Source organism: Eumetopias jubatus, unplaced genomic scaffold (genome assembly GCF_037043125.1).
Source record: "Eumetopias jubatus isolate StellerSeaLion01/CBP00866 unplaced genomic scaffold, mEumJub1_p1.0 scaffold_9, whole genome shotgun sequence".
NCBI classification, from domain to species: domain Eukaryota; kingdom Metazoa; phylum Chordata; class Mammalia; order Carnivora; family Otariidae; genus Eumetopias; species Eumetopias jubatus.
In genome coordinates this window covers 54,042,718-54,186,896 of record NW_028274815.1, presented here as the reverse complement: position 1 = coordinate 54,186,896, position 144,179 = coordinate 54,042,718, and the positions used below count along the sequence as shown (strand labels likewise).

Here is a 144,179-nt window from a genome sequence, read left to right as displayed (position 1 = left end):
AAGTAGGACATTCTCCCGGTTTCCAAATTGGGTGGACCATTTTGCACTCCTGCCAGCCATGTATGGGAGTTCCAGTTACCATCTGTGCCAAATCTTGCTCTTCTTAATCTTTTTAATTTTAGATACTCTCGTGGGTGTGTAGAGGTATCTCATTTGGTTTTAATCTGCATTTCCCTGGTGAAAAATGATTTTGAACACCTTTTCAGAGGCTTTCTGGATATCCTCTTTAACAAAAAGTCTCTTTCAGTCTTTTGTCCATTTAAAAAATAGATTGTTTGTATTTTTCTTACCAATTTGCAGGAGCTCTTTATATTCTGAATATGAATTTCTCTCAGATAGGTATAAAACAGAAAGGTATTATTACTTCATATGTTGGCATGGGGTCTGACATTGCCTATTTTTTAAATAGGGAAATAATCCAGTGGTAGTATGGATAGTTATTCTGCCTGTGCAGAAAAGAGATAGTGTGTTCTAATTTAAAATTATTTTTTCAGTAACTAAAACAAAGGAAACACTTGGACAAGCAAAACGATAGTCTGCAAGTATTTATCTTTGTTGCATAAATAGTCTTCCTTTTGGGCAACTGGACCTTTATATAGAAGCTCTTTGTAGTTTAAGATAAGCAGCAGGATCTGCTGGGAGCTGGATGATAATTCTGTTTTGTGGTAGTCATGACAAGGTGACACCATGGGTTCAAAGATGAGAAGCAAAGAACCTCTTCCTTTTCCAAAGTCCTCCCAAAATATAGACAAGAAAGAGACTTTCTTGATGTAGTCAGAATGGTTAATTTATTGCTACAAGTGTGGTTGGCATTAACCCCAACTGAAAACATTTTAAGTAAGGATTTTCCTTATTCACTCTGACGGTACAGGACATTTTGCAAGTGATTTTCATACAACTCATCCATGCTCATACACAAGGCTGTTCTCTGAGTTTCTTCTTGATGTTCATATTCCCATAAAATCTGATGAGGCCAAAGGATGGAAGTAACTGCAGCTGGCATGCCACCTTTAGGGCTTCCATGCCCGTGGTCAAAACAGCTATTGGAATAGGACACTTTTCCAGTGAGTCTGGCCTCAGGCATCAGCTACTCTTCAGTCTGAATTGGCACTTGAGATCTATTTGCAATCCCTAAGTGGAATGAACACAGTGGGCAGAGTTGGGAGCAGAAAATAAGCCACAGAAAGCCGGCCTGAAATGCATAAGAAGGAGAATAGAGAGCCATATCATATTCCCCTGGTAATGGCCCATGGGAAGCTTAAGACCTGCTTATAGATGTATATACATTTTATCTTAAAAATTTTTTTAAAAAATTTCCATCTGAATGGCAGTCCCCTTCTCTCCTGAAGGCTGCTTTCCCACCAGCCTGGTCACACAAATGTGCATCAACTGCATCCACACTGGCCAAAGCTAGGCTATTTGCCAAGTTACGCACCATCTATAGAATAGTTTTAGAAGCTGTTGTTGTGTAGCTCTTTTTGTTGTCATTACAGGGAAGTGTGTTCAACACCTGGAAACCCATGTGGGTTGTACTGTTAGAAGATGGAATTGAATTCTATAAGAAGAAAAGTGACAACAGCCCCAAAGGAATGATTCCCCTGAAAGGAAGCACACTGACTAGCCCTTGTCAAGACTTTGGCAAAAGGATGGTGAGTCAACATCGCTAGCCACAGTGGACACCTTGTCATGCACTGACCTTTAAGTACGTGATAAACCACAGCATGAATGGTGCTCTCTGGGTCTGTCCCTCTCACCACCACCCACACTCCACCCTGGGCATTTGGGTTTCTGTTGGCCAAGCACTTCCAGAATGAGGTTGAGTCAGCTGCTGTGCTTCATAAGGGACCTCAGCCCTTTGAAAAGAATCATTCTTAATGGGATGTGTTTTGATTTTTAGTTTGTGTTTAAGATCACTACGACCAAACAGCAGGACCACTTCTTCCAGGCAGCCTTCCTGGAGGAGAGAGATGCCTGGGTTCGGGACATCAAGAAGGCCATTAAATGCATTGAAGGAGGTCAAAAGTTTGCAAGGAAATCCACCAGGAGGTCCATTCGGCTGCCAGAAACCGTTGACTTGGGGTGATTTTTCTGTGTTTGCTTCACTCCACTCCTTCTTCATCCCCCCCGACCCCCCACTTCCCCGCTATGGAAATCTTACAATAGATCCTGCTGCAAGGCTTGCTTTGGTCACCTCTGAAGGCTATATCCACTCTTCCAAGTTGAGACTGGTACTTGGTATACTGAGATGTTTACATAAGTCTAAAGGAGTGATTATAGCCTCTCCAAAGCCTAGCAGCTGAGGAGAGGAGGCTAATGGAGTATAAATTCCCTCATTTTGGGTAACCTTGGCAGAGAGAGAGAGAATGCATAATTGTATTTATGAAGTAGCCATAATCACTTAGTCTTGAAAGTAAGGTTCAGGATCTCGAGATAGGTAGAAAAAGGCAGGGGCTATGTGTCAAAGCAGGTAAGGTTTTACGTTCAAGTTCTTGCATTTACACAGCCAACAAGAGCCAGTCAAGGTGAACACCCATTCTGGGCAGAAGCCATTGATGCCCTGACTTGGTTTAATGGTCTCTTATGTTGGCTGGTTTGGAATTGGAGGTGATAGTTGTTGCCTAAAGGTTTTCAGACGCTCACAGGTAAATTCAGCACCTGCCAGGGATTGGGAACAAGGTTTCTTCCTTCGTGCGTGTTTCACATCTCCTACCACATGAGCCTCTTTCCCTAGAGTCTCTTCACTTCTTGCTAGTTCCGTTTTTTATGTTGAACATATCCTGAAACAGGAGCCCTGCCAGGAAGAATTCCATGTTGGTTGCTTAACATGTCTAACAAGGATTCTGTTTATAAAATGGGAAGGGTTTCTAGGAGGAGACTGAAAAAAACCCCTTCTGCATGCCCAACACAGGTCTTAGCATATCACAGGGATTTAATAAAGTTTGCGCTTGAGCTTGGTGAGAATAAGCACCTTCCCTCACCAAGAAAGCTTTTTGGTAAAGAGGCAGTGCCCAGTCCAGCTGTAGTTACTGGGAAGGGTCGGCAAAGTGACCATGTTTCTGGCCACAGCTATCAGTGCTAGGTGGGAATGATGCTTGTGCTCCTTGGAGCCACAGGATACATGAAAGTGGACTTCTGTTTTGTGGTCTGCAATTTCTCTGATAAGGCCATTTTTAATTTATTACTCCAAGTACAAAAATGAGAACTTGCTGGCTCTCAATTTTTAGAATAAGAGAAAAGCTTAGTCAAAACATTCACTTTCTTGGAGGCAATTATCAACAACAGATGGTCTCTTGAAGGACACTTAAAGAACTGAGACATGAGGATTGAGGGCAATTAAAGATCTAGAGTGTGTATGGACAATTGGTCCTGAGAACCTCTCATCTTGGCACCTAACTGGGCTAACTCTCTACCTCAGCCGCTCAAAGTTAAATCACTAAAGACCTTAATGAATGTAAAAGACATTAGGTACCTTCCTAGTATATTTTGCTCAATGCTGAAAGTATTGAGCCACAGAGTCACCCAAATATGAGCCCAGCCCTTTACTTATGATCCAGTGGAGAGACTAGGCTCAGGGGCCACCTGAGGTTGAGGGAAGCCTGTGGTCCTGGCTAGCCTCTTCATGGTGGTGACTCCCAGAGAGGATTTGCCACTCTGAAAGTCTCCTCACTCACCTGTCTGTTTTCATCTTTGCACAGTGCCTTGTACCTGTCCATGAAAGATATGGAGAAAGGAATAAAAGAGCTGAATCTAGAGAAGGACAAGAAGATTTTTAATCATTGCTTCACAGGTAAAAGGCCTTGCAAGTCTGAAACGGGGCACCCTGGGAAGGCAATATGTAGATCTCGCTCAGCCTTGCCTGCGGGAGGGGGGTGTGAAGCCTAATGGGTGAACGGGGTCATAGAATACAGATTGGTGAACATGAGAATTGAGCTTCCCCAGGGTGGAAACAGAAAGAAAGGTGGAAAAGAACTCTGTCGTTCAAGCTAAAGTTTTGGAAGTTCAAGTTAATCAACCAAAGGGTCTCTGCCTCACCCCGATACTCCAAATAAATGATATTGTGTTGAAATAGACACAGCATTGAACAAGATGATAAGCAGGAATCAAGGTATACAATGTAAGACTTAAGTGACAATACTAGAGATGTCTGAGGCTGCACCGGGTCAAGCACTAAGTGTCATGAATTTAGGTAGATGGCATGGATGTTAAAAACATGTTCATTGGAGCCAGACTGCCTTAGTTCAAATCCTGGTTCTGCCACTCACTTGCTATAAAACCTCAGACCAATAACTTAGCCTCCCTGGGCTTCACTTTCCTTGTCTATAGAATGGGGATAATCATACTGCACCTACCTTATAGGCTTGCTGTAATGTGTTTAGGACAGTGCCTGCCATATAAATACTATATGGTGTGAGCTCTCAGGGTTGTTATTATAATTAAGAGGTCACATGTCTGCGCAGACAATTCTGAGGTCAGAAAAGAGAAGGAACTCAAGAGGTTGTTGGGATGAACCAAAGTAGGCGCCTAAATTTTACCCAAAGAGATGGTGGCATTTCGTTGAGTATGGTGAGGACAAAGTTATGGGGCAGAGCTATCCAGAATACGCATCCAGAAGAAGAAAATGACCAGCTTGGTAGAGCTCATGGGTTCATTAGGGGGCTAAATGGGACCTGCAGTTTGGGACCAGGTTGTTAGAAGCTGGGCATGCCTATCTTACGGTGACAGAAGAGATCAAGAGAGGAAAACTCTGAAAAGTTACAATAGCTGTAGAACTTGGGATATGCAATCAACAGATAATTCATGAAAATGGTTCAGGTCAAAGCCAGGAAGGTGGAGGTGTGATCTGCAGTAGGAGGGTAGTATCCCATGGGAATCAGCCTCAGAGAGTTAAGGTTGTAGCCCAGTAGCATCAGAAAAGTTAGGGCTGAAATGTGGGATCAAGATACTAAGCTGTGGCAGCCGTGAGGGGAACTGACAAAGGCAGGCCCTAACTCCAGCAGGAGTGACATCACTAAGACAGATCCTCTAGCAAAGGAAGAGGAGAAGTAAGAGGTTCTAAAATAGGTCTGGGCCCGAGGTCCAGGCCATACTTATTCCCCGTGTAATGTGTTACTGAGTCCCAGAGTACAGGGCTAGAACTTCTGAGTCCTGCCCATCGAAGGTCAGTGGGTTTTAGAAATTCAAGTGGGGTCCAGTTTTCCTGTGGGAGCCTGGTGGTCTCAGTGGAGAAACAAGACAATGGCAGAGACTGGGACTCAGGCACTCCCAATGGAGGACCTTGAATGTTGGGTGACAGGGAGACGGAACTTGTCTTTCCAAGCTTCAGCTTCAGCATGCTGACTGAGCAAATATGAACTCTAGGGCTAGAAAACTTGAGTGAAGGGCCATTACTGGTGCACCTCAGGCCTAAGGTCATTTAAACTCTCTGGGCCTTAATTTTCTCATTCTTAAATGAGGTCTGTAATTATTGCCCTAATTCTTTTATAGGGTCACTATGAGGATTAAGAGCAGAAATGCAGTTTAATTAGTTTATCCTTCTACAAAAGAAAAGTGGGTAAAAGCCTTTCGTATATGAAATTCATGGAAGGCTCACTAACCAACTCCTGTTTCAAAGATGGTATATCCTATTGCTCTTGCTTTGATGACCCGGAGTTTGTTGCCTCTTACCTTGACTTCCTGGTTGGCTACATTTGTACAGAATATGCCATTTTTAATACAAAGCTTCACTGTAGCCTGCTAATAATCCAATTGATGGGTCAATTTCCTTTTATTCTCTTTGCAATCCTCTCTTGAGGCAGAAGTTTGAGTAGATGACTTCTCAAGGTCATTACTGGACCTTGCAAGTGATGCGATCAAATTTTAATTTAGGACCATACATGTCTGATCATGTTATTTTCTGCTTAAAAACTTGCAATGGTTCTTCATCACCAAGTTTCTTAATATGCCATCAAAGCACCCCCACTCACCTGTGCCTTCCTCTCTCTTGTTTCACCTTCTTTTCACCAGCTCTGCCCTCTACCCCCCAAAGGGGCTGCTTTAGGCCTGTGAGGCTCTGTTCCCATGCTGCTGCTCCCTCAGCCTGTGCTGGTTCCCCTGTTTCACGTGGTTGGCAAACACTTACTCATATTTTAAGCCTGAACCCTGTGCTACTTCCTTTAGGAATTTTTTCCCAACAGTGCATGCCAGCCCCCCTACCCTACCACCCTTTTTCACACCTTCTTGCAGGTTTGACCCTGTAGCTCCACTGTACTGCACTGATCCACGGCAGAAGGCAGAAGGCTTGTTACAGTCCTTAAGTTTATCCCATCTCTTCCTTTCAGACTCCCCAAGGGAGCATCCCCAATATCCATCACAGCACTTAGCACCCAGTAGGTGCTCAATAAGTGTCTGTTCATTAATGGATTAAATGGGTGAGTTAGTAAAACCTATTTCTTTGATGCATGCATTCCTCCCAAAGGAGCATGTAGATGCTTTTAAAAACCTTCTACAGGGTGCCTTTTGTTTTCAAGTATCTATCCCACTGATAGGAAAAATGAGTTTTTCCTTCTTGGAATAACAGGGAACACGGGACAAGTCAGACACGTGGGGGCTCTGGAGCTCTTCAGGGGTGACTGTCAGTGGCTTGTTCTTTGGTACTTTGGTAGGGACCGTTAACCTTCCTTTTGATGGTCCCAACCAGGTAACTGTGTCATTGACTGGCTGGTGTCCAATAAGTCCGTTCGGAATCGCCAGGAAGGCCTCATGATTGCCTCCTCGCTGCTCGGTGAAGGGTACCTGCAGCCTGCTGGAGAACTGTCTAAGAATGCAGCAGATGGAACTGCTGAAAACCCTTTCCTGGACAACCCCGATGCCTTCTACTACTTTGTAAGTGAGAAATGCTACCCAGTTACTCTTCCTGGAACAGGTGCTGCCCCTCACCGATTCTACGTTGATTTTAATATATATCCACATGTGCAAAAGACAGGACCCAGCCCTGTGGAGAGTAGTGAGATGTCTCTGACTTATCCTCCTCTGCAATGCCTGCTATATCCAGTGATTTCATTTTAAAGAAAAAGGTTGTTTACTTGAATAATTTTTTTAAATTGACTTTTAAAACTTTATTCTTATTCTAAGCAGTAATTCATTTATAATAAAAACTTATTAGACCCTAGTACATTCCAGGCACTCTCTTAGACAAAGGAGATACAACAGTAAAAAAAAAAGGGGGGGGGCAAAAATTGTGGCCCTCAGGGAGCTTCCTTTCCAGAGTGAGATCTGTAAAATCACAATGTGCCAGTTGCATTTTTCCAAATATATATTATAATACACTACTCTTAACACAGAAGGTGTCCATTCACATCCTCTCCCCCAATCATCTTGTTTATCTCCTATGTACACGTATCCCAGATTGGGAAAAACGACATTGCACAATATGGACCTAATCTTGCGCCATATGAGGAAGCCAGAAACCATGGGTTTCTAGGGGGATTTTGGCAGTTTTGTTTCAATCTGGGGTCCGAGAGCAAAAGTTAGGAAGCTACTTAAGAGAACCAAAATGAAATGAATAACCCCGAGAGAGTTTCATTTCACTTTGGGGGAAGTTCCACTGTCAGTTTTTTTTTTTTTCCAGACCTTTGATCTGGTTGTTTATAGCCATTTAAATGTGGGATTCTAAAAATACCTGCCCTCTAGAGCGGCTTTTCTTCCTCTGTATGATTCATTACCAGCTTATAGCTGAGCAAGTCCCAGTTCCCTCTTGACCTCAGAACATGAGGCTGGATGGACCCATCATGCTCTTGGTCTTCTCATAGTAGAAGGGGCTAAGTAGTAAAGGTCCTGATGGAGATCGTGCCATGCAGTGTCTTATAAATGAGCCAACTCTGCTTTCAAGGACGTGGCCATGAGGGGCCAAGAGAAAGAAGGCTTTGAGCAAGGAAGAAATGTGCTGAGCTAGACTTAAGAGTATCACTTGGGGAACCCAAGAAAATGAAAGGATATTGACAAGGTCACACTTGAGTGGAGATGAGAGAGCATCTAGCAACATGAAACAAGCAGCTAGAGACAAGAAATGGGGAAGGGGACATGAGCTCACCAAGGAAGACCTTTATTTTTTATTTTTTTAAAGATTTTATTTATTTGACACAGAGAGACATATGGAGAGAGGGAACACAAGCAGGGGGAGCGGGAGAGGGAGAAGCAGGCTTCCCGCTGAGCAGAGAGCCTGATGCAGGGCTCAATCCCAGGAAGCTGGGATCATGACCTGAGCGGAAGGCAGACACTTAGTGACTGAGCCACCCAGGCGCCCCCAAGGAAGACCTTTAAAGCTTAGGTGGGGGTATGAACCACAGTAGGAAGGAGAAAAGGGGCCTACTCCAGTGGCTGGAGGGGAGAGAGAGAAAGGAAAAGGTACAAGTAGCCATCTGCCTAAGACTGGTAAACAAACTTGCTGTTTGGTTTCCCAATAGCCAGATAGCGGGTTCTTCTGTGAAGAGAATTCCAGTGATGATGATGCGATTCTGAAAGAAGAATTCAGAGGGGTCATTATCAAGCAGGGATGTTTGCTAAAGCAGGTGAGTGGCCACTCCCTTTTTGTCTTTTTCCTCTTACCAAATCCTTTTAACTTTTATGTTACCAAATGTTATTTGGAGAGGATCATGTACCACTGAAAGCAAGGAAGTCGTATTCCAGACTGTGGGTAGGACACGGGAAGACCGAATCCAGGGCACGCCTGAGGCCAGCTCTGCCGGAGCTGCAGCAGACAAAGGTCCAATCCAGTCAGATGGCATGCGCTCCATCCTGGGGATGGTTAGATGACAGGTCTCCACAGGCACAGGCCACTGTGAGTCGGGAGGCAACGTCTAGGGTGGACTGAAGGGCTCTAGTTGGTTACCAGATGCTAAGGCACAGGATGTCAAGAGGTAAGAGAATGCAAGGGTAGAAGCTGAGTGAGGAAGCCAGGGCCAGCAACCTGGCTTGGTGGGAATATTCAGGGCGAGAAAACTGATCCTAGCGTATGGTACCATAGAGACCAAAGCTGCTTTCTGGAGCCAAGGTTGTACTTTCCTGGCTGTGCTGGTGAGCTGTCTTCAAGGCACTGCTTAGTATATAAAGAATGGGACTGAGATTGAACTTACCTCATAAAAGGACCCTGAACTTGCAGGGTGAAGAGGAAAGAACCAAAGTTGAGCCTATATTCACATTTAAAAAGAACTTTGGACTAGTTGACGGGAGGTATAGACAGGGATTTTGAATTTCACTCGGGGAAGTGGGGCATTATGTGAAAAACTGACCTTACCATCGGGTTTTGAGAGAACTCAGGGTCCTAAGAGGTACTACAGCAAAGATGTAGAAAGAATTAATTCACAGATGATTCTAACAACTTTTATGACAGGGGGACCACTGACTAGATTGAAGGAAAGTGTAGAAATAGGACCAGCCTTCGATAGGGAGGGTTCTGGCATTTGTGAGTTTTGCCCATCACCAGCTCCCTCTGGTTCTGCCAAATGCTCCCACGTTCCTGGCTCTTTGATTATAGAGGATGGAAGGTGGATGTTAAGACAAGAGGAACTTGGGAAGGAATTTCATTATTTCCTTATTTTGTTGAATCTGTCTATAATTCTATTTTGTTATCGGTTTGACTGTTCTTGACTTAGCTGACAAGCCTTAGTCTAGAGTGCAGCCCTGAGAAAAGTAAACATGAAGGTTGAAAAGGGTAGACAAAGTCTGGGTTGGACTGAAGTCGTGTTTGGGCAAAGCACCCCAGTGGGTGCCCTGGACAGTCAAAAAATTGGCTGAGGGTAATGGTTATCTGAGTGTGTGTTGAAGATACTGGAGACTTGAAGTAGGCTTACTTCTGTGTTTTTCTTCAGCTCCCTTTACTTGGCTTTTGATAGGTACAATTTAGCCTTAGCTAGCCCAGTTGGTTCACATTTTAATCCTCCAGGGATCTGTTAAAATTGCACCCCAGGCCAATTAAATCAGTCTCTGAATTTTACAGCTCTTCAAGTGATTCTGATGTGTGGCCAAGGCTGAGAACCACAGAACTAGCCTTTTTCTTAAAAGTGAATTTATCCTATTATCAAAATACCACGATTGAGGGGCGCCTGGGTTGCTCAGTCATTAAGCATCTGCCTTTGGCTCAGGGCATGATCCCAGGGTCCTGGGATCAAGCCCCGCATCGGGCTCCCTGCTCAGTGGGAAGCCTGCTTCTCCCTCTCCCACTCCCTCTGCTTGTGTTCCTGCTCTCACTATCTCTCTCTGTCAAATAAATAAATAAAATCTTTAAAAAAAAAAAACCCACTCTTTAAATAGTCATCCCTCTTAGCCTCCTCTTAACATAAAGAAAACAGAGATCTATGTGCATTCAGAAATTTTGTTCATTTCCATTATTCTTTCCTCTAATTCTGGGGGGAGAGAGAGGGAACAGAAACCTCTTCTATTTTGATCGATGGCCCCCCCCCCCTTTAATGTTTCCAACCTCTTAGCTCAGTGGTTTATAGCCTGGTTCATATCAAAACCACCCAAGGGAGTTAAAAAAATTCTTCAAGTGTCATAAAGCTAAACCACTCTGTGTCTGCGCTGGGAGTTAGCCAGGGTTAACGTGTGTAGAAGACTTATCATGAAAAAGGACACCTATGTCCCACACCTCACAGGTAGTAAGTAGCTGTGTCCAACTGGAGGTCAGTCGTCCCCCTATTCTTCCCACTTCTCCCATCCCAGAGGAAATAATTCTACTTGGGGGATGCAGCAAGTTTGAGGATGAATGATAATGAATTATATTCAAGATATTGCCTTTAATATAATTCATTCTGTTGTGACAATGAATAAAATACCTGATTTCTCAAACACGTGTAGGTCTTTTGATGAGGGATACTGTATGTGTTTTTCTCATGTCTGTTGCACAGTTCAGCATCCTTGGTCTATAATAGATAATAAACCTTTGTAGATCAAATGAATATAAGTAGCTGGCAGATCAGCAACAATTCTTAGAAACCCCAGGCATGCACACATTCCTTAAAATCCCCCAGGAAATACTCATTAAATGAAGGATGGCCGGATACCCACTTACTAACACTAAACTTTTCAACGTATCATATTGTGATGTCAGTGAGGGCTTGAAGGCAATAGGTATCTGGCCAGGGTTGGCTGATTTCACATCCTCCTGTTGCCTTCCTCTTCCATGATTCATAAGAACTTGTTATTCACCCAGTGGTTGTATGAGAGATCCTGAGATGTGTGTGCACAGGTCAGGAGGAAATGGTGTCGGGCAGAAACTTGAGTATTCTCATCTTATGGGCAACATTAGCTAAGGCAAAGAGCAAGATTTCTTAAAAAGAATTTTAGAAATTGATGCTTTTGCAAAAGCCATTTTAGATATGATATACAGATAGAAATATTCTCTGTTCTCCCATTTGACTCTATAGGGTTCCTGGCTTCATCCTTCAGGCAAGTAAACACGTCTTTGGAGATGAGCTCCTTGACCAAATAATTAGACCCATTCTTGAAAGCTCCTTTTAAACTCCTCTGACCTGGCGTTATGAAGGAGGCACTGTTTGCTAAAACCATAAATGTTTCACTATTTTCTATATGAACACAATGAAAAATACTGGAAAATTTGTATATGTGCCTGTCAATATGTGGTGATTTAGAATTAACAAATAATATGTTTCATATTGACAAGATAGAAACGATATATCTTCTAATCTAACATATATATATATTTTTGTTATTGGAGATATTTGAGTCATTTGAACTTTCCATGGGAAATAATGAAATCAGGTTTACCATGACATTTTAAAAAATTGTTATAAGCTAATTGAAGAAACTGGGTAATTCAAGGCAATTACAAACAGATATGAAGCAGCTTCTGGGGTGAGATTCTCTATGCCAGACACAGGGCTGGGTATTAGAGGAACAAAGGTAAACAAGACTCAAATCCTGCCTTCCAAACTCACCAGTCTAAATGATATCATTCTGTTGCAAAAGCCCAGGTCCTATTCACTTTCATCATGTCTGTCACAGTGCCGATTCCTTCCCATTTCCATTGCTGCTACCTGATATTAGTTCCTAGTAATTCTACGTGTGGATTGTTGCAATCATTTCCTAATGACCTTCTTTTTACCTTATTATTTTCCCCCTGGCTTATCTTTAATCTAGCCAGCTGGTCCATCCTATATATGGTCGCCATATTAATCTTCTTAAAATGTGATTGTACTCTTTTCACCTCTGACTCAGAAGCTATCAGCAAGGACCCTCACCTTGTATTTCAAGTCTCTTTCTACTTTCCCAGATTTGCCTCTGCTGTTCCTCATGAACCCTGTGCTCTAGCTAGACTGGTCTTATTCACCAATGTCTGCATATGCCTGGTATGTTCCCACCGCTGCTTTTTCGTTGTCAAGCCTTCCTATCCACCTCTTTCTTCACCGATCCGACTCCTGTGTGTCCTTTGTGAATAAGTCCACATCTTTATGAGGCTCTCTTTGACATCCCAAACCCACAATTACATCTCCCACATGTAATTCCCTTGAAATCCATTATCCATACCACTTACTTGATTTGGACATTTGCTATTTTATATTTCCACATAGGTTATAAACTCTTTGAAAAGCAGGGCTATGTCTTAATCTCTTCATATCCCCCATGTTACCTAATAACATACAATGTATGTACCTTGTCTATAATACCATCTTATATAATACTAAAGCTGGAAGCCAATCTTAGAAGGAATTAATCCATGGGGCACCTGGGTGGTTCAGTCAGTTAAGCGTCTGACTCCTGGTTTCGGCTCAAGTCATGATCTTCGGGTCCTGAGATTCAGTGCCGCGTTGAGCCCTAAGTCGGGCTCTGCACTCAGCGTGGAGTCTGCTTGTCTCTCTCCCTCTGCTCCTCCTCCTGCGTGTGCTCTCTCTCTCTCTCATAAATAAATAAATTCTTTAAAAACAGAAAGGAATAATTAATCCACAATATCATAATATCCAAATTGTTCACTGGCCCTAGGGCTATCTCCCTGACAAAGAACTGGGTTGGGCCCTGGTTCTCTTGGAGATAATATTTCACCTTTTTTTTTTCTTTTTTCAATTCAACAAAGACTATGTGTACAGAGTGATGCCAAGAACTCATCATTTCTCTTCTTATGTTGATCCTGGATACAGGGGCACAGGAGGAAAAACTGGAAAGTGAGGAAGTTCATTTTGAGAGAAGACCCTGCCTACATGCACTACTACGACCCCGCTGGGGTGAGAGCCTGTGGTCCACAAACCCATCGCACTCAAAGCCTCCACTGTATTTGCTCTCTGGGCCTCCCCTTCTCCTCTCTGCCCGGTTTCTCTCCCCATTTTCTCTTTAGCCTCCCACTCCTTTTCCTCCTGCTCTCTTCTCCCTTTTCCTCTCCCCTCTCACTGGGAAGATGTGAGGTCTTAGGCTTTGAGACCAGCATAAGCTCAGGGATGAAAGAAAATATCACTATATTGTCATTTACTTGGTCAACTCAACATATTTTTTTTGTTTGTCCCAATCTGATATTTTCAGAGGAATTCAACCAGTCCAATTCATTGTTCTTGGTTTAATATGCACAAAAGTGATAATTCCTCCTGTGGGACAGTTTGGATGAGAGCATTGAGTAAGTCCAGCCATTTGGGCTGTTGGTTATTCAGAAGAGGGCCTTTTCCTTAATAAAAGGAGCCAACTCTAAAGTGTAAAGACAGCTCCATTTGGGTTGGATCCTCAGCCTCTGCTTGTAGTGCAGGGTTCTTTGATTCTGTCCTGCGAGGGTTATGTCACTGTGTCAGTTTCAGGGGGTGCCAAAGAGCTCTGGAAACGTGCAGCAGTTCTCTCATGGGACATGGTGATGCGGTCTCTCCACCTGCCCTGCCACTTTCCTCCAGGACGGAAACTCAGATTGACTTGTGTCTCCTTGTCCAGCCTCCCTGAGTAAAGTGGGGGATGGAGGCTCTGGGGAGGGGTTTTCTTCAGTCTCCTTCTGCTCTTACCCATTTGGGATGCCCTAATCCATACCAGAGAGAGTCAGTGTGGCTTTTGCACCAACGGGATAAGGCACATTCATACACTGGAAACATAACGAAGGACTCCTCTCTTCTCTAGGGGGAAGATCCTCTGGGAGCAATTCACTTGAGAGGCTGTGTAGTGACTTCAGTGGAGAGCAACTCTGATGGTAAGAATGAATTTTTGTTTGAGAGAGGCGTGTCTGCTCAGGCTTCCTTCCCACACCTGGGTGTCCTGAGCCAACAGCAATCGATCACTCACTTAATCAATCAGGCTAGGCATGAATGAATTTCTGCCTGAACACCTGGGAGACACCAAGGGATATTTTCTCCCAGATGCTGCCCTGGCTCTTTGGGCCTTGGAAAGGAGGAGTGGCTTTCTAGATGCCTTGAGTAAATCTTGGAGCAATGTTGAGAAAAACCTTTACCTCGGAGCTGGCTTAGATGGAGAGACTTGTTACCTCCTGATGCCTGTAATTGAGCCATGCCATTCCTCAAAGGGGACCTTTAACATATCCAGACCAGGAAATCTCCCACAGCAAAAGGAGATTTGTGCAGTCAGTCAGTGTAGTGACTGGAAGGTGCACCTGGCTTATAGTTATGTCTGTGCTAGTCGATTAGTGGCATGGTCTTGGGTGAATCACCTAATGAATCTGGGCCTTAGCTCCTCCTCTGGAATGAGGGGGTCACACTAGTGACCTCAGGGTCCCAGATCACAAGTCGAAGATGTGGTGCGTGGAATAACCATGCCGGTGTAGGCCGACTTCACAGGTGTGGCAATGAGGGGTATCCCAGGAGAGAGGTGGTTTAGACAGCCCGGCCCTGGTTTTGCCATGTCGTTTTGGGTTTATGATGTTATAGAGGCTGACGGGAAAACACCACAGATGGAAGAGCTAGATTTTTACTACTCCTGAGATCTGCTCACTGTCGTCTCCTCATAGAATGATGATTTTTGATTTGATGTGGATGCCAGATTACTATTTTTCGGTCTTTCAGCAGAGACTCTAACTTAGCCCGTGGTAAGAGCAAGTTCAGGCTATACCAGTGGTACTGGAAGTGCGTCTGGGTTTTTGGTTTTGTTTTTATTTTTAATATATCAGAGTCAGCTCTTGGTTCATATTATGGGCAGAGGAAATGTATTCATTAGGCACTATTAGAGGTACTCATTAGACACAATTGGTGTGCAAAAGTGAGGAATTTAGTTTGCTTGTAAACTATAAAAGAAAATGTTCGTCCTTGAGTATTTTGCCGATTTCCTAAGCACACATACTCACACACATGCACGGAATTATATTATGTACCTATCTATATAAATACTATATATATATATATACATAATTATACAATAAATATATATGATCATACAATGATGGTAAGTTTGAAAACCACATATTTAATTTTCTTAGGACACTAAAAAACTTAAAATTGCATTCCTTGCAAAAGGAGGGTGAACTGGGCGGTCTTTCCGGTGCACGTGTGCGGTCATTCACTTTCTTTTTCAGCAGTCAGGAAGAGTGAAGAAGAGAACCTCTTTGAGATCATCACTGCTGATGAAGTTCATTATTTCTTGCAAGCGGCCACCCCCAAAGAGCGTACTGAGTGGATCAAAGCCATCCAGGTGGCCTCCCGAACTGGGAAGTGAGAATATTTTTGCAGCTCATCGTCACTCTCCCAAGAGAACCCCACAGAGAAGCACCGGACAGGGACCTGTCCACTTCTGGTGACACATCAATGAGAAAGGGCCCAGAGTTGGGAAATTTTCGTCTGCAGGGGTTCTGAATGTAACTAACCACATGCTGCGTCCTGTTCACCTGCACCGACCACATTGTTCACTGAAGCCTTTCTGTGTCCCCCAAGCAGATATGGCTTCACTGCTTAATCTCTCCAGGCCCGAGCTTCAGAGCCAAAAGCCCTGTGATTCTAATACCCACGGAAGTGAAAATGTCTCTAGTTGCCCAGTAAGTAAGTGTCACTCTTAGGCTCAGTCTTGGCCTTCAGAACCTGATGCGTTCTTCCCTTTAAATCTGTTCCCAATCTGTACTAAGGGGGCTAGGCATATACCTCTTGTTCTCGTTGGCCACTTTCTCTTGCTCTTGGCCATTAGATCATGTATCATGAAGGAGAACGTTCTTCTTCCTTTCCTCACTCTGACCAGAAACTTCCTGAAAGCGAGTGCCCCAGTGTTGGCGGCTTTTAGTTTGAAGCCTTCTATCACTTACTAGAGGCTGGAAAGTTCTCTCTTCTGAGAAAATGACCCAAAGAAACCAGGCATTGCCGAGGGTCTTTCCTGTTCCCTGAAGCCACCTAGAGCAGGCATATTCCCCTCCCACTTGAGGCTGATCTGAGGCGCGTCTATCTTTGTCCCTTTCCGGAGTATTTCTCTATCACTGATTATAATTAGGAGGGGGAACTCCAAATCTTTGAGGTTCTGTTTCGTTTGAATGTTTGCAGGAAAAAGTGGTCAGATGGGTTCCTTCCATGGGTGAAGGGCCTGGGGGGCTGGACTGAAAGGCAGGCAGACTGAATGATGGGCTGTGACAAAGCACTGAGATGACTTAAGTCCAGACAGAACTCACAGAGGTGGCCGTCTACACTGCAGCGCCTTCAATTCCCCGGTCAATGATACTCTTGTCCCTGAGCTTTAGGCACAAGCTGTAGTTGCCCTTGCTTGGCCTCTGCAGGGCCTCATGAACCCATTACCAACCAGAGTGATCCGACCTAGATTCAAATGGGGCACCTGTTTTCAACTTTGGACCTGTCCACCAATGAATGATTCTAACCCCAATTTGAGAAAAACCCCAGGTATGTGTGTGGAGGGGCATTTTCCAGTTTTGGATTTCTAACTTTAAGGCTCCAGTGAGAAAAGGAAAGCAGAAAATTCTTCCCGATTTTATCACCTCCTCTCTTTCCCTCCCCCAATTGCACATAATATCCATGAAGCTACTCCTACTCCCAGGTTGTTTTCTCAATGGCCTAGGGGTAAAATGTTAACCTTTCTTCTAATTCTTTAGTAAGCTGTCTTCTTAGAGCATGCACGATAGTTTTTCTACATTCAGTGTTAAAAGTATTTATTAATATGGAGTCAACTTTATGTTTTGAAATAAACATGACCATGTTTAGTGTCTCTTTGGTGTGATGGATCTGATGTTGTGCTTCCCATTGATGACTCTCCTTTTCTACAACCCACTTTCACTTCCTGAGGATAATACCATCTCTCACCTCTCAAGTCATCTCAATGACTTTAGAACATTTTTTTTAAAAACAGAATCAGTCTATTCCAGGGAATAATGCAAATATGGGGACAATAAAAAGTAAGTATCACCAATTTTTAATTCACAAGACCTTGATTGTAATGTTCAGGCAAGCAAAAGTACCTATAAATGGCCATTAGCTATTAAGGATACAGAAAACTATTTACATCAAGGGAAAATAAGTTTTCTACTGAAGGGCTGCTATGTATGGTTGAGTGGAATGTGTACTGTTCAACTCCAGAAGGCACTATTCACATTGCAGTCTAGGTGACTGTCACTCCTTGAGATTTGCATTACACCATCTGCAAATGTGTACCCAGTGGTATGTAGAGCATTCAAAGTGTCATTACAGCATTCTAACATGGGTAATTGATTCTTCCTGGTGAAATGAGTGTCACTTGCCAAAGTGGATATTAAGAGTTTAGGCATAGATGGTATGTCTGAACCTATTTGGTTAAGAAATCATGCTCAGGTCCTTTCAGGCACTTATAGGAAAATTCTCATGAGACTGAGCCTCAGGCTGATGGACATTTCCCTCAGTGATGTGGATGAAGGAATGCACAACTGGTCAATTCCTTCTGAAGAACATTTAAAGCTGGAAGGACAAGCTGCTCAGTATTTACCCAGGGATCCAATTTAAAGTGGAAGAAAAATAAACTGTAAAATAATCAACTGTGAAAGAATTAAGAAAGTATAAAGGGAAGGAAATGTCTTCTTGCATCATGTGACTGGCAGCAAGTTAGAAAAATTAAGCATTTGATCTGAGAAATCTAACAGCCTTTTGGGGAAAAAATAGAAAGATGCATTGTAAGGTGAGAATCTTACATGCAGATGGAGAACACAGTACTGATTTAAGATGTGAAGTGTCTCTTGGTGACACACACAGACCATACACACACACAGTGGCTAAAGTTCTACCTGCAGAAGCTTGCTTCCAAAATGAGGAACTTGCTTAGATTAAAATAATGAGCAGTTTCCCAGTGCTCTAATATTTAGTGGTGGATATTAGAAAAAGCTAAGGGGCCCCTGGGTGGCTCAGTGGGTAAAGTGTCCGACTCCTGATTTCAGCTCAGATCATGATCTCAGGGTCGTGAAATTGAGCCCCGTGTCGGGCTCTGCGCTCAATGTGGAGTCTGCTTGAGATTCTCTCTCTTCCTCTCCCTCTGCCCCTCCCCCCACTCTCTCTCTCTAAATAAATAAATAAAATCTTAAAAAAAAAAAACAGAAAAAGAAAAAGCTAAACAGAGCATTGACATCATTTCCTTTGGATTTTGTGTGAAGTCTACCGTGGACAAAACCCCCCTGTTGCCACCCTACATCAGCTTTAGGGTAAAAGAAAACCACAAATGAAATTATTTAAGATTTCAGGTTCCATTTTGTGTTCTACTCTGAAAATGAAGAGTTTCAAAACTCTGTAGAATGGATTAGGGGACATCGGAGAGAAAAGGGTGGGAGAAAGAGAAAGGTAGGAGAAGCCTGCTTTAAAAAATAAACTTAGCTTGAAATGATAGCCCTCAGTGGTTTGGACTCAGTTTCAGGACACAGGGAAGGTAAAATTTAGACACCGCTGGAGGAGAGAAATGAGAATGGGAGGCATGTTTATGAGCTGCAGTAAGCATCAAGGGAAAAATGCACTCGGGTGTTTATTGGGAGGTTTATGGGATACAGTGGGAAATGCAGTGGTCCTGGAGCCTGGGACCCGTGTTTGCATGCCCAGTCTGTGACTTTCTGCATTTGCAACGAGTTATCGGCTTTTTTAGGCCTACGGTAAGAATAATGATGTCGTTCTCACAGGGTTGTTGTGGGGACTCACTGAAATCATAGCTGTGAGTCACCTGGCATGTGTGGGGCACTCAACAAATCTTCGTTTCCTTTCTTCTGAGCTCTCTGCCATGGAAGCGATTCATGTTCCTTTCTTCCGAGCCCTCTGCCATGGAAGGCTCTGCAGCTGTGTGTTTCAGCTTTTGGTCAGTGTCACAATGGCCTATGGATTCTTTCACGGTACATGTGCCTGAGCCTCAGCTTCAGGGATTCTGATTTCATATGCGTGCAGAGGGGGCCCTATGTTTGCACTTCTACTTTTTTTTTTTTTTTTAATAGATGGGTAATTTTTGTCCACATTAAGGTTTAAAACTACGGGTAAACTATTTGATTCCCTGCTGCCTACAGCTGAGACTTTGAGGTACCAGCGCAAGGTGAAGGCCCTTCACAAACCGGCCCCCACCTATTCCCTACCAGATTTTTCCTTTCCTGCCTTCCCTTCCAGACACACAGTACTGTCACCTGTCCTTGGGACGACCATCACACCACCATAACTGCCTCTTGTTTGCATCCTTCCAAGACCTAGGGCATTCTGTTCGATGTCTCTTACTCTTCCTGCAAGAGGCAACTTAATGTTTTCGCTATTCCTTCTCTCTTTGTACTTGCCTCTACTTCCAGGTAGACCCTGTGCCTCTGAATTTCTCACCCATCTATTGTACCATCTAGTCACGTACCATATTGGTTGATGAAATTAACCATCATGTTTTAGGGTTTGTGGTCTTCGGGGGCAGAAAAGTGTTTGTGTTTGCAGTGCCCCCCTAACACCTAGTTCAGTGCTTGTGCTGACAGGTGCTCTATAAATAGCTGGTTAGTAAATGAAGTCATGGCTAGTCATGGTCAGAAGGCTCCTGTTCGCTGACTTGAGCGATCACTGTAGCCATGATGGCAAACTCTTCCGGTCCGTCTGCTTTCACCCACCATTCTAAGTACTTTGCAGATAGGAACTGGGGTAATGTTCATAACAACCCTACGAGATTTAGCCCATATTATTCCCATTTAATGGAAGAAGAAATTGTGACCCAGAGAGGTGAAGTGACTTGTCCCAGGTCACATACCTAGGAACTGTCAGAGTGGGGGTTCTGGCCCAGTTCAGCCAGCCCTAGAGTTCAAGCTCTTTTTTTTTTTTTAAAGATTTTATTTATTTATTTGACAGACACAGCGAGAGAGGGAACACAAGCAGGGGGAGTGGAAGAGGGAGAAGCAGGCCTCCCACTGAGCAGGAAGCCCAATGCGGGGCTCGATCCCAGGACCCTGGGATCATGGCCTGAGCTGAAGGTGGACGCTTAACGACTGAGCCACCCAAGCGTCCCTGGAGTTCAAGCTCTTAATCCCCACTTTAAACTTGCCCTTTATAATAAGAAACAGAGTTTAATTAGTGTTGACTCTGAGTGCCAGGAACTTTGTTACATACACACAATTTTCCCCCCTTAATTTGTACAACAGTGATGATGCAAGGCAGCTTCATCCCCTCTTTGCAAATAAAGAAAACAAGTTTGATCAAATTGCCCAAGACCCTGGGGCCAGTAGCCTAATAAGATTCAAATCCAGGTGTGAATTGCTTCTGAATCCATCTGCGTCAGTGCTCTGCTCTGTTATCAAGGACATACTTGGTTCTTACCACCTTTTGGCCATCTGTCTGATTGAGACAAGAACACCCTGCTTACTGCACCCACCACTCCTGTTCTGTCAGCTGCAGTAACATTTCCTGTCAGGCCAGGCTACAACCAGCCACAACACTGGGCTCTAGGCTTTTCTTTGTTTAAAGGAAAACCTCCATGGTCAGATACGCAATAGAAACATTTCTGCCCTGCTGATATTGGTTTCAAGGTTTCTGAGGAACACACACACACACACACACACACACACACGTATATATGTACACATACATATATGTATTATATACACTGTGCACTTGTGTATGTACCTAAAACTTTTAAAACCTTGGGGTGCCTGGGTGGCACAGTCAGTTAAGTGTCTGACTCTTGGCTTTGGCTGGGGTCGTGAGATCAAGTCCTGCATCAGGCTCCACGCTCAGTGTGGTGTCTGCTTAAGTTTCTCTCTCTCCCTCTGTCCCTCCCCCTTGCATGCCCTTTCTCTCGCTAAAATCAATCAATCAATCAATCAATCAATCTTTTTAAAAAAGAAAACCTAACTTTACTGATAGCACTGGATGCATGCACAGGAAAAAAAAAACTTGCAAAAGGGTGGTCAAAAGCCAGTTCTGCAACCCTTCACTCTTCTCTCATCTGGAAGGTAAAAAAGAGTTGAAGAGATTTGGCAATTAGGGAGATTGTTTCTTTGGGGAAAACAGCTGCAATGCAACAGAATTTTCCTTTCCACTCCATGGGGGTGGTGTGCGGGTACTTCCCTTCACCCTGAACAGACTGTGAAGGGCTTCAAGAAGCTTCCGACCTTGACCTGTACCCGGTGGAGTCTGTGTAGCCCAAAGGCTGGTGGTAGACCATGGCTGGAAAAAGCCTAAAGGCCAGGCTGTGGTTCATGGGCACCCTGGTGGCAGAGGCAAGGAGAGGGGCTGCACCGGAAATGGCCTGTGCTCCTAGATTGCTGAGGCAAAGGATGCCTGAGGGTTTCCCAGTGTGGGACCCCAGGGACAGAGAGCCACGTAGGCTTTAAGAGATCCTGCTAAAGAGGATTGCCTGAACAGGGGGCATATGAGCTCGACGAAAACGGCCCATCGGATTCCCAGAGGCTGAAGGGGAAATTGTAGACAGCAGCGCCACAGGAAGTGCGTCCTAATGTTGTTGGGGTGGGGGGTGTCTCTGGAAACCCACCAGAATCTCCCTGAAGAGGCAGCTTTGAACTTGGGCAAGGTGAGAGAAGACTAACCAGGTAACAGCAAAGTGAAACCTTTCTTGTCCCTTGCCTCCCCCTCCTCAGTTGACTTCTGGAGAAACTAAGGAAGCGGGGGCAGAGGCACAGGGCAGGGCAATGGAGAGGCCTTTACCGCGTGGGCACCCTTTCCTGCTACTGACTTCTCCAGCCTCATGGGCCTGATCTGTGCGACACAGACTCCCACCTCTAAATGTGGTTCGGAGTATTACATGGAACGCAACATTTTAATTACTCAGTTGAGATGGTTTTGTGACTTGAAATGACTGAGGACTTTTTATGACCTCAGAAAGACTGGAAAATATGATGGGACCTACCTGAGGGAGCGTGCCAGGGTGGGAAAATCTAGCTCCACAGAACTGATTCAAATGGATTATGGGAGGAAAAAAATAGAGGTTTATTCTGATTGCCTCCTAGGAGTCTGGCTTTTCAACATAATGGTTACACTAGCTGTTGTTGTGACAGGGAGATATTATTCATGGAGGCCTATGTGACAGTCCTGGGGGCTGCTCACGCCACTGTCCCAGCTCCCTCCCAGGAACATGGTTGGATTGCACTTCCCAGCCCATGGGGTTGGGTGTCATTCTGTGCTTTATGACCCTCCCGAGCTCTCTTTTCTCTGTCGATGCCCACATCCACCCTGCAGCCACTGTGTGGCCCCTGAGCGCTTGAAAATGGCTAGTCCAAACTGAGATGTGCTGTTAGTATAGAAGACGTACCAGATTTCAAAGGCTTCGTACCAAAAAAATGCTTATAAGTACTTAATATAATTAAGATAGATGGTGTTAATATAAAATATTAACAAATTTTAAAAATATTAATATTTTAAAAAGTTTATTGCTTGTTGAAAAGATACCATTTTGAATAAAGTGGGTAGAGTGAAAGATATTATTAAAAGTAATTTCATTATTTCTTTTTACTGTTTAAAATATGACTACTAGAAAATTTAAAATTATACATGTGGCTCACATTTGTGGCTTCATTATATTTTTATTGGATAATGTGGTTCCAAAGAGTAGTTCTTCTATCAGTCTAGATGATTCCTAAAGTGAGGACGTCATGGAGCAGATCCTACAATCAATTCACGATGGATGTATAATGTGAGCAACAAATACATGTTAGCTGTTTTAAGCCACTGGGGTTTGGAGTTGTTTGTTATTGCAGTGTTAATGCCCTCGCTATCCTGACTGGTCATTGTGGAAAAAGAAAGGCAGAAGAAGTGAACCTCCTGAATATTCTATCCTCTGAAATCTCCATGAATGTCTCTTTTGTTTCTTTAGACTCCTCATCTCCATGACCAATAACCAGAAATATCAAAATCTTTTAGAATTTTCCTTATCTTTTTTTTTTAAGATTTTATTTATTTATATTTGACAGAGAGAGACAGCGAGAGAGGGAACACAAGCAGGGGGAGTGGGAGAGGGAGAAGCAGGCTTCCCGTGGAGCAGGGAGCTTGATGTGGGGCTCGATCCCAGGACCCTGGGATCATGACCTGAGCCGAAGGCAGACTCTTAATGACTGAGCCCCCCAGGCGCCCCTTCCTTATCCTTTTAAATGGAGTCTGGTCTAGTAGTAATTCAGGAGAACGGCAAATCTGGTATCACTGTGGGTTTTTCTTTTTTGTCAATGTCTTGACACCCAAGGAAGATAACTTTCTGGTTGTCTTGTCTTTGCAAATGAGGCCAACATATGGCCAGAAGACTCATGCCCCAGTTTGGCCATTTGCTTCCTGTCACAGTGACCCTTGGATAAATAGCTCACTCTTTCAGGTAAGGCTTCCTTCCTGTTTCTCTTGTTCCCTGGGCCTCTCTACAAAGTGTTCACATTAGGGCTTTACAAGGGCATTCTGAGGACTGTGTGAAGGTTATATGGAGATGGACATCTCCGGGAGAATAGTGGCAGTCAAGCTTGTTGTCATAATCCGGGGAAGACATGACAGAGTCACACCAGTGAGGGTGAGGCTGGTAAGAGTCCATTTCGATCACCAGTCAAACAAATATTTGCAGAAGGGACATCATATATCAGAAAGTGTGCCAGGATAAGAAGTGGCTAAGCCTTACTCTCTACCCTCAAAGAGCTCTTAAGGTGATGTCTTCAACATCCTGTGATTGCTGGGTGCTACAATGCACAAAGAAGGGGAAATGGGCTGTAAAGCCTTCCTAGAAATGCTGACAGCTGAGCAAAGTTTTTTGTTTTGTTTTGTTTTGTTTTGAGCGAAGTCTTGAAGGATGAATATAGGATTCACCAGGCAAAGAGGGTAGGAGAAAGATTTGAAAGATGCTTAAGGGGAAGAATCAACAAGAAGAAGGAATCTCAGATGATTTCCAGTTTATGACTTAGCACCCAGAAGATGGTCACTTCATTGATGCGTGTAAGGAATAAAAAAAAACAGCCTTGTTAGTGGAAAAAAAGGATGCACTTAGATAAAAAAACAAAAACAAAAACTGAGTTTAGAGTTCTAGTTAGGAATCTAGGAGTGACTGCTTACTGGTGGTTAGGGATCTACAGGACTGGAGCAAAGAAGAAAGGTCAAAGCTTTTAGATTTCAGAGTCAAGAGCTTGTCTGGGGGGGTATTTGAAATGATAATAATGGATGAGAATACCCAGGGAAGGCAAGAGCCCATGCATTTATTCACTCATACATTCAGTATCTCCTGAGAGCCCACAATGTGGTAAATGTAGAAATGTGAGATCATCCTGGTAGACGTGTATTTTTGAAAAGAGCAGGAGTGTACTTTTCTTTCAAGAAACTTGATTGGTTAGGGGAAGTGATCAATAGCTGATAATTAGGTGGGATAGAAAACCAAGAGAACACTTTTTAAGGATGAGAGAGACTTTCTGGAATGGGAACTTCAGTTGAATTTTACCTACTTTTGAAAAAAAGCTTTTCATCAATGAGAGAAATACAAAAAAAATTTCATTTGATTGCACACATAGCTGTTAATATTAAAATTTGCAGAAATTTCAATCGTATTTATTAATGTAATTGTTCACTTCTCCCATCTGTTGTCTGATCCTTCTGCCCTGCAAACAATGAATCTAGGAGTCTGATGCTTCAAAAGAAGTTGATTGGACAAACTTTAATTGACCATCTCCTGAGGGGTTATGCAGGCACAGGAAAGTGAAGACTCGATCATGCCCCCTGGGACTTAGCATCTGTTTATAAAGATTAATGCCCATGAGCTGCATAGATGATTGCTGTGATGAGATTATACTTCCATTTGTAGATAATCTCTTAAAAAATAAGAAAGTGGAAACGTTGAGGAAAGTCTAGAAAACTGACTTGAGGCTTTATCTGTGCCAAATGAAAAGCTAAAGAATTTGAGCTTTTTCTTTTTCCTTGTAAGCAATGGCAGCCATTTAATAAAGGGGGCCAGGACAGAGGGAGTTTATAGGACAGTGACTCGTGGGACAGGGTAATTGGTTGGGGGCTATTGTAGTTTATCTGTATGGGTGGCAAGAGTATGTAGGTAGTAGAGATAAGGATGAGCACAACTATTTCAAAGGAAGAATCCACAGAGCGTACCAAGTGAATAAGATGGTGAACATTAAAAGGTATTTGAGGAGGACTGTAGTGTCTTGATCTTCTGAGGACAGCAGTTCCTTAACAGAAAAAAGAAAGTCATAGAGTGAGGGCAGGTTTGGGACATGAGTTTGAAGATAAGGAGTGAGGGGAGATGCAGGGATCTGCTCAGATTCCTGAGCAAAGAAGTTAAGAGCTGAGGTCTAAGGAGATATGTTCACCAAAGGAGAATATGTGGAGTTAAGACATCAATACAGCTTTATCTCAAACCACTGGGAAGAACCGTGGTGGGGTTTGGGAGCAGGAAGAGGAGCCAGCAAAGGGATTGATAAAGATGTGGTTTATAGACAATGACTGTCAGAAGCCTAGGGAGAAGGGTGATTCTACAAGAAAAAGGAGGTTGTCAAAAGTGTCAAATGCGTAGAGCTTAAGGAGGCTGAGGCCTTAAAAAAGCGGTTGGGTTTGGTGATTAAAACACCATGGTGACCTTCAAGGGAACAGTTTCAGAAGGAGGTCAAGGGGAAAAGTCACAGCACAGAGAGAGTGGGGTGAGAAGATGTGAAAGGGGGAAGCAGTGGTTGCAGATTATTCATTCTAGAAATTTGTTACAGTGAATTATAGAGTAGAGAACCGGTTTGTAACTTCCAGGAATAATATATAACTCATTCATTTATTTGTTCAGTAGGGCCATATTTCTATATTTATTAGGGCCCACTAGGTGCTTGTTCACTGCCAGGTGAATAAGGCGAGCTTGATCCCTGGTATTATGGAGCTTGCATTCTAGTGTGGAGGGACAGTCTGTAAACAATGAAGACAACTTCAGTTATTGAAAGTGTCATTGATGAAAATAAAACTAGGCATGAAGTAAGCACATTCCCCTCTATGGAAAGAAAAAATGCATAGATCCTGAAGCAGGATTGAGTGCATATTCAAGGAACAAAAAGGACAGTGTGTGTGGTGCTTGATCAACTACGGGGAAAGTGATAGGAGACATCCAAGGGACACAGGGAAGGACGTTGGATTTTATTCTACATGCAAGAGGACAGATACCCTTGTGGATTTTAAACCAGGAAGTGACATGATCAGATTTACAACTTTCAAATTCTCTTTGGCTGCTTTGTGAAGAATGGACTGTAGAAGAAAGCAAGAGTTCCAGCTTGGACACATGAGAAGCTGCTGAATAATTCAGGCAAGGGGTAAGCATGGCTTAGACTGGACTGGTAACCCTGAAAATGGAGAGAAGGGGTCAGATTTGGGGAATGTGTTGGTGGTAGAATCACAATAGGATGTGCTAAATGATGTTGAGGATAAGAGGAGAAGACAAATGAAGGATGACTTCTAGGTTTTTGGCCTGAGTGACTGCCTAAACAGTAAAAGCATTTGCTGATATGGGAAGACTGGAGGAGGCGCAGAGGTGGGGTGTGGTAGGGGGTAGGAGTCAGGGGTTTCGTTGTGCTCATATGTGATGAATTTTGAGTCATCCAGGTGGAGGTGGGGTTCAGAGGAGTGGTTAGAACCAAGTGAAAGATTTTTCCCCTAGTGAAAGACTGCATATCTGTAAGTCATAGATGGAGGGCAGGAATATGCTGGAGAGAAGAAGAGAGGAGGAAAATGAGGAAGGAGGGTTTTGGAGAGGGCAGGGAAGGACTGGATCATGGGGCCAGACAGAGCGTTGCCATGGAAAGCAGGAAGGACACCACCGATGCAGAAAAGGACATACAGATGCAGGTAGCTCTAGAGTCCTTTAGAGGTTGATGGGAGAGAGAAGACAAAGCTTAGGCTGAATGTCTTCTGGCATCTCTCTCTGAAGTGAGTGATGAAGTCCCCTGCTCAGGGGGATTTGATTGAGAGGAACAGTTGGAGCCTGAGGACAGACGAGGTTTGATGTAGACATTTTGGAAACTCAGTTGAGAGTAGAGAGCATCAGTCTTGATGTAGTGCAAGGAGTGAGAAGAGCCCTTGACATCTCTCAGAGTCCTTAGTGACCCTAAGGCAAGGAGGAGGAACCAGAAGGGACAAGTCAGGCTGGAGTGGTGGCTCCAGCAGTAGGAGCAGGGCATGTGTGGGAGACAGAAGGGCGCCAGTGTACTGAGGGGGGCTAAGGGGTTAGGTTCCTGGTGTAGGCAAAAGGCTGGGTGTGTTTGCAGCAGCATGGAGATGTGGCAGTGCAACTAAAAGTGGGGTCCCCACGTCATCAGCATCCCCTGGGAGTCCGTTCCAGAAAGCCAGAGTTCTAACCCAGATCTCTGAGTCAGACCATGAAGTTTAACTAGATCCCTGGGTGATGGCCTATGTGTGTTAAAGTTTGTAATGAGCTGTTCTAGGGAATGAGGCTTTCAAAGGTTATACACTTTTAAAAATAAGAATGGTGCATTTCTGCTGAAGATCCTTCTTATAGATTAATTTAATACATTTCCTTTAATGTATCTTTATGTTTTCCTGATTTTAAAAAAGCATATACACTGGTTTCAGAAGTGGAAAAACGGGCATGCTCGAAGAGACTAATGTTCAGCCACATTCTTAGGGCCTGTTTCAATAATAGAAGGAACTAAGTGGACTCCCGAAGGAGTAATAATAGGGAAGGGCTGGGAGGCTCTTCTGGAGTTCAGTCTCTCCCAGGGAGTTATCACTGGGAGGCAGTTTAGTAGAAGAGCATTTACTTCCTGGTTAGATGACCTTCAGCCAGTTACTGAACTTAGCCTGTTTCTTTATCAGCAAAATGGGTATGTAAATACTACTACGTAGGGTTAACATGAGGATTACATTAAAAATTCATGTAAATACATAAGAACACTTCCTGGCACATAATAAAAGCTCAAAAGGTTATTGTTATATATTAAGATTGTACTAGGGTGAGAAATCACGAAGCAAAGCAAACTTTTTTTTAAAATTTTTTATTGTTATGTTAATCACCATACATCATTAGTTTTTGATGTAGTGTTCCATGATTCATTGTTTGTGCATAACACCCAGTGCTCCACGCAGAACGTGCCCTCTTTAATACCCATCACCAGGCTAACCCAGCCCCCCAACCCCCTCCCCTCTAGAAACCTCAGTTTGTTTTTCGGAGTCCATCGTCTCCCCCTCCGACTTACTCCCCTTCATTCTTCCCCTCCTGCTATCTTCTTTTTTTTTTTTCTTCACATATATTGCATTATTTGTTTCAGAAGTACCAATCTGTGATTCAACAGTCTTGCACAATTCACAGCGCTCACCATAGCACATACCCTCCCCAATGTCTGTCACCCAGCCACCCCATCCCTCCCACCCCCCACCACTCCAGCAACCCTCAGTTTGTTTCCTGAGGTTAAGAATTCCTCATATCAGCGAGGTCATATGATACATGTCTTTCTCTGATTGACTTATTTCACTCAGCATAACACCCTCCAGTTCCATCCATGTCGGTGCAAATGGCAAGATCTCATTCCTTTTTATGGCTGCATAATATTCCATTGTATATATATACCACATCTTCTTTATCCATTCATCTGTCGATGGACATCTTGGCTCTTTCCACAGTTTGGCTATTGTGGACGTTGCTGCTATAAACATTGGGGTGCACGTACCCCTTCAGATCTCTACATTTGTATCTTTGGGGTAAATACCCAGTAGTGCAATTGCTGGATCCTATGGTAGCTCTATTTTCAACTGTTTGAGGAACCTCCATACTGTTTTCCAGAGTAGTTGCACCAGGCAAAGCAAACTTTTAACGCATATAATATAAAAGTTCTCCTGCTTGGTGGTCTTTGGGTCACTTCAGGTATGGACCACAATTTTGAAGATCCTTATCAGCATGACAGTTCAGGAGAAGGACCCCGGAGGACCGAAGAGACGAGATACACTCCCAATCTGAGGCAAACAGGGAATAGAGGCCGAGGTCTGCGCAAAGGGGGATACCATGTGAAGGCTTTGATGTGGGAAATTAGAAACATCAGAGCAGAAATCCTGGTCCTGGGATGGAGTACAAGTTTCTCCTGGGGCTCTTTCCACTTTTTACTTGGTGTGATGCCTTTTCTCTTTGTTCCATAAGCCCCCAGCAGCAATGTAATTGCTTTTTCAGTTAGCAGCTACAATCAACACTATAAAAACCAGGAAATAAATGAATGCCCTCAGGTGCTCCTGACTGGGGGGTAAGCAGTTTAGAAATCCCCCACTTTCTCATCGTGGCTTGCCCACATAATTAAATAAGCACTGATGAGATGCTATGATACATGTTCAGCATAATGATGTGGAGGGGTACGTGAGATGTTTAATTTGCCATGTGGCACATACAGGGTTGAAGGAGTACATACTTTCTAATGCATTGGGCGTGTCCCTCTTTTTTGAAAGTTCTTTTAACCACAGGTTCTGCTTGAGCGACAGCAACAATGTATCTATGTGTGAGGAAATCATGAAGAACCCTGTTCTTGCTTCTTTAACATCTTTTCTCTTTCCTGGGGGATGAGTGGGAGACTCAAGTTATTTTATGAACAATGGATTTGTTAGCAAGGGCAAAAATGGTACAGTTTTAACCACATGTTTACAATTCTTCTGAGGAAAAACGCACGCTATCATTTATGCCTTGAGGAGTGACACATGTGATACTGAAGCTTCCTCAGATTCAGTAAAAGAACAACCATTTACAGAATAGGTAGCCTGGGCCAGGCATTGTGCTAAGGACTGAGCAAGCATTGTTTTATCTCAACCTCACCCTCACCCTCTGTGTAGTTCCTTTTATTATCCCCATTTTACAGATGAGGACACTGAGGCTCAGGAGGGTGAAATAAATTAGCCAAGCTTCCACGACTAGAATAGCAGAGATGGGATTCAAACCCCGATTTTGCTCTTTTAATCAATGTTACATTTTCTCTTCTATTCCTCACACTCTTCCCCTGGGTGTCATTTGAATCCACTGCTACATTTAGCATCTACTGTAGCAGGAATTCTCCAGCCTTCTACAGTTATCTTTTCTTTTAGCATCCAAACAAAATGACTCTATTCCTGTATACCTGTATACCTGGGAAATCTGACAACCTCAGCAAGTTTTCCAAAATTTCTGAAGGGTGGAGGAGAAGACTTACATTCTTTCACCCCTTCTCATTTTGAATTCTTCCTCCTACCCTAGTTCTCATCGCCTGCCCCTGACATGAAGCAGTTACTGTTCACTCTTAATATGTAGCCTCATGCTACACATGCACACAGCTCTCCTTCCTCTATTCCCCCAAAAGCCGCTCCTCTGAAGGGAGTACATGTCTGCTGGGTTCTCTGGAAAGCTGATACTGAGACAGAATTAGCAGTGGAAGAGGTTTATTGAGAAGAGGGGCGGAGGTAGTAATCCCATGCAAGATAAAAGAAAAAGGAAGTGGAGTTGGGTAGAGAAAGCCTTCAGACTGTGATGCTGATCTGACCCGGGTGGCCTTGGAAGACGGTGACAAAGGGTAATCCTCCCAAAGGACAGAAGTTTGAGCTTTGTGTGGAAGAAGAGGTGGCCCAGGTTGATAATATATATGGGCTCATGAAGTGGCAAATGGGCTATACAGAAAAAGATCATAGACGAAAAGGTCTGGGGTAGTGGTATATGGACATAATGAAAGTGGGCCTCAAGTATGAAAGTGTTTGTATCATTTGTTAATACCCCACAAAAAGCATTCACCCTAAAAGTTGGCCAGTTGATGTCAGCAAGTCCTTGGTCTACTACAGACACATGAATAGAGTGGTCACAGTGGCAGAGATGGAGGCTGTGCACAGTGCCAACCGTATAGAGCTCCACTTTCCAAGACTCATCTAGCTACTGCCACCTCTGAATGCCCAACCTGTCAGCAACAGAGACCAATGCTGAGCTCCCTGTATGGCCTTATTCTTCAAGGAGACCAACCAGCCACTTGGCAAGTTCACTACATTGAACACCTTCCGTCCTGGAAGGGCCAATGATTTATTCTCATAGGAATAGACATCGATTTTGGGTGTGGATTTTCCTTTCCTGTCCATAGAATCCTCAGCCAGCCTCACTATCCAAGGGCTTATAGAGTGCCTGATCTAAGGCATGGGATCCTATACAGCACAGCATTCAAACAGCCGACCCACCTCACAATGAGGGAGGTGAGGAAATGAGCCCATTACCATGGGATCCATTAGTCATATGATGTACTGTATCATCCAGACGCTTCTGGAGTGGTAGAATGTTGGAATGGCCTACTGAAAGCACAGCTAAATTGACAGCATGGAGCAATACTCCGCAAAGATGGGGACCACCATCAAGGATGCAGTGTATCAACTGAATCAGAGACCTCTATGTGACACTGTGTCTGAGAACCAATGCATGGAAGCAGGAGTAGCCTCACCATCATGTCCAATAACCCACCAGATGACTTTGGGCTACTGATCCTTGCAACTCTGGACTCTGGAAGTTAGAGGTCCTCATCCCCAGGCAGCATATTCTCGCTAGAGGACCCAGCGAAGTTCCCACTAAACAGCAAGTTATTGCTGCCACCTGGGCATTTGAATTTCTTGTGTCATGGGACCAGCAGGCAAGAAGTGCAGTCACTATCTTCAAATAGAATTGGTATGTATTTTTTGAAAGATGCCTTTCCTGTATTTCAGAAAGTGTCCTTAACATATTTTACCTTTGTATTTCCTTAGTGTATAGTTAACGTTTAAATGAACTCTATCTGATTCTATAGCTTTGGCTCAGCTGAACATAAAATTCCTTTCTTCTCCCAATAAAACCTAGCACTTGCTAATCAAAACAATTGGTTTTCATAACTATTATCTCTAAAATGGGTATCAAAGCCTAGTTTGGAACTAAAAGCCGAACATTGTTTCCTTTTTTGGTAGCTGGGTTCTGCTCACCCCTCTGAGGAGACTAAGGGAGCAATAAAAATTGCCAGGAATAAAAAGTGCTTCTGATAATATTTTGAATTAGTACCCTGCATAGATTCATCTCATGGATATTGCATGAAAGAGACCAGCCCCCAAAGACTACATACTGCATGATTCCATTTATGTGGCATTTAAGATCCAGCAAAATTAATGTTTTTAAAAGTCAGAATATTGATTACTTTGGGGGGCATGGGATATAATCCGGGAAATTGCAGCAGGGAATCTTGTAGGATGCTGGAATGTTCTATAACTTGATCTAGGAGCTGTGGATTAATATGTAGAATGCTAGCCCTTTACCTGTAAGTTTTACACACATTTGTGTGCCTATCGTTATGCGTTCATGCGTCAGTACCAAATGTTGTCTCTCTCCATGTGGATGCTTCTTCACAGGGCTCACAATCTTTTCACGAATTGGAAAAATATCTTTCCAGTTAATTCCCTCCCACATTCTCTACATCCTCAATCTTCATTTGCATTTGCCCTTAGGGGCTGCTTTCTTTGTCAAGTGAGTCAGCAAAGATGCAAATGTCCCCTTACTTGATTTGTGGTATGTATTTCAGCATCATACCAAAACAAAGGTGCCAGGGATGCTGTTCCAAAGTCCACAGTGTCTGAGCAAATGGTGCACATAGGTGAAAGCATCTACTTATCTTTTCTACTCCATCTGGGATCCTGGATGTCAGCTACAAATACTAATTGTTTGAATGTCTTGTGCACTTTCTCTTACTAAACCTGAAGTTTTTTTTTAAAGTTGAAATTTCTAAAATCAGTAAAAGGGTTAGTTAAAAAGTGAAGCCTCAAAATAAAATGTGACAATTATAGTTTATTAAAGAGTTAACTTAGGTAAATTATCATTTAAAACACTATGGATGTATTGCTATGAACTAAATATGGCCCCATTGCTTAATACCCAGACAGTTCTATGCTCTTCTTAATAAATTCCTGCACAATGTAGTAGCACCAATAGAATGACTTACTTCTGCAAAATGTTGAAGAGATTGCTTGAAATGAGAATACAAAACAAAACAACCAACTTGTTTTATGCCATTAAAAAAAAAAAAAAATCCCTGCCTTAGATAACCAGCAAGACCAGATCAAAGACTTGGTCATTTGCTTGACATTTCAATTCATCATACTGAATACAACCTTGCATGGTCATTCATAGGAGGTGACATAAACATATCACATGTAATCTACTCATTCTTAGTGAAATTCTTTTGAGGAAATTCAACTGGTGGAAAATAATCTCACCCATTTTGCTACACTGAAGTGAGTTTCCAAAAATAGAAATCATGGTATGAAGTATAATTGTGAAGCTAAGAACTAAATTTCAAAAAGTTATCTGACTTCAACTTTATAAAAACAAGCTAAGATTATTCTTTTTTATCATCTGAGTGTTGATAGTGTGGAAAATTGCTACAAAGAAAAGTTACTAAATGCAGTTAAACAAGAACATAAAAAAAGAAATCAAGTGAACAAAAATCAAGAAATCAAGAAATCAAAAAGCAGAATTTTACAAATATCTTAAGAATGGCTAGTCTAAGTCTAAAAACCATGATGCAAAGATTGTAGCCACATTTCGAAGTGCCTATATTTGTGATCAGCTGATTTCATTAGGAATAAAAATAATTCTCTCACCTAAATGATTTTAAAACTAAATTCTGCATTACAAACTATAACAAAAAATACAAGCTTGGCAGTAACAGCTTAGTGAGGAAGAAAACGCATGATATTTTAGTTTCAAATTAAAGAAGTAACCAATTAAAAAAGGAAAATGTAACAGTGATGATATTTAGAGAAAAGTATAATTGTGCCTTTCCAAGTATATGACCATTTTCCTGGTTATCCTTGGAGGAGATTTGGACCTGTTACAGAAGTGATGTGATAGAAAGAATAAGGTAATACTCATTTTTTGACATTCTTTGAAATTTATAGTGAGACGATAGGCTTAAAATCCAGTTAACGGGGAGAGAGAAGGGGCTTACGTTTTTCTAAGTCTTGCAAACTGAGATCATAGAATTAACGTAGAGAAGAGACTCCCACTGGGACAGCCAGGTGGGGAGGCTAGAGCACAGAAAGGGGTGGTGGTCGACACCTGCCCATTCTAGTTCTGGGGTTGTAGGACAAGCAGAGAGAAAGAATTGGGAGGAATAGAAGTGTGTTGTGATTGTCCATCTTTGGGCCTTGGTGTAGAGAATGGGAAGAGTCAGATAAATTGAAGGGAGAGTGGCTTTCCCTGCTCACAGTTAGAGATTCTAGAAGGGACTCTTGTGTAGAGGCTCCATGCCAATATGGGTGAACCAGCATAGCCAATCATAGCTGGGCGTGGCCAGGAAGGGAGCTGCTCTCACTTAGATACCACGCATCTCTTGGTTCCATACTGAGAGTCAGGGGGCTTGTCATGATGACTGCCATTAGTAGGAGCAGACTGCCTCACAGCAGAATTGAAGGGAGAGCTACTGGTGGTGAGACCACACGGAGGGGAGGAGAGTCGGGTCTATAGCCAAGCAATAGCTAAAGGCAGGCCTGGTTAGCCTGAGACAGTGGAGAAAATCCCTTGTAAGTCAGCAGTAGAGGCTAGTAGAAAGCCCAGGACACTACCAGCCAACTACGCTTCAGCAGCCATAAGACCAGATGATGATAGAAGAATAAATGTCGTATGACATCTTCTGGTGCAAAATCACATGAATCCCTCTGCCCCCCCCCCAGCCCCGGCACTCTTCACCATTTTGAATGAGAACAGGATAGAGAACAGTGGAAATACAAGATGGTGAGCATTTCTCTCAAAGTTTGATATTTAATAATACTTTATGTCACTGGATTGGTCTAAGGTTTGAAATGGATTGAATAGTAAACCTTTTCTCCTCTGCTGAAACTCAGAGGTTGGAGGCTTGCAATGAACACCTGATCAGTTATGTCGGCTAAATGAAGGAAAAACACTTTTATATGTGTATATGTTGTGTAAAAAAACCTATGACAATATTCAGGATAATTCAATATTTATATTTTTCAATTTGTATTCCATTTCATCTTTAAAATAAAACTTCTAATATTGTATAAATATGTATGAGATTATGTGCTTAAGCCACAATTCTATAAAAATAAGGCAAATTTGATTATCTCTCCTCAGCTGACTTTTCTTTTTTTTTTTTAAAGGATTTTATTTATTTGAGAGAGAGAGAGCACGCACACACAAGCAGGGGGTGTGGCAGAGAGAGAGGGATGAGCAGGCTCCCCACTGAGCAGGGAGATGGATGCGGGGCTCGATCCCAGGACCCTGGGATTATGACCTGAGCAGACACTTAACCGACTGAGCCACCCAGGTGCCCCTCCTTAGCTGACTTTTCTTATATTAAGCTTGCTTCATTCCTGTTTATTGCCATCTTGGCCCCTGAAGGCATTTGAGGTTTATGTATTCCTATATTTAAAGAAATCAAATGACTCTCTAGGAACTTCTTGACTCTGAAAGGAACACAAAGGGAGGAGAGAAAAGAAAACTCACATACTAAACTCACATGTTGAAACACTGAAAGGATCTTTTAGTAATTCCATGAAAAATGAACACAAATCCAATTAAAAATACATAAAAGTAGGCTTGTGAAGAATGGATTTGCCTTATTCCATAGGGATTTAGGGGAAGGTTAAACGTTATATGGTTCCTTACAAAAGTCAGCCTTTTTTTTTAAACCAGGACTGAGCCAAGAATAATTCAGAAAAGTAAAGTAATGGATTTGGTTAAAAAAATAAAAAAGAGGGGCGCCTGGGTGGCTCACTCAGTTAAGTGTCCAACTCTTGATTTCGGCTCAGGTCATAATCTCAGGGTCATGAGATTGAGCCCTGTGTTGGGTTCTGCACTGAACATGGAGCCTGCTTAAGATTTTCTCTCTCCCTCTCCCTCTGCCCCTCCTCACTGCTTGCTCGCTCTCAAAAAGAAAAAATAAAATAAAATAAAAAGGAAAGAGTAAAAGGGATATAACTATAAAATTAAAGAAAGAAGGATTAAGGATAAATATTAGAGCTAAATAAAAAAGGATATAAAATAGGATAAAATATACACTGTAAAGTCAGGAACAGATAAGGTGAAAAGTAAAAACAAAGCTAAACTAAGCTGAAGGATAAATACAGAGAACAAAAAATAGAGAAGTGACAAAAGACTAAAGTGGGAAATGCATAAAATAAAATGTTAAACCTTACTAAATTTAACTCCAAATCCCCAAGTATTTGTGGAATGAAGGTCAGAAAAAATAAGCTTCCATTACTTAAAAAGAAACAAAGCTGACAAGTCACATGAGTTACTCAGAGTGACCTCTCAGAGTGACCTCTGGGCTTAAGTAACTCCCAGCGGTCTGGGTCCCCGGCAGAGCTTCCTGAGGGTAGAGATGGCCCCAACTGCCAGGGTCTGCAGTCTCTCAAGTGCCTCTTTAATGCTAACAGAAGTCCTGTTCATCAACAGAAGGATTCAGCCAGGAGCATCACTGCTAACTAGTGTTAATAATTCTGTGGCTTTATCTCTGTTCCTATTTGCTATTGCACAAAAGTGTGTAATATGGAAAATACCAGAGGGATAATATATCTTGAGTATTAATGTATCTATATTAATTAATATTAATTAATATTAATATTAATGTATTAATGTATTGTTAAATGCTCAGAAAATGCTTTCTGCCACTTTAACCACAAGAGATATACTCCATGCTGAGATTGGCAGAAAAGACAGTCCAGTCACTCCGAAGTCTTTTTTTTTTTCTTTTCTGGGATAGTTTTCTCTCTCCTCCTTATTGAAAACTTCCCCAGCTAGGGTAAGGTTAAAAAACTATCCTCCTGAGACTCAGGATAGTCAAAACAATCTTAAAAAAGAACAAAGTTAGAGGACTTACTCTTCCTGGTAGCACTTAATGCAAAGCTACAGTAATCAAGACAAAGGGGCACTGGAGTAACAATAGATAGTTCAATGGGATAGAATTGAGAGTCCAGAATGAACCCATGTAGCTATGGTCAAGTGATTTCCAACAAGGGTGCCAAAATCACTCAATGAGGAAAGGACAATTTTTTCAACAAATAGTGCCGGGACAAGTAGGGAGCTGCATGCAAAAGAATGAAGCCCTACCTTACACCATTTATAAAAATTGACTCAAATGAAAAGAATAGACAAATCTATGGGGACAGAAAGTAGATATGCAGTAGCTGAGGCAGGGAAAGAGGAAATGGGGAGATGGGACATGACTGCTGATTTGCATAACAGTTCCATGAGATGAATCCTTTTGTAATCATATTACAGATGAAAATCTAAGGCATAGATAACTTGCCCACACAGTTAGTAAGGGGAAGATGCAGGAATGGACTATCTCCGATGGTTGTTGGAAAGATATCCTGTACATAATGAGCACTCACCTTAGGGTAGCAATAATTATCTATAGGCACTAACCTTGAGTGGTGACTTTTATATCAGAAACATACTGTACTTTAGGCAGTGTCAGAAAAGTAGAATAAAAAACCAAGTGATATGAGATAAAATTATACATTATACTTGAGCACATTTTGCTTTCCATTTTAAGATGTGGATATTACATACATACTAAAATGTATAATCCCAGAAATGGATTTCAAAATTTACAAGTGACGGGTTTATTTGTAAATGAAATGGAATCTTGCACATGAATTTTGATCACCTTGCTCAACTACTTAAGGCCCCTGGCTCACTCTTTTTGCCCGAATGAGTTTCAAGGGAAACTAAAAACATAATTCTAGAAGAGTCTTCACTGCTGGATGAATTCCTTTTATAGTCTCTTCATATAAGAGAGTTGTATTTATTGACAATGTTGGTAAAAGGATGAGAAACTTCTTGACACCTAAAGACAGGTAAACCATGAATGTCTAATTCTAAGTCTTGGATGCGACAACCTCAGAGCTCACATCTGTTACTTCAGTAGAATGTACTCACACTAACAGCCCAACCTCATAGAACTATAGTACCCATGGACACTGGGCTGAAAATTTGGAGAATAAACCTATGAAAAATGAAGTAATACACCTATGTAAAAACGTCTGCACAGAATAATGACGTGGACATACTTCTTTGGGGAAGAAACCTGCAAACTGAATTCATATGTTCTTTTTTGTGCTTGTGGAAATCAAGATAGGAGCCTATTGGGTGGTCAGGACAGGAATGTAGGACGGAGTAGGATGAGAATTCTTTTCGTTGGAGTGTCCTTTTCACTGACAACTTTCTAGCTAGAAAATCTGTTGGTCATTTTTTAGTCATATCCAGTGTTCTCTTCTGGGAAGGGCCCAGAAGATGGGCAGGACTAGTTTCAGTTCTGTCATTTACAACAAAAAGGTTTGTACAAATTCTGACTTCTGAGGTTTTCCGATCAGCTAATATGACTGAAATGAGGAACCCTGTCCTCATAGCTCTAGCCCTTTGTCAGAGTTTCAGCAGAAACATTGCTCCCTCTGCTGGCGGCTAATTAGCATCTACCAGGTCTCAAGGATGGTGTAGCGGAAGCAGCTTCGGGGCCAGTCCTGGGGTCAAGGTCCCTTCCTCCAGGTACAAGCTGCTTGACCTTACTCAAGTTACTTTGCTTCCATGAATCTCAATGTTTGCATCTTTAAAATATTAATGTTAACACACTAGCTTTCAAGAGTATTTGATGAGTAAGTGGCTATGTAAAAGTTAATTAATGGAAGATATTATTATTATTACAAGACAATTTTGGGAAGAAAGCTAGCCTGTTCATCCAGTTCCTCAAGGTTGTAAAACATGATTTTCAATACTGTTGGCTTTCTGGATCTGAGAAAACATGCATGTGTTATATCAACCTAAGAAGCTATTGTTACAGTGTGTAGAATAATAACATAATATTTGTAGAGTTCTTAAAAATTCTCAGGTGAGAAATGTCTAACTTAAATCTTCAATGTCAAACAGTCCTTTTATAAAATTCAATATCCATTGCTAATAAAAGTATTAGATAAAATAGAAATTAATGGATGTTCCTTTAATGTGATTAACATAATATATATTATAAACTGTACAATATTATAAACATATATATATATATACATATGAGAGAGAGAGACAGAGATTATTGAAAGAAACACTGAAAGCATCCCCATGAAGGTAAGGAACAAGGCAAAAAGGTCCACAATCTCCATTACTATTTCACATCATTGTGGATGTATTAGTCAGTAGGGGAAAAAAAAATAGAGGCATAAGAATTGAAAAAGAAGTAAAATTCCACTTGCAGGTGATGTGATAATATATCTGGAAAACTCAATAGAATCAATGATAACACTAATGTAAACAAAAGAATTCAGGAGTTTGCAAGCTACAAAATCGAGGTACAATAATCAATAGTGTGTGTGTATGTGTGTGTGTGTGTGTGTGTGTAATGATAAATAGAAGAGAAAGGAAGAGAAAGTCCCATTTATAATAACAAGATAAAAGATAAAAATACTTGGAAATAAGCTTAAAAAGAAATGTGCAAAACTCGTATGAGGAAAATTTTAAAAACACTCCAGAAAGACGAATGGAAATATTCCTTGGTCTTGGATCACTTGACATCATCGAGATGCAAATTATCCCTAATTTAACACTACTCCAGTAAAATTTCAACAAGTATTTTTCCTGAAACTGGAAAATTGATTCTAAAGTTCACATGGCAGAAACACCCCCAAACATACATGCATATGTAGGAAAACCTGGGGGTGAGGAGGAGAAGGATCAATAAGGAGAGATAACTCTAATAAATACGAATACACTCTAAATTCTCCATAATTAAAACAGCATGTCATGAGTAAATGGACAGATCTGGAACATAACTAGAAATTCAGAAATAGAACCAAGTCAAAGAAAAAATTATGATTTGAATAAAATGGCAACTCAAATCGCTGGGGAAAAGAGAGACTTGTTAATAAACAGTGTTAGGACAACTACAAGACCATTTGAAAAAAATAATTTTGGATCCGTAACATACATTCTGCTTCAGGAAAAACTCCAAATGGAAAAAATAAGCCATACAAGTACTAGAAGAAAACTTAAGTGAATTTGTTTATAATTTCGTTGTCAGAAAACCTTTTAAAATATGCTCATCATCCAGAAACAATAACAGAGAAGATCAACAAATTTGACTACATTGATAAGAAGAAGGTTTATGAAAAAAGCTCTGCTAGCAAAATCAAAAGACAAGTGACAAACTGGGAAAAATATAATTGCAACATACATCATAGACAAAGCTCTAGCTTTCCCTATTTATAAAGCATTCAAAAATTGAGGAGGGCAAAAATTCATACACATAAAAAACATAAGTGCCTTTAAACCTATGAACTTCACTTTATGACAAGAGAAAAGCAAATTAAACCTGCAGGGAAAAAGTTCTTTCAGCTTTACTGTATGTTTGAAAAAGTTCATAATAAATGAGTAGAAAAGCTACATTGAAATATCATTTCTCACTATCAGATTGGCAAGCATCCACAAGCTTGAAAGCACACTTTTCTGCTCAATTGAGTGAAATTTGGGCCTGAGCTGGGTATTAGATGATATCATTATTGTATGAAAGTTATATTTCCTGGGTGTGATTATTGTGTTGTGGTTATGCAGGAGTGTGTGCATGTCCTTGGGGAATATATACTACAGTATTTATGGATAAAATACCACGAGACCTCAAAACCTACTTTCAAATACATCAGCTCAACAAAAGTGGTGTGTTCTTACTGTTGATCAGTGGTTCTTAATCAGGGACATTTGGCAATGTCTGGAGAAATTTTTGTTGTCACAACTTGGGAAGGAGGTTACTGGCACCCCAGTGAGGGGAGGCTAGAGATACTGTTAAACCTCCAACAAGGTACAAGAAAGCCCCCTAAACTACTCCAAATATCAATAGTGCCAAAGTTTAGAAACCTCGTACAGATTATAGAGATAAAGCTAACGAGGCTACAGTGGGTAATCTAGGTGATCATACAATTACACTATTCTTTCAACTTTTCTGTAAGTTTGAAAATTTTCAAGACAAAATATTTAGAGAAAAGGGGCACCTGGGTGGCTCAGTCAGTTAAGTGTCTGCTTTAGGCTCGGGTCATGATCTCCCTGCTCAGCGGGGAGCCTGTTTCTCTCTCTCCCGCTCCCCCTGCTTGTGCTCTTTCTCTGTCTCTCTCTCTGTATCAAATAAAAAAATTTTTTAAAAATCTTAAAAAAAATAAAAAATATATGTAATCAAAGGAGTCTAGGAGAGAAAAAGGAAGTTGCATTGATAAAACAATAAGCCACGCATCAGAAAACAATGGTAAAGTCTTTTTTTTTTAATTAACCTGAGAATAAAGAAAGAGAAAATTCTGCCTAGTCTACCCATTGGCAATAAAACCATAGGCACCGCATTAAGTTGAGGGATTTTCAAATGTGATTTTTAGGAAGCTTCTTTTATGATTATATATATTTTTTAATATTTTATTTTTTATTATTTTTTAAAGTAGCCTCCACACCCAACGTGGGGCCAGGTGCCCTTGTATTTTCTTTTCTTTTTTTTTTTTTTACTAGGCTCTCACTGTGTGATGATCAGATACATAACTTTGTCATACTAAAACTACATCAAAATGAGCAAACTGGGAAACTAGCAGCCAGTTTCTTCCCTACAGGGCTCAGAAGACCCACAGCTGAAAAAGGAGTCTCAGAAAAAAGTTACTAAAAAAAAAATGTTTCCTGACAACTTAATATTTATGGTAACATAGTGTAATTGGAGTGGTTTGCAAAGCTCCTGTTTTATCTGATTTTATCACCCATCCTGCCCTGACTGGGCAGGGACTAGGAGGTGTTGGGAAAGGCAAAATGGATTTACTAAAAAAAATGGGTTTCATTTACAGCAGGGCTGAAGATAAGGATGCTGGACTTTTATGAGACCTGACTTGCATCCCTCGCTTTACGCTATTTCTTTCTTCCGTGTCGTTCAGTCTTTGCCGTTCTTCATAGTCCTTACTCTTTCTTCCTTGCCCAGCATTGTTTTATTGTGCGGAGAGTATAGAATGGGTTGGTGTTTTGGTAACATTTCTTCCTACTGTACTTTCTAGCCCCAGTAATTCTTGTTTTCTCTACAGCTCTGCATGCCTGATCATTTTTTACTGGAGGCAGACACTGCATAAGACAAGCTGTAGAGGCTCCAGGTGATGTTATCTCCTGCCAGACAGGGTCCACCCTGTCCTCTGCTAGGTGGAGGGGTTTGCTCACCTTAATCAAATTAGGGATGTAGCTGAATTGAGGCTGGAGCCTTTTTGTAAGACCCTCCACGGGCTTAACATTGAGAACCTGGTCTGTTCACCTGGGCCACTGCCTCTGGTGGGTCCTCAGCTCTAATCACTGTCTCCTGAGCAGAGTGAGACTGGGGAAACTCCACTCTGCTTCCCAAAGGCTCTCTTGGCTTAACTTCTTAGCCTCCAACTCAGCAGAGCTTCAGAATTTGGCAAATGTCTTAAGAAAACTAGCCATATATCAGACTTCATTCTCTACCCGTCCCTTATGATGAGCCCTCATGTCTCCAGTTTTGTCTCTCCAGGATCCCCCACCCCTGAGACCACCCACAGCTCTGCTCCCCCACAAAGGCCCTCTGTCTTGACAAAGCCCAGATTCTCAGTTTTTGCATCACATCTGAAATTCCCAAATGCTTCCATGGAAAAGAAAACTGCAGAATATCAGCTTACCTTTCCAGGTCCATCCTTCTCCAGAATCTTGGTCTCTAGTCCTTCTTGCCATGGTGGCTCTCAATGCTTTTAAGTAGATGTTTTCTGTTTTATTATGGTTTTTCTACTTATCTGAAGCAGTAGCATTGCTCTTGTATATCCTTACTGTCTTTTGTTGTTTTTCTATCAATTGCTGACAGTCTGATAAAATCTCCCACTATAATTATGGATTCTTTTACTTCATCTTGTAGTTAAATCAAATTTTATTTCCATATGTTCATGTTGTGTTATTAAATTCATCAACTGAACCACCCAGGCACCCCTGTATTATTAAATTCATGTGAATAGAAAAAAAGTTAATCTTCGTGAGCGAATGGTTTTTTTATCCTTATATAGTTTTGTAAAAAATCTCTAGTAGTGCATTTTCCCTTAAAGTTTAATTTGTCTGATATTAGGTGTACCAACTTTCCTTTTGTTGCTGTTTGCACAGTATATAATTTTCCATCTTTTTACTTTAAACTTTTATGTATCTCTATGTTTTTTTTTTTTTAAGATTTTATTTATTTGTCAGAGAGGCAGAACGAGAGAGGGAACACAAGCAGGGGGAGTGGGAGAGGGAGAAGCAGGCTTCCCGCTGAACAGGGAGCCTGACATGGGGCTCCATCCCAGGACCTGGGGACCATGACCTGAACAGAAGGCAGACGCTTAATGACTGAGCCACCCAGGCGCCCCTGTATCCTTATGTTTTGATGTATCTCTTATAAAATGCCTATAGTTTTAAAAAATGCAATCTGGTCTCTTTATCTTTTCATTAGAGCATTTAGTGTACTTATATTAACTATAATTACAGATATATTTGGGTTGAAAATTCCCATCTTACTATTTTTGTTTATTCTGCTTGTTCTATGTCACTGTCTTTTCTTGTGTTCATTATTTTTAAATTATTCCATTTTACCTTGATAGTTACATATTAGTTTGGTAGTTATATATTACTTTACAATTCCTTCAGAGTTTACCATAGAGATTACTTCACATACCTATTACTTTCCAAAGCAGAGCATTAATTGGCTTTTTTACTTTCTTCTCAGACAATGCAAGAAATTTGAATTTTAATCCCATTTATGTCTTCCCTACTTAAATGCCATTGTTATCCTGTATTTTTAATTCACTCTGTATTTTATTATTGTCTTATGCTTGTTATTCATTGAGATTTGTCCACATATTTACCACTTTTCTTGCTTTCTAGTGTTTCCTATACTTCAACCAGATGAAATCTGGGAACATATTCCTTTTACCTTTTGAATAGAAGTCTGTTCATGAAGAGCTCTCTCAAGATTTTTTGTTCCTGAGCATGTCTTTGCTTCATCTTCCTTTTTGAGAAGTATTTCTTCTGGGTACAGAATTCTAGGTTGGTGGTTTGCTTCTTCTGAAAGTTTCTTTGAAGATAACATTTTTTTTGTTCTTGTTAAGAAAAAAAAAAACATTCAATTTAATTATTGCTCATCCAGAGGTAGTTTTCCTTTCTCTTTGGCTGCTGTCATTTTTCTCTTGGTCTTTTTTTTAGCAGATTTACTGTGTTACAGTTTAGTGAGTATATGATTTATTTAACATGTTTGCAGATTGTAGGGCTTCTTGAATTTATGAATTGTGGTTTCTCATCAGTTTTAGAAAGTTCGTAGCTGTCCCTGCTTCAAAATTGCTTCTGCCTCATTCTATCCCGTCTTGTCTTCTTGGTCTCTAAGTACACATATATTAGACCTTCACACTTTATTAATATTTTCCCACTGTCCTCTGTTCTGTATTTTTCATTCTTTTTCTCTCCTTACTTCATTCTGGATATTTTCTTTGCTCCTATCTTCAGATTCACGAATGCTTTCCCCTCTCTTCAGCTGGGTTTAATCTGCTGTTAAATAGCAGATCACTTTTTTTAACATTGCTTTTTTTAATGTGCCATTCTTTTTAGTTGTAAAATTCCCGCTTGGCTCTTTTTATTATTTTCAGTCCTTTTGTTGAAATTTTCAGCATACCTTTTATCTCATTGATTACCTCAAGCTTTGTTATTTTGGAGGCTTCATCTGATAACTCCAACTGTGGGTCTTTTCTATTGTGTCTTTCTGTTTTTATTTATGTTATCATGACCCCTTATTTATATGTGTGTCTGTACGTGTGTGTGTATGCATCAGACACTGATTTTAAAAAATGTTCGCAGACATAATGTGAAGTCTACAAAGTTGATATCTTTCTCCAGGGAGGACTTTTTTTGCTTCTGCCAGCTGTCTGGGGCATTATTATTCTGGGATCCTCAGATGCCAGTTTCAGAGACTGAGGTGTTTTGAAAGTGCATGATTCTCTTGTGAGATTTTGTGTACTTCCAGGCCACTCCCATTCCTATGGCTGCTTAGGGTGGAGTCCTTCTGGGTCCCAAACTGCAAGAGGGGAGTTACTAAGGAGAGGGTTTCCTCATTCTCCTACTCTTAGTGAGTCCTAGATTCCACTCATTGTCCTCATAATCTTGAGAAGCTTTCAGAATCTGTTTAATCTTGCAGTTGCTCTTGCAGAAATTGGCAAATGCTCCATGGTAAGATTAATCTTAATCATGGGCTTACCTCTCTGCTTCTCTTTCTTTTTCCAGAAACTGGTCTAATATTTCTTTACTACATTGTTAACTCTATGATGCCTTCAGGTAGAATAAATTTTTTTGCTTCAGGTTTTCAAGTTGTCCTATGTAGGAAGGCTTAGAATTAACTGTTCTACTATTAGCAGAAATGTTAAGTTCTATATGTCTAATATTGATTTCCTCTCATTTTCTAGATATTTGTACGGGAGGTGTTCCCTGTTAATCTTAGTCCTTCGTGTTGCTTCAGTGTAAGGACTAAGTGTCAAAATTATAAAAGGCACTATACTCTAGTGGTTCAAAACTTAGTCTCTGAAGTCAAAGAGATTTGGGTTTAAATAGTGGCTTTACATCTTCTTACATTGATATTTAGATTAACTGCAAAATACCTTGAAGATGACTTCTTGTGTTCTTTGAAAGTCTAATTATGAAGATGAAATAAGAAAATGTTATAAAGCATTTAGCATAGGGTCAAAGGGGAATACTCTAGAAACAGGTTCTTGAAAAAAGAAATTTTGGCTTTATGGGAAAATATCCCTTTGAACGGAGAGATCTGATGATTACCACCTCAATCAAATAATCAGACTTACTCTGTCACACAGTAAAACAATCAGACATTATGTGCATTTTAATGTGGTGCATTAAGAAGCCTATTACATCCACCATAATTGCTAAATATGTTTTACCTGAATCAAATCATGAAGAGATGATCAGACAAATCATTTACAGAACATTCTATAAGAAAACCAACCTGAATTCTTTTTTTTTTTTAAAGATTTTATTTATTTATTTGAGACAGAATGAGAGAGAGAGAGCACATGAGAGGGGGGACGGTCAGAGGGAGAAGCAGACTCCCCGCCGAGCAGGGAGCCCGATGTGGGACTCGATCCCAGGACTCCAGGATCATGACCCGAGCCGAAGGCAGTCGCTTAACCAACTGAGCCACCCAGGCGCCCCCCAACCTGAATTCTTAAAAAAAAAAAAAAAAACCCAACAAGTCAATATTCTGAAAAACAAAACCAATGGCAGCATGATGCTTCTGGTTAAAAGAGATTAAGGGGACATAAAAAATGATATGCACTTGTAAACCTTGTTTGGGTCCTGAATTGGAAAAAAAAACTATATATTTTTGGGGCCATTAAGAAAATTTAAATAAGGATTGTAAATTAGATTATATTATTGAATCAATATAAAAATTTTAGATGTGATGATGGTATTGCATATAGGAGAATGTACTTATTCTTAGGAGATGCATGTTGACGTATTTAGGGGTAAAGTATCATCATGTCTGCAACTTAGTTTCCAAAGCTTCAGCGAAAATAAGTAATAAATAAAACAAATGTGGAAATGTTAACAACTGGTATATCTAGGTGAGGATATACATGAGTTTTTTGTCATATATTTTTACTTTTCTGTGTTTGAAATTTTTCAAAATAAAAAGTTGGGGGAACATTCTTGGCTTTTTCATTCAAGTTACTCAATCTCAGGTAAGTTTTTAATTCATTCAATAAAAATTTATTGAGCACTTACTGCATGTTACATACTCATAGGTGCTGGGGGGTGGTGACGAACTACATAGATAAGATCATTCTCTAATTTTCATTTTCCTCATCCATAGAAAGGATGTAGCATAATAGTATCCCCTATAGAAGCACTATGCTTGGTTCCGAGTAGGTACTCAATAACTGTTGGCTATTACAATTAATCAACTTTCTCCATTGTTGACCTAATTTCATCTATTTGATGATTTCAGTCTTTCAATTCTACTGTAAATAAAAATGTGTGCTCTTTCATCTTATGTATTATTCTTCCCATGATGTTACTAGTCGTCTTATTTTTGTTATTATTAGGGCATGTGAAGTTTTGGAGAGAAGATATTATATGAAATCAAAGCAAAGATGAAATTAAAGTGGTTAGTGGTATATTTTTCAAATTAGGCTTTTATTTACTTGGGTATTCTAAGGTCTAAAGCTTATATTCATACAGATTTTATTGGTGATTATGTTCTGGTCTAAGACTGGGTTATAGACTAGAAGCAACTAAAGAAAGGTTTCTAAGTTAAAAAAAATACTAGCTCTTGAACTGATTAAATATCAAATAACACTGGAAACTCCTTAATATTCTATGCCAACAATATTCTATGTTGTTGTTCTATGCAACAACGAAACTGTGCCTATGTAACATGTTATTTTATCTATGAGTAAGAGCACTCCTTCCCTCCATTCTACTCCACCCACTCATGTTCTCAGATGCTAATGGCTTGGTCTGATAAATGTACAGTTCATTCTAGGCCCATACCATAAAATTTATCATTAAGTTACCAAACTTTCCTTTCTGTGTAGAATGTGATCATAGCTTATAACCTATTATACAAAATAATTTTAATGCTATAGTACTAAAAACAACCAAACTAAAGATTATTCATATAACTTGCAAAATCATACTTAAAACTCATTGGGGTGACCTAATAACTGAAAATAAGTGATACTTTTGGGTTAAGTTGATTTTCAGGTGTTTATTCCAAGACATAAAACAAAACATTTCTATTTTCCTGTTTCTCTCTTACAGCTTTTGAGAAGACTAAAACAATTATTCATGTATTTGCATTAATAGTAAGCATCCCATCTACCTTATGGGTTGCACACTGCATTTCAGTACAGTCTTGTCCACTAACAATATAGCAAATTATTTTTATTATACAATCTGGGTAGGATTAAAATAAATAATACAGAAATAATTTAACAAATCTTTATGGAATACCTACTATATTCCAGGTTTGGGGAACATAAAAATAAATAAATGGTCCCTGCCTTCAAGAAGCTCACAGTCTAACAGGGGAGGCAGACAAATAAAACAGACACATTTTAATGTAGTAGACAGCTTTAAGAGTGGTATGTGCAAAGAACTATGGGAACTCCATTGAAGGTCACTTAATCCAGAATGGTAGGATCTAGAGATGGTTTCCAGGTCAAGAGGGTAAGTTTTACAAAAGAGTCTGCCAAGAAGAGAGTTTGGTGGGTGGGAGTGTGAGAGGAATTTCTCTAGAAGGGATTGTTAACTAGTCCTAGAGACTGCACTGCCTGATCTTCAAGGCCCCTTCCAGCCGATCCTCACCTGCTTGATCTAACGAGGGGAATTTGTATAGAATGAGGCATCTTTCTGATATTGTGTCTATTTGTTAGATACAGGTTTCCTGGATGCTTCTTTTTTGTGCCATGGAGCACAATTTAAGAAGAAAATGCCATACTAACTAAAATGTTTTGTAGACACTTTTTACTATGATGCTGACCACAGATTCAGAACGAACAATCTGGTATAGTGAGTACTATACCAACTACTTTTAAGAAAAAGAGAACTAAAGTTAAACTGAAGGTTCCTGAAGAGCTATAAACTTAAGTCAGGTATATAGCGTTCTCTAAAATAATATATATTTTTTTCTTTTAAATGTGAGGAAAACAAAAAGGACCTTAAGTCCTTTGCCTTGGTTATCTACGAGGCGTACACTAGATGGTGCTATAAAGCTGTTAGAAAGAAAGCTTTTACCAAGAAAAACAGTGTGGCAGTTCAAGTGTTACCGGAAACTTTCCATTGTCCCTGAGAGCAGTTCCAGGTCTGTAGGCAAGTAATGGGAATCTTAGTCTCACAAGTTTTAGCCTTCTGATCAGGTTAATTTTAAACTAAACCACAAGTTTAACACATTTTAAGATGGGCTCAATGTTTGACAATTCAATCTGATTCCACTGAAATAGACATTTTAAAGTTATTGAAATATAAGTGTATTACACTCTACATTTAAATATATAGTGATTAATTTCATTTAGGTAGTCTTCCTAGTGTTGTCTACTTCCAGTTAAGAGCCTAATTATGCCTACTGCTGAATGAATCTCTAATCAGTTTCTTCAAATGGTTTCCTGAATTTTTGAATTACTATTCAGTAGAAAATACCAATCAAACTCTCTTGTCATTAGAGTACTGCAATATGCTGATACAAATACATGAAGCAATACATTTTGAAATCACTCTATCCGTATAGTATTTCCTACATACACAACATTTCATGATTTTTCTACCTTACAATAAAACCAGAAAAATTTTTATGAAAGTACAGAATAAAAACAAAGTTTGACTTTCATAATATTTTCTACTTAGTTTTCTTTTAAATGTTAACCATTAAAATGGTAAACAAAAAAATGAACCTAAGAGTCATTTTTGTTTGAAAGTCTCAGAGTTACAAGATCTTTGTAGTTTTCTGGCTTATCTTTCCAGTTCTGCTTCTAGAATCTCCCCCCATGTATCTACATCCATTGGGTACATGATTTTTTCTGGTAGGCTCAGAGGAGAACATATGTTGCTGTATCTGCCACTTAGCCATTCGTGTTTCACTTTACTCTTCTGGTAATTCCTCAATAGTATTACCTGAAAGAGGTAAATCATCACTGTTAAAGAATGTAGTAGGTGGTTGGTCAGTGAGTTTGTTTAAAACTAGAGGAGCTGATTGACAGGGCTGAAAAGAAGATTAAGTATTTACACTGATACACACATATACTAATAAATGTGTTGTGTGTGTATGTGTGTGTGTGGGCGTATGTATACATGTACATAAGCAAAATGAGCCATGGAGTTTGCTGCGAGTTTTGGATAAAGTAGAATGAAGTAGCTAACAGAGGAATGTGCCTATATTTAGGATTTAAAAAAATGTAAAAGGATGGATGGGATGGTGTGGTTTGTAGGAGAAGAAGAATAATTCAACTTCAACTCCAAAAGCCAACACGCTCTGTATGCCACTCCGTCTCTGAAATCCTACCTCCTCAGGCAGAAGGTGGGGTTGGCTCAAACCTACCACCATATTGTCAAGAACACTGCAGACTACAAAGACTAAACTTACTCTCCAGGAATATCCACTTTCTAGATCATCGTCTATTTCTCTTTGGCACACAGCTCTTAGAGTCAAGCAATGAGGTTTCCACAAGGAGTCACTGTTTCTTACTGTGTTATTCCAGCTCCTGCAGGTTACTGAAGCCCTGCACAAACTCCGAATGTCTAGCTGACTGAAAATTTTAAAAGTAACTTCTGGAGGCAGCAGTTCAACAAAGTTATTTTGACTCTCTTTTTTTTCCTTCTCAGCATCCACAGAATTCAATTCTATGCCAGAAAGTCTTGAATTATTGTTCCTCTTGGAGTTTTTCTGCATAGCTTGATGTTTTAGCAGATTATCCTCATATGTAACCTAGAAGGCAAAGTTTAAACATGCTCAGTCTCTTCAGATCAGATGACAGAACCTACTCTGAACCAGATACGTTCTGGGTATGATTGAAAGAACCTTAACTTTGAGTTTTTCAACCTGTAAAATGGGGCCAATGATGCATCTCTCCTGTGTGTTCTTACAAGGATTAACAGGGATTATGTGTAAAGCATCTAGCTTCACATCTGAATTGCACATGGGAGGCACTCAACACATGTTACTTCCCTTCTTCTTTGAAAATGTTTTTCGTAAATGGGTTTGTTTCTAAACATTTGTTTTTCTGCTCCCAGAGAACATTATCTAAAAAAGAGAAGTGATTCTTCACAGACTATAATTTGAGTTTAATAGTAGAAATGACTATTGTGGGAACCTATTTCATTCCAAGCATTTGTCAAAAATACTTCTGAAAAATGTGTATGATTCAATTCTCTTCAACTCCTAAATACTTGTCTGTGGGCGCTGATGCCTTGTCATTCAGTTCTTCATCTACAATCTATGATTTAATCATAAATCTGATGGACTTTTGTAGTATATATAATTATTTATCTACTTGTACCTAATGGGTAGGTGCTCACAGATGACATAAATACTATCTGAAACGGACAGGAGGTTGAAGTCCAGGTTATAATGACACAAGGTCTCAAATATTCAGTACAGTTATAAGATTAGTGTTTTAGAAATGGCCTCTTGAAGCTATCCTACATGCATAATTATGTAACTAACAGCTATAAACAATGTTTATAATTCAGCTAGGTACAGCGTATAATTAAAGATGGGTTGGCTTCCAAAATCAGTTGGGAGCATGGAGCTATTTTTGCATATAAAGACAGCTCATATTAAAAATCAGTTTATTCCATGCTGCACTTTCTTTTGTAATGGGTGTGTGTGTGTGTGTGTGTGTGTGTGTGTGTGTGTGTGTGTGACAGTGCAGGAAGAGGGGTTTGTTAAATACTTTTTTTTTAATTCGGCTAATGATTATTCCCCTTTCTAGACATGTTACTCACCTATGTTTCTGGACTTGCCAAGGCCACAGTTGCTCCCATTCATTTGGTTGTTTATGATCCGAATTAGCTTTGGTGGTTAGAATTTTAATGCCTCTGCTCAACAGAGAACTTCCTCTCGAAGTTTTGGGGAAGTAAGAAAGCAAACTGATAGAAACAAATTCATGAGTCAAGAGCAAGTTTTTGCCACGGAACTCATCTCTCTCACCATCAAACAAACCAAGCCAAACTACTATATTCTTGAACAAAATTTCATATTAAGAGAATATTACCGTGCATTTAAACATTTGTTACTTGTCCCAGAATCTCAATGGTGAATAAAATGCATCCTCTCGTTACAGTTCTTCCCCAGGAGGCAAATGAATTTTTTGATTTTAACAGTTGGGGGTACCTTGGTGAGGTTCTTAAACTCCCACTAGGCATCTTCTTTTAAGTCCAGTTTTGCCTGGATACCTGGACAACTATTCCTCTTCTGCCCCTTCTTGTTTATGAACCATACTTTGCTGAATTACCTCTCTAGTTCGGTAAGAGCTCGCCCCTTTTCCGGTGTCACAAGGAGGGAGGGGTAGGGAGGCAGCGCAGACCAACCCCGCAGGTCGGAAGGAATGACCCCACATCCCACTGAGCCACCCTCCTTGAGGGTCTCGCGCAGTCTGCAGCTGCCCGAGTCCAAAGAACACGGAGCAATGACAAGCGACAATAACAACCGTCAGCACCGACTGTCACCGCAGTTCTAGGGAGCTGAGCCGAAGCTGAGCCGTCCAGACGTCGGCTGGAAGGGAAGACCCTCCTACCTCCAGTGCCTCGGTAGCTCCTCCAGCGAATTAAATCCTTTGGAATTCGAATCCTTCGCCATAGTCCCTCCAGTCCCGCCCACTGTAGCTCCGCCTTGCTGACTCGGATTTCGTACAGGCGTAGAGAGATGCGCGCGTTGCCTTTTGGGAGTGGTAGTTTTACCAGGGCGTCTCGGCTCAGCAAGAGAGGAGAAGGAGGCGCCAAGGACTACAGGGCCCGGCATCCTCCACGGCGGGTGGGCGGTGAGAAAGGGTAGGGGGGTGGTTAACCCGGGCTTTTAAAAAATAATTTTGAGGCGGAGTGTTGGAAGAATCCTGGCGCGCGTCACGGGTCGGGGAGGGGAGGCGGGACTCGGACGCGGAGCTGGGGCCTCGGCTGAGCGAGGCCTGGAGACACTCGAGCGGAGCCTGTGCTCCCCCTCCCCCTGCGTTTTTCTGAGGGCCTGCCTTGGCCCCGCGCGTGTCCATGGAAGGCGGAAACGGCTGCGGGGACCGTCTCCTTGCGAAGGGGTGTAGTCCTCGCCGCCATGTCCGGGGGCTTCGAGCTGCAGCCGCAGGACGGCGGCCCCCGGGTGGCCCTGGCCCCCGGGGAGACGGTGATCGGCCGCGGGCCGCTGCTGGGAGTAAGTGTGGCAGGGAGGCTCTGCCGGACCCAGAGAGCCGTGCGAGGTCCTCGCTGTTTCCTGAAGCCCTACTCCCCGTTTCTGGCTTCCCCACCACACCGGCCCTGCATGTCTGGATTTTAGAAGTTTGGGAGCAGCACGTTTTTCAGTCAGCTTTAATCAACTCACAAACGTTTCCTTATGTTGCCTTTAAAAAGCACGGACTTGTATTATCATTATTACATTCTTATCCAGAGGTCGGCAAACTAAAGTCCCTGAGTCCAAATCCAGCCTGTTTTTATACGGGCCCACGTAGTAAGAATGGTTCTTAAGTTTTTAAAATGTGAAATGTAACAAAAAGCCTGCTAGCCTTTCAGGGAGAATAATTGGCCCAAGGGTTGAGGATATTGTCTCTTGGCCTGACCAGCTACGGTATTTATAGTAGAATCTGGCCCTTTACAGAAAAAGTTTGCCAACCTCTGATCTTAATCTTTCCTAGAACAATTTCTTTTAAGCTTTTGGCCTCTTGTCGGACTGCATGAGCCTTACTTTTACTGTAATAGTCTTTTTCAATAATATCAGCAGCTAAGCCTTACGTAGTGTGTAATGTTCCTGGCGGTGATCTAAGGACTTTACCTATACCAGCTTTTTAACCCATTCAAAATCCTCTGAAGTTAGGTGCTCTTATCTTCATTGTTCGGATGAGAAAATGGAGCCATAGAGTGTTTATTTAAAGGGCACACAAAAGATTTCGGACACGTAGTGCCACTGAGCTATATATTCTCTACCCTCTTTAGGATGTTTAGGAGTTTGAAAATTTTCTGGTTGCATTTTGGAATTTATAGGTCTCTACCTCAAACATATGTTGTCGTTTTAACATTCAGCATTTCTTTAGTGCCTACTCTTTGTAGCACATTTGCAGATGGTAGCACTGTGGTGTTACAAAGATGAATGAGATGTGGGTCTCTGCTCTCTAGAAGTTTTCTCTTAGGCTCTGGAGACAAACCTGTGTTAGTGAGCTAATATCAGAGTAAAGAGTGTGGACTATTATCCTGGCTAACCTGCAGTGTCTAAGTGGAACCATTGATATTAGCCTTAGGACCCTTCTCTGAGAGGAAAAGGAGTGGTAATTGGGGGTTCCGATGTGGACGTCTGTCCTAAAGCGGTGTGTGTATATGTGTTCATGGGCATACGTGTATATGCAGTAAAATTATTGAGAAAGTTAAAGTTTACATGCCGTTTATTTTATTTATTTTTATTAACATATAATGTATTATTTGTTTCAGAGGTACAGGTCTGTGATTCATCAGTCTTACACAATTCACAACGCTCACCATAGCACATACCCTCCCCAGTGTCCATCACCCAGCCACCCCATCCCTCCCACCCCCCTCCACTCCAGCAACCCTCAGTTTGTTTCCTGAGATTAAGAGTCTCTTATGGTGCTGTTAATTTTTTTTACTGGACAAGTAATTACTTACATGTTTAGGTAATATTCTGTTACTTTTCTCCATAGTTTAACTTAAACATTTGAGAGAACTGCCTGGGAGTTTTTTTTTCCTCCCACCCTCCCTCTTCTCTTTCTCCATATATATGAAATTTTAGAGTATGTGCTTCATCTAAAAATCTTATGTCTGGTGACAATTGAGTTTTGATTTGCTTAACAAATTGTATCACCAGTACAGAGTACTGTGGATCTGGTTAAAAGATCGATGAATTTTAGGCTTATGTTTTATAAACATGGCAACAGATTACAGACGCTTTCATTGTTTGTAGCTTGATCTTTGTATTATAGGCTTGCTAAGGTGAGATGAGCCTAGTTGGTTTCTGTCTTAAAATGGTAAGGAGTAGAAAGGAGTAGAAAGTTAGTCTCTCTGGTCAGAATTTTGCTTCTCCTTTTCAAATAATCATTCAGTGATGAGATTCTCTTGCCAAGTTTGGCAGCTATTAGAAGTGGTTATGAACAATGTCCTAAATGTGTTGAAGGAAAAATTTGAAGAACAAACAAATCAGTTTGTGGTTTTAAAGATTTTGGAGCTGTCGTGTTTCTTTCTTTGCAGTGGTTAAAACTCAACATGATTGAGGTGACTGGGTGGCTCAGTTGGTTAAGCGTCTGCCTTCCGCTCAGGTCTTATCTCCGGGGCAGGGTCTTGGGATTGAGTCCTGCCAGGCTCCCTGCTCAGTGGGTCTGCTTCTTCCTCTCCCTCTGTGCCTCCCCGCCCCCCCCCCACTGTCTCTCTCTCAAATAAATAAAATCTTAAAAAACAAACAACAACAACTTACCATTGGGGCATGTTTCAAACAGCAGCAATTCCCGTGAGGCTTTTTTTTTTTTTTTTTGTAGTGTGAGAGAGCAAGGACTTAAAGTAGGAAAATTCAGGAAGTTCATTGTAAATTATTCATAATATAATGATTAATTATTACTATGTGATGATTAATAATGATGATTTTGGAACTCACTTAACAAGTCATGTTTTTTGGAGATAAGTTTCACAAGCCTTCATGGCCGTACAAGTATAAAGGTTTATAATTCCAGTGTGTAAAATGGGCTTGGTGGTGAAACAATTTGATAAGAATGTCTTTACATCTTTACAGTGGCAGGAAAACCCTTACAGATAACAGAGCACAGTGAAATTTAATTTTCTTGTGCCGTTTGCTTTAGTGGGAGTCATCAGTGAACCCAAGGTCTTTGGTTACTTTACTAGGTTGTATTCTGTTTTATGGTCCATACCAGTTAAAGGTTTTACAGCAGAATGAATCTCCATGGAATTATCCTGGGTGAAAACAGCCAATCCCAAAGGTTACATATTGTATGAATTTATTTATATAACGTTATTAAAATGATAAATTATAAATATGGAGAACAGATTCCTGGTTGCCAGGAGTTACAAGAAGGGGGAAGGGGAGTAAGAGGGAGTTGGTATGGCTATAACACAGCAACATGAGGGATTTTTGTGGTGATGGAAATGTTTTGTATCTTGACTGTATCAATATCAATATCTGGATGGGATATTGTATTATAGTGTTGCAAGATGTTACCACTGGGGAAAACTGGGGATAATGGTACAAGAGATTTTTCTGTATTGTATCTTCTAGTTATAGGTGAACGTACAATTATCTTAAATAAAAAATTTACTTTTAAAAAAGGTTTTACAGTACAGCATCTCAAGCAACAGACTACCTTTAGGCCAAATTATTTACTTTATAGTTTTTCTTAAATAAAGCTGATTATACTCTTTTTAAAAAGCTGGTTATACCATTAAGTGAAAACTACTATTTCTGATTTCAAATTTTCCTTTTTCTGTTTTGATAGGGATTATATGACACATTTCTTTCTGATCTTTTTCCTCCAAGGGAATAGGACAACAGAGCTATCTAGTTAGTCTTCCTAATGGCAGGTGTAATGGAATTGACTGCTTTGATTGAAAAGAGAAGAGGCCCTCAGTTGTGGGTGGAGATAGTCAGGGGCTCTAGTATAGACTCTTTCCTGGCATGGGTTCACCACTTGTAAGAATGCTGTAGGTGTCCTACGAAGTTTACACAAAATAACCAGTAACTCCTCTGGCCTGGCAACTCTGTATTATTTCTGCTTGTTGCAGAAGCTCACTGGCTGTTCTGGAATGCTGGTCCTACCTGGTCCCCAGGGATGTGCCAAGCACTCCTAGCTGCTGGATATTCCTCCCCCCGCCACCAGGCACCTTAATTATTGAGCCTAGTACAGTGCCTGGCACATAGTAGGCTTTCAAAGCACATGAACTCTTTCTTTTCCATGTCTCTGCTTTTCATTATACCAACCCTCAAGAACCTACTTGTAACTTAGGTGTGAAAAGGATATAGAATTTTGAAGTGAATTTAAGCGTAGTAAAGAAACAGTGCTATCAACTGCTAAAGCATATGAAGCAACATTCGTGATGGATTAAATGTTAGCATTTTTCCTATTTTATTGACTAATAATTTAGTGAATTCAGAAAGTAGTTGAATATATACCAGTCAGAATGGAGGGGTGAAAGAGAAACAAGTTGTTACTCTCAAGAAACTTAGAGTTTCATAGGTATGAGAGACAGAGAAACAGGTAACTAAACAGTGGTTGCAACCTCAAATGAGGACTGGAGCCAGGTCGGCACCTTGAGTGAGTGAAATTGGAGGGAGTAAGAAAAACGGGTGATAGTAAATAAATCGCAGCAGTGTCATAGATGACAACTGCCTCAGTTTTGGGAAGGCCACAAGGAAAGGGATCCGTAATGTGGTCCCTGCTATTCACTCCCATACCCACCTGGTAACAGTGACCTATTCTTTTCAAGAGTAGTAAGAAATCTGGATTTTTAGATATAACCTCTGACTTTTCAAAGGTCACATTTAATTAAAAGTTTTGTTTCAGTAGCATGAGCCGAACAGAAAAGAATGTTCCATGATACGGAGAGGTATTGGAAGGAACCCTCAGTCAAGATGAGGGGTCAGGGAAGGTTTCAAGAATTCAGTGACGTTGAGCTGACTTTGAAGTGTCAGAACAGTTAGAAGTCTGGTAGGTAGAGAGTCGGTGGTAGAGAGGGAAAGGCCTTCAGGCTAAGTGGATGTATGATGTATGGTTTCCTGCCTCTACGATAGAAAGTGTATGACATATTGGATGAGTGGGTAAGTGCTGACTAGGCTTGTGGGATAATCACATTACATTACTGTTCCCCTTTAACTTACAGAGACATTGCTTTTATATAGGATGTATCTTTCTTTTTTAAAATAGGCTTTATTTTACTGAGCAGTTTTAGGTTCATGGCAGAAGTGAGTGCAAAGTACAGAGAGTTTCCATATATACCTCTGCCTCTTCCCCTCCATATACACACACACACAGCCTCCCTCACTATCAACATCTTGCACCACAGTGGTGTAGTCGATGAACCTATATTGACTTGTCATTATCATCCAAAGTCCATAGTTTAACACTAAGGTTCACTCTTGGTGCACATTCTGTGGGTTTTAACAAATGTGTAATGACACATATCAACTATTACAGTATCGCATAGAATAGTTTCACTGCCCTAAACATCCTCTGTGTTCTGTCCTTTATTTCTTCTTCTCCCAACCTCTGGCAACTACTGAACTTTTTATTGTCTCCATAGCTTTACCTTTTTCAGAATATTATATAGTTGGAATTATACACTATGTATATGTAGACTTTCTTAGATTCGTTTCTTTTTTTTTTTTTTTAAATTTTACTTATTTAAGAGAGAGAGAGCAGGAGCAGGAGAGGGTGGAGAGGTAGAGGAAGAAGCAGACTCCCTGCCGAGTGGGGAGCCCAACTCGACTCGGGGCTCGATTCCAGGACCCTGGCATCATGACCTGAGCCGAAGGCAGACGCTTAACTGACTGAGCCACCCCGGTGCCTTTAGATTGGTTTGTTTCAATTAGTAATGTGTGTTTAAGGTTCCTGCATGTCTTCTCATTGCTTTTTAGTGATGAGTAATACTCCATTGTCTGGATGTTCCACAGTTTATCCATTTACCTACCGAAGGATATCTTGGTTACTCCCAAGTTCTGGCAATTATGAATAAAGCTATTACAAACATCCACGTGCAAGGTTTTGTGTAGACATAAGTTTTTAGTTCATCTGGGTAAAAATACCAAGGAGCTCAATTGCTGGATCATATGGTAAGAGTGTGTTTAGTTTTGTAAGTAGCTGCAACTATCTTTCAATGTGGCTATACCATTTTGCATTCCCATCATCAGTGAATGATTTCCTGTTTTTCCACAATCTCACCAGTATTTTGTGTTGTCAGTGATTTGGGTTTTGGCCATTCTGATAGGTGGTAGGTATATGGTGAATTACTTTTCATATGTATATATAGTCATATAAATTTCATATATATTTATTTATTTCTAAATGAAGCTCTCTAAACTGTCTCCTGGATACACTCAGCCTGAATATGCCATCTCCTTACATGCCTCCATACCTCTGTTTGAGTTCCTTCCTCTGGTAATTTGATTCTGTAGGTAGCATTTGGGTATCTGTATTTTTTAAAACTCTGAAGATGATTCTGTTGCAAAATTAGAGTTGGAAACCTCTTCTAGACTTGCTGATAATGCTTGGCACAGATGATTCTTGAAGAAATGTCTGCTGAACTGAATTAAATAACTATTGAGAAACTTTAATTTACTGAAGTCTCAAGTGAGGGTTTAAACCCAGTTTTGTCTTCCTAAGTTCTGCTTCTGTTTTTACTCATTATGTTGCCTCTGTCATAATATATTCATGATAAGGATGATTCTCACATTTGGGTAGCATTCACTTTGCAAGTAGCATTGCAAGCCAAACAGGTTGGTTGAGTTGAGATTTCAGTGACATCAAGTCAGCACAGTTCCATCATATTGGCTAACAATTCAGCAACCTTGACTTAGGAGTTCAGAAGGTATTGGATTTTACTTTTAAAAATCTAAGTGATCCATATTTCACCAGTATTGTGGATTAAATAGATGTTTGTGAGGTAGCCTGATAACCTAACTACTATTATACAATTAGTCTTATGGGAAAGTATTTCACAAGTTTCAAAGACCATTTCACATCCAGTATATTAATAACCTTTTAAAGAGAGCTTACTGGAATCTGTCTAGAGACCCTCTGGCAAAAATCAAGTTTGTTTCCTCAAACTTGCCCTTTGCTAATATCAGAAAACGAACTTTGGTACATTCCAAGTGCAATAATATTAAACACTTTGTATCAACTAACTTTTGCCATGTTAAGGAATAAGATGGACTTATCTAATGTTATGACAGAGTCTCAGTGTTGATTGAACTCTGGAGTGTGTTCTGGATCTGATAACTGGGAAGCAGTCTTGATAAGAAAATTTCATGGTTTGTCAACTGGTTTAGAGTAACCAGCCTCCCATCCAAGTACTAACCAGGCCCCACCGTGCTTAGCTTCTGAGATCAGAGGAGATTGGGTGTGTTTAGGGTGGTATGGCCATAGACTACAGTAACTAGTCTCTACTTAATTCAAGTCTTAATTTTAGATTTTCTTTACCTGCCACATACACAAGTTTGAGGAAAATATTTTATGTAAATTATGTCTGAAATAGATCCTGTGCTCCTTTAGGTTTATGCGTTTTCTCATAATACAGGCCCAAATCCCATACCAGGGTTTTTTTTTATTTTTCTCTACCACAAAAGTTTGAATTTGTCAGTTTTTTATTTGTCTGTTGTTGGTAGAGCAAACCAGATAATCTTGTGTGACAGCACTGTAAGTTATAAAGTATTATACAAGAAAATTTTTATTATCTTAAGCATTTGGTGTGTTACGTAATTTATATTGGAAAAAACTAATCTTGCCTCTTCTCTGTTCATTTATGTTTATAGGAGCCAGGCTATATGGGGATATTGTATTTATGAGATACATTATACATGTCTGTGATATTCAGAAATTTCTCTAGGGAAACATTTTAAGAAAAATTAACTGCTGTTGGTTTTTCAGTAAATATATATAGGCAAAAGTGAAATGAAAGATACCATTGTATTCTATTTCAGGATCCAGTAGCTTTGATGCTTTTTCTTTATTCAGGTTTGTTTTTTATTTTTAGAATGTTGGAAATAATAAACAAATAGGTCAGAGACCTTAATTCAAAACATCCAAGCATTTCTGCTAGTAGCATAAGAAAATCTTCATTTTGTTTGACTTCAGTAAATGCTAAAAATAAATATTTGGCAAATCACAGTTCTTTTATGTTTTCATGTCTTTATCTTTTTTAGCACAAACTTCATGTCTTAAAAGCGAGACATGAAGACAGGGAGAAAAGACTTGTCCTTATCATAATGCATGAAACATTCAATTTAGACCCAGAAAATGAAAGATAAGGGATCCACATTTTATCGATACAAAAGTGATACAAAAACAGGGTCCTGTCCCCGTTCAAGAAACAGTATGAAGAATTCAAGTAAAAAGGGTTGGTTTGTTCTGTAGTATCTGAAGAAGAATTGCTATCATTTTATCTTTTGTTAACAAAGGATAGGGGTGGGTGCCTGGGTGGCTCAGTCAGTTAAGCGTCTGTCTTCAGCTCAGGTCATGATCCCTGGGTCCTGGGATCGAGCCCCACATGGGGCTCCCTGCTTAGCGGGAAGCCTGCTTCTACCTCTCCCTCTGCTTGCCATTCCCCCTGATTATGCTCACTCTATTTCTCTTTCTCTGTCAAATAAATAAATAAAATATTAAAAAAACAAAAACAAAGGATAGGGGTGATTTCAGCATTACCCGTTAGCCTGTGTATTCTTCAGCTCCTGCCATATGTTATGCAACCTTTTTAATATTAAAAAAAAGTTGGGGGGCTTCAATGTTCAATTTGGTTAGCTTCTCTGACTAGCTGATCATACATGAATTTATTATTAGATGTCCAGTATCAATATAACAGTTGGAGTAAAGGATATTAATCATAATTGCTTTTGGTTACAAGTAACAGAAATGGTGACAAACAGCAGCTTAATCAAAACTTTGTTTTGTAAGAGAAATCTCTGGGGCAGTCAGTTCCAGGGCCAGTGCAGATACTCAAGGAATGGCCTCTTCTGTGTTCCTCCTTTTTCATCCTTTGCAGGTGGCTTGCATGCCTGCAGTCATGAGATGGTTGCTGTACCTTGAAGTGTCCCATTTACACAGTAAGAAAAGAAAAAGGCAGAGACCAAAAAAAAAGTCCGTGCCAGCTGAGCCTGTTCCTGGTTATCATGAAGACAATAATCTTTCCAGAAGCTCCACTGTTTTAAAATGGAGATTTTGTTGTTTTGTTCAGGAATGGTGAGGCCAACAGGTTAGAAGATGCTTGGCATTGAAAAGATAATTTATTACTCACAGTTCCCAAGAGAAAGAAGGGCACACAAGGCCATGCAGGGCCACTTGAGGTTGGTTGAAGGCAGAAGGCAGAGCTAGGGGAACTGAAGGAAAGCCTTTCTTATGGTTTTCTCAGCAATGAATGGGCAAGGCAAAGTAAGCAGGTGTAGGATGGTCTAGTTTGAATAATGTTATGGGGCTCTGCGCTGTAGGGGCTGCCCCTAGTTGTCTGATGCTTAGCCCTGGGGTGATTGGGGCAGCATAAGAGCCAGGTAAAGCCATAATTGGGAGTACAGGCTCCTGATTGGTTAGTTTGCTTATGAAAGGTATACTTGTAGGTGAGTCATTTACCGTCTCTAAGAAGCCCATAACCCTGGGAGAGGTAATCCTTCCTTAGTCCAAGATGCGAAATACCAAAACATTAGATGCAGAAACTAGAAAATGTGGTTAATACACACTCATATTCTTTGCTAGAGCTTGTCATTTGGCCATTCATAGCTACAGGGAATTCTGGGCACTTGGATATTTTTAAATGGGTACATTCTTATCCTCAATAAAACTGGAATAAATATTAGTATGGAAGAAGAAATGAATAGCTATTGATAAGCAACTAGCAGCATCTCGTACACAATGTCACATGTGAAGAAATGGCATCTAAAAGTACAGGTATAGTTTAAATCATAAGTTGCGGGGCGCCTGGGTGGCTTAGTTGGTTAAGCAACTGCCTTCGTCTCAGGTCATGATCCCTGGGTCCTGGGATCGAGTCCCGCATCGGGCTCCCCCTGCTCTGCTGGGAGTCTGCATCTCCCTCTGCCTCTGCGTGCCACTCCCCCTGCTTGTGCGCTCTGTCTCTGTCTCTGTCTCTCTCTCTCTGTCAAATAAATAAATCTTAAAAAAAAAATCACAAGTTGCAAATTCAAATGCCTGCAGAGGCCAGGTATACAATAGTGAAGTGTGCTCAGTGGAAGATTATAGGGGATGCTGGAGTCTGTGGTGAGATGGAAGGTACATATACTTTTCAAAGCAAAACTTAAAAAAAAAAAAAAAAGAAAAAGAAAAACCTGAATGAAAAACCTGGCTACCAGTTTGTGGTGCCTAGTCTAAAACAAAGAAGTGAACAAAATTACAACTAAATAGGAAGAAGCTTATTAATTTTACTGAAATGACTGAAATAAAATTATACTTCATTTATGTTATTTAACAATCATATACTACATTTTCTAGGTAATTTATTTTTAGAGAGAGAGCATGCGTGCATGTGTGCGAGCAGGGGTGAGGCATAGGGAGAGGGAGAGAGAGAATAATCTTAAGCAGGCTCCACACCCATCCACACCCTATGCAGGGCTCAGTCTCACAACTGAGATCATGACCTGAGCCGAAATCAAGAGTCAGAGGCCTAACCGGCTAAGCTACCCAGGTGCCCCGAAATTGTTGATGATGTTGTATGATCACTTTGGGAAGGTGGTGTCTGTCAGACTTCTCCAGTAAAGACACAATTCCCTTTGTGAGTAATTTGTGCAATGATGCTTTGAGACTTCAGGAATATTCTTTTTCCCATGAAGCACTCACCTGAAAGTTAACATCCGTCTATCTTTACTGAGTCAATTATTATATTGGTAGTTACAAAATAGTGATTTTTCTGGTTTGATCATTTCTTCATTAGTTGGCATTCTTTTATGAATATGAGCTTTTCCTCCCAGCCCTAGCCTCAGCCCCTTTCTTGAGTTCTGTATGAACTCATGGATTATTTTGTATTCAAAGTGTGTTGTATTCCATTATTATCATTATTCATATTGATGCCCAAATTGTTCCCAATTTTGCTGGACCATTGAGCTGCTGGATGTGAGATATATTTTCATTATTTCTCAATCAAGGTGTGACTATTTTAGGGAGTGATCTTATCTGTGCCCCACTACCCCAGCTTACCCCTAGCTTCTCACTCCCTCTCTTCTTCCCTCCCAGTTGTCACTTGACTTTCTGTTCCAGCATAGTAACATTTGGTTGCATTTGGTGTTTCTTTCCCCTCTTACATGTAAACTTTGTGGTCATCTCTGTTTCCTATTGTGCTTTAGATGTGAATATAGGTGGCTTTATTTGTTCTATTTGTTGATCTCTGATTTTTTGTATGGTATGATTAGTATTTAGGTGGCTACAGTTATTGGATAGGAAATTGGAATTCCTCTATTTTAACTATTTTTATGGCTTTCTAAAGATGTGAAATGTCTGACTTTCAAATAAAGTTTTCATTTAAACAGGGTAATCAATAAACTCGGGTAAATATTTAGTACCTTTTGAAGTTATGTTATGCCATTTGTTCCTACTCTCAATAGCTTCTAGCCAGTGCAGTCTTTTTGAGTCTTTGGGTTTCTTTGCTTTTCTATAGCTTTTATCTTTCCACTTGCAGACCAACATCAGTCATTTTTCCCCATTGCCAATGCACCGCCTACTAAGCCCTATCCACTTTATTGTCTACTGTGAGTAGACAATTGGGAATTCAGACGAGATTGGGTACGTTCAGGGTGGTATGGCCATAGACTCGGGAATTCAGATAACACATCTTGTTAGACTTGGGTATGACATTAGAATAAATAGGACCAATTGAAAACCTGAAGACCTTCTGGAGCTTTATTTAGGGCTTGATTTTCTGAGAATGTCTATTTGCTTATTAAATAGTCATTCTGCCTTATTTCCAGTTCTTTAATATGTTCTAGTTTATATTCAATTAAGCTGATGGTAAATAATCTAAAAAATTATATTTTATGTAATGATAATGAAGGAGGAAATATAGTTTTTTTTAAAGATTTTATTTATTTATTTGACACAGAGAGAGAGAGGGTGAGATCACAAGTAGGCAGACAGGCAGGCAGAGGGAGAGGGAGAAGCAGGCTCCCCGCTGAGCACGGAGCCCGATGTGGGGCTGGATTCCCAGTACACTGGGATCATGACCCGAGCCGAAGGCAGATGCTCAACTGACTGAGCCACCCAGGTGCCCCATGGAGGAAATATAGTTTTAAAAAGGAAGAGTGTCCCTAGAATCAATTCCTTCTGTTCAAGTCTTGGTCCTGCTGCTTATTGGCTGTGTAACTTTAAGTAGTTGCTTAACCTCACTGTACTTGTATTTCTCACTTATAAAATGAAGATAATAGTGTCTTCTCTGCAGCTTTTGTGAAGATTAAAAAAGATAATACATGATAAATAACAGAACAGTGCCTTGGTCTTGATAAATAATTGCTATTACAGTTAATATAGTAGTAAGAATATATATTTTCTTATAGTAGTAGTAGTAAGTAGTAGTAAGATATTTACTCTGCACAAGGAACAGTGATCTCTGTTTAATAAAGCAGGCCATCAGCTCCTTAGGGTAATCTATTTATGACCCAGCCTCCACATACCCTCTACCTTCTACCCTCCCCACACCCATCCTGAAATTAAAATAAGCCCCAATGATAATTTGTTAAAAGCTTCTGGTAGAGAGGACATAAATTATTATTTTCTAACTTACTCATTATTTAGAGGTATAGTTTAAAAGGGACTATTATAGCTAAATGCCCAAATAACATTAATTTGAAAGGCTCTTTAAAAAAACACTTTTTTTTTGGTATGCTATAGAAATGCACAACTTGTCATGAAATTACATTGTTACGGAATGATATGTCCACTAGAGGTCATGTTATGCTTTCATATTTTTTTTTTCATGCTAGTGTCGGGAAAGCCTACTTCAAAGAAACACTGAGAGAAAAAGTCCATTATTGGTTCCTGCAAAAATATGGTTTGAAAAAGAAAGAAACCCAAGCTGGACTATTACAGGAACCATCATTGCATGCCATGGTTTTATATTTGACAGTCTCCTACAAATGGATTTGTATTGTTGAATTTAGCAATGAGATCTTACTACCCAAGTTAGAATTAGAAGCTTCTTACTCCCTGACACAGAGTAATTTTCTTTTCTTGAAACTGTTTCTGAGTGATTATATGCAGGTATAGAATCATATATGACTATTTTCCCCACATATTTATTTTTATTAATGAGGATGGATTTGGGGTGCTACCTACTTGAGGAGTGGCCTACACAAGTTACTTCAGTTCTCTAGACTTTCAGTTTCCAAATTTGTAAAATGTGAATAATAGCTATGGCAGTATTATGGTGAATCTCAACATTTAAGTGAAAGTTCTATGCAAATGATAAAATCTGCACATGGTAAATTGGGTTATCAGGTAACTGCTGGTGTTTTTGGCTCACAAGGCACACAATAGGGGAGAATATAGGAACCTCCAAATTTCTTCTCTCCTTTTTTTTTTTTTTAAACATATAAAGTATTATTTGTTTCAGAGGTACAGGTCTGTGATTCAACAGTCTTACACAATTCACAGCGCTCATCATAGCACATACCCTCCCCAGTGTCTATCACCCAGCCACCCCATCCCTCCCACCCCTCTTCTCTCCTTTCTGATAATTAGTTTATATTTACTTTTCTGAACTGTTGTGGCCAACAGTGTATATAACTTAAGTGGGCTACTTTTAAGATACTTTATTTTAGAAAATGTTCTAAAAATTAACTGGAGCTGTTGCAGATACACATGTATGGAATTCATTCTACTGTGCCTATTTTTATATAGTCAATGGTCTTACATGCGGAACTGCTCTCTGATTGAAAAAATGAGTACTGATTCCTGGTACTTTCACATTTTTGCAAGTTTTTGCAGAACTAATGGGTTAATTGAATTAGGCATTGCTGTAGTCTGTTTTTACTGATAATTTTGGTCCTTAGGTGGATGATAATCAGAGTTGAAGTGATAGATACTAAGGTGATCCAGAGATGGGTGGAATAATTACGGTGTTAAGTATAGTTTGTGCTTAACAAGTTTTCATTATGTATCTGCCACAAATAACAAAGGCAATCCTAACTGTTGTGTTTATAGCCTTGCAGGGAAGGCTCAATTGGCAATTTCAGCATTTTTTTTTTAAGATTTTATTTATTTTTCCACAGAGAGAGAGAGAGGCAGCGACAGAGGGAACATGAGCAGGGGGAGTGGGAGAGGGAGAAACAGGCTTCCCGCTGAGCAGGGAGCCTGATGTGGGACTCGATCCCAGGACCCTGGGATCATGACCTGAGCTGAAGGCAAATGATTAACGACTGAGCCACCCAGGCGCCCGGCAATTTCAGCATTTAAAGTGCAGATGATTTTTAAACTCTGGTATGTGGAAGTGCTTGTGAGGGTAGGTAGAACATTGTTGGCTCAAAACAGGAAGCAAATATATTCATTATACATTATTATATGATATTAATATGTGTGTATAGTTTTATATATATACACACCCACATATATAAATGATAATCTCTGCTGCATGTGAGTATTTGGTTTTCATCACTGCCCCTCCCACCTTCCTGTTCTCTTAACTACTACTGATGGCCCTAGAGCTCCAGGGCAGGTCTGCCTGACCCTAAAACTTGTAGTCACCCCTTTATATTTACCAGACTGCTGCTCCTTAAATCCTTTTGTCATCATAACATACTATATATTTCTTATATTTGAAAGGTTTCTTAATAAGTACACCACATATAGATTTTTTTTCTCATTTTATGAATTTTATTGATAAGAATCCCCACAAAATGTCTATCTTGAATGGAAACTATCATGAAAAGTTTTGGGATGTGTTAGATTCCAAGTTTGGGTCTCTGCTCTGCCATTTATTCTTCTTATGACCTTGGGCATATCCCTTAATCTCAGAGTTGTTTAATTATCTGTTCAATGAGGACAATCATTTTAATATGCAGTTGCTGAGGGACTATTTCATATCTAACCTACTAATTTCAGAAACCTTGCTGTGGGTTTTGTTGTTGTTGTTACTGTTGTTTTTTATGGAGGTAGCTGTGTTTGAAATGTTTATTTTTTTTCCCCTGTAGATAACAGACAAGAGAGTGTCCAGAAGACATGCCATTCTTGAGGTGGTCGGTGGTCAGCTTCGAATCAAACCGGTATATATGTTATTCATGACTTGTTTTTAACTTTTTGCCTCTCACCTTTTCACAGCTCCTGATTAAAGTGGCTTATTTTCTAAGGTTATGGAAATAGAGAATGAATGTCAGAATATATCCTTCTTATTTCCAGAGGATAATTGGGAGATAAAGATCTAAACTATTTAAAGTATTTATTTTCCCATAAGACAGTGCTACATTTACCTAGTTAGAACTGTAGTGAAAGATGACTGCCAGTTCACGTATACATTATGACTGGGTATTACAAATAAGATTCTATAAGAAAGCCTATAACTATATAATGGTTTGTTTTTGGGAGGTGAGGTAGTGACTGAAGTCACCTAAATGTTACAGGGTTGTATTTTAATAGATTTCTGTACCTCTGTGTGTAGAATTGAATATTTCTAAAATTTAAACCTTGTTCAACTTTAGGGTTGCATAAATAGTTTTAATTTGAAAGTTCTTGTTGAGGGCTAAAATTTTAATTGCTTGCTTTATAGTTTGAGCATTTGATGTATCGTAGGGATATTAGTTTCTGAGGATGTACTATGTGATTATTCCTTTCCATTTGCACAATGTGTTGTATAGGAGAATAAAACGTGTATGAGGGTCCATCTGTTTTGGACTAGATGCCGTGGTGGTAAAATTATTATGGAACGAAATTCATTAACTTGTAACATTTTTAAACCTATATGTATTTTCATCTTATACGTACACTGCCTTTGGTATCATTAGTTCTTTCTTTTACACATAAAGTACTTTTATTATCCTATGTTGAGCTATTTTCAAATTTGAGAAGTATCCTTTTAATTCTAGTATTGGAAAAGTTTTGAATAAAGCTGAATTAACCCCATCTCAACATTGAATAAATACTTTAAAAAAGGTTTGTATATCATTGTGCATTGTCTTCGTGTCTTGAAAAGTGCTGATATCTATAGTCTGCTCTCCTGTGAGAGCCCATTTATTTACCGTCAGCTGTTCATCTCTGATCCTCTCCAACTATCCTCTTAGATGAGACTTACTAGATCATAAGCTTGTTGAGTATAGGAACACTGATCCATCTTTGTATCTTTAGTATCTAGCATAATGCTGAGTACATAGTAGGTACTTAATTCATATTTATGAATGCATGAAGAAATGCTGCAGTGAGAACTCTACATGACATGTCTAAAAGTGGAGATATCATGAATTTTTACAAAATTATGTTATTCCTAGCACCTAAGTTCTTTTTTTTTTTAAGCATTTATTTATTTGACAGAGAAAGAGAGAGCACAAGCAGGGGGAGCAGGAGAGGAAGCAGACTCTGCTGAGCAAGGAGCCTGATGTGGGGCTCGATCCCAGGACCCTGGGATCCTGACCTAAACTGAAGACAGACGCTTAACCCACTGACCTACCCAGGTGCCCCCTAGCACCTAATTTCTAACGCCATTTCAATGACCAACTATGGCCTAAAATAAACAAGTTTGTTTTTATTGTTACTGAAGCACATTAAGGTAGAGAATATAGGAATCTCTAAATTCCCATCCTACCTTTTCTGATAGATCATATCATTACTTTATATTTACTTTTTTTCAAAATAGTAATTATGGCAAATAATACACATGGCTCCTCAAGTGGAATTACCTACAACTTAATACTACATTATTTAGATTTACTACTCTATCATTCATGTTAACGAAATGGAGAACTTCTAATGAGTACTTAATACTACATTATTTAAATTTACTATATCATTCATGTTAACAAAATGGAGAACTTCTAATGAGTACTTACTTTTGGAAAAGTGTAACATCTAAATAGTCCTTGATGATTAGATTTCTAGTTATTTTTGATACCAAAGCAGAGAATGTCAGCCCTGCAATTAGGTTTATAGACTTTTCTAGATTTGCATTATTAATATCCAAATCCTACTATGTATACATATATCATAGAAAATAAATCAATAAGCCAAGAGTATTCTTTATGCAACTTATAAAGACAGATCCTTGGTTAATACCTATAATTCTTGATGTTTTTGAAGCTTTGCTTTTGTTTCAAATAACATCTGAAAAATTTGTAGTAGCAGAAGAGTTGTAGACAATGACATGATCCATTTTAAGAACTCAGCACATTTATTTGTAAGCAGATTAATCAACTGAATTGTGAACAATTGAATATTAGATTTTCTTTTTGCATTCTTATTTACTCAGTGCTAAGAAGAAACCCTTCTTATCACAAAAGTTACACGGCATTAAATTTTTTATGTATCAAAAGTAGGCCATTTGGGAAACCATCAGTTTAACTAATGCTTAAATATTGAAAAACTTACTTATATTTTAAAAACTAGAATGTTTTACAAATTGGCTTAATAAAGATGCTTAACTAGAGTTGTGTCTATACTTGGATGAAAAGTATTCAGATATATTTTGAACGTCTATGATTATTCAAAAAAGTAGTAATAATATAAAATAAGTATACTTATATTAAAATTTTGTTAATGAAAAATTCTCTCTTTGAGTTAAACTTTATATTTTGTGAAGTGGGTCGAATTTCTGCACAGGAGTTTAGTAAATTTTTTAATTAGAAGAAGATACCTTTTCGAAAACATCCTTCTCCTATACTTGGTCTTTAATTAGACTGTACTCATATATAAATATGAGTATATATATATGTATATATATGAATATACTTCATATATTTATATGAAGTATATACATATATATACTTCATATAAAACAACTATATGAAGTCAACAAGTGTCTTTTGAGTATCAAACTGTGGTAGATACAAAATTAGAAGCTAGAGCAAAAATTCCTCATGAGATTATAGATATGAAACTAAAATTTGGTATAATATTGTTTATGCATACCTTGGTTTATACTTTTAAAATATTATTTAATATAATTTACAAACTTTCTAGTAAATGTAACCTTATATACTTGGGAGAAAGATAAGTATTTTTTACCCTTTTCTTGGTAGCATTATTTTTGACAATGTAGAATATCAAGGCTCTCTGGAGAATGTATAATTTTACATAGTCAGCAAGTTTGTCAAATGGGAATTAGAACTCAGGTTCTCTGAAACCTGTGCAGTATTTTTTCTTTTTTTCATTATATTTCCCAAGTCAGGATTCTTTTGCCATTTGGTAATCTCTTCTTTAAAAAAAAAAAAATTCTTGAACTTAAAAGTAACTTGATTTTTCTTCACAAGAAGTTTTGGTGCCTTCAGTTGGATAGAATTTTACAACTGAAAGCACTCTTAGATTCAGTCTTATATATGTGGGAATTTGATTTGGGCCAGACCTGGCATTGCTTATCGCTGGACAAGAGGACTTTTCATCAATAAATGGTACTGGGAGAGTTTGTTATTGTTTCTGGTAAAAAAAATTAGATCTCTACCTCAAACCATACATACAGATCAGTTTTAGGTGGTTTAAATGTGAAAGTTAAAACTATAAAACTGTTAGATTATATAGGAAAAACAAAAACCTTTGTGACCTTAGGGTAGGGAAGGGTTTTAAAATAAGCTATTAAAAGAAAGACTGAAAAAAATCCAATTACAGGGGCACCTGGGTGGTTCAGTCAGTTAAGCGTCTGCCTTCAGCTCAGATCATGGTCCCAGGGTCATGGGATCGAGCCCTACATTGGGCTCCCTGCTCAGCAGAGAGCCTGCTTCTCCCTCTCCCTCTGCCTGCTGCTCCCCCTGCTTGTGCTCTCCCCCTCTCTCTCTCAAATAAATAAAGTCTTAAAAAAATCCAATTACATTAAAATGTATCTTTTTTGTGCTTATCAAGGATTATAATGAAAATGAAAAATGTAACAGGAAGAAGTTATTTAAAACACATATAATTGACAAAGGAATGATATCCAAAATATGTGGCAAATGCCTTCAATCAATGAGAAAAAGAGAAATAATCCAGTAGAAAAATGGGCTGAAGACTTCAGTGGTACATTATAGAATTGGAAATCTGATTGTTTAGTAAATATGACAAAGGTGCTCAGCCCTCTTATTAAGTAGAGAAATGTAATGAAACTGCAATGAGATACTAACACCCAACAGATTACAAAAATGAAAAGTCTAACAATTTCAAGTGTTGATGAGGACGTAGAACAAGTAGAATAGTTATAAAGTTTGGGTGGGAGCTTAAATGTTGTGGCCACTTTGGAAAATAGCTTGATATTATTTCCTAAAGATGAAGGCATGCATTCCCTACAAGCATGTGTACTTATGTGTACATAAGTACCAATAGATGTGTATAAGAACCTGAAGAGCAAAATTGCTTATATCATAGCAAAAAAACTAGACACAACATAAATTTCCATCAACAATGGAATTGATAAATATATTGTGATCTATTCATTTGATGAAATATCCTATAACAGTGAAGACAAATTATAGTGAAAGCATGAAAAATATGGATTAGAGTCAGGAACATGATAATGATAAAAGCAACCTCGGAAGAATATATACAGTATAGCTTCATTTACATAAGATTAAAAATTCTACAAAATAAATATTCACTGTCATAAGCTTAGGTGATAAAACCATAAAGAAAATTTCCTAAGGAAGTGATAAACATAACAATTGGTATAATAATTACCTCTGAGGGAACTGAGAAGAGACAGGGATAGGGAAGGACTCAAAAGGGACATCAGAAGTTAATAAACTTTTTCTGAAACTGTATGATGGGTCCACACATAATATCTAACCTGTATTAGGTTTTCTTTTTTTTTTTTTTTTAAGATTTTATTTATTTATTTGACAGAGCGAGAGACAGGGAGCACAAGCAGGCAGAGCTGCAGGCAGAGGGAGAGGGGGAAGCAGACTCCCCGCTGGGCAGAGAGCCTGATGTGGGGCTCGATCCCAGGATCCTGGGATCATGACCTGAGCCGAAGGCAGACGCTTAACTGACTAATCCATCCAGTTGCCCTGTATTATGTTTTCAAAAAATTATTATGGAATCCTTATGACATGAAAAAGGGGTAGAGAATAGTACAGTGTGGTGCAGTTCCTTCCATAATGCCAAACTACCAGACACTGGAAGACATGAAAAAGTGTATTTATTTTTAAGGAAATGTACAACTCTAGTACTAGAATTTGATTGTTCTTTTAGAACAATATTTAATTGGGTTTTGAATTTTATTCCATGAATTATTTACACCATACCAGTTGAAGAAAAACTGCTTCTTGGACTTGGTGATGTATGCATAGGTCCTTTGCTTTATATAATGCTTGATTTCTTGTTTATGTTAATGTAGTTTCAACAAAACGCCTGTCTCCTTGAAATAGATATATTTATTTATTTATTCAGCTATTTATTGTAGCTGTATCTTCAAGGTGCGATTTAGAGAAATTTAGAAAAATTCTAAACTGACCTTAATTGTGAATAGAAATGTTAAGGTCTTGAAAATAATGAGATAGACGAGCAACTTCTAATTCATTCATTTTACCTTTATGTGTGCTAAATATCATTTACTTTCTGTTCTCTAATAAGTCACAAATAAATTGATCTGCTAAAGCAGGTTATGTACACAACTGTGATAAAATTTTGAGAGAAGTTTTATTTTGAAAAGTTTTTGTAAAATTATTTAAATGAATTAGAGCAAATGCTTTGTTACAATCCCTTTTGTAGGCTGTGTACTCCAAATTATGTTTAAGTGATTAAATATTTTTCTGCTTTCCTTCAAATTAGAAATCAAATCAAATAGAAATGTAGCTTGACAATGATAGATGAATGCAATTAGGGCATTTACTAATTTATACTTTTAAATTGGATGAATTTGTCTTTTTTTCCTCTAATACTTCCTTTTAAAAAAGACTCTAGCTCTCAGCAGTTCTTGGAAATAGTGTGTGAGGAGATGCTCATGAGGAGATGATGTTAGCTTTTTTGTGTGTCATTTAAATTTAATCTGTCTGGTATCAGCAGGGAGAAAATGTATTATAAAGGCAAATCGACAGTGTTGTCTATAAATGATTGCATAACCAGTGGTTAGTTATGTCCTCCCGGTAAATTCATAGCTGTCAATGCTTTTATTTCATTTTAAGAAAATCTTACTCTTTTTGGTTCTTGGATGATTGAGGGAGTAGTTCTATAACTACAGATAAATTGCAGAAGATTAGATACGTTCACCCCCAGATTGAAAGTGAGGGGGTGGAAAACCATTTACCATGCTAATGGACACCAAAAGAAAGCTGGGGTGGCAATCCTTATATCAGACAAACTAGATTTTCAAACAAAGACTGTAATAAGAGATGAAGAAGGACACTATATCCTACTTAAAGGGTCTATCCAACAAGAAGATCTAACAATTGTAAATATCTATGCCCCGAACATGGGAGCAGCCAATTATATAAGGCAATTAATAACAAAAGCAAAGAAACACATTGACAACAATACAATAATAGTGGGGGACTTTAACACCCCCCTGACTGAAATGGACAGATCATCTAAGCAAAAGATCAACAAGGAAATAAAGACTTTAAATGACACACTGGACCTAATGGACTTTACAGACATATTCAGAACATTGCATCCCAAAGCAACGGAATACACATTCTTCTCTAGTGCCCATGGAACATTCTCCAGAATTGATCACATCCTAGGTCACAAATCAGGTCTCAACCGGTACCAAAAGATTGGGATCATTCCCTGCATATTTTCAGACCACAATGCTTTGAAACTAGAACTCAATCCCAAGAGGAAAGTCGGAAAGAACTCAAATACATGGAGGCTAAAGAGCATCCTACTAAAGAATGAATGGGTCAACCAGGAAATTAAAGAAGAATTAAAAAAATTCATGGAAACCAATGAAAATGAAAACACAACTGTCCAAAATCTTTGGGATACAGCAAAGGCAGTCCTGAGAGGAAAGTATATAGAAATACAAGCCTTTCTCAAGAAACAAGAAAGGTCTCAAATACACAACCTAACCCTACACCTAAAGGAGCTGGAGAAAGAACAGCAGATAAAGCCTAAACCCAGCAGGAGAAGAGAAATAATAAAGATCAGAGCAGAAATCAATGAAATAGAAACCAAAAGAACAGGAGAACAGATCAACGAAACTAGGAGCTGGTTCTTTGAAAGAATTAACAAGATTATAAACCCCTGGCCAGACTTATCAAAAAGAAAAGAGAAATGACCCAAATCAACAAAATCATGAATGAAAGAGGAGAGATCACAACCAACACCAAAGAAATAAAAACAATTATAAGAACATATTATGAGGAACTCTATGCCAGCAAATTAGATAACCTGGAAGAAATGGGTGCATTCCTAGAGATGTATCAACTACCAAAATTGAACCAGGAAGAAATAGAAAACCTGAACAGACCTATAACCACTAAGGAAATTGAAGCAGTCATCAAAAATCTCCCAACAAACAAAAGCCCAGGGCCAGATGGCTTCCCAGGGGAATTCTATCAAACATTTAAAGAAGAATTAATACCTATTCTCCTGAAACTGTTCCAAAAAATAGAAATGGAAGGAAAACTTCCAAACTCATTTTATGAGGCCACCAACCTTGATCCCCAAACCAGACAAAGACCCCATCAAAAAGGAGAATTACAGACCAATATCCTTGATGAACATGGATGCAAAAATTCTCACCAAAATACTAGCCAATGGGATCCAACAGTACATTAAAAGGATTATTCACCATGACCAAGTGGGATTTATCCCTGAGCTGCAAGGTTGGTTCAACATCTGCAAATCAATCAACGTGATACAATACATTAACAAAAGAAAGAACAAGAGTCATAGGATCCTCTCAATAGATGCAGAAAAAGCATTTGACAAAGTACAACATCCTTTCTTGATCAAAACTCTTCAGAGTATAGGGATAGAGGGTACATACCTCAATATCATAAAAGCCATCTATGAAAAACCTACAGCAAATATCATTCTCAATGGGGAAAAGCTGAGAGCTTTTCCCCTAAGGTCAGGAACACGGCAGGGATGTCCACTATCACCACTGCTATTCAACATAGTATTAGAAGTCCTAGCCACAGCAATCAGACAACAAAAAGAAATCAAAGGCATCCAAAACGGCAAGGAGGAAGTCAAACTTTCACTCTTTGCAGATGATATGATACTTTATGTAGAAAACCCAAAAGACTCCACCCCAAAACTGCTAGAACTCATACAGGAATTCAGTAAAGTAGCAGGATGTAAAATCAATGCACAGAAATCAGTGGCATTCCTATACACCAACAATAAGACAGAAGAGAGACAAATCAAGGAGTCAATCCCATTTACAATTGCACCCAAAACCATAAGATACCTAGGAATAAATTTAACCAAGGAGGCAAAGGATCTGTACTCAGAAAACTATAAAATACTCATGAAAGAAATTGAAGAAGACACAAAGAAATGGAAAAACATTCCATGCTTATGGATTGGAAGAACAAACATTGTGAAGATGTCAATGCTACCTAGAACAATCTACACATTCAATGCAATCCCCATCAAAATACCATCCACTTTTTTCAAAGAAATGGAACAAATAATCCTCAAATTTGTATGGAACCAGAAGAGACCCCGAATAGCCAGAGGAATATTGAAAAAGAAAAGCAAAGCTGGCGGCATCACAATTCCGGACTTCCAGCTCTGTTACAAAGCTGTCATCATCAAGACAGTATGGTACTGGCACAAAAACAGACCCATAGATCAATGGAACAGAATCGAGAGCCCAGAAATGGACTCTCAACTCTATGGTCAACTGATCTTTGACAAAGCAGGAAAGAATGTCCAATGGAAAAAAGACAGTCTCTTCAACAGATGGCATTGGGAAAATTGGACAGCCACATGCAGAAGAAAGAAACTGGACCATTTCCTTACACCACACACCAAAATAGACTCCAAATTGTTGAAAGACCTAGTGAGACAGGAGTCCATCAAAATCCTAAAGGAGAACACAGGCAGCAACCTCTTTGATCTCAGCCGCAGCAACGTCTTCCTAGAAACATTGCCAAAGGCAAGGGAAGCAAGGGCAAAAATGAACTATTGGGATTTCATCAAGATAAAAAGCTTTTGCACAGCAAAAGAAACAGTTCACAAAACCAAAAGACAACCGACAGAATGGGAGAAAATATTTGCAAATGACATATCACATAAAGGGCTAGTATCCAAAATCTATAAAGAACTTATCAAACTCAACACCCAAAGAAAAAATAATCCAATCAAGAAATGGGCAGAAGACATGAACAGACATTTTTCCAAAGAAGACATCCAAATGGCCAACAGACACATGAAAAAGTGCTCAACATCGCTCGGCATCAGGGAAATCCAAATCAAAACCTCAATGAGAGACCACTTCACACCAGTCAGAATGGCTAAAATTAACAAGTCAGGAAACGACAGATGTTGGCGGGGATGTGGAGAAAGGGGAACCCTCCTACACTGTTGGTGGGAATGCAAGCTGGTGCAACCACTCTGGAAAACAGTATGGAGGTTCCTCAAACAGTTGAAAATAGAGCTACCATATGATCCAGCAGTTGCACTACTGGGTATTTACCCCAAAGATACAAATGTAGGGATCCGAAGGGGTACGTGCACCCCAATGTTTATAGCAGCAATGTCCACAATAGCCAAACTGTGGAAAGAGCCAAGATGTCCATCGACAGATGAATGGATAAAGAAGAGGTGGTATATATACACAATGGAATATTATGCAGCCATCAAAAGGAATGAGATCTTGCCATTTGCAACGACGTGGATGGAACTGGAGGGTGTTATGCTGAGTGAAATAAGTCAATCAGAGAAAGACATGTATCATATAACCTCACTGATATGAGGATCTCTTAATCTCAGGAAACAAACTGAGTGTTGCTAGAGTGGTGGGGGGTGGGAGGGATTGGGTGGCTGGGTGATAGACATTGGGGAGGGTATGTGCTACGGTGAGCGCTGTGAATTGTACAAGACTGATGAATCACAGATCTGTACTTCTGAAACAAATAATGCAGTATATGTTAAGAAAAAAAAAGAAGAAGAAGATAGCAGGAGAGGAAGAATGAAGGGGAGTAAGTCGGAGGGGGAGACGAACCATGAGAGACGATGGACTCTGAAAAACAAACTGAGGGTTCTAGAGGGGAGGAGGGTGGGGGGATGGGTTAGCCTGGTGATGGGTATTAAAGAGGGCACGTTCTGCTTGGAGCACTGGGTTATGCACAAACAATGAATCATGGAACACTACATCAAAAACTAATGATGTATGGTGATTAACATAACAATAAAAAATTATTAAAAAAAAGATACGTTTTTTTGCCACTTAGTGTTAATCCTCAAAATATACATCTTTGAGTGACTGTGTTTTTTCTTTGGCCCAATAAAATTCCCGAGTTGTGACTGTTTTTCTTCCTATGAAATTATGAGTGTACTTGGAAAATAGCTATAAAATACTACAATTGCTCTTCCACAGCTCATTTTGTAAAAAAAAAAAAAAAAAAATGAAAGAAAAAAAGAATGCTTTACAAATTAAAAAAAAGAAAACATTGAAAATAAGAGGAAATTTTTGGGGTGGTACACATCAATCCTTTAATGTTCATGATAATTACAAGAGAAAGCTATGGAAAACTGATTTGTACTTTAGTTCCATTTCTTCAGGGATAATGCATCCTTTGCACCACGTCTAAAATTATAGCAGAATATATTTAAATTTGCACTTATAATCCTATGGGTATGTTAAAAAGCACTTCCCATAAATACGCTTCTCATATAGGTGGCTCTATCTTTTATTGACTCTGAGTTTGGGTTTGCCATTATTTTGCCTGCCCTTATCTGCTTTTAGAATCAAAGTTAACTTAGCCTTATTGAAGGAATTGGAGAGCTTTCCATCTTTTTCTGATCTCAGGAAGACTTTGAATATTCAGAAAAATTTTAAATCCATTTAGGTCTGGTTTAGGGAGAGATTAGAAAGATTTTTAATTACTGATTGTATTTTTAAAATATAGGTCTAATTAAAAAAGACACACATACGTTCTTTTTTTTTATGTCAGTTTGGTGTATATTCTTTAAGATCATTGTCAATTTTGGCCATATTTACAAATACATTGCCATGAAGTATTTGTAGTATTCTACCAAGTTTTATGTGTACTTATGTCATTGTTTTCATTCCAAAATTTGTGTTTGTATTATCTTTTCTCCTTTTGTTTATTAATATTGCTAGATTTTTGTCTACTTTATAACTTTTAAAAGACTACCTTTGTTTTGGACTTCATGTCCGTGTGGCCTTTTAGTTGAAGTGCATGTAGTTGCTTTTGTTTTTGTTTTTGTTTCTTTATAGAGGTAGAGGGGGCAGGGGGAGAGAAAGAGGGAGAAAGAATCTTAAGCAGGCTCTATGCCCAACATGGAACCTAACACGGGGCTTGATCTCATGATTCCGAGATCATAACCTGAGCCGAAATCAAGAGTCGGATGTTCAACCGACTGAGCCACTCAGATGCCCTGAAGTATATATAGTTTGACAGATTTTAAAAACTTATTCAATTAGTAATATTTATTTAGGTTTAAGTTAATGGGATCAAATATTAGATTAGGTATAGGAATGTCATTTTTGCTCTTGGTTCTGGAATCCCCTGTATGAACAATTTTAGGAAAAGAAAAAGATGATCATGGACCATATACATTGGTTCACTTTCTCTTTGGATTTGCTAAATACTTAATATTTCACCACTTAAAATTTGAATGTTAAGTACATTCAACTGAATATACTTCAGTTACTGAGGTATGAATACTGAAATACTGAATATGAATGTTTCTTTGACTTTGGGTTTGTGATGCCTTATTAAAGGAATGTAATTAGTTTCCTTTTTTAAAAAGTATTTTACTTTTTCTACCCTTAGAATATTATGCTTTTGTATTTAACATCTTGGCCTTCGAAAATTTCGGACTATTGTTATTTAATGTTCTTTAGAGATTCATCTGAATCTTTAAAATGCTTATGAATAAGAGCATGGTCTTATCTTAGCCTATTAGAAGCAAACCTCATTTATAAAATATTCAAGGTTCAGGCAGAAGCTATGGATATTTCTGCCCTGACTCTTGTCCCTCCTGCTACTCAACATTCCTGACTCTGATGATTGTGGTATACTCAAGGAAGAGGAGGCTTCATTTAAAAGTCCAAGGAATAACAGGGAACAATTTCCAAGCCCAGCAGTGTGCACAAGCTCAGAATCTGGTGGTTTATCCTGGCTTGAAAACTCTAGCCATGAGCCAGAGCCACTCTGAGAGATAAATTAGGGGCGGTGGATAGCTAACGAAAGGTTTCTAAACATTAAGTTTAAATTGTAACTTGATTTTTAAAAATCAAACATTCACAGTTCTTTTCAGTAACATGGTGTTACATAAATATGGTATTCCATAGCATGTCCATTCTTACGAAGTCTTGTGTATAGTTTGTAAAATAACTCTGACCTATAAAATAATTGCCTACCAAATTTGTATAGTCTCTGTTTTTAATTTCTATTTCTACTCTTTATCTCCAAATTTTATTTCACTCCTTTCTTTTAACAGATTTAAAGGAAATAGAAATGTTTTCAATTGCAGATACACATAGGAAGGATTTATGGCCAGATCCTCATGAAATTAAATTGCCAGAACTGGATAGATTTATTCCCATTATAGCTTTCAACCTTGTCTTTTTTTTTTTTTTTTTTTTTTTAATTTGGGCATGTAGGCAACAGTGCTTACTTTTTATTGGCGGCTTTTGTTTTGACGCTCCCTTTTCTATTTTAGTCTATGTTAGAAAACTCCTAGGTGAGGAGGAGCAAAAGCAATCGAAACAAGCTATGTTATTTGCTTGAGAGATTTGATCAAAGTCTCTCTTCCTATAATATCTCATTTTTTAATCATACTAAGAATTTACTAGGGGAAAATAAGTATAAAAGAAGCTAGCCGTTTCCAAGGGATTAGTGAATTATGGATATGAAAGTTGGGAGACTCAATTTCCGTACTGAGAATTATTTTTCGTGTTTCTCTTTCCAATGTCTGATTGTCCCTCTTAAGCAAAGTAGAAATATCTTTTAACCAGTTAATTGATAACTTTGCTTTTTTCTTTGATTCCTACAGAAGTGGGAGGTATATTTTAGCTCTTTTTCCTTTTTTATGTATAGATAATAATTATTGTACTTATAAGTGCCAGATTTATTAGACTTAAGTCTGAGTTTGTAATGAAATTGTTTTGATACCCAAATTTTGGAACAGTTCATGTTAAGTTGTATTTTTCTCATAATGTAGAATTACACCACCGTATTCTTTTTTTATTTGTTAGATACACACAAATCCATGTTTTTATCAGTCTTCCGAGAAGAGCCAGCTCTTACCATTGAAGAGAAATCTATGGCGCTGGTTGAATCCTGGAGACAGTTTTTCTTTGCTAGTTGACAAATACATTTTCTGTGTTTTCTCTACACACTCTGAAACAGAAATGGAATGTACTTTAAGGTAAGATTGCCTGATAAAATGATATTAAGTAATGATAATTGTAACCTAGGGGCACCTGGGTGGCTCAGTCAGTTAAGCACCTGCCTTCAGCTCAGGTCATGATCCCAGGGTCCTGGAATCGAGCCCCATGTCAGGCTCCCTGTTGAGTGGGGAGTCTGCTTCTCCCTTTCCCTCTGCCGTTCCCCTGCTTGTGCTCTCTCTCTGTCAAATAAATAAAAAAAATCTTAAAAAAAATTTTTTTTAATAAATTTGAAAAAATGGTAATTGTAACCTAATTCCTCAGCCATCCACAAATGCTTAAGTAAAAACCATTCTAGGATTAAACTATGTAGGCAGTATAGGAGTTACATGGAGTGTGTGTGGTGTATATATTTGTTGCATTTCTCTAGAAAAAATTTGACATTAGAAACCTACACCTCAGTAGTGATTGCTCGCATATGTGGTGTCCTTTACCATTGTATTCAGAATGTATTTTCTATCTAATAGTAACCAGGATAGGTAATTTGAAACCAACTACATTTTCTTAATCTTTTCTTTTAGCTTTTTAAATTGTATTAAGGTATTATTAACCCCTCTGGCTTAGACTACACTCATATAACTCCTCTTTCTTATAAAAATAACAGAAAATATAGAACTGGGAAAATGAGGTATTACAATAAACATCTAATATAAAGTTAATACTCTAGTTTTGTTGAGGCAGTCATTAGCAGATTATTTGCCACTGTTTCAGCTTTTAAATTATAGTCTACATAAACTGGACTTATAGAAGTAGATGGACAAAAGTATACAGAATGTGTTCTGTGATTACAGTAATATTAAATTAAAAATCAGTGACAGTAGGGGTGCCTGGCTGGCTCAGTTGGTAGAGCATGCGACTCTTGATCTTGGGGTTGTGAGTTTGAGTCCCATGTTGGGCATAGAGATTACTTAAAAAAATCAATAACAATAAAATAGAAAAATCTCCAAAAATTTGAAATTAAACAGCACACTTCTAAATAACTCTTAGGTCAAAGAGAATCACAAGGGAAATTAGAAAACATTTTGAACAAAATAATACTGAAAACAACATAAAAATTTGTGAGATGAAGCTGTAGTAGTTCTTAGAGGGAAATTTATATTAAATGCTTGTATTAGTAGAGAAGAAGCCTATAAAACCAATGATCTTTGTTTCTACTCTAAGGAGACAGGCAGACAGGAGCAAATTAATCCCAAAGCAGATAGAAAAAAGGAAATAAGAATAAGACTAGAAATCAGTGACATAGAAAGTAGACAAATAACAAAGAAAATCAACAAAGCCAAAAGTTGGTTCTTTGAAAAGATTAAATGTAAACTTAATAAGGTTTACCAAGAAAAACCAAAATGAAAAAATACAAATTATCAATATCAGGAATGGAAGAGAGTATATTACTAGTGATTTTACAGACCTTAAAAGAATAATGAAGAAATATTATTTAAAGCTTTATGCCAGCAAACTTGACAGCCTAAATGAATGGATACATTCCTCCGAAAACATAATTTACCAAAACTAATATAGGAAGAGGGCACCTGGGTGGCTCAGCCAGTTAAGCGGCTGCCTTTGGCTCAGGTCATGGTCCCAGGGTCCTGGGATCGAGTCCCGCATCGCTTCTCCCTCTCCCTCTGCCTGCCTCTCTGCCTACTTGTTCTCTCTCTCTGTGTGTCAAATAAATAAATAGAATCTTAAAAAAAAAAAAAAACTAATATAGGAAGAAATAGAAAATTGGGTGAATTTTATATTAAAGAAATTGAGGTCACAATTTAAGAATTTTCCATAAGAAACTTCACTAGTGAGTTCTATTAACTTTCAAGAAAGAAATAATACCAATATTGTGTCTTTTTTTTCCCCCAAATAGAAGAAACTTCCATAATCCTCATACCCAAATCAGACAATAACATTACAAGAAAACTAGACCAGTATTCTCATAAAAAATACTTCTAAGTCAAATCCAGCAATTTGTATAAAGGATAATACACTATAACCAAGTGGAATTTGAGGAATGCAAGGTGGATTTATGAGATAAAAATCAATGCAATTTGCTATAGCAGATTGAAGAACTGTCATTTCAACAGATGCATAAAAATAGTTTTGACAAAATTCAACACCTGTTTGTGATTAAAAAAAAAAAACCTCTGAGAAATCTAGAAAAAGAAGGAAACTTCCTTTCTATCTAAAACTTAACAGTCAAGTTTTGGAAGTTCTCTCCCTAAGATTGGGAACAAAACAAAGATGCCATTTTGTACAACTTCTATTCAACATTTATTGGAGGTCCTAGCCAGTCCAGGAAGGCAAGACAAAGAAGTAAAATGCATCGGATTGGAAAAGAAGAAGTAAAACTGTCTTTATTTGCAGATGATAGGATTGTGGATTTAGAAAATTCTCAAGTATCTACCTAAGAAGTACCTATTGTGTGATTAGGTTTATATTACGTTCTATAATAAGCAAACGAATCTGTAGTGATAGAAATCCAGTCAGTGATTATTTCCAGGGACACAGGAAAGCTTTTTGTGGTGATGGACATATTCTGTGTCTCAGTAAGGGTGTAAGTTACCTGGATGTATGCAATTGTGAAAACTGACCAAATCATGTGCTTCAGATCTGTGATTTCAGTAAATATAAATCACATCTACAATTTATTAAACTAGTAAATGAAAAGAAATTATGTGAGGAAATGGTTTTTGATTTCAGTTAAATGAAATTCAGTAATTGTTGCTTGCAACTTTACATATCTTCCTCTTCTTTTTTCTCTTATCACACATGTAGAAAGAATGCTGTTTTTAACCAGCTGTTGAAATGAGAAATATAAAGAACTAATTTTTTTGTTACAGTAAATTTCCACAGTGGAATTATATAGTTTTTTAAAAAATCAGGAAAATATTGCACATCTCTATAAAACAAAATACAGTCATTGCCTCAAAATTTAGAGTATTATATGTCAACTTTATATTTTTAAAAATTTTATTTATATCCATTCAAACAAGCTTGTCCCCTTAACATGAAAGACCAGTGCTGTACCTGAAATATGTGAGATTGTGGGATGACTGAATTTTGAGTGTTTTTAGTATTGATAAAAGTAAGAAAACAACCCACTTCAGCAGCACTGTACTTTTTTAGGCTATTATGAGTAATATATATGGTGTATTGTTGCTGTGAAGCTATGTCTTGAAAGAGGTAGTAAATATTTTGCATATGTTTTGGTAATTGCGTGCCTGGGTTAGGGTAACCAAATTAATTGTGTTATTTTATATTTAAAAAAACCTGTGTGCTTTGTGGCAGTGGTTGGGTCCCTGATGCCATTATAATTTTTTTCTTCCAACCAGTTGTGAATATAAGAAAGATTTGAACAACAAAACAACAACAATAAAAACCGAGAAAACAAAAGCTTGCCATTTCTTTCGCTTTTCATTTTACTGATGTCATAATGTTTTCATGTAGTAGTTAGATTCTGTATAAGAAGTCCCATTTATAACCAACTCCGTGGGACCATATGGGTCTGTTCATATAAGCTCTCATCAGTTTGTTCATTTCTCACTCTTTTCTGTACATATTTCTGTGAAATTATTCTGCTAGAAATACCAAAACCCATACTTTTTCGAGAAGTCAGAGTAAGACAAAACCAAATTAAAAAAAGATAAAACACTTAGTTTTATATTTTAGTTAATTAAATTACGGCATATTTCATTCAGAAGCACCAACATTAATTTTGCATTCTTTTTTTTTTAAGATTTTATTTATTCACTTGAGACACACACACAGAGAGAGAGAGAGAGAGAGAGAGCATGAGCAGGGGGAGAGGCAGAGGGAGAGGGAGAAGCAGGCTCCCCGCCGAGCCAGTAGCCCAACGCGAGGCTTGATCCCAGAACCCCAGGATCATGACCCAAGCCAAAGGCAGACACCCAACCATCTGAGGCACCCAGGCGCCCCTGCATTCTTTTTACCTCCCCAATAGTGGGTGCTCATCAAGTGTTGGGTTCCTAAATACATGAATGAAATATTGTGTAACACTTTGTTTTTGATACGATTTTTGTATCTGAATTTCACTGATAAAGAAGTACAACATTGTCTCTCTAGGGAGATTATTTCCTTTAAGACACTGTTGAGAAAAGTACAGTAAATCTTATGTTATACAAAGTTTTTTTTTCAAATTGTTAAAGTTCTTAATTTTTAAGTTTCATATAAAAAGCTTAAGCACTTTAATTTTGAACAAAACAATAAAATAATGAAAATGCCATTATAGTATGATAATATGCATGTTTACAATTGATTAATGATTTTTAAAACTTATTTCTAGGTCCAGTTCATTTATGTTAGTAGCATATTTTATATTAAAGATAAGAATATTTATATTTAAATTTAATTTGGAGTATATTTTTAAGATTTAAGAATAACTTAATTGCTAAGTCTTTAAAAAGAAGAAAAGAGTTTTCTACACTGCCTAGGGAAGGGTCGCTACTGTGTTCACATGAATGCCCTGTGGGATACCTAGTACCACCCAAAGCCACCAGAACAAGCTTCCTGCTGGAGTGAGGGATTCCTTTCAAAACTTAAAGGGAAATTTTCACAATGTCTGGAGCCTTTGATGTCCTGCAAATGAAGGAGGAGGATGTCCTCAAAATTCCTTACAGCAGGAACCCACTTTGTTGGCACCAACCTTGACTTCCAAATGGAACAGTATATCTAAAAAGGAAAAGTGATGGCGTCTACATCATAAATCTGAAGAGAACCTGGGAGAAGCTTCTGCTGGCAGCTCGTGCCATTGTTGCCATTGAAAACCCGGTTGATGTCAGTGTTGTATCATCCAGGAATACTGCCCAATGAGCTGTGCTGAAGTTTGTTGCTGTAACTGGAGTCACTCTATTGCAGACTGCTTCACTCCTGAAACCTTCACTAACCAGATCGAGGCAGCTTCTGGTGATTACTGATCCAAGGGCTGACCCTCTCACAGAGGTGTCTCATGTTAACCTGCCTACCTACCACCACTCTGTGTAAGACAGACCCTCCTCTGTACTATGTGGACATTGCCATCCCTTGCAACAAGGGAGCTCAATAGTGGTCTGATGTGGTGGATGCTAACGTGGGAAGTTCTGTGCATACGTGGTACCATTTCCTGTGAACACCCTTGGGAGGTCATGCCTGATTTCTGCTTCTACAGAGATCCTCAAGAGACTGAAAAGGAAGATTAGGCTGTTGCTGAAAAGGCTATGACCAACGAGGGATTTCAGGGTGAACAGACTGCTCCAGCTTCTGAGTTCACTACTACTCAACACGAAGTTGCAGACTGGTCTGAAGGCGTGCAGGTGCCCTCTGTGTCTATTCAGCAGTTCCCTGCTTAAGACTGGAGCACTCAGCCTGCCAATGAAGATTGTCTGCCTCTCCCACTTCTCAGGCCACTGAATGGGTAGGAACAACCACTGAGTGGTCTTTAAGGTGCTCTTCCACAAAGGCAAACAAAATGGAAATAAGGTTGATGGAAAATAAACAGTTTCTAAAAGTTGAAAAAAAAAAAGAGTTGGAGGATTCACACTTCCCAATCTCAAAACCTACTACAAATCTCCAGTAATAAAGATAGTATGGTACTAGCATAAAGAAAGACATATAGATCAGTGAAATAGAATTGAGGGTCCGGAAATAAAGCCCTTACATTATGGCCAACTGATTTTTGACAAGATTGCCAGGACAATTAAATGGGAGAAACAATAGTCTCTTCAACAAATGGTGTTGGGACAACTGGATAACCATTTGCAAAAGAATGAAGTTAGACTCCTACCTCACACCATATAAAAATGGACTTAAAATGGATCAGAGACCTAAATATTAGAGCTAAAACTGTGAAATTCAGAAAAAAATACAGGTATAGATCTTTGTGACTTGGATTAGGCAGTGGTTTTTTGATAAAACACCAAAAGCACAGAATGTGTTACAAATGGAATTATATGATTTGTAGCCTTTTTTTTTTGCATTTTTTTATTTTATTATGTTAATCACCATACATTACATCATTAGTTTTTGATGTAGTGTTCCATGATTCATTGTTTGTGTATAACACCCAGTGCTCCATTCAATATGTGCCCTCTTTAATACCCATCACCAGGCTAACCCATCCCCCCACCCCCCTCCCCTCTAGAACCCTCAGTTTGTTTCTCAGAGTCCATAGTCTCTCATGTTTCGTCTCCCCCTCCAATTTCCCCCCTTTGTTTTTCTCTTCCTATAGCTTCTTTTTTTAATTTTTTAATTTTTTATTGTTATGTTAATCACCATATATTACATCATTTGTTTTTGATGTAGTGTTCCATGATTCATTGTTTGTTCATAACACCCAGTGCTCCATGCAGAATGTGCCCTCTTTAATACCCATCACCAGGCTAACCCATCCCCCTACCCTCCTCCCCTCTAGAACCCTCAGTTTGTTTTTCAGAGTCCATCATCTCTCATGGTTCGTCTTGCCCTCTGACTTACTCCCCTTCATTCTTCCTCTCCTGCTATCTTCTTCTTTTTCTTTTTTCTTAAAATATGTTGCGTTATTTGTTTCAGAAGTACAGATCTGTGATTCAACAGTCTTGCACAATTCACAGCGCTCACCGTAGCACATACCCTCCCCAATGTCTATCACCCAGCCACCCCATGCCTCCCACCCCCCCACCACTCCAGCAACCCTCAGTTTGTTTCCTGAGATTAAGAATTCCTCATATCAGTGAGATCACATGATACATATCTTTCTCTGACTGACTTATTTTGCTCAGCATAATACCCTACAGTTCCATCCACGTCGTTGCAAATGGCAAGATTTCATTCCTTTTGATGGGTGCATAATATTCCATTATATACACACACACACACCACATCTTCTTTATCCATTCATCTGTCGATGGACATCTTGGCTCTTTCCATAGTTTGGCTATTGTGGACATTGCTGCTATAAACATTGCTGCTATAAACATTTGGATCCCTACATTTGTATCTTTGGGGTAAATACCCAGGATTTGTAGCCTTTTGTGGTTGGCTTCTTTGAGATTCCTCCATTTTGTTGTATATCAGTGGGTTATTCCTTTTTATTTCTGAGTAGTATTTCCATCTATATTTTCAAATGTTCAAAAAAGTACATTTGTTGGATTGTCTCTATGTATATGTAATGAATAGTAATCCATCAACTTTGGATGATCTTACTGCACTTTGCAGCAAGTGGGAGGTAGTTGGTTCTGCTAGTATATTCCACATGTGACCCCATGGATGCTCCTGTGTCAGAATAGTTAGCTTCCGACTGGACTGCAGGTTTGGGGAGATTTCACAAATGGCTGTACTGGCTAGAACTCCAGTAGCAGCTACGTGTGAACATGACATCAGGATTTTATTTTTTTCTTCAAAAGGCATACTAGCTTATTTGATATTCTTGCAGTTTGCATTTTCTCTTTGGGTGCTGGGTGGGGATCTTAACTTTTATGGGCTATCTGGACAAATACTGAGTAAGGACACAGCTCTTAAGCCTTAAGAGAGATGGCTACTACCCATCTCATAAGTACCTAGTGGTTTCTAGGCCGATCATTTGGAAAGATAAATGTATTTTATGCTGATACAATGAGCAGAAGATGAAGAACATATTTTAGTCTGTATATTTTATTCTAATATGCTATCATCTGCTTTTTTGTCTTGCTAAGGCCAGGAAGCACAATTCATTAGTTAGATGTACTTGGGAGAATCCCATTTATAATGACATGGTATAATAGAAGTGTTTTAAATGATTTTTTATTTTATTTTGTAGAAATAGTCAGATGCTTGATGAAGATAATATACTGAATGAAACACCAAAATCTTTCTCAGTTCACCCGCCTGATGAGACAACTGGTGCCCCACAACTGGAAAGAAGCACAGAAATACCTAAGACCCAAACTACTTCTGCAAATAATGAGGTCAGAAATTCAAGATCTCATCCATTTGTAACGTATTCCTTATTTCAAGGAGAGAAAAGACAACTGAAATTGGCCATATCATGACAATATTACTGGCATTGCTGTTTTTAGGTTAAGCTGTCCAGACTATCACACTAGTCCACCATGTCAACTAATAGAGATAATGAATTTCTTTCCTTGAGAAATTTGAATAATTCAGTCCACACTTGCAGATAGGTTTTTTTTTAATGGTAGTTCCCTGCAAAGTAAGTAATTTTACAGTTTCGTTAAGGCTGCATGATTATTTTTAGTAATTGATATATAGATGCCTTTTTAGTGTTTCCTAGGTGAATGTAGAGACCTCAGTAAGCAACAGTCAAACCCTGCGCAGAGGAGAAGAATCCTTCCAGCATGGATGTTAACAGAAAATCTCAGTGATCAAAAACTTTCAGCACCAGTCAGCAGCGGGGGTAGGTTTTGTTTCGAAAACATTAAGCAGAATTTAGAAGTTTTTCTGAACAAATGGAGACAGACTAGTGGTTGTGTAAGTGTATCACTTAGCCTAACATTTTTTTTAGATGTGTACATGAGGTCTAACCTAAAAATTACGCTATTATGTTATGTCATTTATCATACACCATCCTGCTAATTACCTTTTGATTTATGTGCTAGACTTATATTAATGTAGATTTTTCAAACATACCTGTTGGTGTCATGTCAGTGATAACAGGTCAGCAAAGTAAGAGCTTTCTAAATTAATTTAATTAAATAAAAAACTGCCAGGCACACACTATTATGTGCTGGAGGTTTCAGGAGGACCTCTGTCCCAGCACAGCTCACTGTCAAGGCAGATAGCACAGTGATTTATGCCAGCTGTTGGGCATTCCCATTGATTCGAGATTATAAAAACGTTTACTGCCTTGTCTTAGTCTTTTATTTGCAACTTTGTAGCCATCTTGGGTTTACTTTCTATTGACTGCTTGTTTTCTTTTATAGGGGTCACATTTTCCTGTTTGTTCTCAAGTTTAGTAACTTTCAATGGGATATTGGATATTATGAATGATATAGAGATTTTTTATTTTATGTTCCTCTGAATAAATATTTTTGTTCTAATAGCGATTAATTTGGCCTAATAGGCAATCTTCTTCTAATACGCAACTAATTCAGACCCTGACCTCTATTTCCCCTGTTGTGGTCAGCAGCCGCAGCCTCTGCTTAGTTCTAGCAGCTTCTAGCTGCTGCTTGTCCTTGCACGTGTGGCCCAGCAGCCAGTGAAGGACTTGGGTCGGTTTTATATGTAAATTTTAGTTCATGGTCCTCTGAGGCTTCCTTCCTCCCAGTATTTTATCCCTAACTTTCTACTTGCTCTACCAAGCCTTAAAGTCTGTCCTCTGACCAGTTAAACCAATAAGGCTGCTTTCTGCCACCTGTGGATTGGGAGATGCCCTTGGTCGGTTGGGGGTGGGGAGCCACAAATTCACAAACCTCACAGGTTATATTTAATTTTTTTGGTTCTGCCTTTTTCATCACTCTGCAGTGCCTTCAAACAGTTTTTGTTTTTAATAATTTTGCCAAAATTTATACTGGTTTTATTTGGGATGATTAATTCAGTCACACTACTCTGCCATTTTACCCCAAGCACAATTGAATATGTACTGTAGTTGAATGTTACTGCTCTCGCTGCTTCTCCTCAGCATAGTGGTCATAGAAGCAGTCTCAAGATTTTGATCCCGTATGTTATATACAAAATATTCCTTATTTAATTCTAGTTTGGAATTTAGTAGGATCAGACTGACCTCTGATCCTACTTATATATGTGTTATATATTATGAAAGATGTAATCTGGAGAATTTTCATATATAAACCCAAGAATTCCTGGTAAGAGTTTTATTCCAGTACAGTAGTTTTCAAACCTCCACCACCCATCATTACATGTGTAAAATTTTTATCAGTAACATTTCTCATTAAGCGCGGTAATTCCTCACTTTGCCAGAAGGAAATGGGGAGTGATGAATGGTCGTGGAGAGGGGGTGGGCACTTTCTCTCAGTAGACCAGTTTCTCTAATATAGAAAGAATAACTTTAATTGACCAAAAATTGGACCAATGTCAACTGCCTCCCTGCAAGCAATTCCTTTTCTTTCAGAGTTGTTCTGTGTGGTAGCTGCTTCTGTGCTACCACTATTAGAGTGCTTATAATACTCCAAAATACATTTTGCTTCAAATTAAAAATAACTATTAACTTTTACTAGCCAGATGTACCATGTAAAATATGAAGCACCTTTTTGAGTACTTCACCTTAAAAATGCAAAGGATAACAATTTGCCATTGATTTGGACAAGAATATTATATAATACCTGATGTACTTAAAATGCTAAAGCTTCAAAATAAGGTAGAAAAGTCTTTGGATTCTGGCATGTCTTCTTTCTTATAAGTAGACTTTGGGGGTACTTGTAAGAGCAAACTTAGGTTACTTGATTCCTTTAGAGACAAAGAGTTAGAAATACACATAGGACAGTTCAGCACTTGAATCCAGCTAATTAAAAATCAAAATAATTTGACTTTTTCTGCCATGTACTTTATTATTATTGTTGTTGTTTTATTTGTTTAAGTAATAAATCATCCAGGTCAATAGACCAATATTAGAGATTTTTAAAAATCAATTTCTAGGATGCATTTTGGACTCATTTAGAAGTAGGTTGCTTTCTTACATCTTTTGCAACTTTAGTACTATACTTTGTTCATTGATATCTATTTAGATTATCTGATTAACTTGATATTTTAGAACCCTTGTGTCATTAGGTACAGAACAGATAACGTGAACTGATGTTAAATGACTTATCTAAGATCATGTAATAAAGGCCAGAGCCGTAACTGAGACGTAGATCTGTCTGACTTTAAAGCCCATGCTCTGAGCTGTGACACTATACAGCCACCTAAATTTACCCTTTCTATGTTGTGGTGTTTTTATTCTTTTCTGTTTTAATATGCCCTTGCATTCTCTCCTAGATCTTTTCTCGTTTAACTCTTGGTTTAATCCTTACATGTATCTGAATATTTGCTGTGATCAGGCTGTCCTTTTTGTTTTTCAGCCAATATAGTTCTAGTTTATTTTCTGGGTCCCCAGATACTAGCCCTTGGATGTTATCATGAGTTTCTCAGGCCTGGGCTAAAATTTTCTCCATGTCCCTTAGTGATTCGCAAGTGAATATATTTGGGCCTGGGCTTTCAGATCTTCTCTTCTCTTGGCTTCCAGTCATCTCTGTTCCCTTAGCCTTCTAGGCTTTAGGACAAGTTATAATTCCTGGGCTATGACACTCATGTTAGATTGCAGAAGGAGCTTTTAAATTTTTAAATCATTCTACTCTGTAGTACGCTTCTTCTCCCATCTTCTAACCCTCCAACATGGAGTCATGAAAAGTGGCACATGCTGAAAAAGGTTGAAGTAGTCCCCAAATCATCGTCTGCATTTAATTTTGTACTGAATATTTTCCACATGACCACTCAACGCAGATGATAAATGCTGAACTGACATTCTATTAATTTGACTGTAGCTTAAATTTTACTTAAAGTGCTGGTTATTCTGTTTACTTTATTTCCAGCAGCCCTGCTAAATTATCTAATTAATTCTCATAGTTTTTAAGTCTCTCAGATTATCTAGCTGTACAGTCATATCTACAAAATTATAATAATTTTGGCTCTTCTGTTCTGTCTCCTGCCTTTAAAAAATTTTATTTCATGAACTAGACCGTACAAATTTTAAATAAAAATTGTTAAAATTGGTAGCTCTATCTTCTTCCCAATTTTAATAGGGATTCTATTAGTATTTCAGCATTAACATGATTGGTATTCAGTTCTGATTCTCTTATCATGTTTAGGATGTTTTCTTTTTTCTTTTTCTTATTTTTCCTTCAGGAATAACTATTGAATTCTTTGACAAATTTTTTGGTATAGATATAGTCCTGGAAAGGGGTAGATGGGGGTTGGAAGCAGGGGAGGGCATAGGGAAGCAGTGGGGTGGGGCGCTGGGCTAAAAAAGAAAAAAGGAAAAAAAGAAATAGTCCTGCATTTTCATCTGTCAGTGTAATTAGTGATGTTGGTAGATTTCCTAATGTACCACGCTTAGGTTCCTGGAATAAGTCAATTCGTCATGATGGCTTATTATTTTTAAGCTCTGTTAGATCAAAGTTGCTGATATTTAGTTTAATAAAACATTTGTGTCTGTATTCGTAAGTGCATAGTGTTTTCCTTCATGTGTGCCATCTTTGTCAGATTTTAGCATTGAGCTATGTGGGTGTTGTATTCAATGAACTAGGAGATTTTTCCATATATGCTCAAGGACAGTTTGAATCATAGGAATACCTGTTCCTTTAGAGAATCTTTTTATATCACAATCTGGGCCTGGTTCCTACTTTTAGTAGTTGATAGTTCTAGCATAGGAAAAGGTAAGTTAGACCAGTAAAAAATGAATGAAACACCCAGAAACAGATCAAATTAACACATAGTTAATATATTAAAAATTATCAGTTCAAATTGATAGGGAAAGGAATTTTATTATTTTTATATTGTTATATTTATTATTATTATAAATGATGGGAAAATTAGCTTTCCATTTGAAAAAAAAACAATATTAGAGCACTACCTCATACCATATTCTTAAATTTTTATTGAATTGATAATCTTAATGTAAAAATTAAAACTATTAAGGCATTTGAAGAAAATATGAGAACAATATTTTTATTACTTCTGGGAGGTTTTCTTAAGATGATAGAGAGCCTGGAACCCTCAGGGGAAAACTGACAGGTGCATTTAGGTTAAAAATGGAAAAAAAAAAATTTGTGTGCAGAAGACACTATAAACAAAGCCAGAGGCAAGTAGCAGACTGGCAAACCTACGGAGAGATAATATCTGTCACAATTATAAAACACAGAAGGTTAACAATTGTTTACTTAATAACAAAAAGGAAGGTAAAACTCAGAAATTTTGGACGTAGTATATGACATACTACAGAAGAATAAATACAAATAGGCAATAAATTTATGACTACTTTGCCAGTCTTTCTTACATATTTAAATATACAACGCTCTTTGATCTACAAATTCTAATTCTACGTATTTATCCCACGAGAATAATAGCATTTATAGTTTTAGTCCATGTGTGTTTATATATATGTATTTGTAGGTATATTTGGTTAACCTTAGCAAGTTGGGAAGGATACACTTCAAATTGTTAATATAACTGTTAGGGTGGTTCTTTTGGAGGATAAAGTTGGATGGATGTGATTGTAATGACATGTGTATAGTGTAGCTATCTATCATTCATATACTGTTAATGTAATAGCTCATATAAGTAAATGCAACTAGTAATATTAAAAATAAAGTGATTTGTTTTAACAGATCTTCTTTTATATTGCAGTCATTTAACTGTACCTATTCTGGATATAAAAAAAAATTTGGTATGCCGGATTTGAAGATTGTTATGAACTAATTAAGCTATATTTACTCTTTTAAAGAGCATTTTTACAACAGTATCAAAATGGCTTCTTCCTATGCAAAAAGAAATTGGCTCTGGTCCTTAGAAGGAATATTTGTAGTAGAGAACTTGGAATTTTGAAGAATATTTTAAATATATATTTTTAATTTTATGATTTTTAAAAAAGATTTTATTTATTTTAGGGAGCGAGGGAGTGTGCTTGGGGTGGGGGGAGGGGCAGAGGGAGAGAATCTCAAGCCAACTCTGTGCTGAGCGCAGAGCTCGAGTTGGGGCTCAATCTCACGACCCCGAGATCATGACCTGAGCCAAAACCAAGAAAGAGTCTGATGCTTAACTGATTAAGCCACTCAGGCACCCCTAATTTTATGATTTTATGTACATGTGTGACACTTGGAATATGGTAAACTGCCATTTGGGCAGATTCTGTGTCTTACTTAATTTACAGTTTTAGTTCTTAGTATAGTAAGCAGTACCGTTAGTTGATTATTTCTCTTCGTTTGACTAACTCATATCTGTTGTAGCATTTGGACATTTGCTGCATGAAGCTATATAGTCCTGACAGTTTCTAAAATGATATGAAATCTTCCTAATTTAGATTCAAAGTAAATATTTAAGTAATTTAGGCAAAGTTTAGTTATTGAATAGTTTTATTCCTAAGTTTCTTATGTAAATACATTATGTTTATATTGGTTCAATTGACTTCACTGCTAAATAATGTGGATGATATTTCTTTCCTAACTTTAATGAAGGACTGTTATTTTAGGCCACTTGAGTATCCTTTAGTACAAATCTGAGCAAACTATAGCCCTTGAGCCAAATCCAGCATGCTGCCTGTTTTTGTCAATAAAGTTTTACTGGAACGCAGCTATGCTCATCCCTGTATGTATTGTCTGTGGCTACTTTTGCGCCAGAAAGGCAGAGTTGGGTAGTTATGACAGAACACTATATGACCAACAGAACTTAAAATATTTATGCTCTGGCTTTTTGTAGAAAAATTTGCCAGACCTTGCTTTAGAACATTAGTGACTATGGATTGCCTTATATACCTATATTCAGGCTCTCAAGGGAGTCTTTGGACCAATTCTGTTTATGTTCACAATGCATTTAGTCAAACATTTATTGAGCACCAGTTTTATGCTAGACACATTTCTAGGTTCTGGAGATACCAGGAGGGAACAGTGAACAAGACACATAAAGTTTCTGTCCTCGTGAAGTTGTTATTTGAATGTGGGGGAGACAGATAATTAAACATGAAGATTGTCCTCTTAAAAAGAGTGGATTTTTTTTCTATTTAGAGGGATCATGGATTTATTAACAAAATATGATACTGACTTAGGTTTGCCCCATATATTGAACCCAGGGTAAATATTATATGGGGTACAGTGTCCATTGTTATTGAGACTTATTTTCGAAATTGGTGAAGTTTGTGGAGGTCACTCTTGCTTTTGGGTTGTTTTGGGTTCTTAATCTGTTATTAAGTTGAATTCCTCACTGTGGATGTTAGGGGCTCAATAATTGTATGTCAAATTCATTGGATAGCTATATGTTAAATTTTCTGTTAGGGAAATTTAGTGCTAAAGTAAAAAACATATATTTAACACGTATCAAATACTCTGCTATATAGTTTATATATCACACCTCGTTTACTCCTAGTAACTCTATGAGTTATTATTATAATTCCTTTCTTTGGGATGATAAAACCAGAGTTCAGAGAGGCATAGTAAAGCAGTTCAAGGATGGCACCTGTTCATATTAGCATCTTGGCCTGGCTCTCTCCAGGGCTGGAGCTCCAGGCTAAAGTGCTGCTTAATACTCTTCTGAGATTTGCAAGTAAGTGTTTTCAAGGTGGCATTAATCTAAATGGAACTTTACTTTTAATTGCCCTTTTATCCTTTTTCTTCTTTCTTTTGACATTTGAAGATATAGGAGATAATTTTTTTTCTTCTTTTTCATTGTGTTTTTAAGATAATAATATAATCCAGGAAAGTGGAAAAGAAGGAATCTGCAAAGATAAAACTCAAGTAAACATAACACAGCAAGGAAGAAAGCGATTAATTTCATCAGGAGATTCAGAAAGTACATCTGCAGAACAAGACACAGGGAAAAAGTGCAAAAATGCTGATCAGGAAGAGTCTGTCACTTCATCCAAGGTGATTTTTTTTTTTTAATTATTATTTGGGGGTGCCGGGCTGGCTCAGTTGGTAGAGTGTGTCTCTTGATCTGGGGGTTATAGGTTTGAGCCTCACATTGGGTGTAGAAATTACTTAAAAATAAAAATCTTTTTTTTTTTTAAGATTTTATTTATTTATTTGACAGAGAGAGACACAGCGAGAGAGGGAGCACAAGCAGGAGGGAGTGGGAGAGGGAGAAGCGGGCTTCCCGCGGAGCAGGGAGCCCGATGCGGGGCTCGATCCCAGGATCCTGGGACCATGACCTGAGCCGAAGGCAGACGCTTAAGGACTGAGCCACCCAGGTGCCCCTTAAAAATAAAATCTTAAAAAAATTTATTATTTGATCATTTGTTTTCTTCATCAAGTGTTCTAGATAAGAATTGATTATATATTGTATATGGCAAGAAAAAACCAGAGCTGCTCTTTATTGCTGAGTTTATGAAGATAAAAAGTAGCCCAGATTTTTTTTGGCTTACTAAAATTAATGTAGTACTTGCTTTGTAGAAAACAAATTCTATTTAATTTAGAAGTTTTCAGACTGGAAAAAAAGTGGAGACCGCTTGACTGGTTGTAATTGGTACCTTCATTCTGAAAACCTGGTTTCGTTTATTTTATTGGTCATTCTCAGACGACATGTAACCACCTTTTTCTTCCTACCTCTGAAAATAACTGATAGGCTAGTTCTTAATAGCCTGTTGCAGGATTACTTCTGGGCTAATTTACAGTATTTGGAAAAATTCTCTTTCCTCTTTCAGTTTTTGCTAACTCACTGGAATGGTGTGACTGACCTAAGCATTCTTTAACATTGGGTACTTAAGGAAAATGGGGCCCATTATTGGATGCCTTTAAAAAAAGAGGGAATAGGGGAGAGAGAGTGTGCAAAGGAGTGAGCACGCCCAGGGCAGGTCAGGTATTCTTCCTCTTCAGACAGCGCTGGCTTTCGGTAATAGTTTTCACGATCGTTACCGGCTCCGTGGGTCTCCACCGTTTCAGTGTCAGCGGAGCCCAAGGAGTAGGTAGGATTGGTTTAGAATAGTGTGCGCTGGGCTGGCCGGAAGGCTGTCGGCTCTTCCGGAGGGTGGGCCTTTCGTAGTACTCCCTTTGCTCCTGCCTCCTCCCCCATGAGAAAAGATCTGGCTTCTCGCTGGATCCTTTCTTCTAGGTAGGGAAATGCGCTCTGATCCCTATTGGGTCAGCTCCCTGGCTTACTTACGGAGTCAGGTTTAACAAATGAGAACATTTTCTGACTCACTTGTATTGACCATAACAAGTTATTAAGATAAAACTTGTTTGACTTTGAGCCCTAGTACACTCCCTTCTCTGAACATATTAATATGACTGCCTGTTTTTTTTCAAAAAAGAAAAGTTTTTTGTTTTTTGTTTTTTTCCAGAAGAAAATCTGTAGTGTAGTTGTTTATCCCAACCCATTACCCAAGTTTGGCAATGACAAGTGAAACTTAAGAAACACTTTTCTTAATTGATAGATTGCGGAGAGGAGCAGTAAACAGATCCAAGATATTCGAGGTATTTGTGAGATTTTGATGACACGTACATTGGACTGCCTATAATTTTGTGACTCTACTAATGTCTGGTCATGAAGATAATTGCTCTGAAATTGTTCATATTTCTCATTAATTCTCTTGCATCTCTCTGCAGCTCCTTATGGGTTATGTAATTGTCCAGTTTGGGAATGAACATGAGGGGCTTGAATCTACTAACTTTAAAGAAATAATCTACATAGTTTACATAATCTAATTCGGTCTCTGTTATAAACGACAGAAGGAAGCCTAACTGAAACAACTGAAGCAAGTAGTGTTATAAAGCGTATTAACTGTTGCTGGGAAGCCAGCTACCCTAACATTTAGTGACTTAACAACATTTTATTCTTATAATTCTGTGAGTTGGCTGAGCTCAGTTGGGCATTTCTTTTGTGACGTCTTTTTGGTGTTGAGCTGGGCTACATTCAGTTGGGAACTCAGCTGAGGCTGGAGCATCCAAAATGGCTTCACTTGCATGAATAGTGCCTCCATGAGGGTTGACTGCATGGCTGGCGGCTGGCCGGGCCTCCCTTTCTCCACTTAACCAGTAAGCAGTCTAGGCCAAACGTCTTCACCTGACAGCTGGATTCCAAGGGTATCAAAGTAGAAGCAACTGTTCTCTTAAGGCCTAGGATTGGAACTGGTACGGTGTCATTCGGCTACGTTCTTTTGGTCAGAGCAAATTACCAGGCCAGCCTGGACTCAAGGGGAGGGGATAAGAACTCCACTGCTTGATGGCAGGAGTATTTGTGTATAAAGGGATGGGAGGAATTGCTGGCGGTCATCTTTGATAACTATCACATAAAGATAGAGGAATAATTCAGTTTCCAGAATGGAAAGGAAAACAGCAGGAAATATAGGTCATAAAGACCAGCTGGGACAAGGGACTTGATCAAAATCATGTTGATTTTCACCTCTCGAATCATCCTTCACTGCTGATGGCAGGCTTGCTTCACATGGTGTCCAACATGGGCACTGGTAGCTCCAGGCTCATGTCATCTCGTTTTTCACCTTAAGAGGAAAAATGAGAGTTTCTCTGTGGTTGCTTCTGTGGTAAGTTCTAGGGACTTGGATCACGAAATCTCCACTTAGACCATTCACAGTGCTCAGAGAGATGAAGTAGTATCATTACCCCTTTTTGGGTCATGTATACACCCATTATCAGACAGATGGAGGAAAGGGGGTCTAGAAAGAAATAAATAGTAGGTTATGTAGTATTTTGGGGGCAGGGGGATACTATAGTTAGATCTGCATAAATTCAGAGAGGGGGAGAAACTGGTAGTTTTTAAGTTGGTCGAGATTAACCTAACAAATGAGGTTTCGAATTGTTGGAAACACTTGGGATATACCATAAGGTGAAAGAGCAGATGTGAGAAAGAAGGGACTTTTGGAATTTCATGCATCTAGAGGGGAGTCTCTTGTTTTGACTTGGCCTCTGTTGAGCAGTCAGGTGTCAGCGTGGTCAGTTAAGACAGAGAACCAAACTGAAAATAACTCAAGCCTTTCTTCACTTAGTGCGACAGCCAAGCAAAAGGGGAAATGACTTGTCGGCTCCCCAGTGTTCCGTTTTGTGCCATGGAACAGCACTTGGCAAGAGTCAGCAGCATAGGTGTGGAGAATCCTCTAACTGCTGAGGAGCCCTGGACCAAATGCTTCTGCCTCTTTCTAGACAAGGATGAAGGAGAAGAGGAAGAGCTAGGAGTGAAAAGATACTGAATCAAAGTACAGAAAAATGCCTCATCCAAAGCCCCCCATAGGGAGGATCCTTGGGAAGGGCCCAACACAATCACACACCCCTCCCCCACACCTACCAAAGAGGCCTCTGTGAAGAGGCACCTGGGCTAGGAATGCACCATAAGCATGGCTAAACCACTGAGGCTTGAGTCCTTGATTGCAACTCTCTCCAGAAAACTGTAACACACTGGCTGTGCACCATGTCTGTTGTGGGGAGGGCAGCTTCCCCCGTGAGGCCTGCCAGCCAAAGCCTTGAAATTATCTAAGCTTGGGCCTGAGGGATCATAATAGGACTTTGGCCTAGAGCCAGACTCCTCAGTCTGCACTTCGCTCTGCTGACTACTGTTCCACATAAGTTCCAGACGGAGAGGCCTGAGTATCCTCCAGCCAGCTGCTGTCTATTCCTTTTAATCTGAGTTAGAGTCCCTACCTTGAATCCCATCTGCTTTTCTGTTTTTTTTTTGTTTGACTGTATAGCATTTTGTTTTCCTTTTTTAAAATTTAAATTCAATTAATTAACATATAGTGTATTATTAGCTTCAGAGAGAGAGTTCAGTGATTCATCAGTCTTATATAATACCCAGTGCTCATTACATCATGTGCCCTCCTTAATGTCCATCACCCAGCTACTCCATCCCCCAACCCCCTCCCCTCCCCTCCAGCTACCCTAAGTTTGTTTCCTATGATTAGGAGTCTCTTGGGGCACCTGGGTGGCTCAGTCAGTTAAGTGTCTGCCTTCAGCTCAGGTCATGATCTCAGGGTCCTGAGCTCCGATGTAGCCCCCCTACATTGGGCTCTCTGCTCCGTGGGGAGTCTGCGTCTCCCTCTCGCTCTCCCTCTGTGCTCTTTCTCAAATAAATAAGTAAAATCTTAAAAAAAAAAAAAAGACTTTCTTATGGTTTGTTTCCCTTTCTGATCTCATCTTTTGTTTTTCCCTCCCTTCCCCATGATCCTCTGTTTTGTTTCTTAAATTCCACATATGAGTGAGAGCATATAATTGTCTTTCTCTGATTGACTTATTTCGCTTAGCATAATACCTTCTTGTTCCATCCACATTGTTGGAAATGGCAAGATTTCATTTTTTTTAATGGTTGAGTAGTATTACATTGTGTGTGTGTGTGTGTGTGTGTGTGACACATCTTCTTTATCCCTTGATCTGTTGATGGACATCTGGGCTCTTTCCATAGTTTGGCTATTGTGGACATTGCTGCTATAAACATTGGGGTGCAGGTGCCCCTTCGTTTCACTACATCTGTATCTTTGGGGTAAATACCCAGTAGTTTAAGTGCTGGGTCATAGGGTAGCTCTATATTTAACTTTTGAGGAACCTCCATACTCTTTTCCAGAGTAGCTGCACCAGCTTGCATTCCCACCAACAGTGTAGGATGGTTCTCCTTTCTCAGCATCCTCGCCAACATCTGTCATTTCCTGACTTGTTAATTTTAGCCATTCTGACTGGTGTGAGGTGATATCTCATTGTAGTTTTTATTTGTATTTCCTGATGCCCAGTGATGTTGAGCATTTTTTCATGTGTCTGTTGGCCATTATTTCTATGTCTTCTTTGGAGAAATGTCTGTTCATGTCTTCTGCCCATTTCTTGATTGGATTATTTGTTCTTTGGGTGTTGAGTTTGATAAGTTCTTTATAGATTTTGGATACTAGCCTTTTATCTGATAAGACATTTGCAAATATCTTCTCCCATTCTGTTGGTTGTCTTTTGGTTTTGTCGACTGTTTCCTTTGCTGTGCAAAAGCTTTTTATTTTGATGAAGTCCCAATAGTTTTTTTTTGCCTTTGTTTTCCTTGCCTTTGGAGACATGTCTAGCAAGAAGTTGCTGTGGCTGAGATCATGAGGTCATCCATTTTGAGTCTGTTTTTGTGTGTGGTGTAAGTAAATGGTCCAGTTTCATTCTTCTGCATGTGGCTGTCCAATTTTCCCAACACCATTTGTTGAAGAGACTGTCTTTTTTCCATTGGATATTCTTTCCTGCTTTATTGAAGATTAGTTGACCATAGAGTTGAGGGACCATTTCTGGGTTCTCTGTTCTGTTCCATTGATCTATGTGTCTGTTTTTGTGCTAGTACTGTACTGTCTTGATGATTAAAGCTTTGTAATGGAGCTTGAAGTCCAGAATTGTGATGCTACCAGCTTTGGTTTTCTTTTTCAACATTCCTTTGGCACTATTCAGGGTCTTTTCTCGTTCCATACAAATTTTAGGATTATTTGTTCCAGCTCTGTGAAAAAAGTTGATGATATTTTGATAGGGATTGCACTGAATGTATAGATTGCTCTAGGGAGCATAGACATTTTTACAATATTTGTCCTTCCAATCCATGAGCATGGAACTAAGGTCTCCTACTCTGCCATCTTGGAAAGTTAATCTTTTCTGTTTTGATAGGCTTGACTAGACATTGTAGAAGGTGGCATATGAAGCTAACAATTTGTAATAATGTAATCTTACCTCCATTTCCAACCCCCCATATTTGTCTGACCCAAATCTAAATTTCACATTTAAGTCTTTGGGTACTTATATTAATATGCCCTTATTTGAGCCTTGGGACTGATTGTAGTAGGTGATATGGCAGGTGGAATGATCTTGACCTCTAGTTCTAGCTACAGGGGTCATGAGTCCCTAAGTCACAGTGGGAGTCTTAGCTAGTTAACCCTGGGCAGCCCAGAAGTCCATTCGGGCGGTAAGATATTAAAGAGATATAAAGAGGAGAAAAATACCCAATTCAGAATATCCTGAAGATAAAGGCTATTCTGCCTTATCAGGGTGCTATAGTGATTTATTTGGCAAAACCAATAATTTAGCAAATGTTTATCTCAGGAAGTATGAATCTAAACAACTGATTGTAGAGAGTCATGTACCCCTGTTTGTTGTTTGGATATATCATTTTTTTTCTTCCAACTTAAAGACTGCGATCAGGGTTATTCAGAAAGTTTTTTTGTTTGTTTGTTTGTTTTTTTTAAGTCATCCAGAATATCAAAAGGTCCAGGTGTTCAATAAAGTTTTTAAGGCATTACCAAAAAGGTGGTTTTTTTCCTGGAAGCTGGTTGGGGGAGGGGTGGTATTTTGAGAGTATCTTCATTGTCTCAAGCACCCTAGATACCTTGGTTGGCTGTTTATATTACATTATTGTTTGGTGGAAGGTGTGTCTTTGAGGGGAGGGGAAAGATGCTTATTTAATCACTTTGAAGGAGATTTTTGTGTTAGGTGTTGAAAGATGGCTGGCATGCTAGCAAACAGGGTTAATGAGGAGGAGAACTGTCAGTGAGCAGCACAGTGTGAGCGGAGGCATAGAGGCAGGAAAGTGTATGTGGCCCATGGATGTACATCTGCACTGGAGTGTCATGTGCACGCTTGCATGGGCGTGTGTATGGATGTGGGTGGGTGAGACAAGGGGAGGAAGCTACTGCAAGAGACTGGGGATCAACTCAGGATGGCACTTGATGCCAGACTATACAGAAATCAGGACTGTACTTTATGGCCTCAGAGACTTTTTGAAGGTTTTTTTTTTTTAAGATTTTATTTATTTATTTGAGAGAGAGAATGAGAGAGAGAGAGAGAGCATGAGAGGGGGGAGGGTCAGAGGGAGAAGCAGACTCCCCGCTGAGCAGGGTGCCCGATGTGGGACTTGATTCCGGGACTCCTGGATCATGACCTGAGCTGAAGGCAGTTGCTTAACCAACTGAGCCACCCAGGCGCCCGAAGGTTTTTGGTTTTTTTTAATTTTTTTTTATTTGACAGAGAGAGAGACAGCCAGAGAGGGAACACAAGCAGGGGGAGCAGGAGAGGGAGAAGCAGGCTTCCCGCAGAGCAGGGAGCCTGATGTGGGGCTCGATCCCAGGACTCTGGGATCATGACCCAAGCCGAAGGCAGATGCTTAACGACTGAGCCACCCAGGCGCCCCATGAAGGGTTTTGAGAAGGAGAATAAGTGGCCAGGAAGATGCCTGTAGCCACCATATGTAAGATGGAGGCAGGAACTGCCTAAGAAGCTGCCCTGGGAGGCCTCAGGGAATGAAGGCCTGAGCTAGACGGTGGCACTGGGACCAGAAAGAAGTAGAGGGATAAGAGAGACATTTTGGAGATAGAATTAACAGAACCTAATGACTAACAGCATATTGAGGAGGAGGTACTGAAAATGTTCTTTAGGGGCGCCTGGGTGGCTCAGTAGGTTAAGCATCCAACTCTTGATTTTGGCTCAGGTCATGATCTCATAGTCGTGGGATCAAGCCCAGCGTAGGGCTTTGGGCTGGGCGTGGAGCCTGCTTAGGATTCTTTCTCTCCCACTCCCTCTCCCCACTTCTCCCCCCTCCCCAACTCCCACACACACACACATACACGCATACTCTCTCTCTCTCTCCAAAAAAAAAAAAAAAAAGAGGGCGAAGAAGAGAGTTCTAGTATAGTTGTATTATTTGGAAGCAAACTTGCAAGCAGTGCATTTAGAGTAGAGGAGTATATGGAGGTGGAGGCTTTGGCAGTGAGAGCCATTTCCAGTTTTGCTGCCTGTACTGTATGTATATGCAGTTGTGCTAATAATTGCTGATGTGAGTGTGCTGGCTGCTAGGTATCTCATTTCTCTCTATACACATGCCTGCTGTGAAGTCTTACTCATATTCCTTTATGAAAATAGCAGGGGAGATGAAGACTATAACTTATTGCACAGCCATCTCTTAAGTAAGGCTGTATTCCCCAGAGCTCCACAGTATTGGTTTACTACATCAAAGAATCCTGTACCCTTTGCTTTTCTGATTGGCCACTTGATACCGTTTATGGCAAGGCTCTCATCAGCTCCACAGAAACATCTTTTCATTCATTCATTTATTCAGCATGCGTTCATTAAGCAAGTAGTAGTGATATAATGGCATTGATAATGCTATTAACTAAAACGACTTAAACACACACACACACACCCATTTATTGAGCTCTTATTATGGGCTAGAGGCACAACTAAGATATACTTATTTCATTTAATTTTTAGAAAATCCTGGAAAGTTGATTGATAATATCCCCAGTTTACTGATCAAGAGACCTGAGACTCTGAAAGTTGGAATCAGCTTGTTCAAAGTCAAAGTTAGGAAATGGCTAAACTAATATTCAAGATATGATTTTTTTACTTCAAAGACCATTCTAATAATCATTACACTAAGCAGTCTTTCTGTTACATGCAAGACAGTGTGCTAGAATCTGGGATAAAACGTGAATAAGAGATAGCTGATTAGGAGCTCATAGTCCTGTGGGGGACATGATTCAGAATGGTGAAATAATGTTGACACCACACTGATTTTTCTGGGGGCTTTGGGGGCTGCCTAAGGCAACTCCTAGGGAAGGGATCCTCAACTGATCTGAGCTGCATCTTAACAGAAGAGCAGTAGGCGTGAACCAGGTGCAAAAGAGGTTGAAGTAGGAATCCACCCAGGTAGATGGGCAGCAGGTGCAGGAGCGGAGGAGCTCCAGGAGCCCGCTGGGAACTCTTGTTCTTAGAATTCGTGCTGTAAAGCCAGGTGAGGATGGAGCTGGCAGTGGGGAACCAGTCATAGAGGGGGGACTTTGAAAGGATTTTGGCCACAGGGATAATCCTGGAAGCTCCTTAGAGGAGAGATCGAAAGAGAACAAAATAAACGACAGGGGAATAAGAGGAAATGAGGACATCTCAGGCGAGACATAAAGAGAGTCTGACCCAGGGTGGTGGCATTGAGGATGGCACAGAGGCATCGGGTAAGAGAAATATTTAAGAAACAAAACTGCAGGACTGAGTGCTTGGATCTGAGCAGAATGAGGGAAAAGAAGGAGTGAAAGGTAGACTTCCAAGTTCCTGGCCAGAATGAATGGAGAAGCTACGTTGGCAGAAACTTTGGTACAGAATACAGGGGGAGGACTTCAGTTTTCACATTTTGAGTTTGAGGTGCGTCGGATATTGAGGAAGAAATGTCTAGTTAGTGGTTGACTGTAAGTTTGAAGCTCAAGAGTGAAGATGGGGCTGGAGGTTGGGATTTTTTAATCCTTAGTAGGTGGGTGCTAATGAGACTAATGCAGGACCTTTAAGGCAACTTACTAGTACAGACATTCTTTCCAGGGATGGCAGATTACCTCAGTGAACTTGTATTGGGCAGAAGTTCTGTAGCCTGTCCCTTGTAGTACATTAAAACTTCAGATGGTTGGGGCGCCTGGGTGGCTCAGTCATTAAGCGTCTGCCTTCGGCTCAGGTCATGATCCCAGGGTCCTGGGATCGAGCCCCGCATCGGGCTCCCTGCTCCACGGGAAGCCTGCTTCTCCCTCTCCCGCTCCCCCTGCTTGTGTTCCCTCTCTAGCTGTCTCTCTGTCTGTCAAATAAATAAAATCTTTAAAAAAACAAACTTCAGATGGTTGAAGGGCAGGGGAGGGCTTGCTGGGCAAGTTAACAGACAATTTAATAATCTTAATAGTACATTCCAGCCATTGCCAGGCACCAAGGTCACCTTACACCAGCTCCATGCTCCTTGATCCCTGAGGCCCCTAGCATATATTTTTATAGTACAGAGAACCCCATTTTCTCTAACATGAATCTTCAGCCTCCCACATTTCATTCTTCACCTTTTCATCTAAGCAGTGTAGGTGCTTATAAAATATGGACCTCTCTGCCTTTCTCCTGCCTCTTCCAAGTACACAGCACTTTCCATCTTTTCTGTTCCCTCACTTGCCAGTTCAGTGACTTGCTCTGGCTCATGAGCTTTGTAATTGGCACAGGACAAATTTATGTCTCAGCAAACTTAGAAATTACTGCATGTAATGGATTTTTGGGATCCTTTATAAATAATTGAAACCATGAATGTTAAATTCTTGAATGCCAAGGGTCTACTGAGTATCAATATTTCATGAAGTTCCATAAAGGACATTATGAATTCCAGCTTTTGTGCCTCTTAAAATATATTTGAGAACACCTGATCCACAGTATTGATATCTGTGACTTTATCATTCCTTTCTCTTTTAGAATAAATTAGTGTGAAGATTAACAGTAGAGGGAGTTGAAATAATGTTAAACATGTCTTACCTTTTATTTTCTTTGTTCTATTTTCTATTTTTTAAATGGCAAAAAAATGCATGCTGTTATCAAAAAATACAATGTTAGAGCATGTGGAGTATAAAGTGGAAATCTTGATTTGCCTTATCCTTCAATCCCATTGGCCTTACTAATATTTTGGTTTGTATCCTTCTAAACCTGTTTGTTTGAATTTTTTTCAAAGATTTATTTATTTATTTGAGAGAGCGAGAATGAGAGAGAGAGAGAGTGTACCTGAGAGGGGGGAGGGTCCGAGGGAGAAGCAGGCTCCCCGCCGAGCGGGGAGCCCGATGCGGGACTCGATCCCGGGACTCCAGGATCATGACCTGAGCCGAAGGCAGTCGCTTAACCAACTGAGCCACCCAGGCGCCCCTTTGTTTGAATTTATACAAGTAAATACACACATAGGTAGACAGGGATTTTTTTTTTTTAAAGCTAACTGGAATCATTGTGTGTGTGTGTGTGTGTGTGTGTGTGTGTATGTAAAATTCTTGTTTAATTAAAAAAATTCTTAAGAGAGAGATCTATTCATTTTCAACCTTTGCATAGTGTTTCTTGGTAAGAATGGATTCTTATTTATTTAACTGTTTCCCTAGTTGTGTCCCTTTTTTTCCTATAATAATTGACAGTATGTTGAGTGGGATTTTTTTTTACCCTATCATCCCAAAACTGCTACTGAGGCCCAAAGCTGGGGACAAAAGTACTAATTATAATATCTCATGATTGAAAGGACCCCCCAGCAGTGAGAGTCAAGCCTTTCCCTGTGAGGGAAAAGTATAAGAAGCGTTATTGAAAAGTATAAGAAGCGTTCACCATTCCTACCCCCAAGCTTTGTATAAAGAAACCTGAGAGGCCAGAAGATTTTAAGGTTTGGGGGAGTGCTCTGTTTGTGGGGAGATGTTATGTTCTGTCTTTTTAAAACCAAGAGAGAGGCACTCTAAGACAATTCACTGTGGAGTTTACAGATGCCAACAGGAACAAGAGACTGGCATTTTATTGGACATTTGCTTAGCCAAGCGATTGCTAACCTGCCCTGTTTCTACCTAAACAGGGAAAAAGAAAATTGGTGAGTTGACCCAGTGGGGACTTGCCAAGAGGGGAGGTGGGTCAGGATTGCCCCATTCCCACCCCAGAGTTCCAGTCCCTGGCATGTGTCAGTTGGTCCTATAGTGGAGGGAGATGAGATTGGTGTGTAATTGAGCAGCTCGGGAGAAAAAAAGTATGTGTTTTAGAGAGGTGTGGCATGAATACCACCAGCTGAGGGTTAGCTCCAAGAGGTAGCCAAATTGCTTTTCCCATCGGTTGTTTATTACTATACAAGAAACATGGTAAGAACTAGGTTCCTTTTGCAAGGTCTTTAGCAGTTTGGATAGCCTTTTAAAGTTATGTACTATGTTTTTTAAAAAAGAAAAGACTATCAGGGGCACCTGGGTCGCTCAATTGGCTAAGCGTCTGCCTTCGGCTCAGGTCATGATCTTGGGGTCCTGGGATTGAGCCCCACTTTGGGCTCCCTGCTCAGCAGGGAGTCTGCTTCTCCCTCTCCTTCTGACCCTACCCCCTACCCCTGCACATGTTCTCTCACTCTCAAATAAATAAACAAATCTTTAAAAAAAATAAAAAAGAAAAGACTATCAAAACATTTAAGTAATGAGTCCCAAAGAAGTCATGCTAATTAGTATCTTCTCAGGAAATGTGAACCATTGGATATTAAGTGATATCAACACTAGCTTTCTCCAGATGGCAGCCAGCATATACGCGTCCTCCGTTGAAAAATGTTTTTTTTTAATTTAATTTTATTATGTTAGTCACCATACAATACATCATTAGTTTTTGATGTAGAGATTCACGATTCATTGTTTTCGTATAACACCCAGTGCTCCATGCAGTACGTGCCCTCCTTAATACCCATCACCAGGCTAACCCATTCCCCCACCCCCCTCCCCTCTAGAACCCTCAGTTTGTTTCTCGGAGTCCATAGTCTCTCATAGTTCATCTCCCCCTCCAATTCCTCTCCGCTCCCCCCATTTAAACCTTCACATATACCTGTTATGTTGTCAGCACATCCTAGTAGTGGTTACCAGGAGGACTGAGGTTTATCTGAGCTGTGTTTCCACTCCACAGGAAGTTAACTAATTAGGAAATCATTTTTAATAGGATACGACTAGGCTCACTATTTGTCCTGGTGGTAAGTACAGATTAAAAAGGTTCTGCAGTGCTAATGAGAATGTTTACTTGGTTCAAAACACCTTTTTGGTTAAAATGAAACTTTTATTCAAACCACTTCAAAGGAATCATATTTATTTTCTGAGTTAGTCATAGCACAGCTTCATCCAAGTTTTTCTGTGTGAGGGAGGAGCAATTTTACCATTCAGCTAAAGGGAAAAAGTCATGATTATATTTAGAGAGTAGAAATAAAGTATTACAGTAACAAATTATAAAGACAGTGCAAGTTAAGAGCATGACACATTGAATGGGAAGTTTAAAAGATTAGTAGTTTTTTGGGGAAAGATTATATTCAAATGGAAGCAAGTTGTATTCGCTTATGTTTCATTTGTATTTTTCTGGTTCTTTTTCAGTGAATGTTTGTTGTGATTGTAAAGGTTTGATACAGCTATATATTTTTTTTTCTTATTTTCTTCTCTTTTTTAAAGATTTTCTTTTTTTAAAGTAATCTCTACGCCCAACATGGGGCTTGAATTCTCAGCCCCAAGATCAAGAGTCACATGCCCTTCTGACTGAGCTAGCCAGGCGCGCCTGTATATTCCTTTTCTAATAGCTGTAGATGGTTTTAAAGTTACCAAATTACAGATATGGAAAATGGCATTTTTAATAACTTTAAAATGTGAATCTTAAAGTTTTAAAAATATACATATTGAATGAATCTTGTAGTTTCACACCTTTTTGCTTAAGTTTACATATTTCTTTTAAAACATATTCCATTTATTTTTAATATCTTTTTTCTGATTTGTCTTTGTAGGCAATGCCAAAGTCATGTTCTGCAATCTCGTTAAGTAATGCAGAGGTGAATGATATGAAGGCTAATATACAGAGAAATGAAATCCCAATAGAGGAACTTGGGAAGATTCCTGAACATAAAAGTATTGTGAAAGGAACACAAAGTAAAGAAGGCGAGGAGATGAGCTGTTCTGAGAGTCACTTGAGTGCCCAGGACAAGTCCTTCCATGAGGAGTCTCAAGGATCTCCTCCTGAGTCCAGCTCTGATCTCTCCAGTCTTGAAACTTTGCCTGCAAAGGCAACTGCCTCAGTTGCACAAGGTTCTGAAGAAAACAAGGTCAGGAGGACATCTTGCATGTACGGGGCAAACTGCTACAGGTAAAACGAAATTACAGGTAGCGCAGAATTCCGTTATTACCCTAGCAGGTAGCTATGTAGCATATGTGTATTAAAAGCCTAGTAAAACGCATTGGCCTAGAGGTTAAGAGCTTTATTATGTTTCTACTTGTTTACACTTTCTCAGTATTCAGTCCTGCAAATCTTGCTAGAGGCTTTCCAGATACAGTGGGGGAATGAAATGTTTCATATGTAGACAAACTGATTAATGCAAGGACATGAACTAGGGAATCCAGACTTGAGAACTGAATCACCCAGACCTGAATGTCTCCTTATTTCATGTCTTATTTATATATTAGAAAGATGGCCTCATAAATAGTTGTAGTATATAATATAACTCTCAAGAGAATTGTTAAGTTGTGTTTAAGGCATCTTACTATACTTGTGCTTTTCCTTTATATTTTTCTAATTGTGCTTTTGAATCACCATGATGCTTTTATTTTGCTACCATGAGGGTTCTGTACCCACCAGATGTCATGAGCTTTATTTTTAACAATGTAACACATTGGTTCAATTTCTGGAATAATTAGATGTGTATCGCTTGGTTTCCTGCTCTATCTTATTAATTATTTTTTGTAGTATATCTAGAACTCTAGTATACCCTATTAATTATTTTTTCTGACAGTATATTTGCCACCCTCATAGGAAGAATCCTGTTCATTTCCAACACTTCAGTCACCCTGGTGATAGTGATTATGGAGGTGTACAAGTCATGTGTCAAGATGAGGCTGATGACCGACCTGAATGTCCCTATGGAGCATCCTGTTATAGGTATGTACGCCTGAAATGTTACGTTGTCCTCCTTTTCTCAGTCTCTGTTGTATATTCAGAAGAAATTGCAGGCAACTTCTCACTTCAAGCCTTTTAGGCCTTAAACTTCCATAGATAGTAGGTTTTCATTTTGTTATTACATAAGATTATAATGTTTCTTTTAGATAATTACAAACTGTTGAGTTAACCTTGTAAATGCCTGAAATTGTTCCTCATTTCTAACTTTCTAAAATGCAAATCAGTTAACTGAAAAGCTGTCGATGCTATCCCTTTTACATTCTACCCATACTCCTTAGTGTGACATAAATCAATTCAGGATGTTATCTCTGCTTTCCTCAACTCTTACCACTCTGCCATTCTTGCCAACACATGAAATTTGATCCTAAAAGAAGAGCGCTTTCTCCTTTTTCCTTTCATAGAATCTTTTGCCTGTCTGTATCAAGCACAGTAGAATTTATCCTACGAGATTGTGTTTGTTTCTTTACTGGAATGGCATCTCCTCTAGACACTGAGTTTCTTGACAGCAAGGACTGTTTTATCCTTGTATCAGCAACTTTGTTCAATGAATGAATAAACTTGAAATAAATCAAACTACCAAGCAAAGAAGTGATTCCAATCTTAGAGAGCTTTAATTCCAGACAGCCATCTTTCTTAGATAAATTTGGAACAACTTACTGAACCTACTGGTCTATTTGAAGTTGTCACTATTTCTATGATTGCGGTTTTCAGTAAGAAGGCAGGATAATCTTCTGAGCTTGGAAAGAAAAATCGAAAAAAGAAAAAAGCCCTACCTTGTGCCAGAACACCTGTGAGGCCAGTTATCTCCCCACCAGTCCCTCTGTTTCTCTTTTGTTTGCCCTTCAATTGCCCTTGACACGGTTCTGTAGAAAGAGAGGTCAGAGAGAGACTGCCCTTCCTTGAAACATCCTGAATGCAGTCCTGCAAACAGTTCTGTCTCTTGTTTCTAGCAGCTGAGGTGCTTCTATACCTGGCTTGGCCTCCACACTCGGCTGAGCAGCAGGCCAACGGTTTCCAAACCTGGTCAACCATCGGAATCACAGCAGGGAGCAAAAAATAAAAGTGAGGGGGCACCTGGGTGGCTCAGTCGTTAAGTGTCTGCCTTCGGCTCAGGTCATGATCCCAGGGTGCTGGGATCGAGCCCCACATCCGGCTCCCTGCTCAGCAGGAAGCCTGCTTCTCCCTCTCCCACTCCCCCCTGCTTGTGTTCCCTCTCTCGCTGTGTCTCTCTCTGTCAAATAAATAAATTTTAAAAAATCTTTAAAAAAAAAATTATTTGAAAATTGCTATGTTTCATTCCAGCAAAACATCTTGTAGACTTAGGCATATACAGGTGACATATTCATGAAAAAGGGGCACTGCAGGCATTGGTAAAAGTATGAATTTTTAAAATTAATTTTATTGAGGTAAGGGTATCTATCTGGAGAAGGAAAATTAGAACCCTATTTCATACCATAGTCAAAAACTGGATTCCAGATGGATCGTAGAACTAAATGTGAAAGGAAAAAAAACAATAAAGCTTTAAAGATATGTATAAGAATATTATTTCATGATCCCAGACTAGGAATTGTTTTTTAGGACAAGATATAAAAAGCAATAACTAATATGGAAAACATTTAATTATTTGACTACATTAAAATTAAGATTTTTTTATACATCAGTAGACACTATTTAGGAGAGTGAAGATAAACTACAGGGTGAGAAAAAAAAATTGCAACCACATAACTGACAGTAGGCATATATCCAGAATACAGAAAGAAGACTTACGAATTGCTATTGGTTTTCTCTTAGTGACCTGTACAGAGGAAATGGTGAATTTCCTTAAGGTGAATAAACTTATGAAAAAGTACTCAGTATCATTATTAATTAGGAAAATTTTGCACACATACACCCCCTTGAAGTAACTAATTCCTTGTTCCCGTTTATTCATTCATCAAATATTTTCCAAAGAATCTTCAAATGCCAAATCCCAATGAAACAATGTTGAGTGAGATTACTTGTAGAACAAATGTGTGTGTCTCTCTCTCTCTATCTTTTTAAAATAAGACAGCCTTGGGGCACCTGGGTGGCTCAGTTGGTTAAGCGACTGCCTTCGGCTCAGGTCATGATCCTGGAGTCCAGGGATCGAGTCCCGCATCGGGCTCCCTGCTCGGCAGGGAGTCTGCTTCTCCCTCTGCCCCTCCCCCCTCTCATGTGCTCTCTCTCTCTCATTCTCTCTCTCAAATAAATAAATAAAATCCGTATCCCTTTAAAAAAATAAAATAAAATAAGACAGCCTTTCACAGCTCGTGGCACAATGGCCATGTACCTTTTCATTTTTAGGGAATATTTTAGGGAACTTTTGTAATGCAGAATTTTATACATCTACACAAGTGGGGTTAATGTAGAACAAGTTCCAATGAAGCCATAACTCATTTTCAAGTCTTGGCCAGTATTGTTTCATCTATACTTCCCTCTCTTCTACCTGCTACCTCTACGCCTAGATTATTTTGAAGTAAACCCTTGATATTGTATCTTTTCATCCCATTTTATTCATGGGTATCTTAGGGTATACTATTAAAAGATAAAGACTATAAAAATATGCTATGACACCCTTATTAAATAAATATCATTTAGATCCTGTTAGGCATCCCAATCCTCTTATAGTTGCATTTTCTTCCTTTCTTTCTCCCTTTCTCTTTTTCTTTCTGTCTTTCTTGCTTTCTTTTTCTTTCTTTCTTTCTTTCATTCTCTCTCTCTCTTTCTTCCTTTAAAATTTTTTTTTCTTTGAATTAGGATCCAGTTAAGGTCCATATATGGCAAAAGGTGGCCATGCTTCTTAAGTTGTTTAATCAATAGGTTCCTCTTCTTTTTTTTTTCTTGCAATATATTTGTTGAAGAAAGCAATCATTTGTTCCGAGGAGTGTCTGATTGTCTGGATTTTGCTAACTGCATTACCAAATTGTCATTCAGTATGTTCTACTGTATTTCCTAATAATTGGTAATTAGAACTAGAGACCTGATCAGATATCATTTCTAAAAATTGTAAAAGTTGTCTGGTCTTACGAATATCATGTCCCTCTTAGTCACTAAAATGCTTCTTGCTGTAAAGTCTACTTTGTCTAATATTTACAAATGTTTAGGGATTGCTCTAGATATACTGTTATTATTGATTTATAATTTAGTTTCATGTGGTCATATAACATTTTTTAGAATTTAAAATTTATTGAGATTTGGTTTTGGTCCAGCAGATGGTCTATTCTTGTTGGGACATGCTAGGTGCACTGAAACATATATTCTGTGATCTGGGGAATAAGGTTCTGTAAGTGTCAATTTGGGCAGATAGTTTTAGTGTTGTTCATATATTTATTATCTTTGCTGATTTTTTTCTGTAGTTGTTCTATTAGTCACTGAGAAAACGATGTGAGACTCTCCACTGTAATTGTGGGTTTGTCTATTTTTTCTTTTAATTCTGTCAGTTTTTCTTAATGCACCAACTGTGGTCTTTCCTCAGTAGAAAAGCCTTAAAAATGGAAAACTCACTCAGAGCTGCTCCCTTTTTCCATGTGTGGACTCCCTTCTGGTTTCTGCCTGCTTTTGGTAGCTATCCATTTCCTTAAGATTATTGTTTTTATACTTTTAACAGAGTATAATTGTTTCCTGTGGGAGTTTTGGTCTGATACATCTCCTCTGTCATTACCAGAAGTAGAACGTCTATTTTGTGTGATATAATATAGCTGCTCCAGCTTCTGTTGGTTAGTGTTTGTGTGATAATATTTTTCATCCTTCTATTTTCAACCTCTGTCCTTATATTTAAAGCATGTCTCTTACATATGGCATATAATTGGTTCACTGGTTTTATTTATTTTATTTTATTTATTTTATTTATTTATTTGACAGAGACAGACACAGCCAAGAGAGGGAACACAAGCAGGGGGAGTGGGAGAGGGAGAAGCAGGCCTCCTGCAGAGCAGGGAGCCCGATGCGGGGCTCAATCCCAGGACCCTGGGATCATGAGCTGAGCCGAAGGCAGACACTTAACACCTGAGTCACCCAGGCGCCCCATTGGTTTTATTTTTAATCCAGCCTGATAGTCTGCTTTTTCAATGGCTTGTTTAGTCAATTATATTTAATACAATTACTGATATTTTTAATTTTGCAATTTTGCTATTTGTTTTCTATTTGTCCCATATATTCCTTGTTCCTTTATTCTTTTTCTGACCTCTTTTGCATTGAGCAAATGATTTCATTCCATTTTTTTCTCCTCCATTAACTTTTTATTTATAAATTCTTTTTTTTCAGTAGTTATATTTGATTTTAATAGGCATCACTGACTTATTACAGTCTACCATACTGTGATTCTTTTACCACTTCTGAAACAGAACAGTAATCTTTCATCAGTTTAAGTCATTTACTTCCTCCTCTGCCCTTTATTGCTGTCATAATTTTTACCTTTACACATGTTAACTTGTAAGGCATTGCTATTTTCTTAAATTTTAAGCATCAGCATTCTCTTATATTTATTGACACATTTATCATTTTGGGTGGCCTTCTTTTATTTCTGAAGTTTTATCCTTTCATCTGGGATCATTTTCTTAGTCTTAGGAACTTCTTTTAGTATTTCGCTAGTGAAAATCTTGTGGGAAAGGATTCTTTCAGCTTTTATGTGTCTGAATATGTCCTGAATGATCGATTGCTTGATGGCTCTTTTCACTGGGTGTAGAATTCTAGCTTGGCATCTTTGTTTTTTTTTTTTTTTTTTTTAATCACTCTAAAGACATTCTATTGACTCTTGCATCCATAGTTTCTGTTGAAAGTTACTTGTTTGTCTTATTGTTGCTTTGAAATTAACATGGCTTTCCTCTGGCCATTTTTAAGATTTTTATCATTGCTTTTTTTTTTTTTTAAAGTAAACTCTACCCTCAACATGGGGCTCAAACTCATGACCCCAAGATTAAGAGTCTCATGTTCTACCAACTGAGCCAGCCAGGTGCCCCTCATTGCTTTTACTTTCAACAGTTTAACTAACATGTGTTTAGGTATGATTTTTTTTGACATTCATCCTGTTTGGGGTTCACTGAGCTTTTTTGCAGGTTGTTGTCTTTGTTAGTTTGAGGAGATTGCTTAGCTATTATCTCATCTCTCAGATATTGTTCCCCCCATTCTATGTCTTCCCTCATTCTTCTCGAATTAACCATGTTAAGTCTTTCAACTGTGTCCCATTTGTCTCTTATAAATTGTTTTATTCTTTCCATTCTTTTTTTTTTTTTTTTTTTGCCTCTGTGCTTCAGATTGGATATTTGCTCTTGCTTGTCTTAGAGCTCAGCAGTTCTCTCTTCTCATGGGTCTAGGCTGCTGATAAACCTATCCACAGATTTCATAATTTCAGATATTGCATTTTGTGCATGTTATCTTCCATCAGTGAGCCCCACCCCCCCCACCCTGTTTGGCAGATAGGGGGTAGTCATCTCTGTCCAGTCAGAGATTTGGATAAGTAATACCTATGTTGTTATTTTAATAAAACTCAGTCTGCTTTTGGTTTGTCCATATTTCTTTGGCATGACTTGTCTTGACTTTTGACAGAAAAGCAGGTCTCTGTCTTCTTAGCTCTGAAACTTCCCTTTGGATATTAGGCTACCACCCATGCATCCTAAAATCTGGCAGATTTCTTGAGAGGAGACTAGTTCCGTGTTTGTTGCAGATCCTTTCTCCCTAGTGGGACTTCATCTCTGAAACACGACATGAATTAGAGATTTCATTCTACCATTTTGAAGTTTCAGACAGACCTTAAACCTCTCATACTTTCCAGGAACTCAGCAGATATTTCTTAGGACGAATCAGCCTTGTGTTTGGGGTTCTTTTAGTTTTCAGATTGTCATGACAACCCCATGAGACCATGAAAAGCTCTACAAGTTTCTCTTTCCTCAACTAGAGTTCCTCCAGATGGCTCAAATCTTATTCTTTAACCCACACCAAGAATTGGCAAAGACCTCTAGGGAAGAAAACAACCAGTGATTGTCAGATAACCTAGGAAGGGCTTTTTCTCGGGAATTTTAGATAATCTAAAATTCTCATTGCTCCCACAGTTCTGTCATAAAAATAATTTTTACAGTTTATCAGGGTTTTTTTCGTAATTGTTAAGATATTGGCTTGCCATGATGTCCTATGTCCTTCCCAGAAGCAAAATCCAAATGTGCCTATTCTTGAGAAGAATGAATGTAAAATACAAAACCTTCCTAAGAATAATCAAATGTCAAATACTGTCAAAAATAATGTCAAAAATTGCTGCCTCCATGTTGTCAGTCTCTTCAAGAGAGGTCAGAGCAGTGAGTAGTCAAGAGAAATTACTCCAATGCCAGTGACCCACATATGCTAATAGAAACTTTTCAGATCTAGATCTAAATATATTTATATATACGTAGGGTGTATTTTTTTCATCTGTTGAGCTGCTTAGTGTCTTGGTTCAACTTGGAGATAAAAGCTGAAGATTTTTTCCCTTGTTAATTTTAATTACAGTTCAGAGAGACTCTTGGAGAACATTAGATATGATCGCTTACCCTCACTACTGTTTTACAAATAAAGGAGCGGGAACAAGAAAGGTTAATGAGTTGACTAAGACTCTAAAGCCAGTGAAATGAAAACCAACTCTCTTCCCTCCTCCATTCCAGCATTTCTCTGTGTCAGGGCCTGACTTCACCATTGTTATTCATGGCTGGCTGACTGGCTGGCTTCCTTCCTTCCTTCCTTCCTTCCTTCCTTCCTTTCTTTCTTTATTTTCTTGAGATTTTATTTATTTATTTGAGAGAGAGAGCACAAGCACAGAGGAGGGGCAGAGGGAGAGGGAGAAGCAGACTCCCCACTGAGCAGGGAGCCCGATGCAGGCCTCGATCCCAGGTCTGGAGATCATGACCTGAGCCAAAGGCAGATGCTTAACTGACTGAGCCACCCAGGCGCCCCTATTCATGGCTTTCTAAAGTATTAACAGTGTTTGTTTTTTATTCAAATGGAAAAATTTTGAGTTTTTTGGAGTTAAAAAAAAAAAAAACCTCTAGGTAAGTTACTTTGATTGAAGAAATTGTGAATTTTTCAGATGATCAAAACAATAGAAGAAACCCTAGTTATGGAAGCATGATATATAGTTATATACTCTTTCTTCACACCTTATTATTATTATTTAGGCAAAAAACATGATCTAGTAGATGTCATTGGTAATATAACATCACTTTAGTTTTAGCCATTTACTCTTTAACAATCTTGATTTGCAAGAATATGTCTTTTTTTTTAAAAAATATTTTATTTATTGAGAGAGGAAGAGAGAGTGAGTGTGAATGTGTGCACTATGCAAGTGGTGGGAGGGACGGAAGCAGACCCCCCGCTGAGCAGGGAGCCCACAGCGGGCTCCATCCCAGGATGCAAAATGGGTCAGAAGGTGGGAGACTTTTAGAGGATCAAGAATAAAGAACAGGAATAGAATGATCGAAAATACCTGATTAGCTGGGGCCACAGAGTCAACCTTATTTGAGGTGAGAAAAAACAAGGAAGTAAGTATAGAGCCCAGAGTTGGTATGGCATTTGGGGGTTGGCAGACTGGATATATTGTGTTTTTGGTCAAAGAGAGCATTTATAGGGACTTGAAAGTTATCTAAGTGTTGGTTTGCTGACATGGCACCCCAGGCTGGAGTGACTCCATCTTGGGACTAGATTTTTATTGCTACAGTGCTGGAATATAAGCCTACTGTATTAGAATGATAAAATGTTCTAATTTGGTTTACTTAAAAGCAAGTTTTAATGTAAATGCATGCTAGATTTTTCCTACAGCCACAGAAGAAAAATATTGAAGTCTCGCAGATCATAAAATAACCCACAAAAATCAGCCAGAAATTATTATATTTACAGAATTAAAAAACATATATATTCTAAAAGTAGAGCCATGATAAGCCTGTTTTCCATGATGGTTGACACATTTGGAAGGGAGATGAAATTTATGGCTGAAACACTTTTTTTTGCTTTTTATCTTTGAAAATTTGCCTTCACGAAACAGGATAAGAATTATTCTCAAGTAAAAACAGTCTCTCAAGTGAAATACTGAGTTGGTTTTTCGTTTTTTGATTGTTTTTGCTTTTCAGTTTTACCTTCTAATCCCTTAAATGTGTGTAATTCAGTTTCTCTTTTTGAAATACATAGGTGATCTCAACTGTGTACAATATACCAAATAATCTCAGTTTTATACTATGTCAGCTGCCTAATTTATATGATACTGTATTTCCAAGTATTGCTGTCTATGGTCAAAGTTTTTATCATGATAGAGCAAGTATGAAAATACCAAAGTACACATATATGGATATATTTCATTTTCAGCCATTCAGAAAAACAGATATGAATCACATTTTAAATGCATACTATAGTAAAAATAAAGATCCCTAAAGCCCATATAAGAGGTTGATGTTTTAAAAAGATATTTAACTATTAAATTTTATTCTTTTCTAGACTACAGGCATTACTAAAATTTTCTGACATTATACTTTTTAAACCTCACAAATCAACCTGATAAAATGGTAATATGAAAGAACTAGTTAATGTTGTCATTTTAAGTATCTTGCCCATTAATAAATCTGATTTATTCCTTTTGTGCTGTACACTATAGTCTGTCAGAAGACTTGCTCAGTTTAATGTGTTTGATTAGCTTAAGATACTTGTCTGAATTTGAGCATTAGATACTTAATGTCTAATATAACTCAGTGCTTGTTGTGCCTGCTTCTGACCCATTCACTTTCTCTGGTGTGTAATAGGATTTTATGCAGTGCGTTACTCCTGTTCTTGTTTGTTAAATTAGGCTCTAACTTTAGAATACGTATACACTAAAATGAATGAAATCCATCTTCAACCAGTTTAGTGTAAAAATGTAAAGTCAAACTCACATACATTTGCCTTGGACTTAAAAACTTAAGGCAGGTATGTATTATGCAAATGAAAATGTTGGTGCCTTGATGTTTTTTGGTAGCCAATGACCTCCTTTTTACTTTTTTAATTATAATACCTTCTAAGAGGGATGACGTAAGGAAGTGTATTAGTTATCAACTGTAAGTGCTCTCACTGTAATGAATCTGCAGCATGATCGGTGTAGTTGAAAGAACACAGTGTTTTGCAACAAGCATAATTCATTTTTTAAAAAGTATATTTGATAGTAAATTCATTATCTTTTGTTATTTGCTGATCCAAATTTATAGCTATGATCTAAAATTTTTTTGCTATTTCCTGTTTTTAATTTATCTATATTTTTTATTTAGAGAGAGTGCATGTGCATGTGCACATGAGGCGGAGGGGGGGGTTGGGGGAGAAGGAGATGGAGAAAGAGAATCTCAAGCAGGCTCCACACCAGCTTGGAGCCCGACATGGGGCTCGATCTCAGGACCCTGAGATCATAACCTGAGTCAGTTGCTCAATCAACTGAGCCACCCAGGCACCTCTCCTCTTTTTTGAAAAGTGTTCCAAATTATTGTAATATTATCTTAATTGATCATATGTGCAGATGTATACTTCAGACCAGAAGATACTGATTTTTGGGAGCTGCTTCATAGAAATTAAGAATGTGTGTTTAACGTAAATCCATATTATTTTATGTGAGGCAAAATAAATAGGTTTTAATAGGGAAACTCTAGTTGTCTGGTAGTTGAGATTCCCAGAATCAATCATGTGAGGCCATCAGTCATTTTTTTAAAAAGATTTATTTATTTATTTATTTATGTATTTATTTATTTATCAGAGACAGAGCAAGAGAGCAAGTGAGCACAAGCAGGGGAAGTGGCAGGCAGAGAAGCAGGGAGCAGGGAGCCTGGAGCCCGATGTGGGGCTCAATCCCAGGACCCTGGGATCATGACCTGAGCCTAAGGCAGCCGCTTAACCAACTGAGCCACCCAGGCGTCTCAATTATTTTATTTATAGTTAAGAATAATCAAAGTTGTTAGAACCTTAATCCATTTTTATAGGATATGCATATAGAGGAAGTAACCTATCATTGTCTGCCATGCTTGCAGTTCTTTAATCATGTATAAGAATATCATCTTGGAAAAAATATCTTAGACTACATACACAGGCTTAGCTATGCAGTTTTACATAAGACTTGGCTATAATTTTTTTTAAACTTCATTTAGAAATAGTAGTAATGACATCAATTATGTTTATGTAGCCTTGAAAAAATGTATTGGAATGTCTTGTGGATTTGTTTTTCTTACTCCTTTATTTGAATATGCACCTATTTTCATAATGAGAAATTTGATTTTTTTTGTTACGTTTAGTATTAATTGCATGTATATATAAGAATTTTCAGAGGTCTTTTGGCATGGGTAGTAAAGGTAATGATGTTCAATTAACAAATTGGCTACTTTCTATTATCTTATGCTGGTTTACTCATTTTATTATTTAATAAAGACCATATTTACTATCTCTTTTTCCTCTAAATTTTGGGACTTAGGTATTTGATAACATAGGATTCGCACTTTTGCTTTAGGTTTTAAAATAGATGTTGACTTTCAAAAATGCAAGATATTTTGGAATGAAAACAAAAATATAGTATGATCACTTATTTACTGAGCAAATATTGAGCATCCAACATGCTAGTAGTCACTATTACAGAAGCTGATGTAAAATAGTATTTCAGGTTCATTTAAAATTTTGGGTATTAAGTGACTTAATTAAGTTACTTTGGGTATTAAGTTACTTCTTTGAAAGTAAACAAAAATAAAAAGTATGATTCTGTTCTTGTTACCATTGCCTAGTTAATCTTTAGGTAGCTATTTATGGTGGAGTTAATGTGTTTTTTAAGTCAGTGGACTTGGGTTCTAGATGGTTGTACCAACTCTGTAGCATAACTTTGCTTGTCATTTTATTTTCCTGGGCTTCAATTCCTCATGAAAACATGGGAAACTCAGAGGTTGGGTCATTTCTGTTCCAGTGTCCTACACTGAGTAATGGCAATATCCAGAGCGGAGAGCGATTTATTCATGTCCATAAAGCCAGACTGGTCCTATTCCTGGTCTGTTCTTCCTTAGCCTTCTTTGCTACCTCCTCTTCTTTTTCCCTACCTGTAATTTATCACTGAGCCACAGGGCTCAGTTCCCTGAGTGAGACCCTTCTCCATATTTGTTCTTACTCCTGATGGCATCTGATTCAATTAAATGGCTCCAGACTTGTACACTTGGTTGTAAAACAGGTAGTTCAAACTTATTACATCTGAAATAGAACTCTGGATTTTTATCATGAAAACAACTCTTTCCCAAGTGTTCTCCACCTGTGTAAATGACTTCACCATTCACACAGTGTTTAGGCCCCAAACCTAGAAACAGCCTTGATTTTTCTCTTTTCTTCGCATCACTCATTCAGTCCATCAGTGGTTCTTGCCATTTCATCCTTGAAAATATATTAGGACCCTGAGCACTTCTTTCTTCCCCTACCTCTACCATTGCAGTCATAACCACCACCTCTTACCTCTGAAGTACTGCAGTAGCTTCTTAACTGATAAACCTTGTTTCTCCTCTTGCCCTCCTGTGGCTCATTTTCCATAAGCAACCAGAATAATTCTCTAAAATTAAGTCATATCATGTTTTCTTTTTTTTTTTTTTTAAAGATTTATTTATTTATTTGAGAGAGAATGAGAGACAGAGAGCATGAGAGGGAGGAGGGTCAGAGGGAGAAGCAGACTCCCCACTGAGCAGGGAGCCCGATGCGGGACTCGATCCCTGGACTCCAGGATCATGACCTGAGCCGAAGGCAGTTGCTCAACCAACTGAGCCACCCAGGCACCCTCATATCATGTTTTCTTAATCAAAATCTCCCAATACTTTCCCACAAAACTCTTTACCATAGCTTACAAGTCCTTCTCTGACTTCATTTCCTACTGTTTGCTTTCTCACTCATTCTCTTTGAGCTTTACAGATCTATGTGTTTTTCCAAATACCCTAGCTTGTTTCCTACCTCAGGGCCTTAGCAAATTTATAGACATTGTACAGACACTCTTCCTGCAGTGTTCTTCTTCAGATATGTATTTATTCCAATACCAATATCATTAAAATCAGAATTTTTTTTGAAAATGTATATTTTAAAATACAATGGCTCCTGAAACCCTGGCATGGTTATGGGTGTATAGTTTTATGTTTAGAAACCAAAAATTACCATTAATAATTAATAGTAATGCAAAAAAAAAAACATAACAACTCAGAAAGGATTTTGAGGCCTGCTAAGTTACAGAAAATGCCATTTGTGAAAAAGATGGATGTAAATCTTTTATGAATGAACTCTGAGTAAGTATTTCCATTCAGTATTAGGAAAAAGTCCTGGGTGGAATTTGGCATTATCCTTGAAAGCTATTTCAAATGCTCATATGCCCCCAAAGAGCTGTACAAAACTGCCACTTAGCCTTAACCTAGGGTTATATGAAAAAGACATTGTGCCTTGTTATGAAATGACTGATTTTTGCAACTGAGATATGCACAGGTGAATGTTAGAAGATATTCCACAGGGATGCCTGAGTGGCTCAGTTAAGCGTTTGCCTTGGGCTCAGGTCATGATCCCGAGGTCCTGGGATCAAGTCCCGCATGGGGCTCCCTGCTCAGCAGGGAGTCTGCTTCTCTGCCTGCCGCTCCCCCTGCTTGTGTGTGTGTTCTCTCTCTCTGACAAATAAAAAAATCTTAAAAAAAAAAGAAAATATTCCATAAATATGTGAAGTATGATGGGGAAAATATTCAGTCATAATAATACGTATTATTAAAAACAAAATTCAGCTATTTAGTATTAATTGGAAAGTACTTTTTCCCCATATTTTATTATTTAATAGACTTAAATTTTTTTTTTATTTTTTAAAGCACTTCTTTTTTTTTTTTAAGATTTTATTTATTTATTTGCCAGAGAGAGAGAGAGAGAGAGAGAGAGTGAGAGCACAAGCAGGGGGAGCGGCAGGCAGAGGGAGAAGCAGGCCTCCTGCTGAGCAGGGAGCCTCATGTGGGACTTAATCCCAGGACCCGGGATCATGACCTGAGCCGAAGGCAGACGCTTAACCGACTGAGCCACCCAGGTGTCCCTAGACTTATAAAAAATTTTAAGTCCACATGCACTTTTTAATTGGCAATTACTTTTACTGGCACACAGAGTTTCCAAACATTGGCTATCTCAAAGTAAAATTAATTTCTTTTTCTTTAAAAATAGCTGACACGTGGAATATACTTAATAGCCTACAAGTGTTTATACATATTACTTCATTTAACCTTTGGAACAGCCCTGTGTGAGCTAAGCAATATTATCCCTGCTTTACAGATAAGTAAATGGTGACTTGGTTTATAGGACTTTGCCTGAATCACACAACCAGTAAAAGGTATAGTTCGAATTCCTAATCAGCCCTTCTGATCCTGAAACCTGAGCCCCTTCCATAGCAATGCCAGTGATCCAAAGTTCAGCCAGCCAGATGAGAACAGATCAAGACACAGTGGCATCTATCTCTTAAGCATTTGTAAAGGACTGTGTGTTCCTGTGTTCCTTGCATGATTGACTGACTAGAGCTAAGTGTCTAGTGATGCTGACCAGTCAGTATCTCAGGAACCTAATTGCAGTGGAGTCTGCTTAATATGATTGCTACATTTTCATTTTTTTCTGGGGAAGTAACATGAATTGTTAATGGCAGGAAATTCTAACATGTTTTAGTGTTAGGTTTGCATAAAAAGATTCAGTGAGTACTTTGATTATTAACTTTGTAAGTGTGAATACAAAGCAGTTTCAGCACATTGACATTCTTTTCAACCTAATGAGAATAGGCATTCTCTGGCATATTTCCAGTAGAAAAACTGCCTTTCAAAGGATAGGGTTCTGAAAACATCAGGATCCATGGATTAGGATTACTATAAAAATATTAAATATTAACATGAACTCAGAAACACTTATTACCAGTCTAGAAATTACTAGAAACTGCTTTTTGTGCTCCAACCAATGAGAATTTTAAACTTCAGTTTGTATTGTGTCAATACAATATTGGCAATATTCTGTCAAGTTCCTTTTAACAGTTATTTTAAGAAATAATAGTAAAGTTCGCAAAAACAAGTTTCTTTTTTTCTTATTAAATAGGAAAATATAGAATATTCCATCATTTTGGAAACTCATGTAAAAGCTTAATTAAAACTTTTTACCTTAAAAAAATCTACATTCTAGTAGATAAATTTGTTAAAACTAAATTGGAAGTTTGGCCTCTAAAAGTGAAAAAGTACTAAATCAACTAGTTTCTTCTGGTTTCCATTAGTCTTATACTTGTCTTTTTTTTTTTTTAAGATTTTATTTATTCAAGGGCACCTGGGTGGCTCAGTCGTTAACCATCTGCCTTTGGCTCAGGTCATGGTCCCAGGGTCCTGGGATTGAGCCCCGCATTGGGCTCCCTGCTTGGCGGGGGAAGCCTGCTTCTCCCTCTCCCACTCCCCCTGCTTGTGTTCACTCTCTCGCTATCTCTCTCTCTGTCAAATAAATGGATAAGATCTTAAAAAAAAAAAAAAGATTTATTCATTTGACAGACAGAGAGCACAAGCAGGGGGAGTGGCAGGCAGAGGGAGAAGCAGGCTTCCCACCGAGCAGGGAGCCCGACGTGGGGCTCGATCCCAGGACCCTGGGACCATGGCCTGAGCCGAAGGCAGACGCTTAACTGACCAAGCCACCCAGGTGCCCCTATACTTGTCTTTTTATGAAAATAGCAAGTTCTCCTAGGAAAGGATGGAAACTATTACCAGAGCCTCAAAGAAACATCCCCCACCCCACAAAGCAGATGAAAATCTGTCCATGGAGCTGAAAATCTTTTCCTTTTCCGAGTACAAAATTTCAAAATACACTTTTCTGCTCTTCCTTTTGGGAATATACAAGTGTAAAAGTTTTTTCCTTATCTTTTATTTTGAAATGGTTTGCCTTTTTCCTAGGCAGTATATGAGGTTAGATTATGTAGGTGGGGTTTGTGAGTGCCATTGTGGATGTGTTTCAAGATAATAGAGAAGGGGGAACCATCTTCTGCAACCTTAGGGTTGAATCAGTACCCCTGCCCTCACCCCATTTGCCTTTAAAAAGTTATTCTCACTTTCAGTCTCTCTGGTGGTGATAACTGTTATCAGCAGTCTTTTAACTGGTATTTGGTGCATAAATTGTACTTGAGTCTCTGTTAACTCCTTGGCTCCATTTTCTGTACTTTTTTTTTTTTTATATGAGTGTAGTTGACACACAAGTTACATTAGCTTCAGGTGTACAACATAGTGATTCAACAAGTTTATATATTATGCTGTGCTGACCACAAGGGTAGCTACCATCTGTCACCATACAAGCTATTACAATATCATTGACTGTATTCCTTATGTTGTGCGTTTTATTCCCATGACTTATTCATTCCATAACCGGCGGCCTGTATCTCCTACTCTCCTTCTCCCATTTTCCCCATCCTCCCACTCTCCTCCGTTATGGCAACCGTCAGTTTGTTCTCTGTGTTTATAGGTCTGATTCTGCTTTTGTTTGTTTGTTTATATTCATTTGGATTTTTTTCAGATTCCACATTGAGTGAAATCATATGGTATTTGTCTTTCTCAGTCTGATTTATTTCATTTAGCATAATATCCTCTAGGGCTATCCATGTTGTCACAAATGGCATGATCTCATCCTTCTTTATGGCTATATAATATTACACACACACACACACACACACCCACATCGTCCTTATCCATTTGTCTATCGACGGACTCTTAGGCTGCTTCCGTATCTTGGCAATTATTAAATCATGCTACAGTAAACATAGGGGTGCATATATCCTTTCAAATTAGTGTTTTTGTTTTCTTTGGGTAAATATCCAGTGGTAGAATTATTGGATCATACGGTATTTCTGTTTTTAATTTTTGAGGAACCTCCATGCTGTTTTCCACAGTGGCTGTACCAATTCACATTTCCACTGACAGTGCACAAGAGTTCCTTTTTCTCCACTCCTCACCAACACTTGTTGTTTGTTGTGTTCTTGATTTTAGCCATTCTGACAGGTGTAAGGTGATATCTCATTGTGGATTTGATTTGCAGTTCCTTGATGATTAGTGATGGTGAGCATCTTTTCATGTGTCTGTTGGCTATCCATATGTCTTCTTTGGAAAAATTCTATTCAGGTCCTCTGTCTATTTCTGTACTTATTTTTAAAGACCAACATTCACTTACTTGAGACTTTCTAAAAGCAGCCTTTGAAAGAGGCTATAGTAGCAAACAATTAAGACCATATTTAACTGTTCAATAAATTTTTTCTTAATTATTAAGGGCAAAGTGGGAAAAGTTAGGACTGCTTGGAACCTGAAAAATGCATATATTAAAAAGGACCAGGCCCTTTTGGCTCCCTGAGCAGCGCCATGGCGGTCGGCAAGAACAAGCGCCTTACGAAAGGTGGCAAAAAGGGAGCCAAGAAGAAAGTGGTTGATCCATTTTCTAAGAAAGATTGGTATGATGTGAAAGCACCAGCTATGTTCAATATAAGAAATATTGGAAAAACATTAGTCACAAGAACTCAAGGAACCAAAATCGCATCTGATGGCCTCAATGGTCGGGTTTTTGAAGTGAGCCTTGCTGATTTGCAGAATGATGAAGTTGCATTTAGAAAATTCAAGCTAATTACTGAGGATGTTCAGGGCAAAACTGCCTGACTAATTTCCATGGCATGGATCTTACCCGTGACAAAATGCGCTCCATGGTCAAAAAATGGCAGACCATGATCAAAGCTCATGTTGATGTCAAGACTATCAGTGGTTATTTTCTTCGTCTATTTTGTGTTGGTTTTACTAAAAAACGCAATAATCAGATTCGGAAGACCTCTTATGCTCAGCACCAACAGGTCCGTCAAATTCGGAAAAAGATGATGGAAATCATGACCTGAGAGGTGCAAACAAATGACTTGAAAGAAGTGGTCAATAAATTGATTCCAGACAGCATCGGAAAAGATATAGAAAAGGCTTGTCAGTCTATTTATCCACTTCATGATGTCTTCGTTAGAAAAGTAAAAATGCTGAAGAAGCCCAAGTTTTAATTGGGAAAGCTCATGGAGCTTCATGGTGAAGGTAGTAGTTCTGGAAAAGCTACTGGGGATGAGACCAGTGCTAAAGTTGAACGAGCTGATGGATATGAGCCACCAGTCCAAGAATCTGTTTAAAAGTCAGACATTTAATGGTGACAAATAAAAAAATCATATTTGTGGAAAAAAAAAAAGGACCAAAGGTTTTAAATCTCAGAAGACTATAAATAGTAATAGTAATAACAATAATGGGGCATCTGTATAGAATTGTTAACACTTGAAGAATCTCAACAGAGGTATATATATGGAATTTTAGTGTACTAATCTTGCTACTTTTCAGTAGGTTTGGCATTTTTTTCAAAACAAAAAGCTACCAGTGTATTTAATTTTACTACACTCACACAAAAAGATTTTTTAAAAGGTTACCAAAAATACTCTCAAATGACCAACAGTCTTTTTCTCGGTTACTGATGAAGAATGACTTTGGTATTAATGTGCCTGTCCCTCATGTTTCTGTTCCTCCTCCCCTCAAGTCCAGCATTAATTGCATTTTCATAAAGACTGCATTCAACAAGGCAGTGAGCTGTGCCGGCGTGTTGTCTTCCCACAAATCGTCCCTACAGCTTTGTTCACGTGCAACTCTCTTGGCCACAGTGAAGTTGTCCAGTTTCTTTCTCTCAACTTTGAAGTGTCTTTTCCATTAAGAGGTCAGATTTGGGTTAATTATCCCAAATGCACAATCTTTTGTAGAATCTTTTTTCCACTTTTCAAAACTGTTGAGTTATGACCCTAATTAACTGTGTGGTTGCAGTTTTGTACTGTGTTAAAGGCTCACAGTATATGAAAAGTGATCCCCAAAAAGAAGAGATATTAGCAATAAGAAATGTCTCTGACACCTGACATAGAGCCTGACATATAATTAGTGCCCCATGTCTATTTATTGAACCAATGATGGATGTGTCAATGGCTAACATTAATTACTTACAACCTATCACGTCCTTGGACTAAGGACTTGCTCTGTATTCTTCATGAATCCTCACAACAGCGTTGTATGAGCTGTGTACTTCAGCATACCTATTGTCAGTGTACCCCAGCTCTCCTGTGTCAGTCCCCCGAGAGAGGTCCCCATCAAGTGGGTCATGATCGACCAGTAACTGCTTTGGATTTTTGCTGCCTGGGCATGTTGCATTATCTGGAGAATACTTTATATATAGTGTACCCCAACACTCATTTAACTAATAAAATAATAGAAGAGATCATAGGTACATAAAATCAAAAATAGATATCCAAACAGTAGTTTCTGTATGACTTTGGAATATGTTGTATAAATTTCTCAATGCAAATTGACTTTTGTTTTCTCCTAACAATTGAGGATCTTTAGAGACATGACTTAGATGCTTTTGTCTTTGGATTCAAGAAGACCCAGAAGTATCCTTTTAGACATTATAAACACATACATACACACACATATTTGAAATTTTGTGTTCTATGTTTTATACACTATTATACGTTTGTATTTTTATATATTTGATGTATGGCATTGACATTTTAGAAATACAATATATTATATTTTGGGAATATGATATATTGTACTTCATCTCATACTGTTTTTCTCCAGTAAGTCATGAGGGAAAAACTTTTGTCTGGTTCACCACTATAATTTTGCATCTAGAAATATGCGTGGCATGTAATGGGCACTTAATAAATGTTGTAATTAAAAAGCAAATGCTTTGGGGGGCGCCCAGGTGGCTCAGTCAGTTAAGCATCTGCCTTTGGCTCGGGTCATAATCCCACGGTCCTGGGATCAGCCCCATGTCAGGCTCCCTGCTCAGCAGGTAGTCTGCTTCTTGCTTTTCCTCTGCCTCTCCCCTTGCTCATGCTCGCTCTCTCAAATAAATAAATTCTTAAAAAAAATAAATAAATGCTTTGTACAGCATGGTGACTATAGTTAACAAAAAAAGTGAATGCTTTTCAATAAGAGGCTTACTGGGCCTAATTTTATTTGTAGGTTAGTGAGTGTTCTTGCTTATTTTTGTTGTTGTTCTTGTTCTAGTTTAATTTAAATAGTCCTACTAATATTTAGTGATTGGAAAACTAGGTCTTAGTTTTGATTTCTCCTTTTTTTTAGGAAGAATCCCCAGCACAAGATAGAATACAGACATAGTGCACTTCCAGGTAAGTAATTTTACTTCAGGAAACAAAATGAAATCTTCAAATGATTCTCTTGTTAAACCTTTCCAGTTATATGAATTTTTTTTATCTCTGCTTCTATGAATTTGCTGATTTTAATGATTTTTCTTAGATTAAAAAGAGTGATAAATTTTATATACCAAATGTTTTCTACCATCATTGCACAACAATATATATTTATCCTTATATCTTTTAGAATTCTCTCATTGGCCAGTATCTGAAAACAAAATCTCAAACTAGCCTAAGTGATGATGAGAACTTACTGACTTCTTTAAGTGAAAAATCCGAAGTGTGGATGGATTTAAACAAATTTACTGCTTTGGCTCATTAGTAATGTCAGTAATGCCACCAATGACCCAATTTCCTTTTATCATTCTGTCTTTAGAGGAGGTCATTATCATCCTAAGACTGGCTCTTCCCTCCACAAAGGGACTATATGAATTACTAGGACCACTGATGAGTTTGTACCACCCCTGGAACTAGGGTAGGGTCTCCTTCTTCAGAACCACAGAGATCCCTGACAGAAACTAAAGTTTTGGGGGAAAGAGAGCAAGGGAGGACAGATACCAGAGAAGCAACCATTAAATGTCCTTCAGTCCTAGGTGCAGGCATCCATTCTACCTTCTCTTTTCCCAGTTCCAAACTCAAATACTTTTTACCTTTAACAAATTTTGGCTTCTTCATATCATTTATATAATGCAGAGGCGAATTTGGCACACAATATTTCTGCCCACAGAATGAGAGAAGAAAATGCATATTCTGTAGGCTATGACCCCATGCACATGTATGTTCATAAACACAGCCCCCTTATAACCAAGTGATAAAAATAAGGAATTTCACCATAAGAGAATTCCATTTGAAATTTCTCATTGAAACACACTTTTCCTGCTTTAACACAACTCATTTTATCTGAGCTAATAGGTTATAGAGGTTATATGTTATGTATTGTACTTTTTTTTTTTCCTGGAGCTGTATCTAATGATGTAGCATTTCTGGTGGTTAAATAAACTTTCTTACCAGTAGTCATGTAATGTATGTTGATTAAAGCATATTTTATTGGCAACGTTTAACACTGTTCCATGATAATGCATTTGACACATCTGTATCTTTATAGAAATAAGAACCATTTTCCTAGGGGCGCCTGGGTGGCTCACTCAGTTAAGCGCCTTCAGCTCAGGTCATGGTCTCGGGTCCTGGGATCCAGCCCCGCATTGGGCTCGCTGCTTGGCGGGGAGCCAGCTTCTCCCTCTCCCTCTACTGTTCCCCCTGCTTGTGGTCTCTCACTCTATCAAATAAATAAATAAAATCTTTAAAAAAAAAAAGAACCATTTTCCTAAAAAACTATCAATGTGCATCAGATGGCATAGTTTAATCTGAGTTTTCTTTGAAAAGTCTCTTTGAATTATTATTAGGGACTCTTCTGAAGGAAAAACATATTTTTACAACTGACTTTTTTTTAACAGAAGCTTTTCATTTCATTGGAAAGCTAGTTTATATAAAAGTGTAGATATTTTTAAGCAACATTTAATTTAATTTTTTGAAAAATATTTTATTTATTTATTTGTCAGAGAGAGAGGCAGAGAGAGAGAGCACACACCAGTGGCGGTGGGGGGAGCGGCAGGCAGAGGGAGAAGCAGACTCCCCGCTGAGCAGGGAGCCCGATGCGGGGCTCGATCACAGGACCCTGGGATCATGACCTGAACCAAAAGCAGACGCTTAAGCTACTGAGCCACCCAGGCATCTCAACATTTAATTTTATATTTTTAATCTACTTTTAAGGGTTGTTATGTGGCGATATTGTCACAACACTCTTTCTACTCTAAAACTTATAAATTAAGGTGTCTGGAGTATTTCCAATCTTAAATTAAATGTTGGGATCTCATTATATTTCTTAATTTAGAGATATCTAACACTGAATTCTAATGTCCTTGTTTTTTTCATCTCCCGAATCCTTAAAGTTTAACATCATCCAAGATCTTAATCTCATTTCTATAGATTCATTATACACTTATTGATTCATTATTATGTCTTCCAAGTGAGCAGTTAACAGAGATCCGTGAGACCCAGCTCTGGCTTTATATGCTTGTGGCAAGACAGTCTAAAATCTCTGAGGAAAGGGAAGAAGCACTTTCTGCTGGGGTTTATCAGGGTAGACCACGATGTGGGAATTTAGGCTAAGTTGGTCTTTAAGGTGGTTGGATTTAAATCATCTTTGTTTCTTAGCTCTGTGGTCGGTAGGTAGAAGATATCCCAGACAAAGTGAGTCATGGATCAGTGAAGGACATTGAGGTAGAAAATGGTAAGTGGTGTGTGGAGTTAGCAAGTGGATCAGTTTAACTAACATAGGGAGTGTCTGTAGTTACCGTGGATGATACTAAAAAGATGTATGGAGGCCAGATTATAGAAGCTCTTGGAAATGAGACCAAAGATATGGGTGCGTCGGCATGTAATGGTGAGGTGGTATTTTATCCAAATCAAGTTGGTAACAATAAGCCATCAGAGTTAGAGTGGGGAGAGGTTTCTGATGTCAGGCAGTTGAGTAAAGGGCCAGAGCTAGGGTGGCCACCATGAGAATGGAAAGATAGTCATGGATACAAGTGAGATTTTGAAGGAAAAATCAGATTTGCCAATTAATTGGTTTGGGGCCTGAGATGACAAAGGAAATAATGATGACTCAGAATTATAATACAGTTTATCAGGAGACTAGGGATGACATTTACATATCATAGAGATCAGGAGGAAGAGCCAGGTAATTGTTGTTGTTGTTTTAATTTAAACATGTTGAATTTGAGGTGGGGGTATCATAACTACACAATGAGACAATAAAATTTAATATGGTACTGGTGTTAAAATAACTGCGTCAAACTTTTACTATTTAACTTCTGATTTGTAGCGCTCCTAAAACATTTCTGTCTACAGAGTTCTTCCACACACGTAACAATTTATGTAGTGTTTTTTTTTTGTAGGTTTGACTGCTGTCATCTATTAAGCTTCTTATATATCTAATTGGTTTAAAATTTCACTAACTTTCCACACTTTTTTTTAGAGTTGCTGTGGTTTTGGCACAAAATACTGAATGCAAGAGTAATCAATGCCAGGAAAATTTTATTTTATACTTTCTTAGCTACCTTACCTGTTGACAACATTAAAAAAAAAATTATCACCAGCATTTTATTATCTGATTATTGGAGTCATTCTGGCTTTTATTATTATGTGATATGCATTACTCTAGGCTATCGGTATCATCCGTGGCTGAAAATTTAGAATGTTCTACTGATCGTTATTTTAATTTCTCTCTAGTTCTGCAATTGTATGCACACATTTGCTTATGTATACTTTTCTTTCAGAAGTAGAACCCAAAAGTTCTAGAAAGCTATTGTGGAAATTAATGGAACTTAAATGAGATTCTATAAACTGCTGCTTAGTGTGGGGAAATTGGAGAGATTTAGGGATACAAAAAAGGCTAGTGCAGTGGGATTTAAAAAGAGGAATAAACGATCAGAATCCACAAGCTGCTTTTCCAAGGCTAAACTGTGAATACCCAACTAGTAGCTTGGTGCATGAGAAAGATGTGTCTTTAGTAGTAAAATGAAGTATTTAAAAAAGTGTTTATTCTTGTAGTATGTAGTAGATTTTCATCTTTAGAATATTGGGCTAAAAGTTTTTTTACTTAATGAGAATTAATATCCTAATTCTCAGATTTACTGGTAAAGAAAGGAAAGTAAAACCTGAAGAATTATGATGTTAAGCTGTAAATCTGCTATGAGGCATCTCTTAGATATCATCTAAGATGACAGTCTTAGATCCTAACACCAGAAATCTATTCGGGAAAATCAGCAATTTGGAACGATCTTTTCTCTCTGTAAAAACCAACATTTCTTCCAACATGCATTTGACACAGTGTACTCTTCACTAGCTCTTCAGACTTACGTTCTTAGGGTAAGAACTGACCGTGAAATTTTAAACGTAAAGAAAAGGTTAAATACAAATTTAGGAATTGTCATTCTGATATGACACATCCCTCTACATGAACAGAAATTAAGAAATGACCACAGCCTAATATCAAATAGTTAATCTCCTGTTGTTTTAAATACGTTAAAAGAGTTTGTTACTTTTCTAAAGGCGGTTGTTTTCCATCATGGAAGTTCAGCATTACCCATCAGTTTTTAAAAATAAGTGACCACCTGTTTCTCCTATGCTGCTTCGTGCAGTAAGGCTGTCATCCCTACATTCCATATGACTTCACTGATTTGGAGAGAAAATGATGATTCCTACTTTGGCCTTAAAATTAGAACTTTGGAGTCAGAAAAGATTTTTGAAGTAATTCAATCAACATCCTTTGACTCAGAGATAAAAACATAAATTCCATTAAGCCATTAAGTTAAGTGACTTGTTCATTGTTTATGGGCGTGTTTATGACCTAGATCTTTGGGCTTCTACTCCCCAGCCTGTCCTCTCTCTTAAACCACAGCTGCTTTTTAGAGACTTTTTGTTGGATGAGGGGGATGGACAACCACATAAAAACAGCAATAACTAGCAGCAAGAAACTTCTAGGTGAAGATAGAGAAAAAAAATTATTTCATCGGAGTTCACCTCGATTTGGAAGAAACAAGCACACTTCTGATTTCTTAGACACACTCAAGAATTATATTTCAGGGGCACCTGGGTGGCTTACTTGGTTAAGCATCAAACTCTTGATTTTGGCTCAGGTCATGATTTCAGGCTTCTCCTCGGCTGTGTGCTGGGCGTTGAGCCTGCTTAAGATTTCTCTCTCTCCCTCCACTTCTCCCCGCCACCTTGCACACACACACTCTCTCTCTCCCTCTTAAAAAAAAATTATGTTTCAAATCAGCTAGTCATTATTTAAGAAAATGTTATGTGTAAGCACTTATTTTTTTCAAAAATGCAATTATGCTAGTCTGTGGAAATCTACAAAAAATAACACTATAAAAATTATGTTTTGTTACTTAGTAAAAAAAATTAAACAGTTCCTGCTGTCTCCTGTTACTATTTTTGTACTTTAATAAGCTTTTCACCAACCATGACATTATCTGTACAATACTGGAGTCTTGGCTTGGGATCGTCTGTGATGGGATTCCTCATGTATGTTACCTGGTTCTCTAACCAGCAAGCTTCCTTGTATGAGCTTTCTTTGAAATTTTTATATAGCAAACAGTACTACTAGCAAGGTTTATGTGAACTTTATTAGTTTTATCACTTTAAATCCAGCTATTCAGATACCATGCTATATGTTTCAGCTTGCCCAGTTAGAGAATACATGCATGGGCTTTTTTTTTTTTTTTTTTTTTTTTGCTTTGCTTTCAGTGTTCTTCATATCTTTTTTGCATAAAAACTTAATTGTAGGGGCGCCTGGGTGGCGCAGTCAGTTAAACGTCTGCCTTTGGCTCAGGTCGTGATCCCAGGTTCCTGGGATCAAGCCTCACATAGGGCTCCTTGCTCAGCGGGAAGTCTGCTTCTCTCTCTACCCTCTGCCCCTTCCCTTGCTTGTGCATGCTCTCTCTCTCTGTGTCAAATAAAAAAAAAAATTGTATGCTAAAAACAGGCATTTTATTCCTAGGTTAGGTGCTAGCCATATTTAGTTCAGAACCCTGCTTCCTGAGTTTATTCCCATGATTCAGGAAGTCATGTAATAATTCAGATCAACAAGTGTGCTTATTCAAAGCATTTTCCAAGTAAGTCAGGTTTCACTATCTGCATAGCCTAGTTACACTGAAAGGCAGAAACTGTTATTTTTCTAAAAACACCTTTAGCAATTAAAAAAAAAAAAGGTAAGCTTCCATCTAGATGGCATTTACATTGTGGAATATTTAAAGTCACTAATTGAATTTGCTAAAGAGGATCCATTGTAATTGATTCCAGAAAATAATCACGTCAGCATTCAGTACTCTGTTAAGAAGTGTCCACCTGGTGCTGCTAGCACAGAACATAGAGCTGACTTTGCCTTTGTCATGAGCTGGCTGTTCAGGTGCTTTTCCTTAAAGCACGTAATACCTGTTCATGTGAAGTAAAATGGATGAAATTTGACTACTAGCTACATGGAGTTCTGTTACGGATGGTTTTTTTTAGATTCTGAACCTCCTATTTAAAAGAATATGAATGTTTATATAAATGAAGATTTGATAGATACAAACAGTTTTTTGAGGAAATAACATGACCTTATTGCTCAAGAAATTAGCCTGCCCAGTAAGTTGCTAAAGATTTCCAGGGTTCATTGAAGTTTCAAGCCCCTTCAATTAGCAGGACTTAGATAAAAGTCTTTAATGTAATTCATTATATTGACAGGCTAGTGATAAAAAGTGTAGGTTATAATAAGGGTTTCTGTAAAACTAAAGGTGTTCAGCAGTTGATTTGCAAATTGTTCATTTGTTCATCCAGTCATATATTTAACAAATATATATATTAAGTGTCTTCTATGTGTTAGGCATTGTTGTAGGAGCTGAGGATACAATAGAGGCAAAGCCTCGCCCTCTAGAATTTTACAAAGGTGGGCAGGGTAAACAACTATATGACGTCATATAGTGATAACTGCTAAGAAGAAAAAGTTGTGTAAGAGGACAGAATGGCAAGGTTGTGTGTGGTGGGGGACAGGTGCCATTTCAGATAGGATGGTAAAAGGACTCTGATAATTTGACATTAGAGCAGAGGCTTGAAGGAGAGAGCAAGACAGGTGATTATCTGAGGGAAGAATATGCCAGGCAAGGGGAATGGTGCCTCCAGAAGTGCTGGAGATGATCCTGCTTGTCCTATTCAAGGAACAGTAGAAAAAGGGTATGAAACAAAGAGAATAAGGAGGGAGTGGCAGATGGGATCAGAAAAGCTAGCAGTGAGCTAGTTGTATAGGGTCTTAGAGGCCAGGACGTACAAGTCAGGACTTCAGAGTGAGATAGAAAGCTATTGGACGGGCGCCTGGGTGGCTCAGTTGGTTAAGCAACTGTCTTCGGCTCAGGTCATGATTCTAGAGTCCCGGGATCGAACCCCACTCAGGGCTCCTTGTGCAGCGGGGAATCTGCTTCTCCCTCTTGTGCTCTCTCTCTCTCAAATAAATAAATAAATAATCTTAAAAAAAAAGAAAGAAAGCTATTGGAGGTTTTCTGGCTTCTCTGTGGAGAATAGATAAGAATGGAAGCAAGAAACCAGTTGGGTGAACATTGGAATTGACTGAAAAAAGAAGATGATGGTATGGGGACCAGAGAATGGAGTAGATGTAGTGAAAAGTGGCAGATAATTTTTGATGGCAGAGCCAATAGGATCTCTTGACATATTGGATATCGGGTTTTCAGTGGAGGATATTCAAGGATGACGCCAAGATTTCTTGGAAGGTTGGAGAAGTCATATACTCAAGACTGGTAAGAGAATGACTAGATTTGAGTGAAGCACCCCAAGAGTTGTGTTCTGGGGATTTGATGTTTCAAGATGCCTGTTCATTATGCAAGTAGAGAGAATCCATTGGCAGTGAGATAAAGGAGTCTGGAATTCAGGTGGTGGTCAGGGCTTAGGATATACATTTGGGAACTTAGGATGTAAGACGAGTGTGTTCGAGAAGAGATCCCAGGCAGAAACTTGAATGCGCCAAAATTTAGAGATTGGGAAGATCTGAGGAAGAGCCAGCAAAGGAGCCTGAGAAGGAACAGCCAAATAAAGCAGGAGGAGAACCTGAAGGTATTTCAGCTTTATATATGACTTTCTTTTTCAAGATTTTATTTATTTATTTGACAGAGAGAGACAGTGAGAGAGGGGACACAAGCAGGGGGAGTGGGAGAGGGAGAAGCAGGCCTCCCGCTGAGCAGGGAACCCGACGCAGGACCCTGAGATCATAACCTGAGCCGAAGGCAGACGCTTAACGACTGAGCCACCTAGGCACCCCTATATATGTTTTTCTTGTAAATCTGCTAGGTTAATTTCTGAATCTGAGAGGAGACGCGTTACTGAGATGTCACTAGTTATATATATGAGATACTTCCAAAGCCGAATGGCCAAGAACAGAGATGTTGACGGTCTTTCCTCCTCCCTCCTTCGCCATCTGCAAAACTACCCTCGAAATGTTTTTTAAATGTTTCCCATCATAAAAGTTTTATGGGAAATTGAGATTAGCTAGACATAAAACATGCCCTCGGGATGCTTATAGGAGATAAGAAATGTTTACAAATAAATACAATGCTAGATTTCCCTTAAGGCACTGGTGTGCTTCTTATGCTAATGAGAACTGTGCAAATCATTATGTAGCCTTTTTAGCCAAGGCTGCAGAGAAACTCAGGGAGAAACCTGATGCTCAGTTTCTAATAATTATGTTAAAAATGAAGGTTGACATGTTTACATTCTGGTTTTTATGTTTTTACTTTCTACTTTTATTTGTATTTTTTATGACCTCATTATTACTCAGGGAGAAACCTGATGCTCAGTTTCTAATAATTATGTTAAAAAATGAAGGTTGACATGTTTACATTCTGGTTTTTATGTTCTTAGTTTCTACTTTTATTTGTATTTTTTTATGACCTCATTATTATAAGCTGTCTCAAATCCTCTCTGGAAATGAATGGTGATATTAAGAAAAATGTAAATGTCTGGGCTGTGAGAGTTAAGAGGACAGATAAATTACTTTTTTTGTTGTTGTCATCCTCATTTCTTCCTCCTCAAATTTCTTGAGTTTCATTTAAGTTACATCTATCTATTGCATGTGAACATTTTAGAAAGAAGTTAAGTAAAGCATATACAGAAGTACAAACAGTAATTTTTTAACCCACACATGTGGTGTTGAGCATAGGGATTGTCCCCTGCCATTCAGAGATTTCCAGATAGAATCTTCCTACTTGTTTCTTAAATGTTCCACATCATCCTAGAGTCTCTCGCTGCTTATTTTAAAACATGCCTGTTGCTTGCAATGGAAAGTAAATGAAACAGAGTGGGATGAGGGAAGAAGTGGATTTGGAGACCGAAGAATTCTAGTATTATAATTCTAGTTTTATAATATTACTTAGAAATCCATAAATTTTATACTATTATTTAGAAATCTATGAATTCTAACGGCTGTTACCATAGCAATCCTGATATTTTCAGTAATCACAGTCCCTGAAATATGAACTGTAAGATCTATAAAACCAAATGTTCCAAAGTGTATAGACTCATATTTTCTCATTTGATCACAAACATGGTGTGTTAATTGGATCGTGCCAATTCTCCTGTGATCACAGACTGTCCCCAGATTTCAGTGCCTCACAGCAATAAATAGGTGTATTTCTCCCTCATGTTTTGGCTGCACATTAGCTGTGGCCTTGCCCGATGTGGGTTCTCATCCTGGAACCCAGGCTGAAGGATCACCCCCGAGCCGGGAGGGGACATGAGGGAGATGGTGGCAGAGGGAAAAGGACAGCAGCGGAACCACAGAAAGGCACTTAAGGGTTCCCCTTGGAAGTTGCACAGGCTGTTTCCACCCACTTTTCCTTGACCAAGTGTGATGTCAGTGGGGTTGGTTGAATTAATCATGTCACAGGGAGGGACAGTAAGTACCTGGGACAAAACTATATTCTACCACCCTGAGGGTAGGGTAGCGTGAATATGATTATGATATTATTAAGGAACCAGTATTAGGATTCTCACAGGACATTTTAGTTTTGGGAGCCTCATGGTAGGAAAGGTTAGAATTTTAACAAAGAGTAATTTTAGTGCCCTTTCTAGAAATTTGTGGTGGTTAGTGATGTCTTAAGTAAAATTAATTCTTCCTGTCAGAGAAAGACATTTTATAGTTCGATATCTCTACTCCCGTGTTTGAGTGGCGATTGATATGTTGGGTGCCAAATTCTTTTTTTTTTTTCAGTGAGAAGCGTATCAGATGAAGACAGTGATAATGTTGGGCAACCCAATGAGTACGACCTCAATGACAGCTTTCTAGATGATGAGGAAGAAGAATATGAGCCGACAGATGAAGATTCTGACTGGGAACCAGGACAGGAAGACCAAGAGAAGGAAGATGTGGAAGAGCTTTTGAAAGAAGCAAAAAAGTTTATGAAAAGGAAAAAGTAACTTTTTTCTGCGATAATATATGGCTCACAGTTATTCTTTATGGAAAAAATTCAGGTACTGAGGAGGCACTTAAGTGATAATTGTTTTCCTTCTTTTGATAGTTATGACTTTGCTATAGACTCTGTGCAGATGAAACATTGATATATCAACCTTCAATGCAGTGGATGGAATTTGTTTTGTTGCCTTGCTTTTTCTATCCTATTTAAAGCATCTGGAAATAGGAAGCAGACAGAGTTAAAGAGAAATAATTGATATTTTTCATGTACTTTGTGTGTTGGTAATAAAAAGTAAAAGCCATGGGTCGCACAAAACTTTGGCCTTGTTTCTTTTTTCCAAAGATTCTATCTTTATAGAATACTAGGCAAGCAGAACCAGGCAAATTACACCATGTGTGGGAGAGCATGCATCTTTTATTGCTGTTGAAGTAATTCTTCAAGCAGAACCAGGCTTTAGAAAGTGACAGCCATCATATAATGGCTATTATTTTTCTAGTACCCTGGGTATGAGCTTTACAATTTCATTTACTACTTTTGTTCTTTGAAACTTGGGGAAATGAGTATCAAATGGATACTGAAAATATATTCAACTAGACCGTAGAAATGTCCACCCTGCAGGCGTTGTTATTTTGTGCCCCACATCTGTAATTTACTCTGTGTCTGAATTTAAAAGTAGAAAAAGTCAAAGGATTTGACAGTTTCTTTTTCAAACTAAAGTCCTGCATGGTTATTTTAACTTTCAGTGTTCCTTCTTTACATGAAAAGATCTAGAAATGATTTTTGACCATCGTTTTCTCAGATGACATTAGGTTCTTTTGTCCTCAGATGAAGGCAGCAAGCTGTCTGCTAGTATTCAAGATTTCAGGAAGAAACCCTTTATTCTCCAGTTTTGTGAAGTATATCTCTGTTCTCAAACTACTGTAGGCCTTGTAATACTCTTCATTTTAGGTGACTTAGAATTTTTGAAATCCAGTTTAGAATCTTTAATAGCAGTTGGGTATGGGAACACCACAATAGGTACAATGTTGAAATCATAAATCACTAAACCAAAAGTGTCCTAATATTCATCTAACACTAATATTTTCTATTCTAAGAGAACCTAGGAATTTATATTTTAAAAGAGCAAGACAGCTTATAATTGTTTTCTTAGTGTTTTTGAATGTCTTTCAAAGTTAATTATGTAATATTAAAATTAACTTAAACTGGCCAGGACAAGATAAATATTTCTTTAGACTGTTATTACCTATTATTCTGACTTTGCCTCTGTTATTTAGGAACTGATTTGCCCCTTGTAATGTCCCTTTAGTCTTGGGGGCTTGACAGACCTATGAAAAAAATCTTTGAACTTATTTTCATCCCTGCACTGACTTAATCCTTAAAGGGTTGTTTTTTTTTTAAGATTTTATTTATTTATTTGACAGAGAGAGAGACACAGTGAGAGAGGGAACACAAGCAGGGGGAGTGGGAGAGGGAGAAGCAGGCTTCCCGTTGAGCAGGGAGTCCGATGTGGGGCTCGATTCCAGGACTCTGGGACCATGACCTGAGCCGAAGGCAGCCGCTTAATGACTGAGCTACCAGGCGCCCCTTAAAGGGTTTTTTAATCCACTCATAGATATATCCCAAAACAATTGAAAATGTGTTCACACAAAAACTTGTACATAGTGTCGTAGAGGCATTATTTATAATAGTCCAAAAGTAGGGGCGCCTGGGTAGCTCAGTTGGTTAGGTGTCTGACTCTTGATCTCAGCTCACGTCTTGATCTCAGGGTTGTGAGTTCGAGCCCTGTGTTGGGCTCCACACTGGGCCTGGAGCCTACTTAAAAAATAAATAAACAAATATAAATAAAATTGGTATAATAGTCAAAAAGTGGAAACATCTAAATGCCTATCAGTTGATGAATGGATAAACAAAATGTGGCATATCTCTACAATGGAATATTTTTGGCAATGAAAAAGAAGGATTGATACATGCTATAACGTGGATAAACCTTGAAAAGGTGCTAAGTGAAAGAAGCCAGCCGCAAAAGGCCACATATTATATGAACTAATTTATATGAGATATCCAAAATAGGCAAATCCATAGAGAGTAGATTAGTGGTTGCCAGGGGCTGGAGGTGGCAGGGACAGGGGTTGACTGCTAATGGGTACAGGGTCTCTTTAGGATTGTTAAAAATGTTCTAGAATTAGTGGCGATGGTTGCACAACTCTGTAAATATACTAAAATCCACTGACTTGTACACTTTCAAAGTGTGGATTTTATGGTATGGGGATTATGTGTTTTAATAAAGCTGCTATAAAAAGAGAATGCAAAAGGTGACACTAGTCTTTCAGAAAGAAAAAAGCATTTATCAGAATATGTTCTTCTTGGCAATAAGGTGATAGCTCATGGTAACTTTTTTTTAGAGTGGGGAGGGGGCCGAGGGAGAGGAGGGAGAGAATCTCAAGCAGGCTCCACGCCCAGTGTGGAGCCTAATGTCAGGCTCGTTCTCACAACCCTGAGATCATGACCTGAGCTGAAATCAATAGTCAGATGCTCAACTGACTGAGCCACCCAGGCACCCCTCATGGTAGCTGTTTTTAAGGATAGTCTGATGTGGCTTCCATAATCATCCCAAAGACACTTTTCAGTATAATATATAAATATATGACTTAATTGACTAGAGTGTAGTGAGCATTTGCCACTTGGAATTGGACCATATTTAAATCTGAGACTTAGAAAAGAGAGGGAAAACTGATGACATTAGCTTGTCAGTGGGTACAAGAACAATGTTAACAAAAACTTGATTCTTTAAATAATTGCCATCCTAAGCAGTGTATAGGAGCCAACTCTCCCTATCATGGGTGTTCACAGAATTTAAACTATATCTCAGCCAAAAATTGTACATAGACATTTCTTACCAATGTGCTTAAATCTGAAAGCAAATGTTTTTTGTTGACTTCTTGTTGGAGTCGGGGGGCTGGTTCTGGGACCTTGGGAAGCTGAGACATGAAGATTTTTCAGTGACACCCAGACCCTGCTTCTGTTTTTGCCCCAGGTTGAGGATGGCCTTGTCAGTACTGTTGGTTTCTAGAACTGGAAGATCCCTAGTGGTTGTAAACATTCATTTCATGTAATTGAAAGCAAATGGATTGTGAGCATAATTTTCCAAGAATGGTGACATAAAGCTGGGAATAAATAGACAGTGACTTCCTTCCAATTAATGTGTGCAGAGTTCAGTGTCACCAGCACACCCCATGGTGGGAGAAACCACACACGGATATGCTGCATCCAACCCTGCTCTGTTGAGACCACCTTGTTCCTGTTAAGTTCTGTCTCTTGAGTAGGGATCTATAATGGGGGGTGTGTGTGTCTGTTGTCTATGTATGTATTTTCCTCCTGCCAATCTGTAAACCATACTTACAAAGCTCCTCTATAATAGATAAAGAAAAGGGATAAAGATGAATTACTGCTGACATTATGACTGGCTATCCTAATACAATGTACATAAACTTTATTATCATAAGCAACCACAGTTGTACTCTGTTG

General features: G+C 38.8%; 3 protein-coding genes and 1 pseudogene across 4 annotated transcripts in view; 3 read left to right on the top strand and 1 right to left on the bottom strand.

Annotated features, from left to right (window-relative positions):
- Window positions 1-17,100, top strand: part of PLEK (pleckstrin) — a 25,806-nt gene extending 8,706 nt beyond the window's left edge. Inside the window, exons 2-9 of the mRNA XM_028116102.2 lie at window positions 1,494-1,649; window positions 1,898-2,079; window positions 3,696-3,787; window positions 6,677-6,861; window positions 8,442-8,546; window positions 13,128-13,211; window positions 14,077-14,146; window positions 15,479-17,100. Coding sequence (XP_027971903.1) covers window positions 1,494-1,649; window positions 1,898-2,079; window positions 3,696-3,787; window positions 6,677-6,861; window positions 8,442-8,546; window positions 13,128-13,211; window positions 14,077-14,146; window positions 15,479-15,618 — 1,014 coding nt within the window. The 3' untranslated portion in view covers window positions 15,619-17,100. The remainder of the gene's footprint in view (window positions 1-1,493; window positions 1,650-1,897; window positions 2,080-3,695; window positions 3,788-6,676; window positions 6,862-8,441; window positions 8,547-13,127; window positions 13,212-14,076; window positions 14,147-15,478) is intronic.
- A 30,955-nt stretch (window positions 17,101-48,055) lies between these two features.
- FBXO48 (F-box protein 48) lies at window positions 48,056-52,670 on the bottom strand. The gene is made up of 4 exons (XM_028116310.2): window positions 52,593-52,670; window positions 51,802-51,945; window positions 50,441-50,782; window positions 48,056-49,971 (listed from the first exon to the last, which is right to left on the bottom strand). The coding sequence occupies exons 3-4, from the start codon at window positions 50,744-50,746 to the stop codon at window positions 49,810-49,812; spliced, it is 468 nt and encodes a 155-aa protein (XP_027972111.1). The 5' UTR covers window positions 50,747-50,782; window positions 51,802-51,945; window positions 52,593-52,670; the 3' UTR covers window positions 48,056-49,809.
- A 258-nt stretch (window positions 52,671-52,928) lies between these two features.
- APLF (aprataxin and PNKP like factor) lies at window positions 52,929-140,955 on the top strand. 2 transcript variants are annotated; one of them, XM_028116343.2, is made up of 10 exons: window positions 52,929-53,215; window positions 67,898-67,969; window positions 81,214-81,386; window positions 89,159-89,306; window positions 89,623-89,755; window positions 96,742-96,926; window positions 110,245-110,600; window positions 111,264-111,389; window positions 130,559-130,605; window positions 140,453-140,955. In XM_028116343.2, the coding sequence occupies exons 1-10, from the start codon at window positions 53,120-53,122 to the stop codon at window positions 140,656-140,658; spliced, it is 1,542 nt and encodes a 513-aa protein (XP_027972144.2). In that variant the 5' UTR covers window positions 52,929-53,119; the 3' UTR covers window positions 140,659-140,955. The 2 variants fall into 2 exon arrangements, with proteins under 2 accessions (XP_027972144.2, XP_087882324.1); XM_088026198.1 differs by lacking the exon at window positions 81,214-81,386 and having other exon boundaries at window positions 53,128-53,215.
- LOC114218973 (small ribosomal subunit protein eS1 pseudogene) lies at window positions 127,764-128,618 on the top strand (annotated as a pseudogene).
- Window positions 140,956-144,179: the final 3,224 nt, after the last annotated feature.

Bases quoted from the DNA above. Each gene is read 5' to 3' on its own strand.
- FBXO48 (XM_028116310.2), bottom strand. From the start codon at position 50,746: ATGCAGAAAAACTCCAAGAGGAACAATAATTCAAGACTTTCTGGCATA. The intron at 49,972-50,440 runs GTAAGTTTAGTC...TACCTCTTTCAG, and splicing joins AAAGTGGATATTCCTGGAGA to GTAATACTATTGAGGAATTA.
- APLF (XM_028116343.2), top strand. From the start codon at position 53,120: ATGTCCGGGGGCTTCGAGCTGCAGCCGCAGGACGGCGGCCCCCGGGTG. The intron at 81,387-89,158 runs GTAAGATTGCCT...TTTATTTTGTAG, and splicing joins GAAATGGAATGTACTTTAAG to AAATAGTCAGATGCTTGATG. The intron at 89,307-89,622 runs GTCAGAAATTCA...ATGCCTTTTTAG, and splicing joins CTACTTCTGCAAATAATGAG to TGTTTCCTAGGTGAATGTAG.